This window comes from Vicugna pacos, chromosome 14 (genome assembly GCF_048564905.1).
Source record: "Vicugna pacos chromosome 14, VicPac4, whole genome shotgun sequence".
Lineage (NCBI taxonomy): Eukaryota > Metazoa > Chordata > Mammalia > Artiodactyla > Camelidae > Vicugna > Vicugna pacos.
In genome coordinates this window covers 859,291-979,536 of record NC_133000.1, presented here as the reverse complement: position 1 = coordinate 979,536, position 120,246 = coordinate 859,291, and the positions used below count along the sequence as shown (strand labels likewise).

The following is a 120,246-nucleotide window of genomic DNA, read 5'->3' as shown; positions in this document are numbered from 1 at the left end:
TCGAACGTAGTGTTCACACCCAGATTGCATATGGTCTGTGCACCTTCCCATGTGATGCTGTGCACGTCTGTATAACTCTGTGCTCTTAACAGTTGTAGTTAACAAAACTGGAGCATCTAAATTACATCCAACCTGTGCATGCACTGTTAGACACAAATTGATGCAAAGCGGAGAGCCATAGCTTTTTGAGGAACATTTCTCTTGATTTGATCACAGTTGAGTAACAACTGAGGTGGAGCAAAAGTGTCTTCTAAGAGACATCTAGGAAAGAACTAGTACCGCTCGTCATGAACTGCACGTGCTGTTAGATTCCGCAGCATCCCTTGGACAGCACACTCTTAGATTTCTCCTTTCCCCTGAAGAACCTGAGGTCAGGTGCAGCGGTCGGCACTTCGCCTTGGGCTTGGGGTTTACGTTTCCTAGCTCCCGCACGCTCAGCAATTGTGAGCTGTGTGTGTCTGTGTGCATGCAGAGCGTGTCCCTTTGCCTAAGGGCACTGGGCATGCAGCTGACTGGGTAGGTCCACTGACTGCTACAAAATCGTAATCAAGTTGTTATTAAAAATAAGGAAGAGTCGGAAAGGAATGCCTTGGTAAATAAAAGGACATCTGTGTTTAATAGCTTATCTAGACGGAAATGCGTTTGCTAAATTTGCCCAGGTGCTGCTGCAACACGGCAGTCTCATTAGACTGCTTTAAATTAAGACAATATTTACTTCAGATTGGACCAAATAATATTCAAGATCACATCAGAGAGTTGATTCGTGGCCAACTGGAAGGAAACGCCACCACCATTTCATAGAATGGGGATGCCACCTGCAGCAGCCAGACTCTTCCCAGATAGTTGCTTGTGTTTTTTGCTAATTGGATGCTTGTTTTGTCTGGGTCTTCTTTTGTTTTATTTCATCCAGTTTTGTCTTTAGCTATGGTTACTGGCTTTTCAGTTTGGTGTTTTTTTGTTTGTTTGTTTGTTTGTTTTGCTTTTTTTAAAAAATGCTCTTGGCCCAGTGGGTGTCTAGAACACTGGCTTAATCCTAGTAAACTAATTTTTACTGTTAGAACTGACTGTTAAGTAGTCAAAAGAGTTTTAAAAACAGAAGCATTATTTGTGTCCCCTTTTATGTATGTTAGAGGAACGCTGTCAAGTATCTGATGTTTCAGTGATGCTGTGTTGTATAAAATTGCTGTTGTTCATGCAGTACCTTTGACCTCCGTTTCCAGTTCACTCTGCTTGACTGTACGCTCCTTGGCCCACGTGTCTGTGAAGGCACGGTCTCTGCAGCCTTCGTGCCTTTGTGGTCTGTGTCCATGTGGCCACACCGTGCGGTTGGTTTGCATTTGTGGTCCTGGTAGGTAGAGACCTGAGACAGTATTTGACAGCATCCTTTCAACACAGTTGTTTGAGTCTTTCTGCCTCGCTGTGTCTTCACCTGTTGGGAGACAGTGGCTTGGGGCCATCACTGCATTGAGTTTTCACCTGGTATAAAGTGCGACATTTTACATGAAAAAACTCTGCGACTTTTTCAAGCTAATTTTAGGAATGTAGTCTCATTTGGTTGTAAACCATGTATCTAATTATCTTATGTTACTCTGTTCAGAGAAGATGGTTACTACCTTTTTCCCCCACAGTTTGTATTTCAAAACCAAGCATCCGTATAGTTTCCCCCAGTCAGCATTATTTAACTCCCCTGTTTTTGACTGATCTTTCTCTTTTACCAAAAATGTTCAGTCTTTGTATTTCTAATATCACCAAATTTCCCATTTCTGTTAATACTTGTACGAAGGGAGCTGGTTGTCAGTTGCAAGGATTTCAAGTTTGAGTATCAATTCAATGTCAGTTGAACCTTTAAAATACTACTTTTGTCTCTTATGGTTTTCCCGGGTTCTGTCTGCCGCCTCTGTCGTCAGAGGCGTTGTCCTCAGACCTGAGGGAGTGAGCTGTCTCTGCCGGGTGGTTATCGTTGTTAACTGCCGAATGAGATAGTAAGTGCTGAGGCAGAAGGAGCCTCAGTACTTCTTGGGGGTTTTATAAAACCGGAGAATGAGGAGCTGGTTTGAATATGTATTCTTTATAAGTTGCTGTAAATTTCTCCTCAGAATGACTTAGCTGATTTGAGGCTATAATAATGTTTTAAATTATTTTAAAATGTAAGTGGATATTTTCTGCCTTGGTAACTATGTTTTAAAAACACTGCATCTAAGACTTCTATAAAAATTTAAAATTTAAATTACATTAAAAATTTTAAAGATTTTCTAAAATTTAAAAATGTCCAACTTAGGTTTACTGCTGAGCTAAAATTGATTTGAAGTGCCGTGGTTCAAGGTGAACTTTAAACATTCTAACTTAGATGTGAGAAATGTGAGATATTCCTGATTGATTGTATGGGAACCCATGACCTACTTAGCCAAAGAATAGATTTGGTTCAGGTAAAGGTAAAAGCTTAGTAGTGGGCATCCATTCTGTTCTGAAGAGGGCGGGTGAGGTGACCCTCCTGGGCCTCACCCCCTGGAGAGTCAGTCTTTGTAAAGGTGGCCTTGGGGGTGGTGGGGTGAGGGGCTTGTGCAGGGGCCTCTGGAGCCTCACACCCAAACCCCCAAACCGACTTTGTCCACCTCGCCCACTGTGCTTTGCTCTTGGCCTGGTCCCAGCTGCCCCAGCAGGGGGAGGTTTTGTTTCGGGGTTTCTATCCCGCCTGTTCTCTCGGCGGCTTCGGAGCTGTTAGGAGCCGTCAGATCCGTACTAGTAGCTGACTTTCCTGGCCTGAGATGAAATACTGCGTCCGCATGAGGTACCTAGTGGGGATCTGGCCTCACGTGTGCTTCTGAGCCCAGGCTTCCTGGTGTGGTGGCTTTTACCACATAAAATTATGACAGATTGCAAAAACTGGTATTGTGATACTGTCTTCTGTACAAAGGAGAAAGTGAGCTTGTGGTTTAATGGTCACAAAATGTTGGCACAGCTACCATTCAGCACATGTAAAATTTTTTAAATTTATAAATATTAAAATTTTAAACTTATACTAAGACTTTTCAGTTTTTTTAAGAGACCCAGGGACAAATATACTGTTTAAATATTTACCTCTATTAACATTATTAATAAAGGTATAAAGTTGCATTTAGTTTTTCAAAAGATGCTACAATACAATATTGGGAGATAAATCACAGCGATGTATTGAGCCAGTTACAAGCTGAATATCAAATTGATAAAATTTTATTTGTATTTTTTAACCTATAAATAGGAGTTAAAATGTGTCTTTTCACTAAATACTTTTATTACATTTTTGTTTTGACCATGCGTGATTTGTTCATAGGTATTTAGACTGTTTCATGAGACTTCTTGAAGTGGTGACAGTTCACTTACCAGCCTAGGATAATTGACACGGGGGACATTACACAACCATAAAGTAATCTGAAATTAAAAACACTGAGGATATATCTGTTAAAACAGTTAAAACAAGGATTTGTTTTACCTTCTGGGAGAACCCCCGACCCTTACAGAACACCCAGGATTCAGAAGAGCACAGTTTATGTGCTATAATATTGAGCATATTTATTTCTATCTCAGCTCATGGTCTTAGAAACAATTTCAGAGTTACTAGTTAAATCATTGGACTTGGGGCATATTTGTAGTGTGTGTTTTTAGCAGTTTTGGTTGTCCTTTTTGGCCTTTCAGGGCAAGTGGAAAAGTACCATTCTGCTGTGTGTCAAGACAGACTTTCCTTTTTACCTAATCCTAAACCTTGTAAACATACACAGTGAAAAGTTAATTTTTTAAAGAAAGAAAATGCATTTTGAAAACGTATTTACTTTAAACTTGATTTTGCTTTGAATGTTCATTGATTTGTAATGGTATTTCTTAGGTTATATTGAGACTTGGTTCCACTCCAAGGGTGGCCAGAGAACAACGAGGCGGTCTAGGAACTGAGTCAAGCGCATTCATTACTAGTGGGGCTTAGGCCCAGGCTAATCGTCTGTCCTTGGAGAGAGCCGCAGATGATTTTAAAGGTCCCAGATAGTGAAATCTGATCGTTTCTTAAAAAACATCTTTAAAATAGTGGTGCTCTTTGAAGGTATAGTCTGGTTACATTGAGTCACTTATGAATGATGACTTTGGTGCAGTGATTAGAATACAAAACATTTCTTAGACAGTAGTTTCCCAGATTAGGTCTTGTGCATTCTTTGTAATCTCAAGTAGCCGTTCTTTTAAAACTAAGTGGAAGCGAAGGACATACTTGGTGAAATTAATGAGAAATTCCTGCTTGGAGATTGCATGCAGTTCTAATGGCAGCATACATACCAGTTCTAGCACGTAAATCAGCGTCCTCCTGAACTCTCTCATTCTGAAACGGTTTTTAATGTCTAGCATGAGAATGAACTGAGGTAGGTCACTGATGCTTCCAGAGCTGATAAATGAAAAACACTGAAGCAAAGAGAGTTTAAGTAGGAATGTGCTAAATGTTTTTGTTTCCATAGTAGTCAGCAGTTTTGTTTTTAAGATTTGGTAGTGTTCATTGACTACTTTGCCAGGTTAATCTTCAGGTGCTCCTTTTACTCAGCCCAGGGTCTTAAGGCCTTCTGACTTGTACACCTGCTCATAACTAGACTGCCCTGCACAGTCCTTTCTGTGGGCTGACCTGGTAAAGCCATTTGAACTGGCAGAGTACGGGGTGGAGGCAGAGAGGCCTAGATTCAGTTCCTGGCTAAGCTACTTAGGGTTCACGTTGATCTCCACGGGTCTGCCATCCGAATCATAGGACCATAAATGTTAATTCCCAGAGAAAGCATTTACAGCATGGTGGTGGATACAGTATACTAGTAGATGCTCAATAAATCCCATTCTATTTAAAGGTTATTTGTAAGAGCACATTTTGTTCCATTAGATAAATGTGTCCTCACACGGAGTCTAATACCTGATAAGTCACTCACTATTTTTAAATCCTGTGGTATCAGTACAGTGCAATCTCACAGCCCTAGCCACAGCACTGCGGTGCTGCTGTGACAGAGGTCACCATGTTATTTACTGTATCTTTTCTCAGAACATTGATTAAAGTTGGTGGTTTCAGTTTCAGCTGAATGTGCTCATATTATTACTACAACAACAAAAAATCCTAATTAACAGTGATTCCCAAAATGACCCTAATTCTTTACAACTTAGCTTTTAGGAAGTAATTAAAGAAATAAAACTAGTTTCTTTACTGTGAGAAGTCACATGTTTTAGCACACTTGTGCATGTCGTGAGGCTCTAGAGGATGATCCCAATCTGCCTTTCCTCCGCTCATTTAATGGTCTCTTCCCAGAGCGTCTTACAGGACTACACTTCTCGGAACAGCCTTTGCAACATACTGAAGTTAATTTGAGTAATTTGATCACAAAGCACTCAGAGAATGGAAGAAAAACCTGAATCTGTTTTCTTGCAATTATAAGTAATTACTGGTTATTTTTAAAAAAGGAAAACTGAGTCTAGCTCCAATTTTATCTTCAGAGATCTTTCCAGAGTAATCGCCATTTCTTTTATGCACTATTTCTGAAGAGTAAAAAGATGAATGGAAATCACCTCTGAATACACAAAAGGGAATAGTTTCTAAATTGATGTTGATTTGAAAGTATCTTTCAAGTCTGGTTTACTTGACAAGTAGTTTCCCCTTCAGTGATAATAAAATTGTCTCTTAATATTTTAAATTTTTTATGATTAGCTAAAACTATTAAATTACAATGCAAATGTTTCACCAGGGGAATTTTCATTACTATGTCTGAGCAATCAGCACTGTTGGTGGAGGTGTAACTATTTGAACTTCCCGACAATTATGGTTCCTTTAATTATAAAAATAACATAGTAATACACATTACATGCTGGAAACTGTTGTGTCTCACATGCTATGAAAGCCATTGAAACTTTAAAGGCTTAAAAAGATCTGTTTCAAACCAAAAATAATTAGCTTTAACAAACCTTTCTGTTAAGTAAGCCAAGGCAGTTTCCTATGTATGGAACACTACCTCTGTAAAAAATATACTGCCATAAAAGTTGGTTACTAATTGTTTCTTGAGCCTGTTGATTTCTTTTGGCTTGTTTTATATATTCTCTCTCCTGTGCCTTTGCGAAGTTGCACCTGGTTTGGAATATATGGCTTAGTGGACTTGTCATCAGTTCAAAGCAATCAAAGAGAAAATAAATCGAGGGTTGCTGCTATAAGCCTGGAAACAGTATTTAAAATAGAAATTACGGTACTTTCAAAAGTACCGTTAAAAAAAGTTTGTAAACATTAAAAAAAATTGTATCCTCACCTTATACCAGAAAGGATTTAAAGCTACTTAGCAGAATTTAAGTTTACCAAGATTATTAAATTGGTAAAGAAATGAAGGAAAGCAGGTCAGAACATAATTGTCATCCTTGAGGAATGGAAAATATGCCACTCGCGATCTGTGACTGCCGAGGTGCAGGGAAACCTTGCTCAGTGAGTGCCTGTGACGTGCCGGGTCCTGTGCTAGGTGTTTCGAGCCCACCGATGAGTGCCCTGGACGCTGCGGGCTCTGAAGGACTAAGAGCTGACCAAACAGCATCCTACAGTTGGAGTCATTTTCATAGGGAGTGTTGTTGCTCGTAATTAGATTATCTGCCGCATCAGGAGCTCGTCTTGTTCCAGCAGGGAGACACCTGTCTGCATCTTCTGCTCAGCCTGATCTGACCTCTCTTAACGCAAACCCTGGGCTTGCATTAGCCACGGAAGGCGAGTCACAGGGGGGGAAACAGCGCCGGGCTTAGAAGGGTTTTTTCTCATGCTATCGGTTATATAAAGCCTCAATTTAACGTTTGAGTTTCTGGATTAGACTGAGTAGACTGGACAAATAGAGACTCGATTAATGTTCGTGAAACGTATTCTCAAGTGCAGAGTAGCAGACCCCCTGCTATACGCTTTAACCTTAAGTGAATCTAGTCAAAACCGTAACTATCTTTTATTACCGCCGTCCTCGGGGGCACCTGCGGAGCTCGTGCGGCCCCGACGCCACGCGGTGCCAGAGGTGGTGCGAGACCCACCTCCTCCCGGAAGCGCCGACTGGGCGGCGTGCGCACGCGCGGCTGCAGCCCCGCCCACGCTCCGGCGCGGCGGTGCTACTGCGCACGCGTCCCCGGCCCGGCGTTCCTGCCCGCGCTTCCGGCCCGGCGGTGAGCGCACGCGCGGGCGCGAGCGGCTGGAGGCGGTGAGTAACCTGGGCGGCTTGGGCTCTGCCGTGCGCCCTGTCCGCTTTCCCAGCGCGGTGGGCGGCGGTGTGGACCGCGGGTCGGGCCGGGAGGGAGCTGAGGCGCGGCGGGCGCGTGTGCACCCGCACTCACCGCGCGGCTTCACCTCAGGGTTGGTTCGTTGTTAAAGCCCCCGGACAGGTGGAGCGTCGGGAGGCGGGGGGAAGGCCCCGAGTGAGGCGGGCGCTCCGTGCCGGGGGGCGGGCTCGGCCCCGGCGCGGCCCCCCGGCTCACGGGGCGCGGGGGCTCGGGAAGGCTCTCCGCCCGGCGCCGCGGCCGGAGCTTGCGGCGCTGCGTGCGTTTGTAGACGGGGCGGGAGGGTCTTGCGGTAAATCTGATACGTGGAAGTAGAATTTGATAGCTTCCAGATGCGATTGGAATCCCGCGTTAGCTTCTGCGCGCTGGATGACGTTCGCGAAGAGCTGCTCGCCCGTCGGCAGCCTGCTGCGCCCGCTCCCCCGCGCGCCGCCCTGCGCTCCTGCTGCTCCCCGTGCGGTGCCCCCCCCCGCTCCCTTCCTTCCGCTGGGGCTCTCCTGCCCGCACGTGCTCTCGTTTCAGGCCTCGTGGAGCTGGGCACCGCCTCTCCCGTCGAGGGCTCTCCACGGTCATGTCTGTCTGTCTAGAGCAGGGTCGCAACCCCAGCGCTGTTGACCTTTTGGGCCAGATGGTGGTTTGTTCTCTAAGTTGCAGGGGAGTTGACCAGCATCTCTGGCCTCCCGCCGTTAGATGCCGGCGGCACTCTCTGGAGAGGCCCGCTGACCTGGAGTAGGAGCCACACAAAGCCCAGCATCAGTTTCATAGTAACACGGCAGAGCTCTTCCCAGCTTCCTGGACTGAAAAGTCTCAACAGCGGTTTCACAAGCCCGCTTAGGAAAATTTTAAATTGTGCTAACGATATGATAGTGACTTAAGTTTAAAAGATTAGTATGTTAAAACTAAATTCATTTAATTTGATCTTTAGTGATGTTTATTACATAAACAGATTTCAGTTTTTCCCACTTAACAAGTGATGCTCTTGTGAACTCTAACAATGTAGGAAAGTGTCTGGTTGCTAAAGTTGCAGCCCCTACACTTCCCACATGTCTCCATTGAACTTCTCTTAACCATTATCCAAAATATATCAAACTATTTTCTGTCTGCCTCACCAGAATGTAAGCGCCTAGAGGACAGAAACTTTGTTTCCCATCACCACGAATAGTGCTAGTGCAAGGTAGTACCTCAGTAAATGATTATCAAATGATCATCAGCTTTAAAATAAACTTCTATTATCGGGCCAAATTCATACTGAAATATAGATTGAAATTTAATTGCATTTTACAGCCATGCTACTAGACAGTTATCTTAAACTGCTCTTTGGAATTCTTTGTTTTGAACTTAAAAGTCAGCTTTTTTAAAATGATTTTCATGTTTTCTAAGTGATTAGCTGACAGATTTCAAGCTGCAAATTAAAAGCCTTTCTCCACAAATGCAGCTGTGGAAAAAGTTTAGTATTAATAAATAAAAATTCAGATATTCCTGTCTACATGAAGGACACACATATATACATACATTTGTGTATACGAATGTATATGGACACACACACATATACTTTGTTTTGCCCTTCAGTTCTTCTAGGCAGTATTGTGATGCAGCTTGGATTATGAACTGGTTGTACACTTCAACTCTCACAGGAGACACGGAATTTGAACAGTTGCCTGATTCTCAGTCCTGAAATAATACGCCAAAATGAAGCCTCTTCATACGTTGCAGATGAATTTGCTGTGTGTTATGTCTTTCTCAGCTCAGCTTGTGCACACACTAATAATCTGCCCTTTTTTCTCTTCTGGGACTCCCACAATGAGTATATTGGTCTAAGGTGCACCCCATCTCTGTTGATGTTTCCATTTTGTTTTCACATCGCCTTAACTTTCTCCACATCTTTTAGTTCTTTTGCATTCTTAGGACAGTTCTTTTAAAGTCTTTGTCTAGTGGGATTGCCATCTGGTCTTTTGCGGGGATGGTTTCTGTTTACTTTTTTCCTTTGAATGGACCATAATTTCCTTTCTCTTTTTATGCTTTGTGATTTTTTGCTGTTGTTGAAAATGCTGGAAATCAGATTCTCCCCCTTCCCCAGGATTTGCTGGGGTGGAGGTGGTGTTGTAGGTAGGCTGTTATTGTGCTAAGGATCAGCCTGAGGAAGCAAGTTTTTCTCATGTCTTTTTTGAGCCTGCACTGTTTCCTGGGCATTCATGGTGACCTAAATTCTTCCGAGTATTTGGTTGCTTTTTATAATGGTCTAGTCCTTATATCTCTGGGTCCCAAAAGGGGGAGAAGAGAAAGCATGGGAAAAGGTGCTGGCCCTTTAAGTCCTCTCAGAGTTACTTCCGCATACAAGCTGCTCCTGGAGCCGTTGTGTGTTCTTAGATTTTATGTTTGTCTACTTGGCATTGATTAATTATAGGGCCATACTAATGGCCAGAGTTGCTTATATCTTCCCTGCAAGTTAGCCATCATGGGCACATGAAAGTCACATCACAGACCTCCCAGCCACGCATCATGGGATGTGTATTTTCCCTTCCTGCCCACTGTCTTAGCAGTAAAAGTGCTGTCCAAGTCCTCTCCCCGCCCCCTCCCTCCTTTCTTCCTTCCCTCTGTGTGAAACAAGTTTTGTGTGGACTTTCATGGTGTGCTGTGCCTCTCATTTCTAGAGGAGCTGTGAATAATATTGAACTCTTTCAGTGGTATTGACCTCTCTATGCCCTCACACAGTTAGCTGTATAAATTAATCCTCGAGCAGAAAACGGGGACCTGTGCACAGCTTTCTGACGGGGGAATGAGGAGTGGGGGATGGGTGATTGCTGCCTAGGTAGGTGCCCAAACTGACTGGAATTAACCACATTTTAAGTCTTCCTCCGGGAGTTGCAAGCCTTTAAATAGACTGTATCTCTAGCATCCAAAATAGTTACATCAGACAGATTGTGCCGGTACCATTATCTGGGTTTGGAGGCAGTCCTCCCAGACTCTTGTGATGACTTTTGTACGCACTCTTTCACCAGTCATTTCCCTGGATACCAGCTTGATGTCGTTGATCTCCAGAACAGCCTCAGCTCTCTGACCACTTTGAGTATGTAAAATGATGGATTTGCTACATCTGCATTTTGCCTACAGTTGATATAGTGATAATTGTATTTCATCAAATCTTAAGAAAATCTGCTGACAATTAAACTTACACTCATTTTAAAGTCAATTGTTTTGAGGGAAAAAATGTGCATCTTACGTCTGAATGTGATGTATGTGGCATAGTCAAAGCCAGTCCTGCTCTCTGCAGGCAGCATTCACTGTGCTCATCAAGTGCTGGTCAAGTTTCCTGTCACACTTCATATTATTCCCTTTAAGTGGTTGATTTCCTATGGTCCAGTTTCACTCATCCGCTCTTCTGCCAATTTGCTTTTTGTAAAGTAGACAGTCATATGAAGGTTTTGAAATGTCTTTATTTAGTGGTTACCACGGATACCATATTATTAGTGATAACTGCAACTTCAAAGAGGAATGGTGGGTAATATTTGTGTTCCTCCTGTGTGCCAAGGACTATTAAGCACTTTATAAATATTAACCCATCTAACTCACAATAACCCTATTAAGTAGGTATTAATATTTATTATCTCCATTTTATAGATGAGAAAATTGAGGCATAGAGACTTTAAATACTTGTTCAAAACTGCAGTTAGTAAGTGGCAAAGCCATGATTTAAACCTAGGTAATTTGGCTCCGGAGTCCATGCTCTTAATCCTGTATTGTACTATTTTTCTGAATGTCTAATTAACAGCAGAAATGCTTTTTCTCAGTCAGTATAAAGTTTTTCATCAAATACCTGCTTTAAGAGTTGTTTAAATTATCTAATCCAATGAAGTATTAGATGGAACATCTGTATCTTGAGGTGGAAGTGTACACAAATTACAGATGGTTTACAGTGGAAAATTTCAACCATTTAAAACTACAGCCTATATAGTAAGTTTTGTATTATGATACATGACCCAGTACACACATGTATGTTTATGCTAAAACATTTCACAAAGCAATACTTCTACTATAAGCCATATACTGTGATGCTTTTTTTTAATATATTTTTAAAGGAATGTTGATGTGTCCTATATTGATTTTGTAACTTAATGGGGATCATTGTACAGTGTGAAAAATATGGAAAGAAGAATAGATGAGTTGTTCTGTGAGATTTATTCCAAGTTCTTTGAAGAATCTTAACACTCTAGTGGGCATCAAGCTGTCTGGAAGCCATTTCAGGCACTTTTTACTGACAGAATCAAGTCCCTGCAGATACGTAATAAACATTTTAAAAATTATGTTTGTTCCTCCACAAGCCTATTCCTCACTCCCAGAGGCAACCACTGCCTTTAATCTTCTGTTTTTCATTAACTTGCTTTTATCTTGTTGTTTCTGAACTTCATTTAGATAAAATCAAACTTCTAGAGATTAAAAACTGAAAAATCTGAAATTAAAATTACACTAGATGGGATTAACAGCAGATTAGACAATAAAGAAGAAAAAATAGCAAACTTGAAGACTAGAAATAGAAACTATCACAAATGAAATACAAAGAAAAACATTGTTGTTGTTGTTTTAATGAACAGAGCATCAGTGAGCTTTGGAATAATTTCAAGCTACCTAATATACGTACGTTTGGGATCCCAGAGAGAGAAGGACAGCAGAAAGTTATTTGAGAAACAATGGCCAAAATGTTTCCAAATTTGATGAAAACAAAGATCCAAGAATCTCCACATCCCCCAAAATATTTGCTATTACTAGTCTTTTTAATTTTAGTCAGTCTGGTAGATGTATAGTAGTATTTCATTATGATCATAATTTGCATTCTCTGATAAACTAATAAGGTTGAACACTTCATATGACTTTTGACTTTTATCTTTCGTAAAGTGCCTATTTAAGTCTTTTGTTCATTTATCTTTTGGTATAAATGGAATTCTAAAAAATGTTCAAGTAATGTACAGGAAGGCAGAAAACAAACAGGAATGAAAAAAGTTAATAAAGCATATAATAAAATGGCAGACTTCACTTATATAGCAAGAATAACATTAAATGTAGTCTAAACACACCAATTAAAAGAGGTCAGCAGAGTGGATTTTTAAAAATAATCAACTATATGCTGTCCACAGGGAACGAACTTCAAATATGACAATCTACCTAGGTTGAAAGTCAAAGAAGGGAAATATATATACACTATGCAAACATTAATCAAGAAAAAAAGGAAGAGTAGTTTTATTAATACCAGATAGAGTTCAGAGCCAAGAATGTCAGCAGCAACAAGGGAGAGACCTAAGGTAAAAAGGAATAACGCATCAAGAGCACATAGCAGCTCTGAATGTGAAAGCACCGAACAAAAACAGTTTTTAAGTATGTGAAGCACAAAGCAAAACCTGGTAACAGTGAAGGGAGAAATAGACAAATCCACCGTTACAGCAGGGGGCTTTAATTTTTCTTGACTGACTGAACTGTTTGATAGGAAGCCGGCAGGTATATAGGAGAACGTAACACCATCCACCAGAGGCTCTGTTTGCATTTACAGAACATGCTACTCAACAGCAAAATGCACATTCTTTTCAAGCACCCATGGAACATTCTCCAAGGAAGACCCTATCTGAGCCATAACAAAAAGTTCAAAACTTTTAAAAAGAATTGAAATTATATGCAACTAGGAAAGAGATAACAAAATCTACAAACACTTGGGAAACATATTACTAAGTAATATATAGGCCAAAGAGAAGTTCTCAGGAGAAATTTAAAAATACATTGAACTTAATGAAAATGATTAAGAAATATCCAATTTTGTTGGATGTTGCTGAAAGATAAATCTGTAGTGCAACAACACTCCACAAAACTTGATTTTTTTTCCATTTTCATTCAGTGTATTTTTTAATTTCTCAGTTATTAAACTGAGAAAGTTTTCAGATCAGTGTTCTAAATTCCCACTGCAAAAAAGTAGAAAAAGAAGAGCAAAATATATGCAAAGAAAGAAGGAAGGAAAGAAAGCAGAAATCAATGAAATTGAAAATTTAAAAAGTAGAGAAAGTCAGTTAAGCAAAAAGCTGATTCTTCAGAGGGATCAATAAAATTGACAAACCTCTAGTAAGACTAAGAAAAAGAGATAAGGCACAAATTACTAATATTAGGAATGAAATGGGATATCACTACATATCCTAAAGAAAATACAATAAGGAAATGCTACAAACATTAGGCACATAAATTTAACAACTTGGATGAAATGGACCAATTCCTCAAAAGCAACAAACTATCAAAACCCATCCAAAATGAAACAAATAATGTGAATAGTCCTGTAACTATTACTAAAGAAGTTGAATTTATAGTTAATGACTTCCCATAAAAGAAATCTCCAGGCCTTAGGGGCTTAGTCTGCTCAGGCTGCTAAAACAAAATATCAGACTTAACAGAAATTTATTTCTCACAGTTCTGGAGGCTAATAATTCCAAGATCAGGGTGCTGGCACATTCTGACTGGTGAGAGCCTGCTTTGTAGACAACCGTCTTCTCGCGGTCACCTCACACGGCAGTCTCATTTGTAGGGGAACTAACACCATTGATGAGGGTGGAACCCTCATGAGCTAATCGCCTTCCAAAGGCCCTGCCTCCAGATACCATCACATTGGGAATGCGTTTTTGACGTGAATTTGGGCCGGGGGACACAGTCTATAGCAATAATCAAGTTGGTCTTAGTCTAGGAATTCAAGACTGGTTCAACGTTAGAAAATCATTGTACTTCATCATATCAATAGGCTAAAGAAGCAGCACATGATCATATTAATTGATGTGGAAAAAACATTTGAAAATTCAACACCTGTTCATGATAAAACTCGGCAAACTACAAATAAACTTTCTCAGTAAAGAGCATGTACAAAAAACCTACAGCCAACATCATTCTTAATGGTAAGAGACTGAATGAATGCTTTCCCCCTTGAGATCTCAGGCAAGCCCAGGATGTCTGCTGTCACCACTCTTGTGTACCAGTACTAGAAGTCCTAGCCAATTCAGAAAGGCAAGAAAAAGAAAGAAAGGGCATCCAGATTGGAAAGGAAGAAGTAAAACTATCCCTATTTATAGACATGCTTTTCTAAGTAGAAAATCCAAAGGAATCCATTAAAAAAAAAAAAACCACTTCTAGAGCTAATCTGAGTGAGTTCCTCATTGTTACAGAATAGATCAGAACATAAAAATCAGTGGTATTTCTATACTAACATTTAACATATTAAGACTAAAAATCGAAAACAATTTACACTCACTCTTCTGAAAAGAAATGTTTAGTATAAATCTAACAATATGTACAGAATCTGTGTGCTAAAAGTTTTTAAAGGCTAATGAAGTAAATCAAAGAACTAAATAAATAAATGTACCACTTTTTATGAATTAGAAGACTTAACATAGTAAAGATGTTAATTCTCCCTAAATTTATATATAGATTTAACCCTATTTCTATCAAATTCCCAACAGATTTTTTTGTAGCTATAGGCAAGCTTATTCTAGAATCCGTATGGAAAGACAAAGGGTCTAGGCCATCTAAAATAATTTTAAAGAAGAATTAACAGGAAGAATCATGCTCCCTGGTTTTAAGAATTTATGTATAGCTATAGTAAAAATAATCAAGTCGGCATGGTACTGTCAGAGACAGACATGTAGGTCAGTTGGAAAGAGTAGAGAACCCAGAAATAGACCCAGATGAATATGCCCAGCTGATTTTTGACAAAATGAAAAAGCAGTTTTTAAAATATCCTTCCAACAAATGGTGTAGAGCAGTTGTATATCCACAGATGATCCCCTCCCCCCGCAAAACCTGACCTAAAACTCACACGTTACCTGAAAATCAGTTATTTCAAAATGAATCATAGGCTTGAATGTAAAACTATGGGACTTCTAGATAAAGTTATACATAGAAATTCTTTGGGACTTAGGGCTCGGCAAATCTTTATCAGACTTGGCACCAAAAAACGAGATTCTTTAAAAAAAGTTTTTTGATATATTTGATTTAACCAAAATTAAAAGCTTTCACTCCGCAAAAACCCATGAGGAGGATGAAAAAAACAAGCTACAGACTGGAGAAAACATTTGCAAGCTACACGTCTGACAGAGAACTGGCATCCAGACTGTTTCAGAGCAGGCAGGGTTTTAATCCCCTCTGAAATTGGTTACGGACGTGGAAATCCTAGTTGTCCACCCTCTCACTGCAGTGGGGAGATAGTGCAGCGTCGGTATTGCAATTTTGAGTGCAGTGTTGGGCTGGAAAGCAGTATCATTTAAGCTCTAAAAGAAAAAAAAAAAAACCCACACAAAAGAACTCTCAAAACACTGCAGTTAAAAAACCAAAATCCAGTTAGACTGTGACACAAAGACATGAACAGACATCTCACCATAGAGTCTGTATGGATGGCAGATAAGCACATGGAGGGTTCAGCATCTCTAGGACATGAAATGAAACTATAACAAGGTGGCATCACCCACCCCTTGAAGGGGAAAATAACAAATACCAAATCCTGGTGAAGATGCAGAGAAGCCGGTGGAAATGTCAAAGGGTATGGCCACATTGGAGGATGATTGGCAGTTCTTAAAAAACTAAACATAAAACCACTCACAGAGACCACATGTGTTGTGCTTCTGTTGGTATGAAACCTGCAGAATAACCAAATACATAGAGACAGGAAGTAGGTTAGTGTTGGCCCAGGGCCGAGTGTGGTGGGGACGGGACCGACTGCTAAAGGGCATGGGGTTTCTCCTGAGGGCTATGAGAATGTTCTAACATTGTAGGATGGTCATGATTGAAGAACTCTGAATATACTAAAAGTTACTGAATGATACATTTTAAGAGTCTCATGCTCTACCGACTGAGCTAGCTGGGTGCCCTGAATGATATATTTTAAATGGACAAATTGTAAGGTAATTTAATTATATCACAATAAAGTTATTTTAAAAATTGAAGTTTATTTAAGTATTTCTAAAATAATCTACATGATTACAAAGAGAACTGCAGCCTCTCTGGCCACAGTGAACCTCCTATTTCAGGAATTCAGTTCTTGATTTGATGAGACCATCTTTTATAATTCAACTGTATGAAATAAATCATTTTGATATTCTCAGACATACTGTTAGCATACAGTCAAGCATCCTACTGCTGGGCATTTTGTCCCAGAAATGAAAATTTGTGGCTGTACAAAAACATATACATAAATGTTCCCAACAGTGCTATCTAGTACTCTAAAATCGGTAATAATCCACGTGTGTTTTAATGAGTGGATGGTCACAGTGTGCCCACACCGTGGATTACCGCTTGGCAGTTAAAAGGAGTCAACTGCTGTAAGCACAACCTGGGAGAATCACAAGGGAATTATGCTGAGTGAAAAAAGCCAATCAAAGAAGGTTATGTAACACATGGTTCCACTCATACGGCATTCTTGAAGTAATACAATTATTGAAATGGAGAAGAGATTAGTGCTCTCCAGGAGTTAGGAATGGGGGCAGAGAGGAGTAGGATCTTGTCTGTCCTCTGTTGGTGGTGGTCACACACATCTACACGGGATGGCACTAAAACAGGATACACACAAGTGAGTGCCCGGGGAACGGGTGAACGCTGAGAGTGATCGAGGGGGCGGGGGCGGTACCAACAGCATCTTCCGGTTTTGTAAAATACCTAAGACATTACTACTGGGAGAAGGCAGTCCGTGCGTGGACTACTCTGTACTGTTTTTGCAGCTTCCTGTGAATCTGTAAATATTTCAAAATAAAAATCTTAGGAATGAGAATTGGGTCAGAAAGTAGGAATAGTTTTATGTCTGGATTGTCAGATTAATTTCCAAAAGGAGACTGCTCCTGGCCTGTCTCCAGCAAAGGACCCTGTTGGGTCAGTTAGCCAGAATCCCCCTCACCCTGACACTTCCTTACAGAGTTTCTGCCTGCCGGCCCCTTAGCCGCACGTTCCCTCTTGTCCAGGCTGTGTTTGGAGTTGAGCCCAGGTCTGTAGTAAGTCTTGTCCCCTGTCACAGAATTCCCAAATAAAGTCTGTTTTCATGGCTTTACCATCCAGCTCTGGTGTTTCTTTGATACCTGACCCCTGTATTCCTGAGATAGACCACACTTGGTCAAAATGTGTTATCCTTTTTATTATTTTTTATTATCCTTTTATATATAGTTTGATTTGGTTTGTTAATATAAAGGATTTTTGCTTCCATGGTCACGTGGGATATTGGTCGGTGATTTTACTTTATAGTGACTGGCAAGTTTTCTTTTGTTTGGTGCCTCCGACCTCACCGAAAGAGAGGTCTGGCCTTTGCCATGCCCTGGGGAGGCGACCTGCAAACACTTGGACTTGCCCAAGTGACAGGAATGTCTTTGTTATTCATGGATGGCCCTCAGGCCTGGTCAGCCCAGCCTCAGGGACAGGGGAGCTGGGGGCTGACTCTGACCGGGCGGACAGTAACTCGGTCACACCGCTTAATGAAGCCTCGGTGAAACGTCCACCGCAGCGCGGCCCCGGGCGTCTGGTGCGCGGCCCCGGGAGGTGCCGGTGGGGCGCTCTGACAGGCGGCTGGTTCTGCTTTGTATCCTTTCCCTGTGATGAACTGTGCGTGTGATTGCTTTCCGTGAGTTCTGCGGGCTTTCTGGCAAATTGCCGGGTGTGAGGATGGTCTGGGGAAGCCCCTCAGTTTGCAGCTGTCGGTGGTTTAGGGCAGACCTGTCTGTCCGGAGGGCGGGCCCGTAAAACCTCACACTTGGCTGCCTGGGTGCACCCGGGAAGTAACTGGGCCTGGCCGTCAGGTCCTACGAGACGCCTTTCTTGCCTCCCTCCCTGTTTTACTTTCTTCTTCCCTTTCTCCTTTCCTCCCTCTTTCTTTTCATCTCTCTTTCTACCTATACTTCTTTTGATCGATACCCCACCTGTCCATCAATAACACCCATGAGCGTAGGTTGCTAACATGCCATTCACACGTAAACAGATGCGATTCAGAGAACCCACTGAATCATCTGCACGTGGCCACGGTGGGTACCGGCAGAAAGCAGCACGTCTTTAGATATTTATGGGAAGGTTTTCCTTCTGCAAGGAATCATAGAAATGTGAAAACCTCCTTGTAAAAACTGAGTACGTTACAGAAAAAGCCTGCATTTGTTAAACTGTAGTTCAGTAGGAGATCTCTGCAGAAGTTTGATCTCAGAAATTTTAAATATGTGTTTCCTTTATACAACTCACTTCCAGTTTGGATCCCTGCTATGAGATAAAGTTCTATTTATTTATTTATGTATTTATTTGTAGGAGAGGGTAATTAGGTTTCTTGAGTGATTGTACTGGGAGTGCAGTGCAGGACCTCATGCGTGCTAAGCGTGCTCTCTACCACTGAGCTGTACCCTCCCTGCTACTGTTATTTGATGGAAAGGAGAAAACCGACTCACATCACCTACACTCATTTACCTGCAGGTGACAGAAGATGTGTGAAATGAGTGACTCTGAAGATGACGGTGTCCCCCAGCTGTCGTCCCATGCCCTGGCAGCTCTGCAGGAATTTTATGCTGAGCAGAGGCAGCACGCCGACCCCGCTGGTGCTGAGAAGTATAACATCGGAGTAATAGAAGAGAACTGGGTAAGTAAATGATGTCATGTCTGTCAGTAAGTGTGGGGTGGAGCCCGTCTGCACACAGTCCATGTTTGTCTGTGTCCCACCTAGTTCCAGTCTGTCTCACCTGTCACTTAGACATCAGTGACCTGTTCAGGAGCTGAGACAGAAAGCTGACCTTGACACCAGTTGTAAGGCAGTATAAATGCAGATTTTCCTAATTCTGGCCCTTGGGCTGCTTGGTGATCAGAGGAGGAGACTTCTCAGGTGGGGGAGCAGCACATCGTTCTGTCCGCAGCCATGCTCCCTTCCTGTGCACAGGTGCATCTGCTGGTTTTTATGGAGCCCAGCAATCCTTGTGGAAAGGGCAGAACTGCAGTAGTGGGTAACTGGATGTACCTATGTAGGAAAGACTGATGAAGGGGAGTTTTTAAGAAGATACAGTTTCTGGTGCACAGTAGGTATTTTAATTGTATTTTTATGGTCAAAATAAAAGAGAAAAAAGTGAGTTGAGGAAAACTAATCTAAGCTGGAACCTAGAAATTTAAATTTTTTGAGGGACATAGTTGAGAAATAGATGAGGCTTGAATTTCCTGTCTGTGACGACCCCTTGATAATAGATCTGTCTCCCTTCATCACTTTGAACTGGAAGCAGGCTTGTGCCTGTGTGTGTGTGAGTATAAGCAGTCTTACATTTTGTATCATTTGAATCTCTTAGGTTACATGAAATTTTTCTATTTGCCATCTGTTTGAAACTGATGAAAATGTTTCTTTACATTTTCTTTAAGTGTGCCACCTCCTCAGATGCCTCTTTCTCACTATTTCCCTTCTCTGTGTTTTTGTCTTTAGCTTGATGCTTTGGGTGGTAAATATGCTCTATCTTTTTCTCTCTTCCTTCTGCTTAATGTTTTAAATACTAAGTACTTCTTTATGATTCTAAAAGCAATCTAAGATAATTGTAGAAAATATACTAAAACATGAACAAAAAACCAAAAGTTGTAATTCCACTACTTGAATTAACTATTTGTACATTTTTCACACTTTGTTTTGGTTTGTTTTGTTCATAAAATTAAGGAAGTCTCCCAGGAATTTAAAAAAAAAAAACAATGATACAAATTGCAGGAAAGAAAACATTCTAAAACTGGAGGATAAATCCAGGAGGCATAGGATTCAACTAATTGGAGTTCCAGAAAAATAGAGCAGAAAACAAAGGGGAGGAAATCTTCAAAGAATAATACCAGAAAATTTCCCAGCACCAGAGACCCTCACTAAGACACATGACTGTTAGGATTGTGAAGATTCTGGATGTAGGTGACAAAGCAGATCCTTCAGCCTTTCAGAAGAAAGGCGGGTCACCTGCAGTCTCAGGCCTGCAAGTCACACTGCACTTCTCAGTGGCTTTATTAGAACCTAGAAGAAAGTGGAGCAGGGCCTTCAAGGTTTAGCCTGGGTTTTGTTCAGCCTGGAGTTCTGTCCCCAGCTGAGCTGTCAATCAGATGTGAGGATGAAATAAAAACGTTCCAGACATGGAAAGTCTCACAACACTTGCCTCCCGTGTACCACCTCTCAGAAGTTGCAGGATGCTGGAAGAGGCAGGGATAGGCTCAAAGGAGCCACGTGGAGGAAACAACCACTCCTTTATTAACTCTGGGAAAAGCAAGAGGCACCCACCAGAAGGAATGCTGTCACAGCGTGGTGCCTGGCTCAGCGCTGGACGCTGGCGCTTGGCCGTAACTAACCAGCACCTAGGCGGTAACTCTGGGGGGAGGCAAAGGCAGAGGAAGGGTGTGTATGAGACAGTGAAATCCTCATCTGCCATCATAGGTATGTCATAAAGTAGAGTTATCAAGAGATAGCAGTTAAAGCGTAATATTTAGAAGTATGGGGGTAAATGGTCCGAGCCAAGAGCTGGAAATTGCTTCTGAGGATTGGGGCTCTGGCGGGGAGACACGGGGCCAGGGCTGTTGTTTCTTCACCCGCCTAGCAGTGCTTTGGACCCTCAGGGCGGTATTCATGCAATACTTTGCCCAAGAGCAAGGTTTTAAGTTTTTGAGAATGACTGGAAGAGAGCCACAGCCCTCGCAGTGGCCTGACAACGCTGGAGCGAGGCAGAAGGGCAGCTCAGTAGCCAGCGCTCAGAAAGCTGCTATGTCCCGAATCAGGTGAGGCCGCACCCTCCGTGCCGCGTCCCTGGGGCTCTCGCCAGCCCTCCTGAGCAGAGGGGGTCGGAGCTCAGCACTCAGCCTGCAGCCAGGATGGCGGACACAGAGCGTGCGCGTATCCACATACGTATGTGCGTCCTGCCTCTGGGAACACCGTCGAGCCTGGACCGGGGGCTGCTGGTGCGCACTCCTGTGCTCACCTGCTCACACCACACTGGGAAAACGGGTCTCTTCCATCTCCGAGGAGTCCATTACAGTCATCCTTAGTTCTTAACTGTGAGCAGATAATTAGGAATCACTAGAAATTTAAAGAAAATCACCCATCCCATCAATAGAAGGAGTAAGATGAAAAATGAACAACTTACCCCTGAGGCCGCAGAGAGGAGGCACAGGCTGGATCTTTCTGGTGACACCCTTAGGCGTCCTGGAGCTGGCCTGCCGTCCTCTGCCTCTTGGTTCTGTTAGTGGGCGGCTGGGCCTGGAGACTTAGTCAGGTTCAGGTTTGGTGTTTTGGGCACAACTTACAGGATGTGGGAGCGTGCCCTTCTGTCAGAAGAAATGTGCTCTCTTGTGGTGTCAGCAGCCACTGGGACTCACTGCCTCAGGTTCATTAATTAGTTAATTTGGGCTTTCTATTTAAAATAATTTCAAAGAAAAATTAGTTCAAAAAAATGTTAATGTATGCACACCGGTATAATAGGTATAAATTAAAAGAAAAGAATACTTGACAGTTCTAACGTGATTTTGCTCGTTTGCCTGTCACAGCAGCTGAGCCAGTTCTGGTATGATCAGGAGACTGCCCGGCGGCTCGCAGAGGAGGCCAGGGCAGCTGCAGGAGAAGGTGGCAGGTGAGGTTCAGTTCTGTTTCTCTTTGTCTTTTACTCATATTTCACATGTCCTTCCTAGATGAGAGATGATTGGTAACAAGTCTGAACTATAATCCACGAAACTTCTAGTTCATGATTTGCAGAACTTGAGGAATTAAAAATTGCTTCAATATCGCCCCTAGGGACATGCTCAGAAGTTTATTCGTTGTAAGATGTCTTATCTCAGTTCCTTATTTTAACATTTTCTAGCCTGTTTCTTACTTTAAAGTTAGCTTTAAGAGAAAAACCTTACTGTTTAACCTTTTTGAAGTTTTAACAATATAGGTTTTCTTTGTCAATTGGGTGTTTGTTTTTATCAGAACTTTGCATGCAAATAATTTAAAGTCAGAAGGTCCTAAAAGACTGTTCAGACACACATCCATTGTTGATTTTCCCCTTTTCAGCTCCCTTTCAGTTGATTCTTTGGGTATTTGCAACGTATTTCTAAGTAACACGTTTATGTTGGCACCTCTTGATTTTGTCACATGTAGTCAGTGTAGCTTAACTTCTCACCTCAAGAGGGTGAGGACTGTTAGCTCCCTTTCATTCTCTGCCATCGCACGTACACGCACGCTTCCTACCCTTGCGCCCAACAGCGTTACAGCCTAATTTTGGTTAGAACAGGGTTATTATGACAACATAGATGTTCTTTACAGCTGAGTTCTTTTTGGTACAGTTTTTCATTTTCCCTGAACAAAAGAACTCTCTTATTTTTTAATGTATTTCTGTCCATATCACTAATTAGCCCTCATGTTCTCCCCGGTGGCATAAATCTCCTAGTGGTGAATTCAAATACATTTCAACTTCTTGAAAAAAATCCCTCCCAGGGCTCTGCACCCTGTTCCCATCTGGACTGGGTGTTTTCTGGAAAGGTTTGCGGCGGCTCCGGTCTTGAGACTTCCTCTCCTTCACCACCATGCTGAGGACTCCCTTGGCCTCTGTTTTGTTTCCGACGTCCTGTGGCCGGTAGCCCCGTTCTTGGTTTACATCCTTCAGTACATCCTTCAGTGGCGTCCATGGAAGGGAAATTTTAAAAACCTTCCATGTCTGAAAATACTTTTATTCTACCCTCTTTCTTGGTGTGACAGTTTTGTGGGTGGCGCATTGCCTCCGCGTTCAGTACGCTGTTGAGAAACCCAGTGCCACTCGTAGGAGGCCTGTTCCTGCCCTGCGCACCACCAGCTTTGGGTTTTCTCTGAAAGCCCGGGGTTAGGTGTGTCTTGGTGTGGAGCTTTCCTTCACCTGCTGTGCTGGGGGAGAAGCCCGCCTGTTCTCATAACTCAGCTCCTTCTGTTTGGGGCGGTGGTTCTAACTTCTCTGACTTCCTCCCCACCGTTTTTCCTGTTCCTCTTTCTGGAACTCCTATTATTTGAATGTTGGGCCTGATTGACTTTTCTTTCTGTCCTTTTTACCTTACCTCCTGGAAAACTTCCTCAACTTTATTTTCTAAACTTTCTACTGAGTTTACTATTGTTGCTATTGTGTATTTAATCATCTGTATTTTGGGGCGGATCTCTGAATATTTCTTTATTATTGTATCTTGTTCATCCTTTTGAAGACATTAAATTGTAGGATTTTTAAAAAGTTTTCTTCTCCCTGCATAGTTTCCAGCATGCCTTTTCTCTTGACTTCGGCCTCTCGAGTTAGATGATTTCCCTGAGTGTCTGCGGCCCTCGCCGTCTGTTCATATCTCAGGTGGGTGCGCTGGGGCCGTGACGTAAACCAGGCCCCTGCCCAGGGGGCCTGGGCTTGGCTCCCAGGTCTGCTGAGCGCTTGCTTTTCAGCTTCCGAAACTGTTTGTCTTGTCTCCTCTCACCTTCTCTTGCTGTTGGAGGTTTACGCTTAAACAACAGAACAGATTTCTCACGCCCTACCTAGTCAGCGTCCATGAAGGGGCACACCTGCGTAAACGTGTTCTCCCGCCTGCCGCCGTGAACTGGACGTCGTGAGGGTTTTTTTCTGTCCTTTTCTTTTTAAATTGTGTGTAGTTGTTTCCTAGGTTTCTCTTAGTGACGGTGCTTTTACATGTATTTTCTTTTCCACTCACATGAGGGCTTTGGAAGCAGCTTCCTGTGTTTTCTGGAAGGCGCCTTCAGTACCTCAGGGCTGAGGAATAGCACCGGTAGCTCCAACCGCGGCCTTGCCAGGTGCCCGTCCCGCACAGCCCTGAGCTGGCTGCCGTTGCGCTATCCGTTCTGAAGACAGACACTGAGCCGAGAGATGAGTCACGTGCCGAAGGTCCCCGCTCTGGCCGGCTGTGCCGCCTCCACCGGGGTCACCACACACTGCCTCCGCTCCTCCCTGCACCTTAGACCACTTTCCTTCTGCCTGAAGTACACCCTTTGGAATTTGTTAGTGAAGGTTTGCTGATGACAGTCTCAGATTTTGTTTGTCTGAAAATACCTTTATTTGGCCGTCTTTCTCAGAAGGGATTTCCACGGTGCAGCTAATCCTTGGATGCTGCCCACTGGCTTTCAGCAGAGTGAAGACACAGCTCTGTGTCCTCTCCCGTGCCCCCCAGCCCCGCCTCCCCCTAGGGCTCTGGTCCCCACAGAAGCGGACGGGGTGCCACCAGATTTCCTTACATGCTTCATGTGTGTTTCAGCTGAGAAGCCTTAAGCCCAGTGTGGGCACCTAACCAGTGCATGTAACACTTCTCTGTTAAGAAATGCATCTCACAGTTTTAGAGTTGAAGTCCTATTTTGAATGACACATGTGATAAAAATCTGAAAGTGACAGAGGAGACTGAGAAAAGAGTGAATGTCTTCTCCATTGTCTGTAGGTCCCCCCTCCCAGGAGGCAAGCTGTGGCCTCCACCTCTCCCATCTCCCAGAGGTGGCGGTGCACCTGTGAGCATGAATCCGTACACCCGTGGAGGCGCGGTTTACACTCTTCCGAACTTGACTGTCCTGGAGAGGACTGACTACAAAGTGTTCCACTGTAATAGGTGTACCACGGTCAACTCAGTGATTTCAACATTTAAGTTCCTTCTAGCGTTTTTAGCAGGTGGTTTTCAAAGTGAACTGGTGGAACACTGCCCATTCACAGACTGGAGACTGCCTATAATGAAACAGGTTCCTTAACTTCCTTACACAAAGAAGCAGCAGAAATTCAAAGTAGTCAGTCTACATTGAGACCTAATGTCGGTATCTCTTTTTGGAAAATGAAAGTTATTTAGGTAGTTATTTGGGGTTTTTCTTTCAACATTATGAATATTATAAAAATAACATATTATTATACATTATATATACATTATATTATATATTATAATATTATTAATAATATTATAAAAATATTTAGTTTGAGGCTAAAAGTATTTGAAATAAATGTTAAAGGACCAACATGAAAATAGCAAGTACCTTCGGGCAATGGGCCGCCTGGCTCTTGTCCCGATGTTTTACATGTTTTACATCCTTATACCTTAAAATTATGAGTTGCTGATTTTTAAATACCAGATCCCTTAAAAGTGAGGCAGTATAATGTTTTCTCTCGAAATTTACTGCTCTTGATTACTAAGGATCCCGCTTTTCAGTGAAGCGGCTGTCTGACGCCATCGCTGTCCTAACGGTCTTTCACGAGCGGGTTCATTTGCTCCAGGATAGCGTGTGTCAGCGCACCCAGTGTTTACCAGAAGCTGAGAGAGCTGCAGGGGGAGGCAGCCTCGTCCGTCTGCATCTTCGAATATGACAGAAGATTTGCCGTGTACGGAGAGGAGTTTATCTTCTATGATTACCGCAATCCAATGGATTTGCCCAAGAAAGTTGCCGCACACAGCTTTGACGTCGTGATAGCAGACCCCCCCTACCTCTCCGAGGAATGTCTGAGAAAAACAGCCGAAACCATCAAGTACCTGACTCAGGGCAAGATTCTGCTGTGCACAGGTAGGACCGGGCTGACCACACACAGGTGCCCTGACCTCTCTGTGCCTGTCTCCTGCTCTGCAGCCTGGGAGTGAGACATGAGCTGCCTTTCAGGGCTGTGGGGGGCTAAGCGGCCTGACCCTCGTGCAGCAGGGCTGGCCCGCGGTGTGCGCGCCCGCCTGTTACTTGTCCCTGCTGTCCTCTGCAGTAGTAGCAGGAACTGACTCAGCCTCTGCGCTCGAAGAGAAACCTGGAGTCGGGGGGTTGAAGCGGGTGCCGGAGGTTGCAGAGCTGGGGTTCGAGTAGGTTTATCAGGAGACTCTGGCTCTGGCAGGGTGGACGTGCTGGCGCTTGACTGAGGACAGCCACGTTAACTGCTGGTTCCCTGCTTCCGGGAAGCCTGGCATCCAGGCCCCGCTCCAGCACCCCAGCCCCTCAGAGCCCGTGTCTCCGGTGCGGCGGGCCTCAAGGAAGAGGCGCTCTGGGGCATCCCCTAGGGCAGTGTCCCAGCGAGGACAGAGCTGGCGGGAGAAATGGGACTTGTCAGCCAAAAGCTGGTGTGAACACACTGGTACAAGTTTGCACGATTAGGTACTATTGGAAAAGGGGTTCTTGACTCAGAAAGTTGGAAAACGCTAGTTTTTAGTAATTGTATTTGCTTCCCTTGTGTTACTGTATGGAATGTAATTTATTTCTAAATTTCTAAGTGTCTCAGCTTTGCAGAGGTAGGAAAATTATTAAATTAAAAAGAAGGGGAAAAAGTAGGTAATTTGCAAAACTGTTGGAGGAAATGAAAAGGGATAGGTAACGACGCCCTTGCCCTTCCTGCTGCGTGGTTCTGTCCACTCCCTGCTCCGTTGGCTCAGTCCCCGGGTGCATCTGCTGGTTCTCTTCAGGTGCCGTCATGGAGGAAGTGGCAGCAAAACTTCTTGGAGTGAAGATGTGCAAGTTTATTCCAAAACACACTCGAACCTTGGCAAACGAGTTTCGCTGTTACGTGAATTACGATTCTGGGCTGGACCGTGAATTGTGAATGCAGTTGGTAATACGGTGCAGAAAGGACCCATGTGAGTTCCCTCTTTATTTTCTTAGTAGACTGAAAAGCTAAGCCCCCTTCATCCCCCACAGACTGGGGCTCCCCGGCCTAATTATCAAGATAAAGAAGATACCATTTCATTATAATTTCCTTATGAGGGCGTCCTCAGAGCTCAGGACGCTCCTGCCAGCTTGAGTCCGTGCAGTTAGATCTGGGAGGTCCTAACAACCATCTGATCTGTACTCCTCATTTAACACAGCAGGAGAGCAGAAGCACTCGCAGCTTAGCGACTGGCCAGGACCCTGATTAGACAGGAGCTTGGCCTCTGCGTCGGGTGCATGTCGCATGTGTGGAGTGGCCCACAGATGTCCCGCTGTGCTTTGACAGCAGTGCGGTTTGGAGTTGTAGCTGAGGATGAAGGTCGTGTCCGGTTCACAGCTGTCTCCCAGGAGCTCAGTGCCCAGAACAGGGCCATGTGCTCAATAAATATTAAATGAATGAATGTTCCCTTTGGATTAAAATGCAAATGAAGGTTGTCGGTCTAGGTCTGGGAAGAGAAAGCTGATTTCTCCCATGGGGAATGTGCTGCCTTCTAACAGTTAAGGTTAGTGAAGCTAACTCCCAGCACAGCTAGTGGAAACGGTATATTGTTCGTGCAGTGTACTCTCCTTCAGCCCACTCTCTGCTGATGTTTACACTATTTGTATTTGTGGAGTGGCTGGAAAATGAACTAATTACCCAAATCACTGGTCTGAAAGGCAGGTTTTCACTTACTGACTTGTTACTGCTCTGAACCGCCTGTTTCTGGGACAAGAATGTATTCTCGGTATACACCACTAGGGTCACTTTTCTTCCCCTAGAGACTGAACAGAGTAGTTTCCCAAACTATAGAACCGTCCACGGCTACTGATGCAGTTGCAGATTTTTTATTTGTAAAATACGAATTTTGCTCAGCGATATTTTTCATGTACAACTTCTGTCAAGATTTAGCCAAGTCCAAAGTTCCCTCAGTGACCCTTCCGTCACAAGGTAAGTAGGGGGGCAGCCGGCCTCTCGGTGACCGGCATGATAGCCAGGATAACCCAGAGCAGATAGCCACGGATGCTGCCAGGTGACCGTCCTATGACCAAACCAGTTTGTTAGTTTAAGCTTCAACCATAAAGATAAAGGTCTTAATTAGCATATTCTTTACTTTAAAAATTAGCTGAGCCCATCAAAGCAGAGTCCAGAGAGGCATACAGCTTTCGTGTCCTTGACCTAGAGGTGTTTTAATGATTCTAGAATGAGTTAAGAACATCTCACTTTTATAAATGACTGTGTTTAGGGAAAGACCTTCACCTAAAGAAGAGTTAAGGGTTTAGCGCACACTGCAGTATGTAGGGAGAGAGGCTCCAACCCGGATTTCTGGAGACCCTAAGCCCACTTGCCCCTCACGTTTGGCTAGTTCCCGAAGTCCTTAACACTGAGCAGAGCTGGGTTCTTCCTGGGGCCTGGCGCAGCTCTCACCCTCTACTGCGTGCCTTCTCCACCACCTGTCAACCACAGCCCGGCCCCACTACCGACACCTGTGGCCATGGATGTACTCACGAAGAGACTGAGGGGCCTTGCTGGGGTGAGCCGAGCCCCCTGTGAAGCCGGCACCAGCCAGTCGTTTTCAGCCCCGTCCGTTTTGTTACTGTCAGCCGGGGCCCAGGCCACAGGCCAGCTAACAACTGATTCTAGTTGTGCGTCTAAAGACTCCTGCCAGAGGAAGTGAAAACTGTTTATAAAATGTTTATATGCCAAGTAAAAAAATTTTAATATACCTGCTCAAAATGGCTAATATAGTTCTGCCCCTACTGAAAATAGCTGAGTGAAAAAGGAGGTATATGTTCTACTTTTCAAAAAGCGTGTGCCTGTCCCGGACCTGGTGAGGCTCTGGCCCCTCGCAGCTGTCCTGACGGTGTGGGAGGGCAGGGTGGGCTGGGAGCCCCTGCAGAGCCGGGGCACGGGTCACCTGTGGCGGCCCCGGGCCACCTACGCGATGCTGTTACCTGTTTATTTCTGAACCGTCAGCTGTCACCCACCCTGCGCTCCTACCTAAAGGGAAACCAGGAGCAAGGGGGAGATCGGCCTCCTGAGCAGGCTGGGGGAAGGGCTCCCCAGCCCAGTGTTTGACTCTCACAGCCGAGTCTCCTCAAGCCTCGGGGGTGGGGGTGTGGAGAGGCCTCAGGGCCGGCCTGGCTTGTCGCTGGGGCTGAGCAGGAGCTTGCTGCCCGGCTTGTCCATGCTGGAGTTGACGCTGTCCGCTTCCTTCTCCTGCTCGGGGACGCAGGTGCAGCCCACGGGGACGGTGACGTACTCCTCAGTGTACACGGAGCGGCCCCCCGCGCAGGCCGGGGTTCGCCGGAGGATGACAGCCGGCACGAACACTGGGGCGCTCCGGAAGCGGAAGTCCTCCTCCCCGAACGGCCCGGTCAGGCAGCCCCGGCACAGGCAGTAGGCTTCTGGCAGGTACTTGGGGTACCTGGCAGGGTCATAGGAGATCCTGCAGGGAAGAGAGCACGGTGAGTCCACGCCTTGTGGGCAGCAGGACCATGTTGCCTGTTGCGAAAGGACAGCCTCTGAAAGGCTCTGCTTCTGGGACCAGTCAGTGGTGGGGTCACTGATGAAGCGAAGCTGGAGAAGTTTGGACTGGACAGTTCATGTCCACACGAGACCCCAAACTAGAGCAGATCAGCTCTAACTTCTTATATTTTAAATGGTGAAGGCAGTTCATAGCCATTCTTGGGCCATTCTCTGAAAATGCTCTGAGCCTGCACCAACGTTCAGTCTGCTCACTGAGGTGACCACAGCCCACGAGAACATGGGGAGGCACCCTTTCTGCCTGGAAATCCACAACTCCAGCTCTGAGGGGGCCACTCAGGAACTGGCCCCAGAGCAGTGGTCCCCGGGCCCCAGGCCAGGCCACTCCTGCATCACACCGTGTATGGTGCCGGCACTGCCCCTGACGGAACCACAGGCAAGGGCAGCTGTGAAGCGTGTGTCCTGGAGGCTACGAGGGGGGGCCCTGTGTCTGGCTGTCCTTCAGGGTTCATGTGCCCCATCCTGGTACACTGTGGGATTGTGAAGGGGTGAGTCACATGGCAGGGGTGGTGCACAGGAAGCACTGGCCGGCCCGGGACAGAGGAGTGAGGGCTTTCCTGATCCCCCAGGTCTCCCTATTTCCTGGTCAGATGCCAAGAGCCAAGGGGACATTAATGGGGACCCAAGACTTTAGTCAAGTTGAAAGTTCCCTCACTGACCCTTCCATCACGAGGTAAGTAGGGGGGGGCGGCCTCTTTGCAGGGGATGTGGGGAGAGGCCCCATCTCACAGCACTGCCAAGAGCCCAGATTCTCATTTCCCTTAATCTGCCCAATTTAAAACATGCACGGTCCTCTTATAAATGTTTCTGTTCTGGAGCTGAGTCCTGAGACCTGAAGGCTCACAGCTGTGACCTCTCGAGGGACACACACTTGGTATACCTCCCCACCTCTGCCAGCCAGTGCTGGCCCAGGAGCCCAGGGTGGAAATGAGCTGAGTGAAGTGAGCTGAAGGTTCTCACACCCGGAACCCGAGGCTCTAGGGGGAGGGTGGCTCGTCTGTGGGCCAGTTCCCTTGGGACCTCCCGCCCAGGGCTGCAGTTCATCAGCCGAGTTAGGGGTTTCCAGTTCTGAAGTATGTGCAGACGACGGGTCAGAGGACAGCGATGGCAGGCAGTGCCATGGAGGCAGGCCCTGCACAATTTCCAGCACGGGGTGACAAGAAAAGCTGTGTCATGAAAGCCAAGAGAACCCTCCCCAAAGGAAGCCATTGTGCATGAGGCTACCTGCCCGTGGTCTGATGAGAGCGGGTGGCCCTGGGCCTAAGATCAAGGGCCATGGGTCTCTTTGGTCCAGCACCTTCAGGCACTGATGGACTGGATGACTGGGCAGGGAAGAGCTTAGAAATGATTGATTTCTTCACATAACAAATCCACCTGATGTCAACCAGGTGCCACACACAGTAGGAAAGAACCCAGTGTGTGTGGGGGACCTCAGTGCCAGGCAGTACCTGTGACCAGTGGATGGAAGGATGTGGGTGGGTGGGTGGGTGGTGGGGTGGCAACAGGGTTGCCAGAGAGAGGGAGGGTGATGGTTGAACTCAGGGAGCACACCCACCCCACCACTTCAGTGGCCCAGAGCAACATTCCCTGCTCCGTGGCCTCCACGGGAATGTGGGGAGAAGGCCAAGGAGAGATGAGCAGTGCATCTGAGGCTTCCAGACGAGGTGACCAGAAGCAGTGGGGGAGGTAGTGGCCCCAGGCAGGCATGGACCCCCTTCAACTTCTTCACTGGGGGAGGAGAGAAGGCTGGGAAGTCGGTCCTGTGCAAATGTGAGGGTTGGGGGAATGCCTACAGATGGGCTGAGGCACTCAGATTTACACCAGTCCCACCCATCCAGGGTCCCCCCACGTGCACACAAACAGGTGAGAACGTTTGTAAGGCTCTTGGTACTTCCCCTCAGTTCTGCCCTTACCTCCCCTGCTTTTCTGCCCCGTGATGCCTCGTTCCCATCCCCCACCCAGGACACAGGTCCCCCCAGAACCCCTTGGGTCAGGAAAAACCCGAAGTCCTCTTCTTTGCCTTCAGAGGCCTCCAGGACCTGCTCCTCACCCACTTTCCCCACCCACTTATCCTCCACACACCTGATGCTCCTGCATCAGCACCCAACTTGTGCTGCCACTAAGCTTCTGCTCAAGGAGAACTCTTCCCAAAATCAACTCAATGAAGACTTACCATTTTTTAAGGTCCAATTCAAGACATTATGTTCAGTTTTCAGATTTCTTCGAATTTAACCTCTTTTTTCCCCATATTCTTATAACACCCCGGGACTCTCAGACCTGCATGTTTCCTGTGTCTCCCCTGGGAAGGTGGGGTGGGGGTGTGTTTTCACTCAGCCTTGTGCTCTAACATTGCCCATCACAGTGCTTCATGTACGGGAGAGCTCAGCAGACGGCGAGTCTGGACTCACAAACTTCCTGCCCTTCAGACCCTGAGGTCAGTATAAGATCCTGACTTACAACAGCCATGAACAACTATATGGAAACAAACTGGACAACCTAGAAGAAATGGACAAGTTTCTGGAAACATAGTCTACCAAGACTGAGTCAAGAAATAGATCACTTGAACAGACCAATCACTAGAAATGAAACAGCAATAAAAAAAACCTCCCTACAAACAAAAGTCCAGGACCAGATGGCTTCACTGGGGAATTCTACCAGACATAACAAAACTCATGCCAATCCTCAGACTGTCCCAAAAGACTGAAGAGGAGGGAGTACTCCCAAACTCATTGTATGAAGCCACCAAAACCAGAGACACCACCAAAAAAGAAAATTACAGGCCAGTATCATTGATGAACATAGATGCAAAAATCTTCAACAAAACACTGGCAAACAGAATGCAACAGCACATAAAAAAGGTCATACACCATGAAAGAGTTGGGTTCATCCCAGGAACACAAGGATGGTTCAATGTATGCAAATCAATGTGATACACCACATCAACAAGAGAAAGGACAAAAATCACAGGATCATCTCAATACATGCAGAAAAGGCATTTGATAAACTTCAACACCCATTTATGATAAAAACTTACCAAAGTGGATACAGAGGGAACATACGTCAATATAATAAAAGGTACTTATGACAAACCCATGGCCAGCCTAATACTCAACCATGAAGAACTGAAAGACTTCCCACTAAAACCTGGAACAAGACAAGGAGGCCCACTCTTACCACTTTAATTCAACATAAGTCTTGGAAGTCCTTGCCGCAGCAATCAGGCTAGAAGAAGAAAAAGGATCTAAATTGGAAGAGGTAAAATTGTCATTATATGGGAATGACATAATACTATATATAGAAAAGCCTAAAAGCTCCACACACAAACTACTAGAACTACTAGAGCTGATAAAAGAATTCAGCAAGATAGCAGGATAAAAGATTAACATAACAAATCAGTTGCATTTCTTTACACTAACAAGGAAATAGCAGGAAAAGAGAGTAAAGAAACAATCCCTTTTAAAACTGCATCCAAAAGAATAAAATAAATCTGACCAAGGAAGTTAGATTTATATGCTGAGAACTACAAAACGCTGACAGTGGAAACTAAAGATAATTTAAAGGGGGGGGCGGTGGGAAGGGATAAATTGGGAGTTTGAGATTTGCAGATACTAACTACTGTATATACAATAAACAAATTTATACTGTATAGCACAGGCAACTATATTCAATGTCTTAAAGTAACTTTTGATTAAAAAGAACATGAAAATTTATATATGTATGTTCCTATAAAAAATGACTTAAAGAAGTGGAAAGATGCCCCATGCTCTTGGATTAGAATTAATATTGTTAAAATGGCCATTCTACCCAAAGCAATCTACAGATTTAATGTGATCCCTATCAAGTTACCCAGGACATTTTCACAGAACTGGAGCAAATAATCCTAAAATGTATAAGGAATCACTGAAGACTCAGAATTGCCAGAGCAACACTGAAGAAAAGAAAGAAGCTGAGGAATAACCCCCCTGGACTTCAGACAGCACTGCAGAGCTACAGTCATCAAAACAGCATGGTGCTGTAATAAAACAGGCATGCGGATCAATGGGGCAGAATAGAGAGCCCAGAAATAAACCCACAGACCTGTGGTCAATTAATCTACAAAAGAGGCAAGAGTATACAATGGAGAAAAGACAGTCTTTTCAACAAGTGGTGGAATAACTGGACAGCAGCATGTAAATCAATGAAGTTAGAATATTCCCTCATACCATACACAAAAATTAGCTCAGAATGGCTCAAAGACTTACACAAAAGCCAAGATACGATAAACTTGCTAGGAGAAAATATAGGCAAAACATTCTCTGACATAAATCTTAGCAGTGTTCTCCTAGGGCAGTCTCCCCAGGCAATAGAAATAAAAGCAAAAATAAACAAATGGGACCTAAACTTACAAGCTTCTGCATAGCAAAGGAAACCGTAAGTAAAACAAAACCACCACCTACGGAATGGGAGAAAATATTGGCAAATGATGTGATTGGCAAAGGTTTAATTTCCAGAATATGTAAACAGCTCATACAACTTAATTAAAAAAAAAAAAAAGCCCAATCCAAAACTGGGCAGGAGACCTGAACAAGCAGCTCTCCAGTGAAGACACACAGACAGCCAACAGGCACGTGAAAATGTGCTCAGTACCACTAATTATCAGAGACGTGCAAGTCAAAACTACAGTGAGGTGTCACCTCACACCTGTTGGAATGGCCATCATTCAAAAGTCCACAAATGACAAATGCTGGAGAGGATGTGGAGAACAGGGAGCCCTCCTACATTGCTGGTGATAATGTAGCTTGGTGCAGCCACTGTGGAAAATGATACGGAGATTCCTCAAAAGACTAAAAACAGACGTATTATGTGATCCAGCAGTCCCACTCGTGGGCATATACCAGGAGAGAACTCAAATTCGAAAAGATACATTCCCCCAGTGTTTATAGCAGCACTACATACAATAGCCAAGATATGGAAGCAACCTCAGTGTCCATCAACAGATGACTAGATAAGGAAAATATGGTATATTTATACAATGGGATACTACTGAGCCATAAAAAAGAATGAAATAGTGCCATTTGCAACAAAATGGATGGACCTAGAGATCGTCATTCTAAGTGAAGTAAGCCAGAAAGAGAAAGAATATTACCATATATCCCTCATGTGGAATCTAAAAAAAGAAAAAAGGACACTAATGAACTCATCTACAAAACAGAAGACTTGCAAACATAGTAAACAATCATAGGGTTGGGTTACTCGGGGGAAGGAGGTGGGAAGGGATAGATTTGGGAGTTTGAGATTTGCAAATGTTAAAATAGATTTAAAATTTTCTTCTGTATAGCACAGAGAACTATATTCAGTATCTTTTAACAACCTTTAATGAAAAAGAATATGGAAATTAATATATGTACTTATATGCATGACTGGGATGTGCTGTACACCAGAAGTTGACACATGTAACTGACTACTTCAAAAAAAATTAGAAGGAAAAGGAATTTGTAGTATCCCCAATCACATTCAACTTTTAATCAACAAACATCTGAGTCCCAGTGACATTTCAGGCACTTGGGGATACAGATGGACCTAGAGGTTATCATACTAAGTGAAAGCAGTCAAAGAAAAATATATGATACCACTTACATGTGGAATCTTAAAAAATGATACAACTGAACTTATTTATAAAACAGAAAGAGACAGACATAGAAAACAAACGTTTGGTCACCAAAGGGGAGGGAGGGAAGGATAAATTAGGAGAGTGGGATTAGCAGATACAAACTACATTGAAATAACAAGGTCCTACTGTGTAACATAGGGAACTGTATGTTCAATAGCTTATAATAACCTATGGTAAAAAATGTGTAACTGAACTGCTATGCTGTACGCCAGAAACTGTCAACACTCTATATCAACTATACTTCAATTAAAAAATAAATAGCCTTGAGAAACCATCAATAAAATGAAAGGCTGCCTATGGAATGGAGAAAACATTTGCAAATCACATTTGATAAGGGTTAATTTCCAAAGCACATAAAGAATTCATATAACTCAATACAAAAAAAGAGCCAATCTAATTAATAAATGGGCAGAAGACCTGAGGAGACATTTTCCCAAAGAGTATGGACAGCCACAAGGCATGTGAAAAGATGCTCCACATCACTGATCATCAGGGAAATGCAAATCAAATCCACAGTAAGGTACCACCTCACACCACTTAGAAGGGCTCTCATCAAAAAGACAAGTCACAAGTGGTGAGGAGGGTGTGGAGAAAAGGGAGCTCCCCTGCACCGTTGGTGGGAATGTGAATGGTGTAGCTGCTGTGCAAGGCAGTATGGAGGTTCCTCAAAAGTTTAAAGATAGCACTCCCATATGGTCTAGCCACTCCGCTCCTGGGTGTTTATCCAAAGGAAACTAAAGCGTGAACTTGAAAGGACGTATGATCGCTGCAGCTTTATCTGCAGTAGCCAAGATATGGGAGCAGCCTAGTGCCCAGCAGTGAAGGAAAGATGAACAGCGAAAGTGTGAAAGTGTGGCACACACACTGTGGCATCGGCCAGTCAAGACTGGAATCTCACCAGTGCGACAACGTGGATAGACCTTGAAGGCATCATACTAAGTGGAATCAGTCAGACAGATACAACACGATCTCACTTACATGTGAAACCTAAAAAAACCCACAAAAATCACAGGTACAGAGAACAGATCTGTGGTCGCCAGAGGCAAGGAGTAGAGAGTGGGCAGAGTGGGTGACGGGTCCACAGGTACAAACTTCCGGTCGTAAAACTGAGTCCTGGGCTGTGATGCACAGCACGGTGACCACGTTCACAGTACGGACTGCATGTCTGAGTCACTAAGAGAGCAGACCTTAACAGCTCTCATCACACAGAGATGCGTGGCCGTGTGGTGACGAGTGCTGGCTGCACCACCGGGACTGTTCCGCTGCGCAGGCAGAGACGGAATCACTGCGCTGCACACCTGAAACGGATGGGACAGGTCAGCTACATCTCGGTTAAAAAAGGGGCCTGGTGCAGAGTGACACAAGCATGGGGGCCCGCAGACCTGGGTTACACCTGCCATCCTGCAGCAGCAGGTCTGGACTGAGCCCCACTTCCCAAGCCTTTTCATTCGGATGAGAAATTACACAGTTCCTTAAAAAGCAGCTCAAGCCCTTATAGAGGGACGCCTGACAGAACAATGCAACAGCACTTCAGAAGTGTCACGGTCCTGGGACAGAGGGCTGAGGGACTGTCCCAAGCAGAAGGGGGCTGAAGCGTCCAGGGCTACAGACGCTGGACCCCGGGGCAGGAAAGAGGCATGAGCGGGCCGGCCGAAGGACGCACGTCGGGTGACGGCGCCGCGGCCTCGCGCCCCCGTCCTGCTGAGCCTGCTCGGCTGGGACATGGACGCTCGGATCGGGAAGGGCCCAGGGCAGCACGCTAAGTAATTAGTAACTCCTTGTGCTAGTTTCACAAGGTTTTCTGTTTGAAATTATTTCAAAACAAAGAATTTAATAGTAAAAGAGAAAAAAATGTACATTTTAAAACTACATGTACAAGACAATCAGGAAATTTTGAACCTGACTGAACATTTGAAGATGTTAAGGAACTATTAACTTTTAGGTGTTTTGTTTTAGCAAAGGGTCCTTATTTTTTGGAGACATGTACCCACATGGTGAGGGCTGGCGCACACAGTGACATCAGTCAGCCAGCAGCGACCTTTAATCCCTGAGGCGCAGCCAGGGGCCGGGACACGGCCGCTGCCTGAGGCTAAGGCCTGGGGCGTCCAAGGTGACTGAGGCTAGAGGGGTGTGTCTGCGTGGATGCGCCTTCACGCATGTGTGCACGGTGTGGGGCAGAGACCTGGGGAAACAGGCGGCTGCAGCCTTGAAGACCAGGGCAGGGAGCCCGCGTTTCAGGGCTGGGGTGCCAGGGAAGGCACTCAAGCAGTGGACGGAGCGGACTCGGGGTCAGGGGAGCCTCTCAGGCTCAGTCTGCTCCTCTGACATGTGAGTGTGACCTGAAGCCGGGAAGACCCCTTTCAAGCTGGGACTTCTCTTTCCAGGCAGGTGACAACCCTGCCTCACCTGCAGTGGTGCAGGCAGAACGGACTGTCCTGGGCCAGGCGGCGCTCTGACTAAAAATACCCACCTGCTCCCACCCGTCAGCCTGAGGGACTGAAGTTTCTGCTGTCACCGTCACAGCTCTGGCCAAGGCACCGTGACAAAGAGACACCTGCCCACCCCTGCCTGGGACATGGGGCGTGGAGGGCACGGCCCCTCCTGGGGTTTTCAAACTGTGCTTTTATGGCCAAAGGAGGGCAGTGCCGCACCCCCGCCCCGCCCCCAGCCTCGCGCACGGCCAACAGGACCACAGGGGACACGCCTCGCAGGGCTCCGCTGCGGGTGGGACAGAGGTCGGGGGGAAGGTCTGTGGCGCCTCGGAGCAGCCAGGGGACAGGCAAGGCTCAAGCCGGCCACCCAGCCTCCTGCAATGAGGCTCCAAAAAGTTCTCAGGAGTGTTTCTGGGTAGAGAGCCACCAGCAGGGAGCCTTCCTGTCACCAAACAAGGACGCAACCCTGGGGCCCACAGGCCGCCACCCCCTTGCGGCAACACCGCGTTCACCTTCTGCTGCCGCTCTGCGAGGCTTGGCCCAGGAACACTGGACACCAGCCAAGGCTCCTTCTCCATGGGACCCACATGTGAAGCTTGGCCGGAGGGAGTGACAGCTGGCCCGGCTTAATCCAGGAACAAAGGACGAGGAGGGGGGTGATGGAAACTGAGCACAGAGGAATGCGAGTGGCAGCAGGGACAGAGAACAGGGCTGCCCGCGACCCTGACCTGGGCAGAAACAGTTCGAGGCGTTCTGGGAGGACCCTGAGCCCACGCAGCTGAGCCCATGCAGTCGCCAATTTGATGGCACAAACTCACCCTCCCACTTTGCAAAAAATGAAGTTAGGTTCAGAACAGCAAAGGCGCAGTGAGACTGCTTCTGCCACGGCAATCCCAAGACCCCGACTACGGAACACAGCGGGGGTAAGGCGCTCTGCCCACAAGCCCAGGACGGGCATCTGCGGCCTCAACGGTGCTGGTTCCCGGACCTGAGCAACGGGCTTCCTCAAAGGGGCAGCGCAGAGGAGGAGTCCTGAACCTGCAGCTTCGGGCCCGTCTAGTCACTGACCAGCGACACTGGGCAGCTCACCGCCCTGCTGGGCAGGAAGTGGAGGGGGCAGTCTGATGGCCAGGCTCCTTCCTCCAGCATCTGGAGGGCAGGACTGATAACACAGTCTTTTCGTTAATGTTTTCCGCCTAGAAAAGACATCTGTAATCCACTGGGTTCCCACGATAGCGAAGAGTTCCCCACATTAATCCGTAAAGTCACTGCCATGCTAGCAGACTTCTCTTAGAACTTGGTAAGCTGGTCGTAAAGTTCATACACAGGGAAACAGCCCAGATTTAGCCGCACTATGTGAGGAAGACCTGGGGGGCCTCCTGCCTCTGGACCTCAGGTCGCCATGTGGTCCGGCAACACGAAGACCTCTGCCACCCCCTGGGGAGGCTGCGGGATGGCTGCTCCCCTCTCCAAGAGCGGGGATTCTCTGCGAGGTGGGCAGGCAGGGGCAGTTCAGGACCACGCGGGGCCCTACTAAAGATGCATTTCCTCACACTTCACCTCACTCCCTGAATCAGGAGCTCTGTCTACTGACCAGCTGCCGAGTGACCTTGTGCCCATGTAAACGGGTGACCCCGCAGCTGGCAGAAGCCCCGCCAGGGCACCAGGAGCCTCCGAGGGCAGTGACCGCACGGCCTGCAGCTGATGTTAAACGACCTGGTGGCTGCATTTTCCCCAATCCTCTCTGGCCTCGTGACCCTCCAAGCCAGGACTCCCACGCCAAGGAGTCTAAATTAGTGCACAAGGTCACCGTGAACCGACTGTGGACGGGACGCGCTGAGACCTGGCTTGTTCTTCGCTGGAGGTGCACAGATAAGCTGCTAGGACCCCTGACCGCTGCCCGCTCCCTGGGATGCGGTGCCCAGGCTGTGGGTGGGGTGGGGCAAGGCTAGGGCCATGACTCCCAAATCCCCATAAAATTCTAACTGAGCCTTGAGCCAGGCTGCTGGGCTGCAGGTCTGAGAGGTATGAGTCATTGAGACAGGGTCTCCCTCTAGGTCGCGCCCTATCGCCGGCAGCGCAGTGGAGAGCTGGGCGGCGGGGTCAGGCTGGGACACCGGGGACGGAGACCACAGGCTCCCTCGACTGGGGAGCTCAGGACTGAGCCGCACACAGACCTGTGACACATGCTGCCAAGAAGCCCTGGAAACTGCCCTCCGGCTGAACAGAGGACCTTAGTGTGTGCGTCTCCTGCAGGAGGCTGTGGGGAAGCCACTGGGAGAGCAGAGTCTGACCCCTGCCAGCCAAGGACAGCCAGGGGTCAGTCCTTCTGGGGGAGCTGAGTGCACTGTGATCTCAACCTGGCATCCAGGGCAGCCCTGGAGTCGGACCAAGGAGGCCAGGTCCAGAACCACCCACTCCTCTGCCGGCCGAGCTGGCCCTGGGCTGGGAGCCTATGAGGGTCCCGCTGCTGCAGAGGAAACCAGGCGCCAGGGGGCAGGGAGGGTCTCTCAGTCCCGGGCTTGGCCTGACCCACGACCCACGCACAGACTGCAGCTCTTCTTCACGTAGCGAGGGCCTTGCAAAAGGATCAGTCCACTGGGCCCACATCAGGCCTGCTTGTCCGGGAGATGAGGGAAGAGAGGAGAGACCGGGGGCCTGGGAGAGTCTGGAAAATCATTTGGGACAAAAGCTTTGCCCGGGGACAGAGAAGGGAGGAGGTGAGCCAGAGGTTCTCAGAGGCAAGGCAGATGCCACACATTCAGGGCAGCGGGGAAGAATCTCTTCAAAGGAAAAACCGAGCTCATCCCCACGGGACAGCCAGACTCCGTCCAGGGAAGCTGCAGAATTTGGGGTCAGAGCCATCCCTGCCGTGCCCGTCCTTGGGACGGGCAGGCGGGCCCCGTATGTGCTGGTTATGAACAGTAATTCATGCAAAACACGAGCCCAGAGGCTTTACAATCCTGGGGAGTTCCCAGTGGCTTATTTCCTCTGTGACCTCACCAGTTAGTGGGCAGTGTACCCACCGCCCTCCTTCAAAACCCTCGGGTGTCATTTCTGGAAGGCAGACCCCGCGGCGTGGGTGCTCCTTGTCCAAGCCTGTCCGCGTCCAGGGGACAAACACTGCATTCAGGGTACGGGGCTGAGTGAGGTGACGACAGGATGGAACATTCCTGCCTCTGCTAGGACACAACACAGCGGAGCCCAGCCAGAGGGCGAAGCAAGCCACCTGTGCTCAGGAGAGACGGAGACTGTGACCGTGACCAGCTTGCCAGCAACGCTCTGATTTTCACCCCGGACCGGTGCCGGCCGCAGCCCTGCCGCTGCGATTTGAGAAGCACAGAGAAAACACTGGCTCGGTGCTCGGCCAGTGAAGGGTCACTCACCCATAAGCACATTTGAGGGAGAAACGCCAACATTTCTTAGCAAGCTGCTTAAATGATGCACGTCTCCTTTTCTACTAGAGTCTGAAGACCCCCCCCATCCCCGCACAGGCTGGCGGTCATGGCTTCTGTCCCCTGCTCCCCTCCTTAACGGGAAGGACAAAGGACACTGCTGACAGACAGCACCCAGGAGCCCTTCAAGGCAGAAGGGCCTCCTTAGTTTTCAAATCATCAGAATAACGAAGCCGGGAGCTGGGAAGCAGCAAGCTGCTCCGAGAAACACAGACGGGACCTCCCAGGTTCAAAGATCACAGGGGTCGGCGGGGTGGGCTGGCTGGTGCTGCCCCCTGCTGGCCACCTCCCGGGTGCCGGCCTGTCCACAGGGACCGGGCTCTTGGGCGGACACAGGTCTGGACGCGCGCAAGGGGAGGGGCGGAGAGAAGGAGTGGGAGTAGCGGAAGGGGGCGACTTTCTCTAACATTAGGCCCTCACCTCTAACCTTCTCGAATGTTCTTCTACAGTTTTAAGAATAACATGATGAGAAAGTGATGTGCGGACCCCAGCCTCGCAGTGGACTTGCCCGGTGGGTGACACTGTCCTGGGGAGAAGGGGTGGCTCCAAGGACGTGACACCTGGAGGGGGGGGCGAGCAGCTGCATCCTGTCACCCTCCTGACACCAGCGTCATAAATATCCGGTGATGGACTGTGGGGATACAAGGTCATCTCTGCAGGCACCTGGCTGGCCCAGCGGGGGATAGACCTCACCCCTACATGAGCTGGACGCTGTCTCTGTGCTGGAAAGTTCTGGGGACACAGAGTAGAGCCGACTGGGGTTCTCCGTGGGCGGACTCCAGCCCTCCGGGCCCTTCCCAACCCCCACGGCGTGCCCGTGCGCCGGTGGTCCCCACCCTCCTCCTCTCCGTATTCCCTGTCCTGTTTCCTTCTATTTCCATTTATTCCTTTGCTGTTGCTGCCATCCGTGGAGCTGTTTACTGCAAAGTAAACGTAGGTGTCGCCTCACATTCCCAGGAGGAACTTACACAGAAAAGTAGCAAACCCTAAAGATAAAGTGCTGTGTATCGTTCACACCCTAGAGAAGGAGCTTCAGGCCAGTACCCAAAGCCGAGGATACAAACAGCTGAAAGTTCCTTCGAGTACTGGTGGGCGTTTCCTTTGGGGTTTTGTCATAAATGAGTGACGTGTGTCTTCAAATCTCCATGGACCTGCGTCCTTGCAGTAGGTTTCTATGTTAACGGGCTTAAAGACCGTACTGAGTGATCCCACTGATTTTATTTTTGGCGTATCTGTTTCTGAAGTTCAAGAGAAACAAACATGATGCCACACGGTAAATAATAAAGTATTTCTATATTCTGGAGGCTGAATGTTGCTTTTCTAACGCCCGTCAGTGGGGAGCGCGGCGGGGGAAGCAGGCGGCCCGGGCCGCATCCTGGCTCTGTCCCGCCCAGTCTGCGTTTCCCAGCTGCGGTCTGGGCGCCGACCTCCGTCCACCAAGGCCAGAGAGGGCCTCCCCCTGCCTGAGCGGTCGCTTCCCCAGGGCCAGTGCTCTCGCTAAGTCCAGGCTGTTGTCACCTGGTGAGGCTTCAGTTTTTCAGTATCTGCTTTTTCCTCATGATTGGTGGATTTCCCTTCCTGCTCTCAATTTTAAAATTAAGATGTTTAGGCCCATTTTTTCAGAGCTTGGCCAAGATGGTGGAGTAGGAAGACCTTGAGCTCACCTACCCCAATGGGCGCCCCAAAATCACACTATTTACAGACCAACCATCCGTGCAAAACACTGGAAACTACCAGAAAAAAATCTTCAACTAAAGACATAAAGAAGGAGCCACGTGGAGACGCGTAGGAGGGGCAGAGTCGTGACACAGCCCAGACCCACACCCCCGGGGGAAGCCCACAAACAGGAGCAGAATCACAGTGCGCAGCGTCTCCCACGGGAGCGAGGGCTGAGCCCACACCGGGCTCCCCGGCCTGCGGGTCCTGCACTGGGAGGACCAGCCCCCAGAGTGTCTGGCTTAGAAGACTGGGGGAGCTTACTTTCAGGCTGCATGGGGGAGAGACCCCACTCTCAAAGGGCGCACACAGAATCTCACCCCCTCCAGGACCCAGGGCAGAAGCAGTAACTTGAAATGAGCCTGGGTCAGGCCCACCCACTGATCCTAGAGCGTCTCCGGGAGCAGCGGGGCACCTGCGTCTCAGCTGGGGACACAGACGCTGGCAGCAGCCATCGGGAGCTCCTGCCGCGGGGCCGCGGTGGAATCCTTTCTAGCTCATTGGCCCCAGGGTCCCGCTCTGTCCACCCACCAGCCTGAAGGCACCAGGGATGCCCCAGGCCACTCAACTAACTGGGCAGAGGCACAGCCCCACCCACCAGCAGACAAGCTGCCTTAAGACCCCCAAGCCCACAGCCGTCCTTGGACATGGCCCAGCCCACCAGTGAGGAGGCACCAGAGCCCCTGGGACACACTTCTGCCCACCAGTGGGCAGGCACCAGCCCTGGGACCCCCAGTCCTGCCCTCCAGCAGGCCAGCCTGAGCCTTGGGGCCAGCCGCACCCACTCGTGGGCCCACACCAGCGACCCAGGACGCAGCTCTGCCTGTCAGTGGGCCGGGCTCCCCTGGGCCCTGGCCCCACCTGTCAGCAGGCCAGCATCAGATCCTGGGACCCTGGCCCCACAGCAACCCACCCCAGGGCTGGGTCTGCCCACCAGAGGGCCAGAGCTATCCCTGGGACCCCCCAGGGCCCCACAGCCAGCTCCCCGTGACCCGGCCCCTCCAAACAGTGGCCAACAGTCTCCCCACAAGACAGGACCTGCTAACCAGACTACCAGGGACCATCAAGGCCTGCTGGACCATCCACAGTCATCACCCCACCACAGCAGAGGGCCCCACACCACCTACATAGGGGAAATCCTAGATCACAAGCTCTGGTGACCAGAGCAGAGCGTGCCGCTAGGACGCACGGACATCTCCCGCAGAAGGCCACTTCTCCAAGGTCGGGCAACGTAATCAACCTACCAGATACGTGGAAATAAAAACAGCAAATCAGGCAAAATGAGGCAACAGAGGAACATGTTCCAAAGGAACAAGACAAAACCCCAGAAGAACTAAGTAACGTGGAGAGGGCAATCTGCACGACAAAGAGTTCAAGTGACGATCATAAAGAGGGTCAAAGAACTTGGGAGAAGTCAGATGTCTTAAATAAAGAGTTAGAAAACATACAGCAGCAGCAAATAGATGAAGAATACAATAACTGAGTGACCAGCACACTGGAAGGAATGAGCAGTAGATTAAACAGCACAGCACAGACCAGTGAGCTGCAAGACAGCAGTGCAAACCGCCAAAGCTGAACAGAGAAAAGAAAAAAGGAAAAGAAACGAGGACCGTTTAAGAGACCTCTCGAATGAGATCGAACACACTAATATTCTCATGACAGGTTCCCAGCAGAAGAGAGAGAGAGAGAAAGGGGCAGAGAACATATCTGAAGACATAAAAGCTGAAAACGTCCCTAACTTGGGAAAGGAAACAGACATCCAGGTCCAGGAAGCACAGAGAGTTCCAAACAGGACAAACCCAAAGACCAAACCAAGACGTGCCGTAAATTAAAATGACAAAAATCAAAGACAAAGAGAGAATACCAAAAGCAGCAGCAAGAGCAGCACGTTGCGCACACGGGGGCCCCCACAGCGCCGGGGGCTGGCTTCTCAGCAAAGCCTGCCGGTCAGAAGGGGGCGGTGCGACCTCAAGCGACTAAGGGGAAACCTGGATCAAGAATGCCTTGCACTGCAAGGCTTTTGTTTGGATTTGATCAGAAGTTTTACAGGCAAGCAAAAGCTAAGAGTTCACCACCAAACCAACTCTACAAAAACGTTTAAGCGACTTCTTGAAGTGAGAAAGAGAAGGCCACAACCAGAAACATGAGAATTACAAAAGGCACAGCTTCTCGGCAAAGGTAACTATAAAGACAATCAGTCAGTCCCATACCAGGCTAGCAGGAAGGTTAAAAACCAAAGTAGTAAAATCATCTATATCCACAGTAAGCAGTGATGCGACACACAAAACAAAAAGACGTAAAATACGTCAAAACAGCAATTGTGAGCAGATGCACGGTTGCTGAAATGCATTCGAAATTTAAGCAGTTGGCAACTTAAAATTAACCATGTGCAAATACAGACTGCTACATGTAAACCTCATGGTAACACAAACCAAAACTCTGTAACAGATACACATACAAAGAAGAGAAAGGAATCTAAACAGAACACTGAAGACTCATCAAATCACAAAAGAACAAAAAAGAACTGCAAAATAACCCGGAATCAGTTAACAACATGGCCACAAGTACATACCTATCAAGAATTACTGTAAATGTCAATGAACTAAATGCTCCAACCGAAAGGCACAGAGCGGCTGAATGGATGCAAACGCAAGACCCACAGATACGCTGCTTACGACAGACCCACTTCAGAGCTAGAGGCACGTTCAGCCTGAAAGTGAGGGGATGGAAAACACGCATTCTATGCCCTTGAAAGCCAGGACAGCAACACTCGTATCAGACAAAACAGACTTTAAAGCAAAGACCATAACAGGAGACAAAAATGGACACTACATGATGATCAAGGGAGCAATCCAAGAAGATACAACAATTATAAGTATAAATACAGGATCACCTAAATACATAAAGCAAACCTGAATAGACACAAAGGAAGAACTCGACAGTAACACGACAGGAGTGGGGGACTTTAAACACCACACCTACTTCTGGACAGATCATCCAGACAGAGAATGAGTAAGGAAACACTGGCCTTAAATGACACATTAGACCAAATGGACTTAACTGATATTTACGGAACACTCCATCCAAAAGCAGCAGAATACATTCTTCTCAAGTGCACATGGAACATTCTCCAGGACAGATCACATGTTGACCCACAAAGCCAGCCTCAGAAATTTAAGAAAATTGAAATATCAAGCATCTTTACTGACCATGCTATGAGCTAGAAATCAACCACAAGGGAAAAACCTGCAAAAAAACACAAACACCTGGAGGCTAAACAATATGCTACTAACCAACCAACAGATCACTGAAGGGAGCAGAGAGGAAATCAACACACCTGGAGACAAGTGACAGCGAAACCCCGACAATCCACAACCTCTGGGATGCAGCAGCAGCAGTTCTAAGAGGGAAGCCTACAGCAATGCAAGCCGACCTCAAGAACCAAAAACAATCTCAAACAACCAACCTGAACTTATGCCTGAAGAAACCAGAAAACGAAGAACAAGCAAAACCCAAAATTACTAGAAGAAATCATAAAGATTGGGGTGAAAGTAAATGAATTAGAGACTAAAAAAACTAAAAGATCAATGAAATTAAGAGCTGGTTCTCTGAAAAGAAACAAAATTGATAAACCTTTAGCAGACTCATCAAGAAAAAAAGGGAGAGGACCCAAGTCTATAAAATCAGAATGAAAAAGAAGTTACAACTGACACCACAGAAATACGAAGTATCACAAGAGATTACTACAAACAACTGTATGCCAATAAAATGGACAACCTAGAAGAAATGGACAAATTCTTAGACACGTACCATCTCCCAAGACTGAACTAGAAGAAACAGAAAATGTGAATAGACCAATTACCAGTCCTGGAATTGAATCAGTAATTTAAAAACTTCCAAGGAAACCCAGTCCTGAACCAGACAGCTTCACAGGCAAAGTCTACCAAACACTCAGAGCAGAGTTAACACCTGCCCTTCTCAAACTATTAAAAAAACTACAGTGGAAGGAACACATCTGAACCCATTCCACAAGGCCACCATCACCCTGATACCAAAACCAGAGAGAGGGCTCACAAAAAAGAAAATTACAGGCCAGTATCACTGATGAACATTAATGCAAAAATCCTCAATATTAGCAAACTGACTCCAACAATTCATTAAAAAGACTATACACTATGATGAGTGGGATTTATCCCAGGGGTGCAAGGATTTTTCAATATCTGAAAATCAATGAGATACACATTAACAAATCAAAGAATAAAAACCACATGATCATCTCAACAGATGCAGAAAAAGCTTTCGATAACATTCAACATCCACTTATGATAAAAACTCTGCAGTACTGGGTATAGAGGGACACACTTCAACATAATAAAGGTCACCCATCTGTGACAAGCCCACAGCTCACGTCATACTCAATGGAAAAAGGCTGAGACTGAGATCAGGAACAAAACAAAGGCCACTCTCTTTTATTCAACACAGTATTAGAAGTCCTAGGCGCAGCTATCAGACATAAAGAAGAAATCAAAGAATCCAAGCAGAAGAGGAAAAAGTAAAACTGTCACTGTTTGCAGATGACATGATTCTAGACATAAAAAATCCTAAAGACGCTACCAGAAAACTACTGCAGGTCATCAGTGAATTCAGTAAAGTTGTAGGATAGAAAGTTATTACACACATGTCTGTTGCATTTCTATACACTCACAGTGAAGTATCAGGAAGAGAAATTAAGAAAACAATCCCACTTACCATTGCATCAAAAAGAATAAAATACCCAGGAATGACCCTAACTACAGGGGTAAAAGACTTGTACTTGGAAAACTACAAGACATGATGAAAGAAATTGAAGATGGCACAAACAGACGGAAAGATACACCATGTTCATTGATTAAAAGAACTAATATTGTTAAAATGACCATACTACCCAAAGCAATCTCCATATTCAATGCAATCCCTATCAAAATACCTACAGCATTTTTCACAGAGCTAGAATAATTCTAAAATTTGTATGGAAACACAAAAGACCCTAAGTAGACAAAGCAATCTTGAAAGAAAAACAGAGCTGGAGGAATCATGCTCTCTGACTTCAGACTGTACTACAGAGCTACAGTAATCAAAACAGTATGGTACTGGCACAAATACAGACACATAGAACAGAATGGAACAGAATAGAAAACCCAAAAATAAACCCATGCACTTATGTTCACTTAATCTACGACAAAGGAGGCAAGAATATACAATGGGGGAAAAGACAGTGTCTTCAATCAGAGTTCGCAAAACTGGACAGCTATATGTAAAGAGTGAAATTAGAACATTTTCTCACTCCATTTACAAAAATAAACTCAAAATGGATTAAAGACCTAAATATAAAGCTGGAAACCATAAAACCAGAAGAAAACACAGGCACAACGTTCTGACATAAGTTGTAGCACGTTCTGTGTGTGTGTGTGTGTGTGTGTGTATGTATAGTTGGATCTGTCTCCTCAAAGGAAACAAAAGCAAAAATAAACAAATGGGACCTAACTAAACTTAAAAACTTCTGCACAGCAAAGAAAACCATCAACAAAATGAAAAGACAACCTACTGAATGGGATAAAATATTTGCAATTACTAATTATATATTTTGGATATTAACCCCTGAACAGCTCATACAACTCAGTATCAAAACCAAGACAAAAACAACCTGATTAAAAAGTGAGCAGAAGACCTGAGTAGACATATTCGCAAAGAAGACATACAGATGAAGATGCTAAACCGCACTAAACAGCTGGGAAATCAAAATCAAAATCACAAGATATCATCTCACATCTGTCAGAATGACTATCATCAAAAAGACCACAAATAATAAATGTTTGTGAGGGTGTGGAGAAAAGGGAACCTCGTGCTCTGCTGGTGGGAATGTAAACTGGTACAGCCACGGTGGAGAACAGTACAGAGGTGCCTCAAAAAAAAAAAACAAAAAAACAAAAAAACTACCATATGATCCAGAAATTCCACTCCTGGGTACATATCTGGAAAAAATAAACACTAAATTCAAAAAGATTTATGCACCCCAATGTTCATGGCAGCACTGTTTACAATAGCCAAAACATGGAAGAAACCTAAATGTCCATCAACAGATAACTGGATAAAGAGGTTGTGGTATATTTACACAATGGAATACTACTCAGCCATAAAAAATAAAACAATGCCATTTGCAGCAATATGGATGGACCTGGAGGATATTATACTTAGTGAAATATTTCAGACAGAGAAAGACAATTACTCTGTGTTATCTTTTATATGTGGAATCTAAAAAACACGACAAATGAATGAATGTAACAAAACAGACTCACTGATACAGAGAACAAACTAGTGGTTACCAGCCGAGAGAGGGGAAGAGGGAGGGGCATGATGGAGGTGGGGATTAAGAGATACGAACTACTAGGTATGAAATATATAAGCTACAAAGTTACACTGTACAGCACAGGGAACACAGCCAGTATTTTACAAGAACTTTAAATGGAGTATAATCTAAAAACACTGACTCACTACATTGTACATCTGAAGTAATACTGTAAATCAACTATACCTCAATAATAATAAAAATCAAAATGTTTTTTAAATATGCAATAAGGAGACTTCACAGAAAAAGCAAAAGGCTCAAAGAGTGAAGGGTACATCTTCCCATCCCTGTCCCCAGCCTCCCACCTCCCCGCCTGAGAGGCACCGCGACAGCCATGCCCCAAAGATGCCCAAGGTGTGTTTGCAGGAACACGTCTTAAATGCCATTTAGTCTGCGGACGAGCCACCCACGGCTTCTCTTCCGACGCCCCCGCAGCAGCTCTGTCTGCTCCCCCAACTGTTTTTACGCACTTTCTCGAACTCGTTGCCTCGTGGTGGGCCCCGGGCAGTTCCCGCGCAGAGCACCCGGACACAGCCCCGCGGGCGGCGGGCGGCGGGCGGGCTCACACCCGGGTCCTCCCTCAGGGCGGAACCCGCTCACCTCGCCTTCCTCCCCACGCCGCAGCTCACGGAGGCCTGCTGCGAACCAGCCCACGGGGCAGCGCTGGGTCACGTGACTCCCCTCCCTGGGGACCGCCCCTGGCCCCTCTCCCCTTTTTCTTGCTGGTCTGCTCTTGAGAAAATAAGCCCTTTGTCACATGGGTCGTCAGTATCTTCTTCCAGTTTGCCCTGTTTTTGTTTTGTTTTTTTAATTTTGCCAAAAAGAAATGGCACATCATTATGTAATTAATCCATCTCCTCTTTTACGACTTTGGGATTCTTAAGCTACCAACTACACCTTCTTCATTCAAGAGTATAAATATAATTGACCATGTTGTGTGTTTTTGTGGCTTTATTTTTTTACATTAAATCTGAGTCATCTGGAACTTATTTCCATACGGGAGTGAGATGCAATTACGTTTTTCCAGCGCGTCACTCAATCCCAACGCTGTCTACTGAAGGGTCCACCTCCCCAGGAGGGACACTAGGGACGGAGAGCCCCCTCATATTCCGCATTTCTATTTTAAGATATCCTATCCATCCGAAGTGGTCCCTCCTGTGCCTGCCGTCCGTTTCCCCTGCCCCCTTTCTCAGGGGACCTAACACACTTCTAAGTGTGCGTGGTCGCCAGGTGCACAGACCCTCCGACTGCGTCCCCGCCCCACAGGAAGGTCCCCGCGAGGCCCACCCACCCTGGCCTTCACCCCCTCTAAGGGGCTCCTCGTGTACTGCTTCTAACGCTCACAGTAACCCAGGAGGCGGGAGGCGGCCCAGGGTCAGGGCGGAGAGGGGCTCCGGGCAAGACCAGGCAGGACCGGCCTCGGCATCCATGCCTGTGGTCCTAGAAGCAGGGGCAGAAGCCGTGGGGCCCGTGCGCTCCGGGGGAGGGGGTCTCGCCAGCCTCTCCACAGGTGAGAACGATGCAGCAGCGCCCGTTCCCAGGCCTACACGGCCAAGGCTCCGCGGGCAGGACCCGGACGCTGGGCGCGGCTCTGACCCTGACCTCCCTCAGCCTCGCCCTCCCCGCGGCGCAGGGGTCTTCCGTGGGGAGCAGCGCGGGCAACTCAGCCAACCCGCTCCGTGCAGAGCTCTGGGTGACAACTGCCATCGGGACCCCAGCCCTGTCTCTCCCGAGACCACACTGCCGCCCGCCTGCTCTCACAGGCCCAGGACCGAACTCATTTCCTTCCAAAAGACGTGCTCCTCACTGTCGCTTAAACACCTCAACAACCCACGGCTGACACGTGACGGACATGCCCCAAGGAGGTGCTCGCGGGCCGGGCCTCAGCCTGTCCCCAGAGAGGGGTCTGCCACAGCAGCGTGGCTGGGAGGCTCCCCACGTCTCCTCACTGCTGCTCAGCACGGCACACAAGGCCGTGCCCTGGGAGGAGGGGGAAGGAAAAGGCAGAGCAGCAGCCCCAGGACGGGCGGACACGCGTGTCCGGGGCCAGGAGAGCCCAGGCTGGATTGGGGCAGTCTCGCACACCTCGGTGTGGACTGCCACGCCACGTGCATCGTCCCCTCCCGGGAACCATCCTCCACTAGATCCTGTCACCTTCACCTCTTCGCACAATATCGCCGCACTCGGCCCCGGTCTCACCGTTTCCTCCGGCCTCCCTGCGTGTGTCCAGTATTCCCCCTCCAGTTCACTCTCCCACCCCAGGAACGGCTTCCTAAAACATGAGGAGTTGAATGGCTTCCTTGATTAAAAAAAAAAGCACCCTCAAGGATCAACGTCAGCCTTGAAGTGTTGCTACTAAAGCCGAGACCAGCCCTGCGCCCTCTCCGGCCTCCTGTCCTGCCGCCCTCGCCGCCCACACACCCGCCACACAGCCGCGCTTCAGGCTTTCTGTGCCTGCGGCCCCTCTCGTCCTCCCCTTCCCCTGGGCCACCCCGACCCAGCTCTTTCTCTAGCACCTCTCCCGAGGCGTTAGCACTGAGGGCTCCCACCTTCTCCATCCAGACTGTGAGCCCCTCGGGGCGGCTACACTCGGCAGCGACGGCGAGGAAGGAGACAGTCACGCGTGTGCTGAGGGCACGCCCCCGCCTCCCCCATCTGCACACCATTCCTTTCTTTTGAGATGATCCCTGTACCGACTGTCCAAAGTGCACGACGCCACGTTGGTCCTCCCCCAGCCAAACTATCTCCCCTTAACCTCTCACGTCCTACGACGACCGCCCCGTTTACTCCCCGAGTACCCACCGCCACCACCCCTCCCTTCGACTACAGGCCACACGGGCTCAGAGGAGGTGCTCCTCGGGGTCCGGGCCCACGGCACCGGGACCATCACAGGCGCCCAGGAAGCGTCTGCAAGGCCCACGTCAGCCCTCGCACAGGCCTCCCGTGCAAAACCCCGTAGCAATTAAAGCGACCACTGGGCTCGGGCCCTGGCGGAGCCCACTTCACCACGTACCTGGCCAAGGACAGGTTCTGGAGAGAAGCCGCTGCGTCTGAAATCACGGAAAGGTGACCGGAGGAGGCAGTTTCCTTCGAGGGCGGCGCGGGGCCTCTGCGGGGACGACCCGCTCCCAGGCCGCCTCCCCGCCGGCGCCCCGCCCCACCTGCCCGCGCCCGCTCACCTGTAGGCCCACGGCGACACGCTGCGCAGGTTGGTGGGCGGCCGGAAGCGGCGGTCGGCGGGCCTGCCCCCGGCCGGGCAGCTGGCGTTGCGCGCCTGCTCGCGCGGGCCCAACTGCAGCGTGTGGTGGAAGGCGCCGAGCACGCCGGCCGCCAGCCGCCCGTACAGCTGCTCCAGGAGCTCCTCCGGCCGGTCCGCGCAGCCCCGCGCCCGCGCCGGCCGCCGGCCCGCCCTCGGGGCGCCCCCCGCCCGGCCCGGCGACAGCGCCAGCAGGACGCCGGCCACCAGCACCCAGACCTGCGGGACAGGCCGCGCTCAGCGCCGCGCGGAGGAGGGGCCCACGCCCCGCCCCGCGCCCCCTCCCCGCGCCCCGCCCCCGGGCCCGAGCCCCCGCCCGCGCGCCCCCCGCCCCGAGCCTCCAGCGCCCCGACCCCCGACTCCCGGCCCGCGCCCCCGCCCGGAGGATGGGTGCGGACCACGCCGGCCCCCGCGCGCCCTCCCCGCCCGCGCGCCGCCCGCGGGGACCCCGGGGCCCTGCGCCGCGCCGGCCCGCGCGCCCCCCGCCGCCGCCGCCCCGAGCCGGGGTCTGCGCGGGGCGCGGGTGCGCGGTGCGCGTGTGCGTGTGCCGGCCGGGCTGCTGCGCCGCGGGCTGCGAGTGCCTGTGACGGCGCCGCGGGGACCCCTCGGCGGCCCCTGCGTGTCCCGGGCGCGCGGGCCGCACGAGGCCGCCGCCGGACCCCGGACGGACGGCGTCTGCACGCGGCGCGCGGGGACAGGAGACGTCGGCTGCTGGGGAAGCGCGCTCACCGGCGGCCCCAGCATCTCCCCGAAGTGCCTCCGGTGGTCGCAGCGGCGCGGACTCGTCCGAGCGGAGCGGCGCGGCGCTGAGCGGAAGGAGGCGGCCTCGCTTGGAAGGGAAGTCGGACAGGTCCTGGCTCGGGTGGGAAGAGCCTCCCGGCGGCTGAAGCGCTCCGGGAACAGCACGGGCCACCTGGAGAAGAGCCTCTTCTTTACGACGACTTCCTCTCCGAGATGCCGTGGTTCCGAGAAACCTATTGGAGATTTTCAAGTGTTTCCTCCAGGGTGAGGAGAGGCCGCGTCTCCCCCCTGAACACCCGGGAGGCCGTGCGCCCCTCCACCAACTCTCACATCCAAGTACCAAACCTTCTACCCAGCTTGTGCTTTTGTGGCCGGAACTGGGCATCACTTGGGCGCTGCAGGGTCGGAGAGTCCTGCTCCGTGATGACGAAATTGTAAGTGCGCGCAGGCATGTGAAATAAGCCTGATATTCTGTAAATAAAGAAAACGCTTAAATGAAGGAATTCTGTTTCAAGGACAGAAAAAAACACGCTCATTTGCTCATTCTATAAATTAATGCTGAATGCTTTTTAGGTGGCAGGCTAGTGATTAGGGCCATCTTACAGCAGTCATACTTTGCAAATAAGAACAAAAGATTGACAACAGCTGAAAGGTTTTCCAAAGTGTAGAAAACACTTAATTGGTGTCTCCCTAAATGGTTTGCAGCTGTGGTATCTGCCTTGTAAACCATTGGTTAAACTACATTTCAGTTACGCTGTGTAGAAAAACAACACTTCTGTACGCCTTGAATATTCTATAACTGAAGAGTTTAGGAATTTATTTACTGCTAAAAAGTCCCAGAAATCTCCAATTTAAGCGGTTTAAGCAATTTACAGCTTGGGGAGTAAACGTCTGTTCTGAGGTTACAGAACTTTTTTTCTAAGTAGCAGATAAATTGTTTATGTTCTTTGTTTCCCTTCTGGTAAAATGGGAATAAACATGTCAATATATAAACACATACTTGGGTTTTTTTTTAATTTGGTAAGCGTGTGGGAGTCCTTTAGGAGGGAGACCATCATTACAGAGTTTCATAGGAATTCTCAATACATCCTTTCAAAGGGAAGGGGATACCGTGCCGGACTGTTCATGCTGTTGTGTTCTTCAACACCTTCTACTGCCTGGTAACATGGCAACTTCTCTCTCCTCCCTTGTTACTTGGAAATGAAAATATTTACTTTCCAGCAATTTTCATTTTGTGAAAGATCATAAACTACTGAAAATGTTGGTCCATTTAATAGAACAAAACACACCTTTGCGATTAAACAATTGAGAAAATGTCGTATAAACAGGTGCAAAATGTCAATTTATAATAATTACCCTCAAATCTAAACATATTTATGAACATGTGAAATAAACATGTTAATAGTTAAATCCAAAATTAAGTGAGAAAAAGGCAACCAATACTCAAAAATCAACCTCATTGTTTCCTTGGAAACGAATGCCTTTCCAGAAGTCTCCACTCAAGAAGTTACCATCCCTGTTGTCACAAAAGCTTGGTTTAAGGTCACCTCCGCCCCTCCCTCTCACCCCTGGGTGGCTCAGCTGCCCCAGACCAGGCCTAGCGTGACTCACTCAGCACGGCCAGCTGTTGGGGGTCCTGTGCATACCATCACTCCAGGGCCAACGTGGGCCTGGCCGTTTCCACACTTACCTTCGTGCATCAGCGATAGACACGTGGTGCAGACCTCTCCCTCTTGTGAGGATCAGGTTTCCCGCCGCGTCTCTTCACTGTCATCTTCTCGGTCAGCACCTGGCCTCCCACCACCCCATTCATCATCCCGGCACCCTTAACACCTGCGAGAGGGCTCTCTCGATGCCTGGCCTCTAGTGGCTACCTTAACTCTGACTGTCTTCTCTCCCGTTGGGCTCAACTCTGGAAGCGTGTGCTTATGCCTCAGAGGTCATCATCACCAGTGCCGGCCCCTCCCGAGCATGCAGTTTCCTCCCTGACGCAGCACCTCCTCTCCTCACCACGCCTGGAACCCTCTGATCTCATCAAGTCTTCTGATCCCACCTCTTCACCAGCCACCTCCTCAAGTCCATTTCCCTTCTTGTCTGGCGCAGAGTTCATGGTTCAACACCACCACCACAGCCTTGCGAGCACCTTAGTGCCCCGCTGCATTCACCTGGGATAACCTCAGCTCTGTCGAGTTCATGCAGCTGGGCTGACTGGACTCCGTTCTGATTTACGTCACACGTCTCAGGTTACCGTTCCACTCACGCATCCATCACACCTTCCGAGTCACAGGCTTTCCCCAAGATCGCTGATTCCCATTTCCTTCCACAAATCTGTCCTCCCCAGCCCCCTCGCCGTGCTCTGCACACACAGGTGCTCTGGCACTGACGCTGCCAGCCTGCTTGCATCCGACTCCCACGTGTGTCCTGCTGTCTGTCCTGATACGCTTGTCAAGCCCTTTCTCGACCCCAGGTCACACCACTGCCCGCATTTCTCTGTCCATCTTACAGCAGTTGTTCTGAGTTGTCCTCATTCTCTGGCTCCAAAGCCACTTTCCTTTCTCTGCCCAACCCATGCAAATTGGGCGTTTGTCCCCACACTTCACTGCAACCGCTTCTAACAAACTTGAAATGACAGAATTACTGTTGCCAGAGTCAGTTTCCTTTATCTTGTTATATTTGTTTGTCACTGGACTTAGCTATCACTCCCTTATCCCTTGTTCCTCTTCATTCATGTTTGTATAGTGTATCTTTTTCCATCTTTTCCAACCTGTCTGCACCCTTATATTTAAAACGTGTCTCTTGTAACACATGGTTGGGTCTTATTTCTTATCGTGTTGTAATCATCAATGTAGCATCATTACTCACATAATTGGGTTGAAGTCCCACCATCCTGTTGCTTGTTTTCTATTTTTCCAGCTGTTCCTCATTCCTTTATCTGCCTTTCTTTGAATTAATCAAGTATTTTATTATCATTTTTTATCTTTCATTAGCTTTTAAAACAAACTTTTATTTTGGAATAATTTCAGATTTATGAAAAAGTTACGAATAGCACAAAGAACTCTATTTACCCTTCACTCAGGTCAGTAAAAAGGTCAACGTTTTCACACACTTGCTTTATCACTGTGTCTTTTCTGACTGCTAGGCTGCAGACATCAGGACCCTCTGTCCCACGTATCTCATTTCCTAGGAACTAGGGTGTGCACTTACGCAGCCGTGGTGCCATTACCCACGCTAGGGAGCCTCACAGACGGAGGCCACTCACCCACACACACTCACCAGCTGTCCCCATGGTGCTCCTAGAACACTCTCTCTGGACCAGGATCTGAACCAGGGTCAGGTGTTGCATTTAACCCGGAGCAGCTCCTCTGACATTCTCTGTCTGAGCTGGACGGTTTTCACCAGTTCAGGCCAGTGATTCTGTGGGACGTTCCTCACTGTCAGGTTCGGGTTAGACATTTTGGCAGGAACATCCGCTGAGGAACCTTGCGCACCACACCGGGAGGAACGCGACTTGGTTTGTCCTGTTATGGTCATGTTAACTTTGGTCCCTGGGCTAGGTGCTGTGCGCCAAGTTTCTCCCATGTGAAGTTAGTACAGCCCTCGTGTAATTAGTCAGTACTTTGCAGGGAAGCACTTCGAGGCTGTGCAAATGCACTGCTCCCGTGAGACTTCCCTCCACTGGCTTTGGATGACTCTTGGCTGCATCAACTACTATTGTGGTGCTTGCACAATGCTGACTTTCTGACTCCATTATTCTACATTTACTTATTAGCTGTTCTATTAGCTTAGAAATTATATATTCTTTTTAACCTCCAGTGCTTACTCAAGACTCCAAAATGTATCCTTGACTCATCAGCTGGCCACCAGCTGACCGGCGTGACCACCTGGCAGCGGTCCAGTCTCTGGGTTAGCATTGTTATATATTTTATTCCTACGTATGTTAAGCCCCACAAGGCATCATTATTTGACTGACTGATTTTTAAGCCTATAGTGCCCAGTGTTCCCAGGCAGTGCCACACCCAAGCACTGCCAGGCCCAACCCCACCAGTCGCCTTGACCAGACGAGCCTGGGCGCGTGCGGGGAAGCCTGGCTTGTCTCTGCCACTGTTCTTTTATGCACCTTCCAAAGCTTCTTTGATGCTTTGCACACTTTCTGCCTTTTCATACTTCTAGAATAATTTTCTTTTAGAAGTACTTCTAGAATTTCCTCTCTCAAATCTTGTCTGTCTGAAGGCTTTAACCTTAGAGCTTGAAGGGTACCTTCACTGGAACAGAACTCGAGGTTGGCTGAGTTCTTTCAGCACTTCAAGGGTGTCATTCAGTGTCTTCTGGCTCCGTAATTTCCATGGAGAAGCCACCCTGAGGTCTTCCTGCCGCCCCTCTGAAGGCAGCGCGCCCCCGTGACGTGGCTGCTGGGAGGGATCTGTCTGCCTTTGGCTCTCACAAGCCGAGCGCCCTGTGCCTGGGAGTAGCTTCCTTTGCACCTCTCACTGCTGTCCACGTGGCTTCCTCAGTCTGTGGGCTGACATCTTCCATCAGTCTGCAGAAATTCTAGACATTCTCTCTTTAAACCCTGCTTTACTCCCATTCTTTCTTCTTTCTGTGGGATTCCTGTTATATTTACTTAAACTCTTCACCACGTCCGACATGTCCTACCATCTGCTTTAGTCCTTATTTCTGTGCTTTGACTTTGATATGTTTTAATGATCTGTGCACTAATCCTGACTTCCGCTGTGTCCAGTACATTGTTAAGTCCATCTGACGACCTGACCTCAAATATCGCATCTCTCAGTTCTAGGCCTCTCAGTTCTAGCTCATCTGTTTGGCTCTTGCTCATAGATTCCAACTCTGTTGCAATTCTCCAGCTTTCCACCCGTCTTGTCTGCCTTTCCACTACTGCATGTAAGATACTTGTTGTGGTCACTGTGAAGTCCTGGGCCGTCAGGCCTGCTATCTGTGTTCTCTAGGTGTCGTTTCTGTTTGTCTTGATCATTGGCCATTTCTCACCTCTTTATTTATCACATCCCACATGTTGTACACACAAGAACCACAAAGGCCTCAAATGACGGCGTTACCAGAGGAAGTTCCTCTTTCTTCTGCCGGTCGCAGAGGACTTGGGACTACTGACCTCGGTGCACCATGGCCTGAGCTGGGTCAGTTTCTATAGGAGTCAGGCCACCTAGCTCACATCTGTCCTTCCAGGCTTTGGCTGAGAGCCTGGCAGCTGTGTCTTGGCCGCAAAGGAGGGCGAGGGGGCCGGCCAGCCCCTGGAGATCTTGAATCTAGAACACGAGCCTGCCCCACGCAGCTTCACAGAACATCCGATGTCCTGAGAGGGGACCAGCTGTACACTCGTGGAATGTCCTTCCCTCTAGCAGGGCTTTGTTCCCCAAGAACTGTAAAACTGTGGGAGACGTGACTTTAAGTCTCTGAGGCTTTTGAAGCTTTAAAGCCTCCAGCTCAGTCCCCAGGCTCAAGCACGGCTGCAGAGCTCAGCAGGGCACAAGGCCGGTCAGAGCCCTGAGGCTCCTCCAAGTTTCCAGTTCACGGTGCCCACCCCACCAGGAGCTCTGCAGGTGTCTCCCCTCCCAGGAGAGCCCCTTTCCAATTCTCAGCCTGCTCCAGACAGGCCACTGTCTCCTGAGACGAACAAGCCAAGGTCACCAGCCCACTGGGAAGCGGCGCCTTCCTCTCCAGACTTCTGGTTTGGTCTTGTTAGTCCACAGCTCTCCAGTCACTTTCAACAGTGACTGACTTGTTGTTTTCCCCTGGTTGTCAGAGTGGGAGCGCTGGCCTGCCAGGCCCTATGGTGTCCTCCCTGGAACTGGGAGACCCCCCGCCCTGAGGCCCCCCTCACCTGCTGCTCTGCCGACTTCTCTGTTGGGTGGTCGGGGAGGGGTCTTCTCTCCCCTCTCCCCCGAGCGATCGCCTTCGGTTCACGGTAGTACACACTAGCTGTACTCGGACGGTTCCCAAACCTGCCTCTCAAATGGGAACGCACTCCTGAGGCTCTCATTGCTCGGGGCTGTTGGTGCCACTGGGTTGAAAGCGGAAAAACTACGGAAAAGAGCAACAAGGTCATGGTTTGGTATTTTCTCTTACTATGTTTTGTACTGCCTCCAAAACCTAATTGTTCTAATAGCTTTATAACACCCATGAGGCAAGATTTCCCAAGACTCATGGTTTCCAAACTCCAAGTAATTTAGCTTGAATAAAGACTCACAGTGCATACGACCTAGCACGGTACTTTTCAAGCTGCAAACCCGGAAATGAACGTAGTGTTGTCACTACTAATACTCTGTTTTAATGAAATCCTAGAAGACGGCAGTACACACTGCAGGAACAGGGGGCACTTTGTGACACACATGCTCACACGTGTGTGGGTCCAGGTGGTGCTACCAGGCTGGTTTCTTACTGTGGGTCAATGTTTCCACAAGGGTTAAGTCAGTCGCTGGCCCAAAATACTAGTTTTACATGTCTTTATTCCATTAAACATAAAACAAAAACTAAACCCACACTCACACAACAGAATATGCTTATTCAAAGTTTTGAGAGTGTGCAAAGTTAACGTTTGGATACTTAATCCGAAGTTTAACATGAGTATTATCTTGTAAGGCAACTTCTTTCCTTTAATAAATAATATATTAAAATAGGTGTTATTCTGGAAGCAAATCATCTCCTAACTCTTCGTCAGCAAAGTCATCCTCGTCGACTCTCTTTTTGGCTGCAGTTTTCGGTCTTTCCATCTGCGGGCCAAGTGGGTCCACATAGGAGGCATCTAGGTTTCAAAACAGACGTTACGTTAGAGATTTACAGACACTGCTACACAGAAGAGCAGAGCAAGTGTGGAAACAGCCTCATCAGCAAGACTGAACAAGTCGGAGTGAGCAGAAACACCCCCAAGTCACTCCCAACTCTGCAGTGACCTCTCAGGGACGCCCTGCCCGGACCCCCGGGGCTGGGGGCGGGGCTGTCGGGGGCGGGGCCGTCGGGGCCGTGGGGCGGGGGCGGGGCTGTCGGGGGCGGGGCCGTCGGGGCCGTCAGGGGCGGGGCGGGGCGGGGCCGTCAGGGGCGGGGCGGGGCGGGGCACTCGCCCAGCTCTTTGCTGCTGCAGCTCTCGTAGGGCTCCCCGGCGCCCGGCAGGGCGCGGAGCTGGGCGCTGAGTCGCTCCCCTTTGCTGCCGCCGCTGTCTGGAAACAGAAACAAAGACGCCCGCTCAGCTCGCTGCGTTGCGAATCTTAACGCACACTTACCTGCCCAGAACCAGGCAGGTTGCTTCAATTGGAAGCCATGTTCCAAGGGATGTAATTCTTGTTTCCTGAAATGTAAAGGAAATCCCTCGCTGGGAACCTATGGTGGTGTCTTTACCCGGACTCTTCCGAGCGTGTGCTGAGACTCGGGCCAACACAGCCCAGAGAAGCAGGCAGCGGCCTGTCCCCTCCCCTCCCCACAGCGGACCCGGGGCGGCACCATCCGCACTTGGAACTCGTGGGGTTTAGCGCTCCCTGTGAAGTGGACTTTCAGGTGACCTGGCTCGACTGTTTCTCTGAACTGATGTTTTGGCACCGAGCTGCTAAAACCTTAAGCCAAAATTACGCATTTACAAGAGTAATGCATTTTTACTTCAAGTGGTTAAAACAAGTTCATTTCATTTTAAGTTAATTTTGTAAAAACCAAACTAAAGTACTTAAAGTCTGGAATGGATATTCAAAATTCTAAACCAAAACTATTGCTTCTCAGTGTAATTTGTATCAAGTGATAACAATACACCATCTACTCAGCACCCTCATTCACACCAACCCCCAGAATAACACCCTGGGGTGACAGAGCCGGGGTGTGAGACTGGAGTCGGGAGACCACAGACTCACGCCTGTGAATGTGAGTCTGGTGGTAACAGCAGCAGGGACCTTTTATTACACTAGTCACATGTATTCTGTGTCACCTCCTTTAAGCAGCAGCAATGGTTCTCCAAGTGTGGTCCCAGGACCACCAGCAGCTGGGACTTTGTCAGAAATAAAAGTCCTGGGCCTGTCACAGACTGACTCAGAAATGCTGGGTCAGGCAGTCTCTCTTAACGAGCCTTCCCAGTGACTGTGATACACGCTGAAATCTGAGGACCCCTCAAGAGGAAGGGTGCTGAGGCTTATGAAGTCAGTTAACAGAGAAGTAAGGCTGCAATGAGACCAGTCTGGTCCAGACAAAAAAAAGAACAATTTTCAAGGGCCCTCAAGCATTTTAGAAATAGGTATTTTATATAAACTAATAATTCTGATATATATGTTCCCTGTGGTCCTCTCTCCTAGGCAACACTTTAAAAATCTAGTTGTAGGCACTGCATTTACTTTAACATATTACACTGACACCAGCTCAAGGCTGGCCTCACTTGGATTCATCCCTTTCCCCTGTTCCAGTGGTGGGTCCAGTTCAGAAACACTGGCCAAACCTTTCCATGTTGGATGCACCTGTGCATGGCTGGGCATCCAGGGCAGAGGGGAGGATGGGGGGCCAGGCTCCCTGTAACACGCAGGTTGTACTGGAGTTCGTGACAGGCAGGACAGATGGTCAGGGCCACAGAGTGGCCGCAGCGGGTGGTGTGTGGGGAGGAGGCCCTGCGAAGGGCGCTCCGGGGAAGCCCCACCAGGCAAACGAGGGAGAGGGCAGGCGATCCCCACGGCGGCCCTAGACCTCAGAGCCAGGTGGGCTGGCCCGTGGCCTATGACAGCTGGAGAGAGCAGGCCCCCAGCAAAGAGGCCCCCCGCTCAGCTCTGTTAGAGAACAGGGCTGCGGGAGGAAGCAGAGGCATCTGGGGTGATGTGACACCCAGGGATCAGGAGACAGAACAAAAAGGCAAGTGTCAGAAGAGAGGTAACCACGCGCTGCTTTAAACCTGCACCAAAAGAACTGGCAGCCAGCCAGCCTGCAAGAGGGCTCCGCCCCAGAGCCTGGACTCTGAGAACAAAGCTCATCTGTGAGCAGAACTGCCCTGTTGGGCTGAACTGGGCTGGACGAGGGCAGGAAACGTGTGCAAAGAGCAGGAGGCCGCCCAGGAGGTGACCTTCCCACAGAGAGGCACCTCCCTGCACTCACTCTCAGACCTGCTGCACTGGGGTCCCTCCACCCCCTGACCAGGGCTGCCAGGCACAGAACGGCAGGGTTAAGGAGTCTGGGGACACCCTGAGGGGCTGGCAGAGCCAGGAGGAGGGTGGGTGGCGGAGGCGCTCCTTAGCCCTCCCGAGGTGGGTGTGGGTGTCCTCGGGGACACTTTCTGGGGTGGCTGGCACCCTCCCCTGTGCCCCACCTCAGCACCAACCTGCCCAGTGGTCCTGAGGGCACCTTGCCAGGAGGGCCTCCGATTCCGAAATAGATTTTCAGGTGCGGCTGTCTGGGGAACTCGAGCAACACTTCACAAGCCTTCGACTGCCAGGGAAAGCCCCAGGCCACTGGGCAGCTGGTGGTTGGGTTTGGGAGTAACTGGTTGGTTCCTCTGAACTTCAGGTTCTTAGAGAGGAAGGGAGGGCTCTTAAGGATGGGAGTCTAGTCCTTGAATTTCAGTAAATAATTGATGCTCCCTGGGGGTTCTCAAGACAATTACTCCTTAAGGGGATAATCAATTCAGAAGAGGCAGGCATCACGGGGGTGTTGGTGTCCCCCACCACCTGGGAAGGTTGCCCTGGCACACATGGGACTCAGGCTCAGTGCTGCTCCTACCAACTTCTCAAGCTCTGCGTGATGGCCCCTGGGGCCCAGGGGCCACAGGCCAGGACTGTGGACTCAGCAGGAGCAGCTGGACTGACTCTTGGGGAATCTAGAGGTCTTGCCGGGACCAGATGCCCCGCTGACGGTAACTGAGCTCCCACCTCGGGGACTGCCTCATCCCAGCTGCAACCGCACACACCAGGCAGCTCTCTCAGCAGCACCGGAGTGCACGTCCCTCCAAGCAGACCCTGATTTCCTTGAGGAAACCGTGTCTCATCCGTCCCTGTGTCCCTGGCCCCCAGCACAGGGCGTCTGCACCCAGTGTGCGTCCAGTCACTGACTGAATGGAAGAAGGCCACCTAAGCCCAGGGCCACAGCCGTCTGTGTCGTGATCCTGGATCACAGGCGCAGCAGAGCGAAGGCGGGCCCTGCGTGCACAGCAGCAGTGGGAGTGGACACGCAGACCCCAGCTCAGCACTCGCTCTTCCAGTTAGTTTCCCTGAAACCACCAGGTTTCCCCTAAATGTAACTCGCACTCCTCCTAAGGTAGGGAAAGGAGGGAGATTTTGTTGACAGGGAAAAGGCGAAAACACTTAACAAGCCCTCACATCAAGTAACGACACCACAGGCAGGAATCACCCACAGCACGTGTGCGGCTGGTCAGAGACACGCAGGGCCTGGCCGCGGCCAGAGTGGCTCCCGTGCCCGCCTGGCGCTGCTGCGCACTGAGGGTGCAGGGGCCCGGGGCGGCCCGCCGCCTGGGACCACCTCATCTCCCCTGGCGCATCCTTGCAGTGGAGATTTTTAAAATGCAGCACAGTGAAACCTTATTAGTAGGGGTCATCTGTGATAATCTGTCCAGTGTGAACTTGCCTATTAACCAATTAGCAGAAACAGGTGTGGTTACTTAAGACCTAACGTCCACTAACATTTACAAATACCTGTTCACATACCAGACTGATGCTTATAAAATTAACTGGAATAAGTAAAGTTTTCCTGTGTATACAACAAACACATGGGACGTTTCTGGACTGTTTGGAGATGTTTCCAGAAGCCTGTGTACAGAAACCCATCCAGCCGAGCATTTTCAGGGAATGGGGGGACTCACCACTGCCAGCGCTCCCTTCTCTCCTGCTGCGGGAACCCCCACTGCCATCTCGGCCAGACTTTGTGCGCTGGAGCAAGAAGAAGACACGTGAGAAAGAATATACTCCTTCAAGGTCAAATGTAACTAAATGTTACATATGTAATTATACAGAGAGAGACTATAACTAAATGTTGATTTTTCAAACGCACATTACTGTGCACCCTTCAACCTCCTGCCCCTGCTGTCCTCAGGCTGGGTTCCGACTGAGCGTCAGTTGCCCAAGAGCCAGACCCGCCGGGAGAGGGACTGAGCTGTCCTGCAAGTCAAGGGTGAAGTGAGTCCTACTGAACACACAGTGCAAACGGCACCGAGGAATAAAAGTGTCGCCCTTGCTTCTGCAGACAACTTACATACCAAGTATTTTCCAGAAGTGAAAGCTCAGGTCCTGGAAAAGTGGTGGCTGAAGGGGGTGGAAGAGGAGAAGGAGCTGTTTACCTGACACGACCGGACCTCAGCTATTTCAGGGGAGAGGTCAACGGTGTTCTGAAACTCAGCTTCTGCAGGAAAGGCACTCTTAACCTCACAAGACGCCTAAGGCCTGTCCAGCAGTCTACTTTCTCAGATACAAACCTCCAAACGTGAGAAATATCTCTGAGCTCTGACATTCTCAGGTTCCTTTTTATATTTTTTGGTTATTCTGTGTTTGCCCAAGAATTTTTGTATGAATGCTGAATCTGCCTTGAGTCAGGCTGCTAGTCCTTGAATGTATAATGGCTGGTTCAGAGATGGCGGCAGTCAACGAACAGAAACACAGCTTCAATAAAGATTTACAAAATAGGCCCAACAATAGAAATGTGTTCAGAGCAGCCAGTGCAGATGGAAGCCTGCAGCCCCACCCCTACAGCAAACGCAGGGGGCAGACCAGCTGGAGAAGGGCAGGCGCAGTCTGGGGCGCGGGCAGCGACTGCGGAACATGTCACCTGGCTCTCGGCAGGGGTGGGTGCCAATGGCCAGGAGGACAGACACTCTGCCACCTTCTCAGCATTTCAACACCCAATAAAGTCCAGGGGAATCCACCCCGGCTTGGTCGACAAAGTGCCTCTCATCACATCAACACCACCGTGTGGAGGAAACTGATGGAATGGGGACAACAAGGGCAGGGAGCTGCACCTGCCGACACGGAAAGCGTTCCATGTCATTTTGATAAGTGGGGAGAAAAGCAGATTGTAAGACAGTATTTCTGTAAAAATCCCTTTTTTTTGGTAGAAAAAAGTTCCATTAAAAAATATGTATTGATATTTGTATATATTTGTAAAAATGCCTGGGAAGATAAGCACCAAAATGCTAATAGGCTAAAAATGCTAAAATATTACTTACAAAAGTAATCTACCCGAATTTTTAGAAGAACATTTTAATAGTATGAAAAAAAGATGCCATTCCCATTTTGGGGAAAAAACTGCGGGAAGGCGGCACCCGGAGGAGCAGCTGTCAGTAGAACAGAGGAGCAAACCAAGCAGGTGGGCACGGGGAGAAGGGACATCTCCTGTGAGCCTGCCCCCACCACCAGCACACGGCCAAGTGCAGCTGACACCCTCTCCTGCAATGGGACAGGAGCCCTGTCTGGGAGCTGGTGCGTCCTCGCTGTCACCTGCCCCAGGAATGACCACAAGATGCGAGGGCTGTCTGAACTTTCACAGCGATCTGACGTTTCTGACATCCAAGAACAGCATCATTTTCCAGCAACATCAGTGACAGACTGGGACAAAACACACCTGCACCACAGACAGTGTGCGAAGCGCCCACCTGGAACTCCCTCCTCAACCCACAGGTGAGGGCATGAGGCCCAGAGCTGACCAACGGTCAAGGCAGGAGGGAAGCCCAGGGCTCTGTCCACTGAATAAGGCTTTATTCCATGGGAATCAGGCTTTTGTCTTAGAACTAGGAGCAGTCACTTGTTACCTATTTAAGGATCCCTGAGAAGATTGGCTGACTTCAAATTCAAGAGAAAACAGAATTAGACATTTCTTTGCAGCTGCAGAGAATCCACGAACCCAGCCGCCCCTCCTGTCTGCACTCCAGACTCCGGGCCTCCAGAAACCAGCCCCGATCCCCACCTCCAGCTGCCCCTGCACACGTGGGGTCTCATGTTCGCTCTATTCTCCCGCCAGGCCGCGAGCAGCTGGAGCACCTGGTCGACGGCAGGCGCTTCCTGAATTGATGAACGGAGGCAACAACACAGGTGGACTCCACACAGCCAACAGAAGACGCCATGGGAACCCCGCCCTGGAAAACGTGGCCAACGCCCAGGAACCGCTCATCTGATACCATGGACGCACATCACTTGCGTCAGCTTCTGTATTCCTTCTGGATTCTGCAGATGCAGTCACACATAAAATGTGCAAAACATTCTTGCAGCTTTCACTGCATATGTAAATGTTTTATATTTCACATTATTCCTGTACAATTTTAAAGCTATGCCTTTATGAGATCTTCATACATAATCCTTTTCCTTTTAGGAAATATAACCAAAAGGGCTTCTGCTCACCTAGCTTCCGGTAACCACTGGAACTTTGGGGACAAGTACCAACTACATTTTATATTAGTTTTGAATGTCACATGTCATTTGAAATTGGCCAAGAGAAAGAACTTCTTGAAATCGTTTGACTTCTTTGGGGAAAAAAACGGCAAGTATTGGAACAGGAATTCTCTTTTTGAGTATTTTGAAAATTTAGAAATTTGGTTTTTAAAATGGAACAAATTATTAATATACTTCATTTTTGGACGGGCAATTGAACTTTTTGTATTGTGTAAGTTAGCTCTTTATCAGCTTTCTATTGCCTTCTAACAGCCTCTCCTGTCCTCTCACCCGCCCCTGGTCTGGGCTGACCCCTAACAGCCTCTCCTGTCCCCCTCCTCCTCGTGTCTCATGTCCTTGACCCTCAGGGCCCGTGATTCCCACTTTGCTCTTTTTCCACACATACAATCAAGTTTGACATAATCCCTAACAGCAAACATTTTTATGTTCAGTGAAGCAGAAACACAAAGTATCTCTTACAAAGCAGCCCTGTGTGGGGCTGCGGTGTCCAGATGTGCCCCGCCAACCCTGTGAGCAGCGTGCGGAGCCCACTCCCTGTTCAGGACCGGGGGCCAGCGCAAAGGGAGAACAGTCATCTCTGTCAAGTTCCAGGACGGGGATGCACTTCTCTGAAAAGCCAGTCCAGAGAAATAAACTTCTAGCTTTAACACCTGAAACAGGAGATAGGGCCTTGGGGGAGATCCTTCATCCTGACCCCAAGAACCTGGGCCCGTTTATCTTTCCTTCCGAGGTCTGCACAAGTCCTTTTCCATTTTATAGCAGTTTTCTGAAGTCAACGGCCTGATTTACTTTGTGTCTTTTCCCTGCATCCTGAGCTGGTAATTGGATCATGTGAAGGTAACGCTTTGGGAGCAGAACTCTAGATCAGTGCTTCTCAGGTATTCGTGAGTAAAGCATTACCTGGAGAACTGGTTTGAGGACCACACACACAGGTTCTTGGACTCCATCCATACCCAGAGATTTTGATTCCAGGGCTGGAGGTCTGGGGTGGGGCCCAGGACGTACCTGTAACTCTAAGGGGCGCCCAGCTGACCCAGAAATTCGACTGGCCCGCAGACCATACTGGGAAGCGCTGTTCTGAGACCCCAGCTCCCGGTCAGGATCCGGTGAGCTCCTGGCAAGGCCCATTTTAATTTAAGCCATGGTCAGAGTTACCAACTTTTCTGGATGCAGAAAAAGTCAAGTCTCAGTAGGGGGAGCGGTACAGCTCGGAGGAAGAGCATGTGCCCAGCAGACATGAGGTTCTGGGTTCAGTACCCAGTATCTTCATTAAATAAACAGATAAATTACCTACCCACACCCAACAACAACAACGAAAAAATAAAGAAGAAAAAGCATGGATAATATAGAGAGGGAAGTAATTACCTGCACCAGCCTTGCCTACTATTCACAACACGGCAGGACACAGCAGTGAGGGGTCTGGACTTGGGAGCCAGCTTGCCTCGACTTGAACCTTAGTCTGCCCCCAGTAGCTGTGTGACCACACAGTGTCTGTTACCTAGCCACAACGAGCTCAGTCTTCTCATCTTAAACAACAGTGATGATAAAGCCATACCCACATCACAGGACGACTGCTACGAGGATTAAGTCAGCCATTGCCCGTGAACTGCTCAGAACTGTCCTGCACTTGTCAGGCACGAGTGTGAGCTGCTGCTGTCACCCATGCCAGTTAAGCAGCTAACAAAGTGGAGCAAGCAAGGCTGCAGCCGGAAGCAGGAGAGGCCGTCCAGCCGTCCGACTTCCCCTCCTCCCCGCTGCCCAACGTCTCCACTACCAGCACTTCGCGGGGAGGAAGGGACAAGACGGGGTCCCTGCTGCCTTCTTTCCAGCAGCTGCAGGTAACGGTGTGACGTGATTATCTACGATACCCCTGGTTCCAACTACATGGCCATTTCACAGAATGTCTCCAATTAACAGTATGGAAGAGCTCTCTGGCAAACACAGAGGCCAACAGAGCCACAGCAAGAAACACTTACAAATCAGACTGACCGCAGGAAGTTGCCAACTAGAAAGCAAGTACTAGCAAGGTGGAAACGGAGGAGACCCAGACACACCTGAACAGCAGGTGCAACGCAGGCCCCAGCGGCGGTTTTCCGAAGAAAGGCTAATTACACAGAAAAAGCGCTGAGGTTTTACACTAAAGTCACAAGAGGGCGAAGAGGACAGCACCCTTAGCTCAGGACCCGGCTCGGGACACTGTCTTCGTGGCTCTTTCGCAGGTACATATGCACATACACATATATTTTACTGACGTACAGGCAGTTTATCGTTCGTGCTTCTCAGTGCCTCGCGCGCGACCGCCGGGAAGCAGGGCCTGCCCGCGCGCAGGACAGACAAAGGGGGACGGTAACTCCCCGAGAAGGCAGCTCTCGAGTCTTCCCTTTCAGCCTGTGCTCTCCTAGGCCTGGCCTTTTCCACCGATTTCCCCTCCACCTTGTGCTAAAGCAAAACGTAAGTGAGAAACACCAGGAAAACATCTCTGCAGGTGCCAACGAGGGGCGGCGGAGGGAAACAGAAACTGATCTCCAGGAAACCGGAGCGGGCCTCGCGAGTCAGGGCCGCGACCGAAGGCAAGACTAACGACGGCGTCGAGCGCAGCACACTCGGAGCCGCGGCCGGAGGACACCTCAGCGACTCTGGGCCTGCGCAGAGCAGTGAGGGCAGCGGCGCAGCGGCGCAGCGCCACCGACTGCGGCAGGGCTGGGCGCTAAGCGCCTGCGGGCAGCTGAACACTGGGTGACCTGGGCGCGCCGACGGGGAGCCGCGCGAGCCTGCGGGCGGCGCGCTCCCAGTGACGGCACAGGAGCCGTCTGCGCGAGCAGACGAGGCAGCGGACGGGGTGGCCGGTCAGCGAGGGCCCAGGTGAGCCGCCAGGGGGCAGGGAAGCCGTCCCACGGCGCCCGCACCCTCGCCCGCGACGGCGAAACTCACGAGCCCGCGCGCGCACGGGAGCGCGGGCGGGAGGAGCGGGCGCCAGAAAGCGGACGCGCCGTCCCCGGCGGCCAGGCGCCCCGAGGGAGAGGGAAGGCCGTGTGAGAGGCACCCCGAGGCCCTCTAAAGCGGACCGTTCGGTCTTTACCCCTCACGTTCACTTCCCGGAATTCCCTGGAGTCGAGTTTCCGGAAGCTTGAGTTTGGATCCCGGGGGAAGAGCTGCAGGGACATCCCCGGGTGTGGGAGGGGTCAACCTGGGGCGTCGGGACGTCAGAGACGCCACCCGCCTGCCCACTCTCCTGTTTAGGGTTACGAGCTGCGAGCGTTGGACACACGACCCGCAGTCTCACGTGGCTGTGTCCACTGTTCCGTGTGGCTCACAAACTGCGGACGGGTAAACTTACAAGGTCTTCCACGATTTCCACATGCATCCCGGGTTCTGTACAAAGTAACTTCACATAACTAGTTTTGGGTTCCAAAGAATTTCATGGTTTGAATAGATACTTTTTCCTGATTGTTCTTAATGAAACAAATGTAGTAGTGAGTATGATGATACTTTGAACCTCCGTTAATACCTGTTTAATTCTGCAAAGTTTTCACACAGGCTATCTAATTTAATTAGCAATTGGTACGCGGAACTGGTCTTCACAGTAGGTTTTAACTATATACCCTCGCATGGTATTTTACTACAATTTGATGTTTTATAGGATTTTTAAGGTAAAAATGTATGTGGTGTTCATAATTCTCTTACAACTGATAATTGAAAAAAGAGAATAAAACAATCAGATCACATCTTCAAAGCAAAAACAAGATAACCACATTCTGAAAGCAAATTAGGAAAAAGTTTAAGCCTAAAGAATATATTTTCTTTCTAACAAAGGCAGGTACTTGGAAATCATGTTACATTTTTAAATATTCAAACTTAGGACAGACTGTTCTTCAGAAGTAAAAACACTGCACAGAACACAGAAACACACGTAAAAGCCTCCACGTGCCGGTGTCAGTCTCAGAGCCACGCCCTGATGTAACGGAGCAGTGCGACCAAAACCGCCACTGTCACACAAGTGACCCCTCTTGGCGTCCACGGGCAAGGACTTCCCAGTGGAAGCTAAGCCTGTGAACTAGCCCGTGAGTTACTCCGTGCTGGGGAAAACGCGGCCCACTGAAGACTACACTGACTCCACTGGACTCTCTCCCACTAAGAGCTTGTTTTCGGGGGGGGGTGCAGTGCAGTGGTACAGCACCCCCAGTCCTGCCACTAGGACAAAACAATAAATAAGCCTAATCAGTGCCCCCCAACCTTTTTTTAAAAAACTGTCTTTGAACACAATTTTATCCTAAAACCAGGATTTTAGTTATTCTTCCTTTTATGCCAGAGCAGAAAAGTAATTTCCACTTTACTGACAGAAGCCCGAACACCACTCAGCTGAGCCACAGAAGGCTGACATGTTGAAAATTGAGACAGCAGTTTTTGACTCAGATAAGATACCTGTTCTCTGATTTCTTTCATTTTTTCCAATCTCTTGAGCTTTGTTGCATATTCTTGAACTTCCTTTAATCCAATATCTGTGCAGAGACGAACCAAGAAACGTAGACCTAAATGATGAAAAATATTTTTAGGAAAGTATTCTCCCACAGTGTTCAAAGTACATCACATCAATCTAGTCGGTCTTCTGGGACACAGGCAGGAACGACGCTCACAGGCAGGGCTTGTTTCTCCGGAGAATAACTACACTGTGTCCCTGGCCCTTGGAGAACTGACTTCCTGGGAAGAGGGTTCACAGGGACTCTGCCCACCTGCCCTTCAGGTGGGCCCCCCGTCGGCGCGGAGCCCTCCTCCTTCACTCCACTTCCGGCCCCAACGGACTGCTTGCCTGTTTACTGCCTTCTCTGCCCACTTGAGTCCAGGCCCTGCGCGGGTCTGTTTTGTTCTCCGCCACCTCACAGCGCTGTCTGCCACCACTGCAGTCAGCCCTCAGAGTCTGTAAATAAGTGACTAACTCACGGCCGTCACAGGACTGCAGAAGCAATGGCACTGAAAGCATCTACGGTGTCACACGTTACTACTATGTAAACTGCCTATGTACACATTAATCTTAATGATTCATAGTAAGAAGGTAATTTGTGTTTCCTACAAATGATACTCAACTATTTCTCTTATCTACCATCCTTAGAAAGAGTGGCTTCGGAATATTTAATATCAAATAAAAATCATTGTTTTTGGTAGATGTCTTCTGAAGTTTAGCAGGTCATCTGTAATTCTGTACAGTAGGCCAATTTTTGATAACTGAAGGATGTATTTTAAGACTAAAGTGTCCTTTTGGATTCATCAGAAAAGCACTCTGCTCACAATGAGACCTGTGCTATGCAGGAGGACCCTGTTGTTTATCTATTCTGTATTTATTTTTGTAGTCGAGTGCATCTGTTAACCCCAAACTCCTAATTTATCTCCTGCACACCTTTCCCCTTTGGTAACCATAAGTTTGCCTTCTGTATCTGAATGTCTCTTTCTGTTTTTTAAGTAAGTTTGTTTATGTCATTTTTTACGTTCCACATATAAGTGATAAAATATATTTGTCTTTCTCTGACTTACTTCACTCAGTATAATAAACTCCAGGTCCATCCATGTTGCTGCCAACGGCATGATTTCATTCTTTTTATGGCTGAGTAGTATTCCATTCTGTGTGTGTATGTGTGTGTCCTCTGTTGATGGGCATTTAGGTTGCTTCCATGTCTTGGCTGTTGTAAGTAGTGCTGCTGTGAGCACTGGGGTGCGTGTATGTTTTTGAATTACTTTTCTCTGGATATATGCCCAGGAGTGGGATGACTGAATCATACAATATGTCTGTTCTTAGTTTTCTTTTCTTTAATTATTTATTTACTTTATTTTTTGGAGGGGAAGGAGGTAATTAGGTTTATTTATTTATTTTAATGGAGGTACTGGGGATTGAACCCAGGACATCATGCATGCAAAGCACACACTCTACCACTATTACCCTCCTCCCCCTCATTTTCAGTCTTTTGAGGAACCTCCATACTGTTTTCCACAGTGGCTGCACCAAACTACATTCCTACCAGCAGTGTAGGAGGTTTCCCTTTCTCCACAGCCTCTCCAGCATTTGTCATTTGTGGACTTTTGAATGATGGCCATTCTGACTGGTGTGAGGTGATACCTCATTGTAGTTTTGATTTGCATTTCTTGGATAATTAGCGATACTGAGCATTTTTTCCTGTGCTTATTGGCCATCTTCAATGAGGTCTTCTAACCATTTTTTGATTGGGTTGCTTGCTTTTTCGTTATTGAGTTGCATGAGCTGTTTGTATTCTGGAAATTAAACCCTTGTCAGTCACATCATTTGCAAAGATTTTCTCCCACTCTATAGATTTTTTTTTTGTTTTTTTTAGTTTCCTATGCTGTGCAAAACTTCTAAATTTGATTAGGTCCCATTTGTTTATTTTTGCTTTAAAAAAATGCTTTTTCTGTAAAATGCCATAGCTTATGAACTTTAAAAAATCAACAAATCAAAATTTATTCTTAAAATATCAGAAAGCTTTGAAATATAGATCTGTTTACTGCTGAAGAGAATTCAGTGGTATATTTAAACCCATTAACAGTTAAATTCTATAAAACGTGTACTTTCATAGTCAAACTTTCTGATCCTATAACCACATATTTAAACATATGTACCACAAATTATAGGTTGGTATTCATATATGCAATTACTGCAGGAAAGGTAATTATTACATATTAGGACATAAAATATGAGAACCTTCTATCCCTTCAAAGTTACAAAAATATAATCTTACATTCGACATTTTCTGGAAATTTCCTGTGAATATCTTTGTAAGTATCCAATGCTTTTTGGTAGTTACCTGCAAGTAAAGAAAAGAAAACAAATGTACTAGCAGATTATAGAAATCAGCAGAATGCAGCAAAACATTGATTTAAACTCAATATGCTGGTATTATTTTCACTGGTTTGGCAGGAAGACTCTCATGTTTGCCACAAGCATAAATAACCATTCTTAACAGAGCTTCCGGGAGGAAATACACAGATAAAACACATTTGAAAGGGCAGAGAAAATGGGTGATGGCTGAAACTTAGTTTTACTTCTTAAAAAAAAGTGGCAAGAAATTAAGATCCATTCAGTTTCCTAAAAATTAAAGATTATTTCAGTTAAACAACTGACAAATTTAAAAATAATTTAAGTGATAGACTAACATTAATTTCAATGTCATTCACTTGGAAAAGGTGAAAAATAACTTGTTTTGTAGCTTTTATTTTGAAACATTAAAAAGCTTATAGAAAGCATTTTGTTGTGTAATAAAATACTTCAGCTTCACATGGCAGCAAAGAATAGGAAAAGCGAATTTTGGATCAAAGGTCTCTGCCAAGATCTCAGGGACAGTTACGAGTCTGCACGAGAGGGCTAGCCCTGCGGACCCTCAGAGTCGTGCTGGGAGTCAGACGAGGCGGAGGTGGAGGCCCAGCGCCAGCTTCTCCCTAACTCGCCCGTCGTGACTGCACTCAGAGTACCTGCCACACACGCTGGCTGTGAGAGCCGCAGAAGGAACTCCTGCCGGTACAAATAAAGTGTGTACAGACAGTGGGCCCCACTGCCAACAGGAAATGGCAGGAAATATAGCAACCTGAACTGTGGGCCGCAGGCACCCGTGCTCTGCTGCCCCGCAGGCTCCCCACGGGACAGAGCCTGGCAGGTGGGGACCACAGGCAGCCCTGCAGCTCGTGCTTCTTGCACTGAGAACTTCTTCTCCTGTCCTGTGTTTGCTCTACAGGAGGGCCTACATTTTTAACCTCATTAACATCTATTTTAACTACATGTGATGTTTATCTCCTGCTGATCACTGGTGTTTGACAGTACCGTTCTGGACAGTTGGTCCAGAACGACTGGCATGTGGACACTGCAGGCCGAGTGTCAGCAGCACAGGGGGATAAACAGCTACTGAAAACACAGACGGTGACAGCTCGGGGTAGGTGGTAAGAGAGCCCCGCTGTTCCAGGCTCATCAGGTGGGAGACAGGCCCGCATGTTTGTCAGAGCACACGGTATATTTAGAGTTAGGAGAGCAGAAATGAAAATACGAATTAGTGTGTACAGAATGCCCACTTCTCAGGGGCTAACTCACAAAAATGCTTAGTGTGTTAACTCTGAGAAAGAATGCACCTGTTTTAAGTGGTGATGGAATACACGAAGACCCGCCTTGTGAGCAGAACTTTTTTCTGAATATAGTAACTATTGGATGCCTTTCATATAATGCTTCAAATGTATGTAGTTACCGAAAGTTAATCTTAGAAACACATAAATAATTGGAACACACCTATATGCATAATGACCTAAAAGAAGCAACACACAGTAAAACGAGTAAGATTAGAGCATTCACCACTTCTTCTGAAGCAACTGGCCACCATCAGCTGCCACTTCACTTGTGTAGGCCTGTAAAAGAAACGACGTGCGATCAGCGATGGAACACAGCCTGAGACGGCCACGCAGGCTTATGAAGCTGCACGTCCGTGCCGCCTTTCAGCCACTTTCTGATGTGCGATTAGGTCACCTTTATCATTAAAAGTAGCACATACACAATTTGCTTCATTATTATCTGTCATATTTGCATTGGGACATTTAAATTTAAGAGTCCTTCCATCCAGTTCGGGCCTTAATTTGGACACTGTTGCAGGACCCGCCCCATCTGGGTCGAGACAGCGCCTGCTATAAACACTTTCTCCACGCTTCACGCCTCAGGTTCAGGCTCACAAACTCAGTGCCCAAGAGGCAGTTTTTGACCTTGTGCTTCTACAATTAGACTTCAACTAAGAAGAAAGTTAAAAAGAATTCTATTCATCCTTTTTTCATCCTTAAAAAGAAATTAGTTTCTTTTCTGAAATAAATATGACCAGGATTTCTAAAGATTACCATTAAAAATTTCTAAGAAAAAGGAGATCTGAAGAAATAAAAGACCAGGGAACCATTAACTGCTCTTCTCACTTCATTTCACTTATTCTTTTTAAACTGAAGCACAGTTGAGTTATATTAGTTTTAACAGTGATTCAAAATTCTTACAGACTGTACTGCATTTAAAGCTGTCATAGAACATGGGCTCCGTCTCCCGTGCTGCCCAGCACATCGCTGTGTCCCGTGTCACACAGTCGTCTGTCCTTCTTGCTCCCCACCCCGACCTCGTCCCTCCCTGCGTCCATCTCCCCTCTGGTAGCCACTAGTTTGTTTCCTCTATCTGTGAGCCACAACTTCTGGTTTTAAGATAGAGCAATGGCCCTTTACCCACAATACCTTTTCTGGAAATTAACCCGCAAACAAGGAGAATGAGAGAGAGAAACTCAAATTCCATTTCAGATGAAGCTCCCCCAGCTCCTGTACCTTCTCACATACTAACTCTATACATTTTGTGTAAGTGAAATCATGTCGTGTGTGTACATTGAAGCCTGGCTTCCTTCACCTAGTGTGACGGCTCAAGGTGTCTCCATGCTGTAGCACGTGTTAGAATGTCGCTCGTTTTACGGCTGATATATCCCACTGCCTGTGCAGAACAACTTTTTTGTGAATTGTTTAGGGTTTTCTATGTGTTGATCATGTCACTTGTGAAGAGACAGCTTTATGTCTTCCTTTCCTTTTCGGTGGCCTTTTATTTCTTTTTCCATGCAATAGCATAGACGTAAGCCACTTACCAAGAACCATATTACTAAGAGCCATAAAAATCTAAGCGATACAGCAAGGTGAGGAGTTCCTGCAGTAAAGGAACACCAGTAATGGGCAATGTAACTTAAGTCAATGCGATGCCAACTACTCTGCAACAGATAAATACCAAGGCCTCACCATCGCTTCCAAAGAGCTCACACCTTTGTTGTGGAGATGAAACTTACACGACAAATAAAGACTTCACATGTGAGAAAACAGAGAAGGGGAAACTGAGATGCATGGTACAGAAAGCAAATGCCGAGGAGGAGGAGGAGAGGGAACTGATGCATCCTGAACGCCTCTGTCACAGACAGAAGGTGCACACAGGGGCAAGAGAGTAAGCAGACGGGAAAGCGGGAGAGGGCACGTCAGGAGGGTTCCTGGAAAAGACATCCGTTTTCTGGGAAGTTCGACAGTAAAACAGGGAGAGAAATGAAGAGATCAGCAGAGAAGCAGGAAGGAGGCCAGTAAGAGGCACTTCAGACTGAGGAGCGGAGCTGGCGTGGCACCGCTGGGCGGCGTCAGTGCCCCCAGCACACGGTTTACCTCTGAGGGTGCTTCCCAGGCTGTGTAAGGGAGCCGAGCCGGCGGCTGGGGTAACCCATGAACCGAAGTTTGGGGGACAGACGGGACAGCAAAGCAAGTGAGAAAAAGTAACCAAGAACGTTAGCAAGAAGAAAAAGAAGATGTGCGCGATGAAGCAGCCTAGAAAGGACGGGCTCAGAGCCATAACCGGGGGAGACTGAGGCTGCAGAAGACGGCAAGGCGGGCAGGCCTCGGCCTCACCTGGGGGTGGGGTGTGGGAGCTGCGGACGCAGACAGCTGCACAGTATCACCGAGCTGTATCAGCGTAAGCGTGCGATGATCGTCAGAATGAGGTCAGAGCCAGGCGACCGAGGAGGTGAAGGTCAGTATCGTCAGGGTGGCCAAGCCTGTGAGGCCAGACTACTGACGGGCCGGAGGGAACGCCTGTCAGGTTGACACGTGACCTTCACAGACAGGAGTCAAGGATGGAGCAGCAGTGCTGGAGCCTCAAGGAAGGGGCCCCACGTGACCGACAGCTAAGCCAGGGTTGGTATGAAGTGTCAGGGGGCTGCAGCCTCCTGCACAGGTTTAAACGGAAAACCATCCTCTGTGCTGGTAGTTTCATAATTCTCAGAATATTTATGGGAAGCAAATGTCATAAAAATTCACTCCCTAATTCCACAAGATCATTCAAATTATTTCGTGTTCCTTTATCATTCAAATGATTCAAAGTTGCATTTAATGTTAAAATCGATTTGGCCAAATGCAAAGCAGAACGTAATATATTCCAATGATTTTAAAGTCAGACACGTATAAAACATTCTGCTATGAACTTACAGATATCTTTAAAAGTTTCATTTTTAATATACAATGTATAACATTATAAACTGAAACCAATGCAACTTTTTCTATTAGGACTCTTCCAGAAATGAAACTCTGCCCTAGGAGTGAGTTATTTTCTGAATGACAGAGAAATAAGTTGTTTGCATAAATGTGAAAAAGAAAAATACATAAAGAAAAGTACCTTAAAGGCCTTTTTTAAAACTTCTGTATAAAAAGTAAATATATTTATCACAGTAAAGACCAAGTCAAATGAAACATACGAAAACGAAAACAATGCGTGAACGCTCACTAATAACTCTGCACAAACTCGGGATGTCTACCTACTATGAACATTTAACTGAACATAAGATCGTAACAGCTACTTACTGTATGAGAGCAGCTCTCTCGAAGTACTGAATGGCTTTTTCGCAAAACTGTGTGTCAATGTAGTAGGCCCCAAGCCACTCGATGACCTCAATATTGGACGGGAAATACCTGTACGACTGGAAAAGTGTGAGGCGTGATACACAACTCCAGTTACAACGTGCAGCTCACTCCCGCACGCTTCACCTACTGAATGGATTAATTTATCCAGCGTGACAGTTCTTAATTTAAAAGCATGAACTGCCACAGCTCTGTGCAAGTTTTGAAACTATACAAGATTTGGAAAACTTGAGATTTGCTTGACATACTTTTAAATTATCTATAAATATCTTCTGGATGCACTGATATATGATCTGAGTCAAATTAAATATGTCCTAGAATCAAAAGGGATGAAGTCAAGCTTCAAGAGAAAAAGAATTTATACTTTTTATTTCATTTTTTACTAAAATTAATAAAAAACTAACTATATTCCACAAATTCTATACTTTATTTTAAATCATTATTCATTTAAAAACTAAAAGCACTTCTAACTTTTGAAAGTTAAAAGGCCTGCTGCCTTTTCGACAGCAACTCGGAGAAGACTACAGAGCAGGAGGAGGAAGATGGCGGCACCTCGTAGTAATACTGCAGCGCCTGGGACTTGTCCCCCTCGCTGTCGTGCAGCCCTCCCAGCTTAGACAGGGCTCTGGAGTCGGTCGGGGCCACACTGATCAGCTGCATCAGCCATTCCATCGCTTGACTGGGGTCGTCCATTAATTCATATCTGGGGCAGCTTCAGTTAAGGATAACACAGTTTTTCTAAATTCATTGATCAATAAGCAAACCTAAAACCAACACTACGACAAAATCCTTCTCATTCTGCAGGAAGTCGTGCGATGCCTCACGCTGGCTACTCTGGGTCTCTTCAGGGGTGAGGACGGAAGTGGAGTCGTACCGGAGACGACATTTCTTTCCGCGCGCACACACCCGGCTCTCCCGGTGCTTCCTTAGTGCCTGCTGAGCTCCAGCAGATTAACAGTTTGCTGCTTTATTGAAAGCTCAGTCCAACATTCATCCTCAATACAAATGCCTGAATGTTGTGTTCAACTATCCTACCTCTTAACATGCTCAGCATCTTAAGGGAATGTTTTCCATGTATCTTCCTGAGTTTTCCCCAATTCGACCACAAACCTAAGATAAGAGTTTTTTGTAGCTTTTGTGCCTAGTAACTCCTCTGCATACACTCTAATAATTTATTCACACCAATACTTATTGACTACTTACTATTTATTTTTATATTAGATGCCTCAGTGAAATGAAAATATTCCAATCCAAAGTTTCACTGAAAAAGAAGAGTCTTGGGGGGAGGGTGTAGCTCAGTGGTAGAGTGCATGCCTAGCATGCATGAGGTCCTGGATTCAATCCCCAGTACCTACGTTAAAATAAATAATAATAAGTAAACCTAATTACCTTTCCCTCAAAAAAGAAAGAGAAAGAAGAGTCTTCTGTCTTTAATGATGACAGATATGATACTGTAAGAAAAGCATAAAAATAAGGAAATGTATTCAAACGGCCTCAACCGTATCAATTGCCTGACTGGCTCCAAGCTGACCATGAACTGGGCACCGTCAGACCACGATGCTGGCACTTGCAGAGATGAAATGGACAAAACAAAAAGGCGAAAAGAAATAACTACGAAGCCATCTGCTCTGAAGTTAAATTTTTGATTAAAGAAACTCATCTACTCTTCCAGAGGTACAGCAGATAATACTTAAAATTTTTAATGGTACACATCGTAATAGACTTTTTTCTAAACATATGCGTATAAAATTTGTATCAAGATAATGGTAACTTAAATATCTGCATAAGATTTTAACACTTTCTAATATTGTTTTCAATCTTACCATTTTTAAAATAAGGAGAGAAGTTACAGTGTTTTTCAAATACTACCAGAGGCATTCAAAATATTAACAAATTTCTGCTTTTTCAGCCAAGGGAAGGGGAAAAAAAGCAAGGAAAGCTGAGACCTACAGGAGACGCTGAGGGAGAACACGGCTGTGCACCGAGCACAGGGCTGCACGCACCCACCGCCAGGGAGTGACGCGCGGGCTCCTGCAGGCTAGCGTGCAGTCCTGGGGTAAAGTGAGCTCTACTCACTAAGCCTGCATGTCAACTAAAGTAAGTAAGACAAACTACCCAAACTCAGTCAGCAGTACTAATCAGCAATAAACAATGTTCTCCTGTTAATTAGTAAGTTCATGCTTAAAAAGTGCCCTGCAAGACAGGGGGCCCAGTCTCTGTTCTCTCTAACAGCTTGTGTGGACTTGACATGGTACTCAATGACTTCAATTACCATCTTCAAAAATTAATAATAGTTTCAACCTCTGAACAATTCCTCTTACCATGTGAACTCTTTTAAAGCAAGATCACTCAAATAATATCAAATAATATTTTACCACATACTAATCTGATAGCTCGGTTTTAAAATACCACCCTCATCAATTACTTCGCTGGTTCAGCTACTTTAACAAGTGGCATTCAAGCCCCAGCTGGGTGCCTTAACGGCAGTCCCTAAGGTTTTCACCTAAGATACACACTGGCTATCTGGTACAGGACTTGGGCACTGTTTCTCAGGATCGCGTGAAGTTTCAGGAAACAGTCCAAAGCTTCGTCAAGCCGGTTCAGCTTCTTATAGGTAAGGCCTTTAAAAGAAAGAAAAGAGAAAAATATAAGCTGTACGCACTATTATGGTGGTAATTTTCTCAAAGTAACAGGATGAATATTTAAATACAGGTAAATAAATATTCATCCAGAAGAGGAAGTAAAGATGAACACAATTAACAAAGGAGCAAGGCAGGGGCGTTTGGCAGACACCAAACATGCCATCAGGCTCTTGTGCTCTGTCGTGTGTGGGGCAGGAACAACACAGAGTAACAGAACAGAATAAACAGCCTAGAAATGGACTAGGTCAGAAGTTAGACAGTGGGCACTAAAGGCAAGGGGACTAAGCGACAAGCAAAAAATGGTGCCCGGAGGAGTGACTGCACATTGAAAAAACTGTAGATTCTGCTTTTGAATTCATTCCTGTTTCAGACAAATTCAAAATTTACTTTAAAACTAAACAGGAAAAAAACAAAGCTATAAAGTATGAAAAGAAAATACAGGAATATGATTTTATAATTTTGGGGTAGGGAAAGGCTTCATAAAGCAATGAACAAATGAAGCTGCAAATTCTCAACAAGCCAAATTTGACTATATAAAAAAACAGAACCATTCTGTGTGCAGAAGAGGTGACAAAGCTCGGTCAAGCCATGGACTAGGAGAGGCACTTCGAACGTGTGCCAAGGCTGAGCGGACAGGCGTGGCAGAGAGCGATCTGCGGCCCCAAGGCCCCGCACTCGGCCCCCCGCAGCGGCCTCTGCCCCTGACACCCATGGCTACACCTGTCCTTCCAACGTGACTGCACACCAGGGGCAGGGGGGAGGGGTGTGAGCCTTTAGGTCTCGTAACATTTTGCTTACTAACAACAAAACCTGAAGTAAAAACAACAAAACGTCAAAATATAGTTGTTAAGTACAGGTGGTAGGTACAGAGGCATTAATTTTTTTCCATATTATTTTTGGTGTCTGAAATTGTTCTTAACGTAAAGAGGAAGAAGATGAGATTTTTCCCCCAACCTATCAGTTTGGCAAACGTTGGACTATAACTTCCAGGATCAGCAGGAATTTGGGGAACCGGTCAGGCTCACACACACCACGGTGCAGACGGACTGAAGTCTCTCTGGAGGGCGGGACGGTGATGCCTCCCCAGACCTCACGTGCGCACCTTCCAGTCATTACTCCCATCAGTCTGTGATCCAAGAGTCTTCTTTTCAACTTTCTGTCACAAGGAACCCTCCTCTTAATAAGCTGGAGCTCTTTAAGCAACAAACAAAAGAGGCAATTTGCCCGTTTCGCTCACCAATATTATAAAGGGCTTCTGTACAAGAGGAGTCATTCCGTAGAGCCTCTTTATAGAATTCGGCTGCCTTCTCATAATCGCCGTTTGCGAAAACCGTATTCCCTTTATTAGTAAGAGCTGACGGGTTATACCTGTCAGAGTTCACAGCTAGATCTGCGTAGCTACTGGCTTGTGCAAATTCGTTTTCCTACATAAAGTACAACATGTATACAAGTTAGTTGAAGCTCATCAGTATCCGTTTTGACTCTCCTGAGATTACAGACATGATGAACGGACTTTCTGAGGTTGCAGGTGTGATGGAAATTTCACGTGTCTTGGTCTCGTTAGGCTCATTCTACAACAGTTTTCATCATTAAGCTCCTTCAACCACCTGTTTCTTACGGCTGCTTTCTCCAGTCTCCTGGTCTGAACACCACCACCAGCATGCAGGTGGCTCCACTTCGAATGCCCGGACTGCACGGCATTATTTACTGCAGGTTGGTGCTTCCCAGACCTGCAGCCCTGAAACAGCTACAGAGGCACCACCCACTTCCTGCCCCATCAGACTGGCTGTGTCACCTCCAGGTCCCAAGCCTCCAGGGATCCCTGGCCTCCTCCCTGTCCCCGAGTGCTCACTGGGGACCTGGCTGTCACTCCCACGCGCTGTGCAGATCTCACTTCCACAGTTGTGGTGCTCGTGCCCCATCAGCGTGGCTGGGAGGAGCCACACTTTTGACCTCCCGGCCCCAATGGCTCTGGCCGGCAGCTGGGCTGCACTCCAGACACGAGGGCCCGGGACGAGCTGCGCCCCCCCGCCCCGCTGTCCTCCCTTGGCCGCCCAACCCTCTCCCCAGGCAGCAGCATGAAGACACCCCAGCGTCAACACGTGAGAAGCAGAACTCACCAAGAAGTACAGGAAAGAGAGGTTGGTTGCTGCTGCACTCTTCACTCTGCTGTCCTTTTTTTCAAACATTTTTAAGGTCTCTACAGCCTAGAAATGAAACAGCTGCAAGTCATCACCCTTGTAATACGGGTCTGGGGACAGGGTCAGCGATCTGGACACAAAACCAGAGGAGGGACGGGGGGAACTGGTGCGTCCAGGGAACCAGAAGACAGACGAGAATTCCACTCGATTATCAGAACTGACGGAAGAGAATCAAGGAGAAGCCCAGCGAGGCTGAGAACCGCCTGCAGTGCGCAGCAGGCCAGAGTCGCTGACGAGGGCAGGACCGGCTCTGGAGCCCGCGGTGCGGCGGCGCTCACCCCCGGGAAGGCTGTTCCGAAGAGACAGGACCAAACTTGCTCTTACAGAGTCCTTCCAGGACGTTTGCGTCCCGTTATCAGAGACTAGCCAGCAGAAGACCATCCTCCCACGGAGAACAGTTAGAAATCAGGTAAAACTCTAAACACGTTTCTGAAGGCACTGGAGAGCTACAAGGCAACAGAATTTGAACCCAAGATCCCAGAAAACGTTGAGACTAAATATGCAGCAGGAAAGGCTAAAAGCAGGAAGTGCCGGTCACAAGGCGCTGGCAGAAAGGTCATCGCAGTCCCAGGCGAGGAGGAGACCCGGACGAGCGTCCCCAGAACCGGGTCAGAACACAGCTCCGGGAGCATCAGGGAAAGTGACAAGCAGGTCTGACTGTAATCACACTCCGAAGCCAGGAGACAAGTGAAGTTCATCCTTAACCCCGGCAAGTCTGACCCCGTGGGAGGTTAGTGAGGACTCCACCCCCAACCCTGAGAAATACCAGAAATAAGGAAAGACGTGATTCTCCTTGCTTCCCTTGAAACCACTGACTGAACACCCAGGAAGCTCCGGGAGCAGCTGAGTCCAGGCTAAGCCTTGCTGGAGCTCCCGCAGGGCACGTGGGATGTCTGTGCCCATGATCACGGTCAGGGCGCCGGCCACAGGTACCCTCTTAAAGGGTGTGATCACGCCAGAGAAACCAGGTCAGCAGCCTGTCATCCCACAAAGCGAGCTCTGGGAGAGAAAAGACCACACGCCCGCCCTCTGTCCCAAGACCCTCTTCTCACCTACCTCCCTGGAAGGCTGTCCCGTAACAAGAAGCCCCCAGAACCCAGCTCCCGGCAGAAGCTCCCTCGCCCTCTCCTGACTCAGCCCCACGGCCTTGAAGGTAAAAGCCACCGCTCTTCTCAGCCTCTGAGTTTCACAAGCTGCATTTCACACTGAGTGAGCACTGAAATGTTTTACTCCTTAGTTTCAGACTGTGTCACGATAAGTGTTTGTACTAATTTAAATATAAAGCACATATCAGGAAATTCTCTGAAGTGAGTGAAGGGCGGAGGGATGTCTGACACCCACAGAGCAGAGCACTGAGCAAACTAACCACAGCAATAACTCTTTAAAAAACGGCATGTTGTGTCTGCACCACAGCTGTGTCGCTCCCGTCAAAACAAGGAAATGTGCTGGATCTCACAATTTTGATACTTGCTACCCTGTGGCTGGTTAAGAACAACACTGCAAGACCACCTTTAACACCAAACCTGTTCTCCCCAAACAAACAAAACCAGTGCGACCCAAAGCTGCTGTTTAGAAGAATTAGGAACACGTGGAACTGACAACAGCCACTTAAAACGTGGGCAAAACAAACACATCTCATATTTTAAGTTTCTAAACTATAACTATTCTGAAAAGGCTACATAGTTTAATAAAAGGAACATTCTCAGGTATTTTTGCCTTTGAAATAGGCTGTTACCTTAGTGTTCTTCACATGTTCAATGAATGCATATCCAATAGTTCTGTTTTTAAAAGTAAAATAATATAAACCAATTTATTTATAAGTGAAACTGGTAAAAGTTCACTTAATAAAATTTAGCTGTTAGTGGCAAATAATGAAAATAAACATTTGTCAGGTTTTTTTCTTTCTCCAAAAGAAATTAGAAAAAGAGTTAAATCTTCGTTTTGTTTTCTTTCTAGGCTGACACCATCTGCTCTGGCTCCAGCTTTCCCCGGAGCGTATCCGCAGCCCGACTCCTGCACCCTGCCCGCCTGGGCTTCTCCGTCACTACAAACCCACTCTCATCACCAGGAACCACACTCTGGGATTTCAATTTCAGCCTTTTTTCTGAGAAAAAGCCTCCAGAGGTGACTAGAGAATTATATCCTTACATAAGAACGCATGACTTCCTCTCTTTCACCTTGAGCTGTAAATGAAACAGCCTTCATCAGTGGTCATTATGCGTCACGTCAACCCAACCTTCTTTACCCAACAGCGTTCCTTTCAACTAAGACTGTATTACACCCACCTCGTCATACTTGCAATTACAAACAAAAGAAACGCAAAGTAAAAGCAGCAGTGTTGAAAAGAAAGCAGAAATTACGTTTTTAAAACCTCAGTAAACTAAATGATATTAAACTGATACATATGCAAATGGAACAAAAATATTTTGAATCAGAATAGCCAGGAAAGCAGCAAACAATATGATCTGGGTTAAATGAATTTTAATATGAAAAAGTTAATGGGTTTATTCCTTAGTGAACACAGTTTTAAAACATGAACTATGGCAAGGCATTGTTCAATCTTTCTAAAAAGACCATTTAAAAATAAAGTATCAGGAGAAAACTGTCTTTCTCTGTTCTGTCTTCTGTAACAGGACTTCTCAACACACACAGCTGTTTTTGCGGCCCACAGATAACGCCAGCAAGATATAAAGACCAGTGTGACCCCTTCCCTTCCACAGGAAAAGCACCCCAGCAGCCTCAGAGAGTCACCCGGGGCATCGCTAACGACCAAGGGGGTGATGACCAAACGACAGGACAGATAAAGGCTCTGAGAAGCCCTGCAGTGTTTACAAATGCTGGGAACTGTCAGGCACCTAACCCCCACACACAGAACCAGGGCACTCTGCGCCACGCTCCCCTTGGGCGGGCCTGGGGCTGCTCTATTCCGCCCTCGCTCCTGGGGGAGGCACTGCTCTCCCTCCACCCCTCGCCCCTCGAGGGGCTCGGTCATTTCTGCCCTCCCCCGGAACACGGAAGGTCCTCAATAGGAAGAAAACTGCCAGCGGGCCTGGGGAAGGCTGCAGGAAGGACCCTGCGGCTCCCTCTGGCCCGGCTCTCCTGGGCTGGGCTTCTCTGGTGCGGGCACAGAGGACACCACCTGCTGGATTTACAAACGGGCACCGAGCTCCATCTGTTCACCCTCCTTTGCAACCCCCGACCCCCCCCCCCAAAAAAGCTGCCTGCTCTTCTGTTCTTGTCACAGCCCAACCCGCCTGAGACAGGGCCTCGGCCCACTGAGGCAGGGGCACCGAGGGAGGTCCGATTCTGAACAGCCTTGTAGCTTCAGAGAGCACTCTGAAAATCTCTGGGGAAAGTGGGCCTCTGGGATGCATACGGTTTAGTCACTGAGCAGCCATGTTTACAGGGCATGTGCTTGTATTTCAAGAAACAGGACAAACAGGTTAAAATTAAAGCAACACTAAAGGAAATTATGTAAAGACAGAAATAAAAATATTACTCAACTACAGAATAATCACAGATAACATTACTCTAGAAAGAAGTTTCACGATATTATTACTTTGATCAATCAATGTACGAAATTCCACCGGAAAGTTCTTTATTAAACTCACTTGGTTAAAATCCTTCTGCCTCAGGTATGTGATTGCTTTGTTTATCTCCAGGTCATTTGCTAGCTCGACATACTGAGAACCTTTCACAACTTCAACACACCTACAATGTAAAGCATAAAAAAGGTGACTTATCTTGTTTTAATATATTTAGGTTTCTTAAATGTGCTTTTCAAAAATGTTTAGAAGTACCCCTAGTGGTCTGTAAGGCTAAGCACCTGACCTCTTCCCACACGGGCGTTAAGTACAGAGCGCTTCAGTTCCAAACCAGTTCTCTTACCCAGTTTTTCATTAGCCTGTTGTCGCTTCTAATTATTTTGGGTATTTTAAATAAAACAAGATTGATATCTAAATTCTCACTTTTCAATTAACTAATAAAAACAACTTTAATTTGTAACAGCTAAAATTGTTTGTACGTATTTTTTCATCTTAAATGCTCTGATGGTGACAAAAATTCTACAGAACTAGAGAATGTATTTAATTTTTTGTGTCCAAACTTAAAACCAACTGTCATGGATCTGTTCCCTGAGGCACACAGAACGTCTGCTGTTAACGGTCCATCAGGCACTGTGCCAATTCCCTTTTTGTTTTTAATGAAAGTGCAGTCGATTTACAATGTGGTGTTAGCGCCTGGCGTACAGCACAGAGACTCAGTGACACATATGAATATACGTACTCTTTTTCAGGGTCTTTTCCATTACAGGTGACTACAAGATACTGAATACACTTCCCCGTGCTGTACAGTAGGACCCTGTTTATCCACTTTGTATATAGTAACGTGTACCCCGAACTCCCAATTTATGCCCCCAACTTTTCCCCCTGGTGACCGCAGTGCCGATTCCTTTACGAGCATGGTCACTGTTGGTCCTCACCACAGCCCTGAAATACAGACATTATCTCTACATCACAGATACGAAAATAGAGGATCTGAGATCACAGAGGTAGGAAACTGTAAAGTAAGAATTTGAGCCTGATTTTTGTTGCTACCAAAACCCACTGCACCAAGACTAATATTTTTTAAATCAAGGATGACACCCTTAAAGCAACAGGACAGAAAAGACACCAAAGGGCCTTGTGCATCAAAGGCCAAGCCCGCGTCATCATCTCAGCCAACAGTGCACAATATATTTCTCCCTGAGGGTCTGATTCAAAAACACTTCAAAGCCATTGGCTTAGACCAACAATTACAAGATATTAAAGCGGAAGATCTCTTTCTTCAGGCAGAATCTTTCAACCCCAATTTATAAAAAAGCCCCTCTGCTTGGAGTGGAGAGAAGACATGAAGCCCACCCTGCTCAGGCCCCACTGAGGACCCTCTGTCCCAGCCCCACCCCAGCAAAGCACCTGCAGGGCTCTCAGAGAATCACGTGGAAACCACCCCCCCGACTCCGTGACACACTCAGCAGACGCTGACGGAACGTCCGTGAGATGTGCGGCACTATGTCTGGTGCGGGGCTCCCAGGGTGAACGAGATACCGGGGAAAGGTGTTCCAGAGATATCGGAACTCAGGGTGAGGGGCAAGGATGAATCGACCTGACCAAAAGGGAAGGGCGCTCCAGGAAGCGGGGACAGCATGTCAGTGACATGGAAGATCAGGAGAGCCGGGAACACCGAAGACACTGCATCATTCCTCGTGGTGCCGTCCACACAGCAAGAGGCTCGAGACAAAGATGCCACGCCCTCCCCACTCCCTCGGGTGGGGTTCTGCGAAGGAAGAAGCCCCCCGGAAGAGTGCTGGCGTCACTCTGTCTCAGCTTCCCAAGGATGGGACACAGCCCGACCGTGCGAGACGCACAGGACGCCCCAGACCCTGATCTGCGCTAATCGTCCTGCAGAATCTGCGTGAGGAGGGCTGCCAACGTCTGGAGCCCTGAGAACACTCTCCCCCCACTCAGAACACCCACCTCCTCCCCTGCCCCGCTTTTATCCTTGCCAAGCGTCAAGCCTCAGCCCAAATGACTCTCAATCTGGGAAGCCTTCCACGACACCATGACACCAAATTACATGAGCCATTAGCAACTGGGACTAAGAAGTCTCACAGCGCACAGCAAAACCTAACTTGCTATGTTAGTAGCAGTATAATGTTTTTATTGCTGTCTACTTAGCTAAACTGTAAACTTCTTGAAGGCAGATTTTTTCTTCTTTCTTTTTTTTTTAGGAGGGTAATTAGGTTTATCTATTTTTTCGCTTAATGGAGGTGCCGGGGATTGAACCCAGGACCTCATGCATGCTAGGCACGCACTCTACCACTTGAGCTATACCCGCCCCCGAAGGCAGATTTTTTTTTTTCTTATCCTGACCTTCCAACTGGCCTGAAGTAAACAGTAAACATTTATTTTTATTGTAGTTGTTTTCTTTCTAAGCCTGATATTAAAGCAATAAACCATAAAGGAAAAGACTGATAAATTTCATTTCAGAAACTCTCACCAGTGAATAAAAAATACACCATAGTGCCCTTCTGAGATTTAAAATATTTTAGAATTTGAAAAGTCTGACAAAACACAAAAGGCAGGAAGTGGAGTTAAGGAGTTCTGAAGTTCTAGGGCGCAGGTTGGAACTTACACAATGAAAGCAGTTACGTATTCACGTATCAATGTATCTCACTTGCCTTAGTACTTAATTTATGAAATGACATGAACAGTAAGAAAACTGTTAGAACTTTTAGAATGGCCTACATTAATCTTATTGTGTAACATTTGCTTGGTAAGTAGAAATCGATATTCACAATTATTTACTCACTCTTCTCGTAACAAACATTTTAATCACTGGAAGTATCAATCTGAAAAGAAAACAGCCTACCATCAGTTACACTGAATTCTTCTTACCAGTCATAACCCACAGCAAAGGATGCTTCAATCACAGGCGCGATGAGCTTTGCAGCTGTCATGATGTATTTTTCTGCCATGGCTTTCCTGTATCAAACAAACAAAAAAAGTTTTATTTAGAAATACAGTATTGAAGCAATTTGGATTTATTTTGTAAAGAGTAAGCGGAAACACTGTGGGCAGCCATGCTCGCAACCTGTTCACACACTGGGTTGAAACCCATGACTGGTGGGGGGCAGCCAGCCCCACCGCCTTTGGGTCAGCAGATCTGCCTTCCGTGTCTGTCCCGTGGTGCGCTCTGCAAACTGAAGAGGCAGAGACCCGGAGAGACACAGGGCTGCGTGGCCGAAGCTGTGTAACCCGCAGCGCTGGTGGGGTGAAAGCGTGACAACGGCCAGTGAGGCAACTGGGAAATACCCACCTCACGTCTCTGCAGATTTGCCCCGTCTGCTCCTTCCATACAGAGTCAGAACGCACGGTCTTTGGTGACTGGCTTCTTTCACTTACCGTAACGCCTTCAAGGTTCATGAGCATTGTAGCGTATCAATATTTCATTCCTTTTTATGGCTAAATAATATTTCACTGTATGGATAGATCATGTACTTTTTACCCATTCATCAGTTGTGGACATTCGGGTTGTTTCTGGTTTTGGGATATTACAAATAATGCTGCTAGGAACATTCGTGTGTAAGTCATTGTGCGTATGTATGCTCTAGTTTCTTTGGGTGTATGTCTAGGGGAGAAATTGCTGGGGCATACGTAAGTGTATGAGGAACTTCTAGGCTGTTTTCCAAAGTGGCTGCACCGTTTTACATTCCCATTATCAGCATGTAAGGTTTTAATTGGTCCACAACCTTACCAGCACTTGCCATTATCTGTCTGATTCAGCCACACTAGTGGGTGTGAAGTGGCGTCTCACTGTGGTTTTGAGGTTCATTTTCCTGGTGAGTACTGAAGCATTTTTTCATCTGTGTACTGGCCACCTGCGTATCTATTTTGAAGGAATGTCTATTCTTATCCTTTGCATATTTTGAGTTGCGTTGTTGGTCTGTTTATTTTTGAGTTGGAAGTAGAAGTAGGTCCCTTCTCAGTTTGCAAGTATTTTCTCCCAAGTAGTAGGCTGTCTTTTCATTTACTTGACGGTGTCCTTGGAAGAACGGAGTCTTTGATTTTGATGACGTCCAACATACCTATGTTTTCTTTTGGTGTCATGCCTGAGAAACCACTGCCTAACACAAGGGCAGTAATATTTGCCTCTACGTTTTCCCCTAAGAATTGTATAATTCTAGTGCTTACATGTACGTCTAGGATCCACTGTGAAGTAGTTTTTGCAGACGGTGTGAGGAAGACATCCAACCATTCTTCTGCATGAACATAACCAGTTGTTCCAGCACCATCTGTTGACAAGACTGTTCCTTCCCACTGAATTGTCCCAAGACTCTTACTGCCTGTAAGAGTGAGTGCGCACTTCTGGACTCTCAGTCCCATCCCACTGACTTTTCTGTCTGTCTTCATGCTACTGACATGGAGCAGCACCACGCTGTCTTGACTGGTGAAGCTTTCAGGTCTGAGTCCTCCAAATTTCTCTTCTTTTCCGGTATTGTTCTGGCTATTCTGGATCCCTTATATTTTCATGTGAATTTTAGGATCAAGTTTTCACTTTCTGCAAAACACTCCCGGGATTTCGAGAGAGATTAACACTGAACCCGTAATTTGGGGGGCACTGCTGTCTTAGCACTGGTAAGAGCCTACCCATAAACATGTGATGTCTTCCCATTTACTCCGATTTCTTCCAATAATGTTTCATAGTTTTCAGAGCGCAAGTCTTGCATTTCATTTGTTAAATTTACCCCAATAACTGATTTTTATGCTATTGTAAATGTAGTTGCTAACTTCATTTTCAGACAGTCCCCTGGTGGTGTGTACTTCTATAGTACACTGTCGACCCCGCACACTGCGTTTTCACTCTGCAGTCTGGCTGAACTCGTTTATTAGCTGTAATTTCTTGGGTTTAGCCTCTTTGGGACTCATTCCGCTTCTTGTACTGCAGATTTAGCTTTCCTGCCAAAGTCGGGGGCCACCAGCTGCTCTCTCTTTGGCCCGGTCCCTGCCCCTCCCCTTCCCAGACTCCGACGACACGACACCGCATCAGACCCTGGCAACAGCCCCAGGGGACCCAAGGCCCCGACTGTTTCCGTTGTTAGTCTACCTCCTCTCTGGACACGGCGGACCATTTCCAGTTTCTCCTCCAGCTCTCGGAGGCCTTCCTCGCGCCCCGTAATTCTCCTGCTGAGCCACCCACTGTGCTTTTCATTCCAGCTGTTTAATTTTTTGGTTCTAAACTTTCTACTTGGTTTTCCTTTATATCTCTTCTTTGTTGAGGCTTTCTGTTTTTTCATTTGTTTCAGGCAGGTTCATAGTTGTTTGTTGAAGCATTTTTCTCATGGTTGCTCTAAAATTTGTCAGGTAATTCTAATATCTGTCATCTCAGCATTGGCGTCTACTGATTGTCTTTTCCACTGTTTGAGGCCTTCCTGGTTCTCGGTATGATGAGCGGTTCTTGGTCAGAACTTGGGCATTTCTGCATTATAGGACTGAACTTTATCTAAATCTGTTTTAGCCAGCTTTCTTGACACCACACCAGCAGGGAAAGAAGAGACACCACCTCGTTACTCGCCAGACAGAGGAAGAAGTCCAGGTCCCCCACACAGCACTCTGACAGCCGAGGTGGGACGAGGTCCTTGTTTTGCTGGGCGGGATGGCCGTTCCCGCTCCCCGTGTCCCTGCTGACGCCATGGGGGTGGCCTTGTCCCGAGTCCTGACTCCCCGCCAGCCCCCTACCGCCACCCCAGGAGGGCGCATGAGGCCCTGCTACCGCAGGGCTGCCCGCTGGCTCCCGGGGCCACAGGCAGTGGGGCTCGTAGGGGCCTGGCTCCCTGCCTGGACTTGGGGCGCCACGTGTCTCCTTGCAGCCTTCTGAGGGCGGAAGTCTAGGATCCCACTTGGCTTTTACTGGCGCGGGGGGCCCACGGGGTTTTTTTCTGTGGCGTTTTTCTGAAAGTCTTCTGTCTTGCTAACCTACCCCTCACCTTGTCCTCTGGCAAAAGAACGCAGGCTTTTCTCAGTCTTTGAAAGGTAAGTGCCCCTGGCATTTTCTGAGTGCCAGCTTCTTCAGCCCCAAGCCTGGGAGACGTGAGGGGCTCACTGCCATTCCCAGGCCCCTCTCTGATCTCCCCTCGTCCCCACCTCTCTTCTTATTTTGTTTTACATGCAACTTACAGGGATTTTATTTGCACTTAGTGGGGAGAACATGGAAAAGAATAGCTACCCCATCTTCCCAGAAGCATTAGTTTAATTTTTACTGTTAAACTAACTCCTAAAGATTAAGGGCTCTTCCCATACAATGGAATATTATTCATCCTTAAAAAGGAAGGAAATTCTGTCACATGCTACAGGATGGATGGACCCTGAGCACATCAGGCTGAGCCCAACAGGCCAGTCACAGAAAGACAAATACCAGATTGCACTTACACGAGGCACCTGTAGCCATCAAACCCGCAGAGCCGGAGAGCAGGGGCTGGGGGGGACTACAGAGCTGCTGTCAGAGGATAAAGAGCTCTGGAGGCTTGTTACAAGTCAACGCGAAGGCACTTAACACTACCTTTGAAATGAGTTATGCATCACGGTTAAGACGGCAAATTTTATGTTATGTGTATTTTACCACAAGTAAAAAAAACCTAAGGGCCCTCTTCATGTGATGTAACTTCTAACAAACCTGCCACGTATTCAGTAAATATCAGAACTTTCGAGACGTGCCTCACAGAGACTAGCCACCTCACTGGAGGGAGGAAGCAATAGAATAAATAGGATGTTGTCTTTAGAAGTTAACATTTAGCTGGGAGACAGGGAAGAAATATATAAAGACATAATTTTTTAAACAAAGGCAATATGAACAAAGCTCCAATATTACACCAGACGCAGAAGGAAAGCAAATTACAGAGAAACAGTGACTGAATAAAAATAACTGGGATTAGCATGAGGACTGAGATTACTTTGAAGGGTAAAAAACATCCGGTAGACTATAATACTGGTGAAGCAACAGCAGTATTCAAGAAATGTACTGAAATGCACAACAAGTTCTGAAAGAAACAGAAGAGTGCACTCAACTCTCGTACGAAGATTAAAACTACATCAACTGAGTTTTAATTACTAAGTGCCTAGAATATTACCTTTCACGTTCCATTTGCCGTAGATGATCATTTTTTATGGCTTCGATCACTAAATTCGTATGTGGGTCATCCTGGGGAAAAAAATGAGTGACTCAGAAGTAAACACCGGGAACCGGATTTCTAACCAACCCTAACACCAGCTAGCTGTATGGAGTGGCGAGCATGTTAATCTTTCTCAATTACTTTCCCTGATTAAAGCAGAATTCTTTCTTGCTTCTGGTTACCTATCACATTCTCCACTGAGCTAACAGATTCTAGCAGCTGACAGAAGGCCAGGCTGGGGAGAAGGGGACCAGGCACAGCGGCCGCGCCTGCCAGCACAGACGTGCGCAGGTTCCAAACGCAGACACCAGCGCTCAGCGCTCGCCGTCACCAGCTGGCCCGCACCTCTGCTCCTGCGGACACAAGAGGGCTTTTTTCACAGCACCTACTGCTTTTCTCAGCATGAACGCTGTACATAATAGTCACCACTTTCCCAGCACTTAGTACGCTGCAGACACTGTTTTAAGCATTTCACACACACTGCCCCATTTAATCCTCGCAACCCTGTGCGGCAGGGCAGCATAATCGGCGCCACTTCAAGCGTGAAGGAGCAAGCGAGGCCCCAGGGCAACGAGCCCTGCGTGGCGGCGTGAGCACCCCTGTGTGCGGTGCCCTCACAATCTTAGGACAAGCTACCAAGTCCAGTTTGTGAGACTGACTTGATTGTACTGCTGCGACCCACAACACAGGCATGTCACGTGGTCTGACTTCACACAAAAGAACACAGAAGTTCACCAATAATTTACGGGTAGAAACCTGGGAGGTGTTTAAAAAGCATTAAGAAAAATAATCTCATTGCCCAGAAAATACGGTTTTATTTTGGTGTATCTCCTTCCAGTCTATGTGTTTTTCTCACTTGCTTGTCACCTAACACTATGTACTATTTCCTCAAGTCTTTGAAAATATGACTTAAGTGTTTGTATTATGGTCCATTCTATGAACAAGGACAAGGGATTACTTTATTCCACTCCTGGTATATTTAGCACACATGGCGTCAGTCCAACAACGACTGAAGAAACAGAAAAGGCTCCGAGGGCTCCCGGGTCAGGATGTCACTGCTACAGAGCGACAGTTATTCCTATGACTCTCCTCCTTTTTGTTTTTTGACTGAAACTGTGCAGTCTGTTTTAACCACAATCTCTAGCCCTATTTCAATAGTCCTGTTTTCCTCATTTAAATAACAAATGAAACAATAAATAACAATAAACAAACGAAATAACAACCTAATTTAAATAACAAATGAAAATGATAAAGCACATTCATACAGGGCTGGGAGAAACCTAGAAAGTCAGCCATTCCACCTTCTTCTCATTTCTGGAAAGAGAGAGGCAAGGGTAATCAGGAGCTGGCTACGTAACAGTCTTCGTACTCACGCTTGGTGAAATGTATTTATCATCTTCATCAATTTCTAATGGAACAGCAATCAATCTCTGGAACGCCTTCTTCATTTTCTCTCTATCTCCAACAGCAAAGTAACTAAGGATTAGGTTGAAGCCTGCCTTCAGACTCGGTGCCATACTCATTATGTGCTCAAATGAATTAATGGCATCTGAATACTGCCCAGTTTTGATAAACGTAACTCCAATGTTCTGCATAATTTTAATCCTAAAGAAAAATAAACACGGATCAGCTTTAAAAGCCTAAACTCACTAGTACGGCAGTCAAGATATTCCACAAAAATTTCCTTCTTTTCTTTTCCAGTTCTTTTTTGTTTTCTTAAAGCTTTACTGTGGTTTAATTTACGTATCATAAAATTCACTTGTTTTAAGTATATGATTCAGTAACTACTGCCATATTATCACAGTCGTGAAACCATAACCACATTCTTACCTTCGGTCACTCCCATCGACCTAGAGAGAAAACCTGTGCCCATTAGCAGTCACTCCTCACCTTCACCTCTAGCCGCAGGCAATCACCAACTTACTTTCTGTCTCCCTGGATCTGCCTCTTCTAGACACTGCATATAAATGGAGTCATACAATACCTGATATTCTGTGTCTGGCTTCACCCAATTAGCATACTCTTTTTGGGGTTCCTCCATACTACAGCATGTATCAGCACTTCATTCCTTTTTCATTGCTGAATAGCTTTCTGTCATATGGCGACACCACATTTCATTTGTCCATTGTCTGCCTACTTGATTGGGTTGTTTCCACTTTTTGGCTATTATGAATAATGCTGCTATAAACACTCATGTACAATCCTTTGTGAAAATGCATGTTTTCATTTCCCTTGGTATATACCTAGGAGTGGAACTGGCCATGTGGTAAATCTGTGTTAAATTTTTTAAAAAACAGCCTAGTTATTTTCCAGAGTGTTCCACCTTACATCCTCAGTGCACGAGGTCTCCATGTAACTTCCATGTATAGTCCTCAGTACGACTGTTTATCTTTGATTGCAGCCATTCTAACGAATGTGAACCTTGTTTCTAAACACTCCTCGGCGTAACTCCGATTCAACTGCACTTTTTAATTCCTAATTCTCTGATCAGATCGTGCACATTGGTATTTCCCTGCCTCTTCTCTCAGTGCCCTTTTGTCTGGGTGTTCCCTTCTCTTGTCTTCACTCTAGTAACCCGTCTCAAGCACACCTCCTTCATAAAGCCTTTCTTCTTCTCAACAATCACTCCCTCAACTTGAATGCTGCAGCACCTCTTGATTACTGACTGCTAAGCACTTAACATATACTATATAACATTACTATGTTTTCTAAAATGCTCGAATTCTTGGCCTCACCTGGCTTAAAAGCACCTCGAGGGCACTGTGCTCTATAAGCCAGATTCCTGCTAAGGACAATGAGATATCACACATAATTCAAAACCAAATCACCACAAAGGGTGGCATTTACAAAGACATTAACTTTCACAGAGGAACTGTGCTCTGCCCGGGAGAAACTAAGACCAGGAAGTTTCCTGGAATGGTGTTTCCCACAGTTATTAGCAGACCATAAGGTAATTTACTGTTTCTGCTCTTGAAATAATGTAAGAACAAAAATATCCCAGCGTCCCTCTCTCTTTCCCCTCTTCTAAGATTCAAAGGTAACCCACTATTTCCTTCTCAAGCTACAGTACGAATGAAAGGAGGTCTTAATGTCTAGCCTTGCACTCTGGAGTCTGGGTTGCTGGGAATAACGGCCGTGTGGTCTGATGCTGGCCGGAAGCTGCGTTATGGTGCTAGCGGCCTGCAGGGCTGGCCCCTGTGCAGGCCCATTAGCCTAGATTCATTCCAGCTGACCACATACTACGTCTTTAACCTTTAACTTTCACTTTCCATCCTGCAAATGTGTGTGAGTCACAAGGGGACAGACCAAAATACTACAGATACAACGTGAGTCTAACACTTCTCAGGTGCAGACACTTCAAAGCATGCAACCTACTGACAAGGTCAGAAAAGTGACATTGTTTCTGGAGAACAACACTTAAATTTTACAAACTTACCTCATTTCTTTATGGACACTTGGAATTTGATCTAAGGCCATTCGGTAGAATTTAATGGCTTTGGAATAATTTCTTTGCTTTAGGTAAATATTTCCCATATTCACTTTTAACCGTCCTAGTTAAAAAAAATGTAATGAATATATAATATCCTACTTTTTCCACTTCTATATTTTAAATGACCTTAATTCATGTTTTTTGAATTTTTCATGTTACGAAGCTTCAGACACTACCTAAAATTGTCACATTAAAACAGTTACACTATTTTCATGTCTGCACACTAATCTTCTGCAAGGAAATGGAACATAAGACCGATGGCTTCTGGAAATGTGGACAGGAAACAATGGGGTTACACTGTAAAACTGGAGTTGTGTTCTTATAAAGAAAAAATGGGACTTAAAAAAATCAGACATTTAAAAATTAGACCTTTTTTGGACATTATTTTTGCCCTTTTATTCCAGCATCTCCCAGAGCTTCCATATGCACAGTTTATCCCTTTTCTTTCACATCTTCTACAGTAAGCATTTATGAATTGATGAGAAAGTGTTTCTAAAAAACTTGAGACTCAGCTCAAATGTAACGTCCACTCAGAAAACTTCTCTAGACTTTCCAGCTCGTACTCAGCTAATCCTCGTATCTTCTCGTCAAGACTTGCGGGGATCTTTGCTATCAAGCACTCAGCTCTCCACAACCCTGCGTACGTACCCCTGCCTCTCCAGGGCCCACCCAGGGCCCAGGATGAAGATCCTGCAGTTCAGGAAGTGCTCACGCAGAATAAGAAGAGCACACCCACCTGGTTTAAACTGTGTGATTTAATATTTTAATGAGATTAAAGAAAATGTATTCTGATAAACTTCAATACTGAGACTAAAAAATTACACAATGTAAGTACTAAATATAAACAACAGTCCCTCGGGGACAAATTACGTGAGGGAAAGCATGTCCCGGGGTTGCCATGGCTCACTCTACTTGTGGTACAGGTTGTATTCTTCACTCACTATTAGGCAACACATCTCATATCAATTGTATTTCTTCATTTGCTTTGTGCAGATTTTCACATAATTAGCATCTTTAAGCAGGACACCTCTATCACAAATACAGATCATTCCATTCCAAGAGAGCATGAAGGGAAGGCATGTAAATTAATACTACGAAAGACATATACTTACTGGAAACACTGACTGTACACACCTACCTGCGTTGCTAAACATTTTATTTTTCACTATAACTTGATAGGTGTTTAGTGCTTCAGCATACATTTCATTAGCTGAATACTGACTGGCCAAGTTGAAAAGAACCTACAGAAAAAATATTGCAAAAAGACACATCGTGATCATTTTAGTCCCCCTTTGCCTATAATCTTTCCGCAGATTACAATACTGTAACAAGGTTAGCTGCCTGCATCAAGGTACCCAACCCGTCAGGAAATGAGTTACACAGACCACATCCTGCATTCCGAGATGAACGAGAACATTAAGATAGGTGGGGCTGTCCTCTAAATTCACCTTAATTTCCTATGTGTTCAAATGAATGGATTTGCTATCTATGAATCTCAGGAAGACCCACAAAGAATAAACGTGTCTTGTTAACACTATTGGTAATAGAAGGAGTAAGGAAAGAGTCGGCCAAATTCTCCTCATAAATACAGACATCACGTGGAAGCATCTTAAACCTTAATTTGTATCGTATTCTTCTACATGCAAAACTATAACTTAAATCACTAAGTTATGGTAAATTGTGTTCCTAGAGGGAAAAGATAATCATTATAAATTATTCCCAGATCTAAAGATTCCATGGAATTAAAAAACATTAGCTATAAATAGTAAACACCCCAAAATTCTTATTTGAAATTCCAACGTCCTTTTTTCCACGTTTAGCACATGAAGACTTTTCCCACTGAAAATACAGCCTTTTAATCAGCAGCATAAATATCAAGTTAGTGTCTTTCCAGAATTAAGTGAATTTTTCTAGAAATTAGCTTTTCCCCTACTCTCCTCACAGAGCACTGTCTCATTTGCCTCATCTGAAGTTCTCAACAACCACAGACAACAGATGCGTCTCACTGTTTGTGGAGGTTTGTGTGGTGACCGATGTTAACTAGACTTACTGTGGTGATCGTTTCACAATATATACAAACATCAAGTCACCATGCTGTGCATCTGAAACTACAGAAGACTGTATCTCAGCTACACCTCGGGGGAAAGAGAAAAGGATCTCCTTTAAGTGACCACACTGAATGCAGCCCAAATATTAGAGATCGTCAAGAGTCACTGGATGGTGGGTTTGCAAGTACTTACTTCATTATTAAAAATGAAGTTACCCAACTAAATAAAAAAAAAATCATTGCCCAAACCAAAGATGAGAGTGGTCTCATAAACTAAAGATTATCATTAACCTAATTCTGGGCATCTTAAGCCCAACAAGACTTGAAGAACAAAAGAAAATAAGAAAAAAAAAGACTTCCAGAATCTACAAATTCTAGGCAAAGTAATTTTACTCCACAGGCACTTCACACTTACTGAGTAAGTTAAGTCCAAATTGATGTTTTCTGGGGATGTAATTTGCTCTCGTTGTCTCACCAGGACTCTCTCTTTTCTGCCAGCATCTTTTGCCTTCTCTAAGGCCTGAAATGAAGTTTACACTTCGTAAACCCTTTGAGTGCTCACACAGCACGTGATGTGACGCAGGGTCTGCAGGAAGCCAGGTACTCTGGCCACAAGCCTCCCTCGTACCCGTTTAACCTGAAGCTCTCCTGCCCTCAGGAGAGGTCGGTGTTTCCTGGGAACGGGGAAGCACCGGGGTGGCACGTGGAGCCCACCTGCTCTGCACCAGGTCTCCCCGCCGCCCGCCTCCCACCACCTTCAAGTGTGACCGCGTCTATCTACTTCTTTTTTCCTCCCAACTCCTGAATCTCCGGTGTTTTAACTCAATCTCATGAGCTGGGAATTTAGGTGGGTCTGTATGGTTTCTGGAACGCTCAAAATATGGACAAGTCAAAGGATAACTGCTATCCAACACGAAAGAGACCCTTAGTTTGGCTCACATCTCACTCAGGATACCAAGAACCTTTCACTGATTTCCGCTGAGAGACTAACCACAGACAGATTAATTCAATATGGGATTTTTATTTTAGAGCTAGATAAGAAAGCACACGTTCTATGAACAATAAAGGTAGCTTTTTATACTGTGTGTTTCTTTTTAATGGTATTCATTAATCTGATAGCTAAGTCATAGAAATTACATTTATGTGGCATGATGATCAAAGTAACAGGGACAAAGAAAATTAAAAGAAATGATTTAATTAAAAAAAAAAAAAAAGGAGCAGAGCTGGATTCCCAAAAAGTAAACCATGATTTTGCAGTTTACTCAGGAGGAAATATTTTAGGGTAGTGAGGCTTAAATAAGAAACCAGCCCTTAGTACTGTGTGTGGATTGTGGTAGCTGTGCCTTTAACAGGCTACAAGTCCAAACCAACAGGTCACCGGGCTGCAAAATTCAGTCAACTGACACATTAGAATTTTTTCTCTCTCTTGAAATGACCAATGTGAAAAAAATTACAAGATCAGCCAACTGTTTTGACATCAGAACTTATGAAGTAGAACTGCAATTGCAGGTTCTCAAATAATTGCTTCAGTGAAAGGCCAGTCCACAGCAAAATGAAAATGTTTACCCCACGTGTGCCTGTGTGGCTGCACACGCCCACACTTCAGGCTCTTGAAGCTTATCAGGCCATGAACTTACCAACTTCAAGTCTCCACAACTGTTAGCAATACAGCTTTCTTCCACCAACTCATTTACTTTCTTCTCTAATTGTCTGATCTTTTCTTCTGGGCTGTTAAAGAAAAAAGCAAGTATACTTTGAACCAGTCAACCACTAATAATATTACAAAAGTTAACTTACTTTTAACATTGTCCATTATGTGCTCATAAATGTTAAGAATAGGTCATAGATAAGACAAATATATCCATGTCATTGAAGAGTAAATGTACCACTATTTTTAATAACTACACCATGTAATTATTCATAATGATAGTGAAAATGGCTGACACTTATTTAGCGTAAGTGTAATTTAATGCTGAGCTAAACACTTTACTCTACGTATGTCTTTTAATTCTCATAAAACTCCTGGTAGAAATACTATCTTTACCTCACTTTACTGATAGGAAAATAGGTTGAGAAAGTTAAGTATTGCATCTGAGATCATACAGCTAGTAAGTTATAAAGTTACAGAGCCAGGATTTAAACCCAAATAAGGTAACTCTAGGACCCATGCTATTACATTACCATCCCCAAAAGAAAGCCAATCCTACATCAAAAGAAAACTTTACCTATAGTTAGAAAATGAAGCTCCCATGAAAGAGAGAAAAATTATTATTATTTACTACCAAGTAGATACCACAGAGATTTCTAACAAGGTGAAGTTTAAAAACCCTAACTCCATTAGCAGAAAATGTTATCTCCAGTTCAGTCACATTTCAAAAATGTCATTAGCATTGTTTTGCTACCACTTTCTTTCAACAAAACACCACAACACTATGAATGTACATCACTACCTAAATAAAAGTTTACTATAAATATATCAGAATACACTGTCATTCTCTATAAACGGACTTTTTTAAAGAATACAGAAATAAATTAAATGGTATAACTTTCTCTATAAAATCATATTCTTCAGTAAAACCTGGTATTAAGACAAATTTGATTAGTTTATAGAGACCTGCAAAATTCTAACTGAGCAAATGAACACAATAAATGGTGACTTTCCAAAGGTTATAACAAAGTATGGAATTCTGTTTTCTAGTTGTCTGAAACACTCTAACAAATGTCTTTAAATACTGCTCACAAATTATTATCAAACCTAAACCATCAGTATAAAATTTTAAAGCAAAACGCCTGTCAGAGAGCCTTACGAAGACGCTGTCCCGTCCCTATCAGGTGCCAGGAGGATGAACTCTGCAGAGCAGACACTCTGGACACCCGCTCACACAGGAGCCTCCCCCACCTGCCTCCTCCCACACAGGGCCTCAGCTGTCCTGCCAAACGTGCGGCTCAGTCCCACGTGGGATGAATTTCTGACCAGCGAGAAATAAAGACATGTCTGCTTGGAGTAGAGGCTCCTGGAAAGATCAGTGGTTTGTTTTTTTTTAATTTTTGTTTTTCTTGCTTTACTTTTTATTTAGGTGTAATTGATGAGGTATATCTGACATAGTTGATGAGGTACATTTGGGGTAAGTTTCAGGTGTACAACATAATGATTCACAATTTTTAAAGGTCATATTCTAAGATATTGGCTATATTCAAGCATTATGCTGTACACCAGAAATTGACACATTATATACTGACTATACGTCAATAAAAAATACATATATACAAAAAAACGGGAGATTAAGAGGTACAAACTACTAGGTATAAAATAAGAAAGATCTGTGCTTCGTAAGGGGCCTTAAGACTCTAGTTTTCAATCAACTACAGGAAGCTTCTGAACCCCCGTGGCTCCCTGGTCCGCGTCAGGGCGGGCAGGCTCCTGAGGAAAGCCAAGAGGATCAAAGCGGAGCCGGGCCAGCAATGCTGCCGCCACGCAGGCCATTAGCCACCCGCCCGGCCCCCTGCTCTGGGAGATGGCAAGCGCTCTTGTATGTGGGTTTTTCTGAAGGTTCCTGTCGTCAGCAGCTGGAAAGATCCTAAACATCATATTTAGATAAAATAACATACACTTATTAGCAAACTTGCTGTCATTAGGGTACAAAGTAAACTGATTTTCTATAGAGGCTCCTCATCAGTCAAAAAGGGAAATTACGTAAATTACACAACAGCCTAAATCCTGGGTTTAAGAATTACAATTTAAAAGCACCTATCACACAGACGCAAAAGAGAGCAGGAGCCCTGGACGTAGACAGCCTGGGCTCCAGTCTCAGTCCCGCCCCATTCTCAGGTAGCGCGGTCAAGCTCCGCGCTCGAGCTGACGGTCCGAGAGCTTGGTCTTCGGGGAAAGCGGTTCACGGCCTACGCACTGAGCACACGTCTGTGCTGCTACGTGGGAAATGTCCAAATTGGCAGTGCTCAGACCCCAGGAAGTGCTCACAGCTGAGTTACACTGTAGCTTTTTGGCTAATCTCCTGCCACTGGCACAAAACTGTTAATTCTATAAAAAATTAAATGTCTCAATATCGATATAACTAACTTATACGTTCTCAGTTTTCTTCTTTGCAACATCCTTTTAAGATAACAATCTCTTGGGGGGAGGGTATACTGGTAGAGTGTACACCTAGCATTCATGAGGTCCTGGGTTCAAACCCCAGTACCACCATTAAAAATAAGTAAATAAATCTAATTACCTTGCCCACCTCCCCGGTACCCAAAAAAGGCCACCTAAAATAAGAATCTCTTATTACATTTACAACCCCATTTGGCCTTCACGAGAATCAACAGTGATACCCATAAAAATGAGACACAGCTTCAAGTCAGTAATGTCACAGTAAAACAGCACAGGACACACACGGCTGTTCTCCTTAGACTGGATTCTTCTGCTGGTTCCAAGAACCAGTGATGTCTTGATTGCTATTCTGCTGGCACAGACTTTTAAAATACTTAAGGACAATGTATTTGAAAAATAAAAGTCACAAATCTACAACAGTAACAACCACACAGCGGCACGAGGACTTGCATACCTGTCTTCATTTTTGGCTTCCAGAGGAGGTGCAGGGCCCCGGGACTGACCAAGGGGGTCAAACGCAGAGCCTGAGACACAGTTCAAGAGTTCACGTTGAGTCACAACCCAGCACAATCGAGACCTTGCACACGTTATTTGACTGACTGATTTTTTAAATGGAATGGACTTTTTTGTGTATGTCCACAAAGTCTGTACATCAAGAAACTGATAACATTTCAAACATACATAAAACTATATAAATAAAACTGTGTTACCATGTAAAAACAAAAATAAGACACTCTCTCAGTGTTTATTTCTCTCCACAGTTTCTATCCTTATTATGAACTTTAAACTATCAATCGTGAATAACAACCTAGTGCTGGCTTTTTAATTTTCCATTATTGGTATAATAAACATTCATTTTTGTCACAATAATTTTATTTTAAAATTATCATTTATCATATATTTAAATACTGTTTTCACCTTTAATTCTTTAAATGGAGCTCTAACAAACACACAAGTTCTAAACGCACAACTCAGCACATTTTGGCAAATTACATGCCAGTATAACCCACATCCCACCTGGGATGCAGAACATTTTCATCGCTCCTGTCCTTTCTTAACGGTACCAAAAATAATTAATGGCATGTTAGGTTTTACTTAAAATAGTAGTAATATTTACATATACAAGAACATTTGAAAAATTAAAAGATCTGAAAAAAATTATTAGCAGAAATAATACAACAAACCTCTCAAAGCTGCTTTGGTAAAACCAGCTGCTCTCACCGCAGTCATAGGTCTAGTAACTCCATCCTTGGGGGAACAAGAGTCGTTTAAGAAGTATGCTCAAGTAAGCCCCACCTCTCACGGACAGCTCTGCACGTGATGCAGTCTCAACACGGCCTCAGTCCCCAGCGCTGGATTCTAAGCCCTGTCTTCGCGTTCCTTCCCCTTGCCTCCTCACGCATCAGTCCTGTGCCTACTTTCTCTTTCCCTTTAAAATTTCAAGTCCTTGGTCTAACTGAGCTTACTCCCCATTTGCAAAGAGAAATGCTCTCACAGAATTTTAGGTAGCACCTTATACAACTTGTTATTTGGCTCCTCCCCTACTTTCGGTTGGTCTCATATGCCTACGAGAGAAACCACAGAAATTTTGAGTGACAGCGTCAGAAAAATGGGTCCCCAAGTACATGATACAAACTATCTGTCCTATGCGCCTTCCCCAACGGGATTTCATCTGACACGTGAGTGAATAAATCCGAAGAGACATTGCCTCCAAAGGTTTCAAACAGTCCAACCTTTGGCCCACAGAGTCAGGCTCACTGTGTAAGTAACATCTTCCTGAACTCTGGTAACAATACTACTCTGAGTCACACGAAAGGCCCCGCGTGAACCACCACACGACAGATACCTGAACAGCCCCTGTCACTGGTCTTCCCGTGGATGATGCCAGGGATGTCTTGGACTAGTAAACAGAAAACTACGTTAAAACGATTCCCCAAAGCGCCTACGTTTAATTTTACAAACCAAGGTATAAATGTTTTCTTCATAACTTGTTTTCCTTCCTTCTACTGTTAAGCAGACCTAAACATAATTTTTTTCCATTTATCACCTGAGGAGGACATAGGATTAAGCAATAAAACTCTAAAATTACAACCCTCAGCCTTTGTAAATAAAGTTTCACTGGGACACAGCCGTGCCCCGTCTGTCTGGACACCATCTGTGGCTGCTTCTCTGCGAAGGCAGAGCTGGATCCCGTGGAAACTAGACTGGCCCTTCACAGAAGAGCTTGCTGTCTCTGTTCTGAAACACCACAAAACCCAAATTCATGAGTGGCACACGTTCTGGCTAACTGATAAAAGCATGCGTCACGTGATACACTGCTCTGTTACATAAAAGGCCACTTTCTTCATTCACAGAAAGGGACAACTGTAAGGCCAGTGCCCCAGACCTGTAGGTCTGAGCCATTTTTCTGACCCCTAAGAAATACTATCATGAAGACCAGGAAATGCTGTTCTACCTCACTCTTGCATTTTTCTCCCATTCCTCTATTATTTCATGTAAGCAATTTGGTAAAGATTTAAAAGATTTTCCTTTATGGATTTTTATACAGCATCTTTCCTCCAAAGGTCTCAAATAAAAGCAAGACCCAATTATATACCTCTGAAACTTTTCTTAAATTTTAATTTTTCATGTATTAATTAGTAAGTTTTTAAAAACTATAAACATTACATTTATATAACATCTAACTTCACATAAAATATATGAGTGGAATGCACATGACATTTGGTTATATTATATAGAAAATGAAAAGAAGTCAATCAACAAACACAACGCTTACAGAGAGGAAAAGAAAAGAAAATATTTTCTGTTATATTTACAACCAGAATGACTAGAATAATCAAAGCTATCAATCAACAATTTATAATGTTTATAACCACCTGAAATGGAAAATATATCTGGGTCATGGGCTTAAAGGTGCCAAACTTACTTAGAACTGCCTAAAGTGAACTTATGCATGAGAAAAAATATCTTTACATCTTCAGCTTAAGAAAACCTACCCCATATCCAGTAGCTACAGGTCTAGCAACTGCTGTGCTTGGGATTTTAGCAGTTATCTTGGGGAGGAAAAAAAACATAGTTAATAGAATTCAGATTAAGCTATATAATAGAAAACTGGAAAAGTAAAATATAGACTTATCAGTAGAGAAATATTTATAGACTATTTAGAAGAATTTCTTTTAAATTATCTTCAACATTAAGGAGTTCAGGTATTTTAAGTATTGAGAAGGGAGGCGGGACGAGACGCGGAGTCTTCACCGCTACCCACCACACATCTCGCGTGGCTGTCGCTGCCAGACGCGGGGTCTGACAGCAGACACAGCGTCTGGAGGCAAGAGAATCTGGGTCTGAATCTCAGGTCTCCCACTACTTGTTGTGTTTATTTAATCTCTTTAAGCCTAAATTTTCTCATCCTTGAAAGAAGGATATAAAGCATGTTGATCACAAAGTCGTAGCTGGAATCAAACAGGACCATGTAGGTGAAAAGGTGCTACACGCCCTAGCTGTTAGGCACACTTGTCTGAAACACTCGACTAGAACGTCATGATTAGAGGAGTTGTACTTCTAGCTTGACGGACTCCTGTTTTAGACAACTTTCCCACTAAGAACTAAAGAGGCTGGGGACAAAAATATGTTTGCAGAAAACTGGTTTGGATGCATTAGAGCAGTGTCAAGGCCATGAGGCATTCCAAGGTCTCAAGTGAACGAGTTGATCAGGCTCTCCTGAGAGCCCGCAGAAGGGGCCGCACCTGGGCTGCTGGTTCCCCGAGGCGCCTGCCAGCCCTGAAGACAGATCACGGTTGAAGAGATCAACCCTGGAGCTGGGGCCGGGGAGGTGGCAGCCCTGGTAATCCTCCAGGCTTCAGACTGTGATCTCAAAGATGACACTCATACTGGAAGGTACATCAGAAGTTCACCAGTCCTATAAGGACCGAGCCCAACTTAGAATCACCTCAAATTCACCTGGGTTAAGGTGATTCAGGATTCCTAGCTCCTTTGTGGCCAAAACAAAACTAAATGCTCTCTAGTAAAACACGGCGGAAACGTTCCACGGCTGCCTTGGTAAGGCAGCCTCTGGCCACGTGTGGTTGCTGTGCGTTGGAAATGCGGCAGATGCAACAGGATCCGAATTTTAAAATCGTACTCACTTTTAAGTGATTTAAATGTAAACAGCCACATGAGGCTAGTGCTCATCATACTGGACGGCACAGACACACAGCCTGAAGTTAGCACCGCAGCTTTTCATGTACAACATCGCATTCAATCTAAAACGATGTGACACACAGGAGCGAGACCACCCAACCAAAAGCAAGAGAGACAAAATGGAAAGACATGCAGGAGGGGAAACGTAACGGCAGCGTCGGACACAGACTTTAACATACTGTGTTCAGTATGCTCTATGAATGTAAAGACTGATAATTTCAGTAGAGAACTGGAAATTATAAAAAAGGAATAAATGGAAATTCTACAACTGAAAAATAGTTGAAAATGATGCAAAATTCTGGCATTGTCCAGGAAGCAGCAGAATACTAAATTACAGTAGACTTTAATAAGTTAAAGAGGATATTGTAAGCTTTGGGAAAGCACTGAAAGAAAAGCTAAAGAACGTAAGCTCCCAAGAAAACAGAAAGAGAAAATTAGAAAAACACAATCAAACAAAAGGAGGTAAGAAAGGAGAGAAAATGAAACATAAAAGAGGCAGGAAAAAACAAAAAGCAAACACCAAGACAATAAATTTACACCAAATTAGTAATTTCATTAAATGTAAATAGACTTAAAAGCATAAGATTATCAGACAGTATTTAAAAAAAAAAACCAACTCTATTACATGCTGCTAGTGAGAAATACACCTTAAACATACAGATATGAAGAAGCTGGAAGTAAAAATGCAGAGAGACAGACAACAAAACACTGGACAAGAGAGCCTGAGTAACTACAGTGCTGCGCCGACCCCTGACCAGAGACCAGCAGCACCGCGAGGGGCGGAAGGACATTTCATAGCAAGGAAAGGCTCAGTTTAACACAAAAAATATAACAACTCTCAATGTTCTTGCTCCAAACATGTAAAACAAAAACTTAAAAAAAGAAATAGTAAATCTACAACCACAGTGTAAGATTTGACCATTTCTTTCTCATTAATAATAGAACTGTGGTTCCCATCACACACACACAAATCAGTAAAAATATGGGACATCTGAACAGAACCATTAACAAACTGACCTAATTAACAGATAACAGATGGCTTGATAAACATGAAAAGGAAGGATGTGGGTCTCAGTAATTTTTTTCCATGAGAACAAATTGAAGGAAAGAGACCATTTTTCTCTGAACCACTCACTACTGACTAGCTCTGTCCTGGTTTTCACTTTTAGCACTGGACTGACCTCTTAGGTACAGTGGATCCTACGCTACCCCTTTCTTTATTCACCTTGCATCCTCACCCACAATGCCTTTCCTCACATATCTCAAGGTCAATCTTAATTGAATATACCCTCTAATATTCTTAAATATGTAATACATATTTTACATATATTCTAAACAGCGTCTTCTGATTGCCCAACCAGTGCTAAATAACTTGGCTTTCTGGTCTCACCGCAATTTATACTCTTTTTTTTTTTACAAAACATTGCCTTATGCTTTGTAAAATCTACTTGTGTCCCTTTTGTCTTCCTCCCTGTGGTCCTTTGGAGCTAGCCGGAATCTTATCCCTCTAAAGTGAGCCTAGTACCTTTGTAGAGAAGTCGTATAATTTCCCCCATCTAATATAGTAACTAGGGTGTGATGAAAGCGTCATTCAGCGGGATGGAGCCCTGAGCTCTGTCCTGGCTGCAGGCACGGCGATGCCCTTCCTCCCCAGGCTTGTGTCCTCCTGCACAATGTGAGCACCTCTGGAGTCGCTCCTAAAATATCAATGAAGGGCCAGGATGGCAGAATTGCTGCCTGTCTGATACCAGAATCACTAAACTGAAGACAACGTTTGCTTATTTACTGAGTCATGAGACAAAGATTTAGGGAACACCTACAGCAGGCAAAGAAAAGAACAATGAATAAGACAGCCTCTTCAAAAAGCTTCCAGTTTTGTCATTAGCCTAGCGGAAGAACTCAATCTACAATTTTTATTTCTGTAATGAAAGTAACCTTAAAATTAAAATATAGCTTGCAGAATGTGTATTCAAGAATTAACTTCACCCAAAGAGAGGCCTGGTTCTGCACTTGGCCATTGGGAGGGGATGCGCAGGCCCCTGAAACGCCCTTCCTGATATATCTTTGTTTGCCTGGGGGCTCTGGCCACCAGACAGTCTACCTTCCAGGTATACCAGCTTGGGCCTCAGGCAGGGGCCATAGACTAAAGGGTGGCGTGTGATGGGCGCCAGCAAAAACCCTGGACACCAGACCCGTGGGTGAAGGCTCTAAGTACTGTCACTGCTCAGAGTGACCAGGAGGGACTGGTGCCACAGGGAAAGCCTTGGCCCCAGACTCTGCCCCATGTCTCTTCCCTTAACAGACTGTGACCTGCGTCCTCCCCCGTAACAGACTATGAGTGTGGCAGCTTTCAGAGCTCTGTGAGTCCGTTCAGAAAATGACTGACGTTGGAGGTGGTCCTGCAGTTGGTGTCAGAAGTGGGGACAGTCCTGTGGAGGATGGCGTGTCTAACCGCAGGGCTGGCTAAACTCATCACAGGAGCCACACTGATTCACCTCATAAATGTGACAGGCAAGCTACTCACAAGACCCTTTCCATCTTAAGTGGTTTAACATCCATCTTTTATTTTTGCTCAGTAATATGTGTAGCGGGAGGAAGGGGAGAAAGTGACCAAGGGCGGGGAGGTGAAGGCAGGAGCACCTGCCTTCTGAAGCAGAGGACTCGCTCCACAGCAGAGCGTCTCGACCTCCCCAGTGACTCTGCACTGGGGGCTGCCGTGCGTTACGAAGTTAGCAGCACCTCTGCCTGGGACCCGTGAGATGCCAGCGGCACCCAGCCAAGTTGTGACAACCTTCAGGCCAAACGTCCCCCAGAGAACCACTGCTGTGTGGTCGTGAGTGGGTACAAAGACGCAGTTTTGAAAAAGGAACATCAGACATAGAACTTCAGGGACAGAACTTTGTAGACATCACTTTAATTTTTTTTTAACATTTTTTTGGGGGGGGAGTAACTAGTTTACTTATTTATGTGTTTATTTTTTGGAGGAGGTACTGAGGGTTGAACCCAGGAACTCGTGCATGCTAAGCACGCACTCTACCACTTGAGCTGCACCCTCCCCACTAGACATCTCTCTTTTATTTAGTGCCAACACTGTTTATCTTCAGCTACAACAGAAGCTTGCTGGATTTCATGCACTGTGGAAGGAATGTGTCTATTCTTTGCATGACATATAAAAAATTTTTAATAATAGTGGAAAAAATCATGCTGGCCATTTATGTACTGTTGGAGATTAATTAATGGAGGGTCACGACCCAAGGAAGGAGTAATTTGTAATTTAAGCCCCAGTGTTTTAAAGGATTAATATTTATACAGCTTTAAAAATTAGAAGTGCAAACTTTTAAAATGATGAGTGTTTTAGGTAAACAATACTCCAGTGCCTTACATAAATAATATTTATATTCTCAAGAGCATAAAGAAATTCTTTAATCTACAATACTTTGAAATTCACTTACTGCATACACTGAAAACTGTACAACATTAAACGCAACACAAACAGAAAGCAGCCCATGTTCCCTGACTGAAACACTTCATACTGTTAAGATGTCTATACTATCCAAAATAATCCACAGACTTAATGCAATTACTACCAAAATCCCAATGTCATTTTTTAAGAAACAGAAAAATCCACCCCAAAACTCACTTGGAATCTCAAGAGACCCTGAATAGCAAAAAAATTCTGAAAAAGAATAAAGTTGGGGGATTCACACTTCCTGATTTCAAAATACATGGCAACGCTACTATACTGGGAACAACGCGGCAGGACAGCCAGACAGGCAAGCAGACCAATGGAATGGAACAAAGAGCCCAGAAGCAACCTCACGTATAAGGTCAAACGACTTTCAACAAGGCTGCCAAGACCGCACTACGTGAAAGAGTCAGTCTCTCCCAAATGGTGTTGGGAAAATCAGATACCACACACAAAGGAATGAAGTTAGATTCAATCTGTACTACACATAAAAATTACTTCAACACGGATTCAAGGTCCACACATAAGACCTAAAACTATAAAACTCCTAGGAAAAAACATAGGGGGAGATTTCACAGCATTGGACTTAGCAATGGTTTCTTGGATATGACACCAAAAAGGACAGGCAACAAAAGCAAAAACAAATGGGACTACACCACACTTAGAAACGTCTGTGTAGCCAAGAACGCAATCAACAGGATAAAAAAGCACAGGATGGGAGAACACACTTAGAAAGCATACATCCCATTAAGGGTTAACATCCAGAACATAAAAGAACTCCCGCAACTACATGACAAAAAAGCCACATAACTCAGTTAAAACACGGATAAAGGACTTGAACAAACATTTCTTCGAGATACATGAATGGCCAAAAAGCACATGAAAGACACTCATCGTCACTAATCATCAGAGAAATACAAATCGAAACCACAATGAGAATCACCTCACACCCATTAAAATTGCTACTATCAACACAATAGAAAATAACAACTGTTACTGAGGATGCAGAGAAACTGGAACACTTGTACACCACTGGTGGGACTGTAAAATGGTGTTACTACCACAGAAAACAGTATGGAGGTTCCTCAAAAAACTAAGAGCAGAATTACCACAGGATGCAGCAGCCCCACCTCTGGGCGTGCACCCAAAGAACTGAAAACAGGGTTTCAAGATGTTTGCACATTCATGTTCACAGCAGCACCACTCACAACAGCCGAGAGGTGAAAGCAGCCCAAGTGTCCATGGACACAATGCGGCCTGCCCACAGCGGAGAGTCAGCCAGCCTGAAGGGGGAAGGAGGTCCTGACAGGGGCTGCAACATGGATGAACCCTGAGGACACGTGCGCCGTGAAATAAGCCAGCCACAAAAGGACAAATACTGCACAATTTCACTTCTGAGAGGTACAGAGAGTGGTCAGATTCAGAGACAGCAGGAGAGCAGGGCCAGGGGCTGGGGGTGGAGGGTGGGCGCTATTGTTTAATGAGGACAGAGTTTCAGACGGGGAAGATGAAAAGTTCTAGAGACCTGTTTCATGACAATGAGAATTTGTTTAACACTACCAAAGTGTACATTTAAAAACAGTTAAGATGGTAAATTTTATGTTATGTGTTTTTTATAATACAGTAAAAAAAAAAAATTTCACTTACTGGAGGTCTTCTGCCATGGCTAGTTCTCACAGCTTGCTGAAAAGCTGTGTCATTCTCCAGTTCCTGAAATGAAGAGGCAAATTACCATTCAACATGAAGTGACAGTTTTTTAAAAATGTTGAACCTCTACTGGTTGGTATGCACGATCCTCTGTGATCATCTTCCTCCATCTGCTGACATCCAGGCAGGGCTCAAGAACTCTTGTCCTCAAATTTCCCCCTCACACACATACACAGTATCCCTTAGGGAGGGGAGTACTGATGATGTACGTCGAGTTTAAGGACATTTTATTGGCTACTGTTTAGATGGGTGCTATCACTACGCCTGGTTAAAAGATCAAGCGTACAAAGATATGGCCTTTTCTGCTTCTTTCTTCCAAGCAGCGGGAGTGGTAAGAACAGAGAATCAGCCCCACTCCCCACCCCTGGCACCCCCTTGCCCTCGACCCTCTTCTCCTTACCCAGACGCTGGGACCACAGCTACCTGCCCTCCCTGAGAAGGTCTCAGAACAGAAAAGACGGCATCCTCGCCCAGCAGCGGGGCAAACGCTTTCTCTGGCTGCGTTTCCATTCTCCCAAGTGAAAATGGCTTTTCACCTCACGGAAGAGGTTAAGCCTGAGGTTCAGACCGAGCCCAGCCTGCGCTGCCGTTTGGAACCAAAGCCACAGTTGAAATAAAGCACCGTCCCACCTGGCTGATTCCTGACCTGTGCTTATGTTCTCCCGCAGGAAATCTGAGGGAAGTAACACTAGTCAAGGGCACAATACCAGTGTTCCTGGGCTTCCGGGACAAAATGCCACCTTTAGACTCTTTCCAAAGCACCCAGCCTTACCAGCCACCTGTCTTCTACCCGCCTCCACCTCCTGCTCCTTCACCAACACAAACCCTGGCTCCCGCAAAGCTCACACCTGCCCCTGATTTACTTCAGTCTACTTCCCACAAGAACACACTTGCTGATTATTATACAAACAATACAGAAAAGGTAGAGTCAATCAACATCAATCAGCTTTTTAAAACCCTGCAGACATAGGACAATGTCTGTATAACCAGGATGGTAATACAACGTACTTTAAACAGGATTTCATGATGTTCAAGCATTCTTCTTTAACTTTCACTTCAAACAGCCTTCATAACCTTCCCTATCAACTGCATAAGTTCACAAGTCTCAGCCAGAGAAACCAGGCAACTTCCACATGAGGCACAAGCCAAGGGCTCCCTTCAGCATAATTAATTATGCTATTTGGTAGATCTTTTGGAAAAAAGAGTCTTCTACTATTCCTAAACTATTAATAAAACTTAATCAACTAAATGAAGTTGCGCTAAATAACAAACTAAATATTGTCAACAAATTCTCCAATTACAAATACCAAACTAACACAATTTTTGTCATCTTTGTTCATGATTTGATTAACAATTTGCATTATCTATAAACCTTAACAACTGTTTCAAGTAATTCAGTTATATATTAACTTGTTATTCTAATTAATTAAAATAAAAGAAAACCATGGGTAAACCAAATATTTTTATTTTACTGTATAATTTATTTTGTGTATGACAGTCTGAATATTTGCTTCAAGTTAAATAACAAAGCCCCACTGTGATGACCTGAGGAGTTAGCAATTTTCTCCGATTTTTAAAACTGATCATAATGATCTATTAATTCCACTTCTGGGACTCCATCCAATGAAATGTTTCATCACAATACAAGAAGTCATCTAGGCATAAAATTGTTCAGTGTGTGGTTGTTATTAATAGGGGCAGAAAACTGGAAATAAATTTCCTATGGTCAGAAAATAATCAACTATATACAGTCAGTATTATGCAGCCATTAAAATTATATTTAAATTTTTAGAATCATGAGACATTCTTTATGATATAGCTGAATGGAAATAAGCAAACAGAAAAGTAAATGCTAGTTCATTTCCAAACATGCTGAAAGAAAATTGTTTATATATGTGAAGGAAAGAGAAAGCAACAAAATGTTAACAGTAGTTATTTTGGAGTGATGGGGTTATGGGTAATTTTGTTTTCTAACAATGAGCATATATAATTTTCATACACATAAGTTTTATAACTGGGAGAAATGGAGAGATTCAATTGTTTTCATAATTTATACTAACTTAGGAAAATGCTCATATTTTAATACAAATTTTTAGAAACTAGTCTATATAATCGTGTCCATGTGTGTATGCGTGTTTGCATCCAGGGAGGGAAATACCTGCATACATTAAATAACAAGGGAACACAGCAAAACATCAGGTGATATATCCACAGAGGTGACATGGGGTAACAGTATTTATGCTGTTTTGCCATTTTTTAATCCAGTCTGTATTTTTCAAATTTTCTATGATGAGCAGTATCTCCTAGGTTTTATTTCCACAAAGTAAGTAAATGATTTCTATTTTCTTTTCTTGCTTTCTCTCTGTCTCAAACTCACAGGCCATCATTTTTCTCCAGAGGAAAAAATAACTCAAAAATGACTGAAAGCTATATGAAAAGCTCTAGAAAAATGAGATTTCCTAAATGAGTTTAAAGTCCTATAAATGCTTAATAGTTGACTCTTACATACTAGCAAGTAAATTAATGCCCATATCCTTCACCCTTACTTTTTCCACACACTAATTCAAGATAACTTTATAAAGAGGTTTTATTGATTTCTGGTTTTTGCAATCAGAAACTATAACTCTCACAATGACATAAACAGATTTTAAATGTTCAAATATTTGCCTTAGTAACAATTTCACCCTAAAAATCACTATACTACTAAATATTAAGCAGATATAGATTTGCTGACATACATGAATATTCAAAAAGAGAAAAAGCAGGTTACAAAGCAGTACACACAGTATGACATCACTTTATCCAAAACCGTATAGCGATACAGTAGATATAGATGTCTGCACAGGGGAAAGTTTGGCATTGGGCACTATTAGTTAATGTCTGTCTCTGGGTGGTGACAATTTCTATGATTTTAATCTATACTTACTTCCATGCTCTAATTTTTTTTATAAAATACTTATACAACTTAATTAAAGGAAGAAAAGCATTTCTAAAATGACATTTCAAATTTGGAGCATTTAAAACACCTGATTCCAGGCACGTGCAGTGACGTAAGTCTTTCGGCTCACGTTCAGGTAACACGTGCAGAAGAATCCACGTCATAAGTGATCCTAACTCTTCTGTAACCTTTTTCCTGTCTCCCCGCTGCTCCCTTCTGCTGCAGTTACTACTGTTGGCAGAAGTCAGTGCAAAGTCTTCAGTGACAGCCCTCTTCTAGGCTCGTAATCAGCTTGCTGAAGCTAAAGCATAATAAAGCTGAACCCTCAAATCCAGTTTTCATGAACCAGCATAAACAGCAAAGACCAACACAAAAAAAGATTTTTTTTTTTTTACCTCGGCGTCATAGGTTGGATTGTAGTCATTATAGCCAGAATAAAGATCATCTTCGTCCGCCTCTGGGGCCAGGTGTACATTCTGCATCATCTCTACCTATGAAAAACCAGCGGCGTTAATGTGCTCTTGAGTAACAATTCTTATTCCACACCGAAATCAGAAGGCTTCCAGAACAAACTGATACTTAGCAAACTTACAACCATGTTTAAATTTAATTTTGTTGCCGCAGTTACTTACCATTCTGTAGTTACACTGTTTACATTTATGAGGAAAACTTTTCAATATGCCGATAATTGAAAATCAAGAACATTGTCTATTATACCTTGCTTCCCACAGGGAACTACATTACCGTGGCCATCACAATGTACAAGTTTTACTTTAAGGAACTTCCCTCACGAAAGATTTTAAGATGGCTTTTCGCTATAACCAGAGATGCTCTCCGCTGGGGCGCAACCCGTCTGCAAAGGCTCGCGTCTGAGAGGCTCCGAGCGGGACAAGCGGAAGGCGCGGGCGGGAACGCCGAGGGCCGGCCCGGGCTCTCGGGACCCGGCGGCCGCCCCCGCCAGGCCGGGGCTGCCAGGAGAGCAGGCGCGCTCCGGGCCCCGAGTCCCACCGCGGGGGCCCCGCACCGGCCCAGCTTCCCGGGCCGGCAGAGCTTCACGCGCCCAGCCCCGGGCCCGGGGCTCGAGGGCCGGCGGGCGCGCGGGCCAGGAGGGGCCGGGAGGGGCCGGGGAGGGCCGGCAGAGCCCCTCCGAGGGCAGCCGGCACCCGCGCCGCCCCGGGCCCTTCCCCTACCTCGCGGCGAGGGGAGCCGGGCGACCGCGAGCGCGGCGGGACGCGCGGCCTTCCCGGGCCTGGGCCGAGAGCTGCGCGGCCGCGTCGTTGCCACGCGCGGATCCAAGGAAGCCGCTCCCACAATGCTCCGCGAGGGGCGCGGCGGGGCGGGGCCCTGGCGGAGGGGCGGGGCCCTGGCGGAGGGGGCGGGGCCGGCCCGCTGGGAGCTGAGCGGAGGGTCCCCGCCCAGGGGTTCCAGGCGGGCGGCGGGTACGTGGAGCCGGAAAGAAAGGAAACCAAAGTCTCCTAGATCCGGCTGAGATCAGCCGTAAGGCAGATCATCCAGGGGTGGTGCTAGGATGCCAGGAATACCTCTGGTGGCCGCCGCACTGGCCCCTGAGCCCGGGGAGAGCCGGCTGCCTGGTCCCCCACCGCCCCCTCGGCTCCCCCAGCGCGCGGCTGGAGCCGCCCGGGTGCCCGCGCACCTCGTGGTCCAGGCCTGTCCTCCTGCCCTGGACATCCTCGAGGGCGACCTGAGACTGGCCAAGGCCTGCACCCAGCTTCAGAGATAAGCTCAGCAAGTGCGACGTGAAGGAGGAATGAGGTTCACAACCGGTTCCCAGCATTAGTTTCCTTTAAATGTTAAAGCTAAAGGGGCGGAGGGGAGGGCTCCCAAAGACACCAGGGATTATTAATGAGTTTTGAACATTGACTACATGTAGAGAGACAGTTCTCCGTGAGTCTCTTGCTTTTATCCCGGACCACTGTGATGGTTAATGCAGTTGTCCACTGGACTGCGATACCCAGTTTTTTGTCAAACACCAGTCAAGTTGTTGCTGTGAAGGTATTTTTTAGATGTGGAAGTATTTGAATCAGGAGACTGAGTAAAACGGATTACCCGCTATGTGGGTGGGCCTCATCCAATCAGTTGAAAGACCTAACTGCCTCCAGATGCTTCAAACTCAGCTGCAACACCTGCTCTCCCCTGGGCCTCCAGCCTGCTACCACCACTGCAGAGCTGGTTCCTTAAATCATTTTCCTCTCTCCCTCTCTGGAGAATCCTGACTAGTAGGACTGCTTTTTGGCAAATGCTGGTATAGGGAACAGCTGGAAGACCTAGATCATGACAAAAGGCAGGTTTGTGCCATGGGGCACATTAAAGGTAATGTCTCCAGGGCACAGGCTGAGCGCACCGACCTGCAGTCCACTGTAGAAGACTGAGGCTTCCTAAGCTAAGGCTTCTCAGCTGTGACACAAACTCACTGCGTGTGCAGCCTCCACCCACTTGGGCTGCCCTTATGGGACCGGGAGGCCAGGCAGCGGAAGTGAACATGAAACTCCGGCTGCTCCCTGTGCCGAGAACAGTAAAATCCTCTGTCTCTGACCAGGAACCTGCTGCCAGCATTCCTGAAACCGCGTAAACTTGGAAGTAGAGCAGAATCCTACACAGTCCTTGAGGGTGCTGGCCACAGAGGCCGGCTCAGAGCAGCTGCCCACTACATATTTGGTGAATTACTTAGCAGTCGCTGCAGAGTCCTTTCAAGTCGCTGCACTTCAAAATACAGAAACAGTTTGCATTATCTCTTTAGGTCTCGAGGGTATGAATTTCCAGCTCCCTCAGGTTTTTTTTTTAATTGGAAACAAGTTCAAGTTCTTTTAAACTTGGTTGCCCTTAAGCATGATACAGTGACTTGCCTGGGGAGTAGTGGATCATCAACTTCGTTTACAATATTGCAGTGAAGCTACGATTTACTGAACACGTGCCTACACTGCCAGACAAAATGTTGAGGTCACATAGCTTGTATTTCTAAAATATAAACCCCAGACAGAACAGAGATTTTTTTTTTACCACATCCCTGTATCTGGAAATAGTTGGCATTCAATCATCATTTATTGAATCTGTTGGATAAATAGTCACACATACAGGTGCGGTGAATGGAAAACCAGCAACAAGCCTTAATCCTGAGTTTGGCATAAGCATTAGGATGCCAGTTGTCACCATTCACTGACAGTGAGAACCCTAGAGGAGAGGCAGGTTTGAGAGAGGGTAGTTTAGTTCTGAACATGCTGAGTTTCAGACACCTGTGCCTGGAGGTACACGTTTGTGATGCACTGGCTGCTACGATTGATGAACTTGAAGCCTGGGATGGAGTGAGATTGCTTCGGGGACAAGAAAAGAGAGCCCAGAAGTGACCCTTGGGAGCTGGGGTTGGGGGGAGAGGGTTGGGCCAGGGCACAGCCGCCCGCGGGGTGACCTATGCTCTGCGTGGGGACTAAGGAAGAAGGGTGCGAGGGCACTGCCGTCTCTGGAGGGGTGGGCACGTAGTTCTAACAGCATCCTGCCCTTCCATGCCGCTGGCCCTTGTTCCTGGGAGTGGTTGGTGGCAGCCACAGGTTGCAGCAGTGGCTGGCTGCAGGAACAAGTGAGCACCAGCTGGTGGATGCTGATTCAGAGGAAGGCAACGGGGCAGGGCTTCGTGGTCTGGTTTTCTAGGCTGGGTTGATGCCCCAGTGGTCTCGGGGTCAGTGTTCTCACAGGTTTGGTTGTCTGTCGCTGGTCAGTCCCTCTGTCCCGCGTGCCATGTGTCTCCAGCTGTGCTGCCTGTCCGTCCCCTGACCTGGAGGGCCGACGGTCGTCCTCTCTTGCCCGCCTGGTTTCTGGTTTGCCCGTCCCGACTTTTCCCACTGCTTCCTCATCCGTCTTCCACCTTCTGTGTTGCTCTCACTCAGTCTCGACTCCACACTGTAGCCAGTGATCATCCTTAAGTGAAAGTCTGATCACGTTCATCTCTGCTCAGAACCTTTTGGTGCCCTCTCTCCAGACTCTGCCTTGACTTCTGGACAAAGTCTAAACTCCGTGTGGTGCCTTATAAAGCCCTTCAGGGGTCAGAACTCAGGATTCTTTGCTGCAGCCAAGAAAAATCAACTCTTGCTAACTTAAGCAGAAAAGGAGATTTTTGGAAAGATATCAAGTTACTCAGAATTGTCAGAGAGGCTAGGGAACAAGGTTTGGAAAGACAACAGGAGCTCAGGGAGATAAGGCACGGCCAAGACCGTCCCATAGGAGCAATCCGCCTGCGTTGTGGGCACACACACCCTCCCCGCATGCCCAGGACGGGAGATTTTGGTTGTAAAGGCAGGATCCCAGCAGACCAGGACGAGCTGGTCAGCCCAGTGCCGTGCTTCCCGCCTTCTTGCCAGTGGGCGCTTGCTGTCACATGGCTGTCCTCTGCTCTGGCACCTTCTGCCCCACCACTGGTCTCTGGTTCCATGACAGGCACCGTGAGCCATTTCTAACCATCTTACCCTTCATCTCCCACCATCCCGGGTCGCAGCCTAGATGGGAACAGGCGTTGCCTGCGATTAGGTCAAACGTCATGTGCTGTCCTCCAGGGAGCTGGGAGGGAAGACATCTGCTCCCCTAAGCTTCCTCACACCAGCTTTGGAATTCTCCTAAAATACTAGGCATGTCAGAACGTCAGAATGTCACAGAAACGACCAATGTCTGCCGGCCCCCCTCCCCCCACCCTCCCCCTGGCACATGGCCCCCCAGCCCTGCTTCCTTCCAGCCTGGAAGGTGTCATGCTCTCTCTCACCTCCAGGCACTCACAACGCACTGGTCTCTTCCTAAAATGGGCTCCCCTGCAGTCCTCTCGGCCTGGCCACCCCTCTCCCCAGGAGGCCTTCCTTGGTTCCTGAGTGGTGGCTTGCTGGGGCAGCGGTG

At 46.5% G+C, this 120,246-nt stretch overlaps 3 protein-coding genes and 3 long non-coding RNA genes across 14 annotated transcripts; 3 read left to right on the top strand and 3 right to left on the bottom strand.

The window, feature by feature from the left end:
• The first annotated feature begins 7,117 nt into the window (after nucleotides 1-7,117).
• Nucleotides 7,118-29,227, top strand: EEF1AKMT1 (EEF1A lysine methyltransferase 1). Of its 3 annotated transcripts, none has more exons than XM_072975973.1 (6): nucleotides 7,118-7,196; nucleotides 18,715-18,877; nucleotides 21,778-21,860; nucleotides 25,476-25,759; nucleotides 26,635-26,805; nucleotides 29,089-29,227. In XM_072975973.1, exons 2-5 carry the CDS (start codon nucleotides 18,725-18,727, stop codon nucleotides 26,769-26,771), a joined length of 657 nt encoding a protein of 218 aa, XP_072832074.1. In that variant the 5' UTR covers nucleotides 7,118-7,196; nucleotides 18,715-18,724; the 3' UTR covers nucleotides 26,772-26,805; nucleotides 29,089-29,227. The 3 variants fall into 3 exon arrangements, with proteins under 3 accessions (XP_072832074.1, XP_072832073.1, XP_072832072.1); XM_072975972.1 differs by lacking the exon at nucleotides 29,089-29,227 and adding an exon at nucleotides 27,034-27,280; XM_072975971.1 differs by lacking the exon at nucleotides 29,089-29,227 and having other exon boundaries at nucleotides 26,635-27,280.
• LOC140701048 (uncharacterized) lies at nucleotides 18,918-23,306 on the bottom strand. Of its 3 annotated transcripts, none has more exons than XR_012079803.1 (4): nucleotides 22,392-23,306; nucleotides 21,742-21,914; nucleotides 21,378-21,644; nucleotides 18,918-21,286 (listed from the first exon to the last, which is right to left on the bottom strand). It is a non-coding gene; the product is annotated as an uncharacterized lncRNA (long non-coding RNA). The 3 variants fall into 3 exon arrangements; XR_012079804.1 differs by having other exon boundaries at nucleotides 21,751-21,914; XR_012079802.1 differs by having other exon boundaries at nucleotides 21,378-21,914.
• Nucleotides 27,685-59,291, bottom strand: IL17D (interleukin 17D). Of its 3 annotated transcripts, none has more exons than XM_072975970.1 (5): nucleotides 58,889-59,291; nucleotides 53,365-53,505; nucleotides 53,023-53,267; nucleotides 52,217-52,512; nucleotides 27,685-29,301 (listed from the first exon to the last, which is right to left on the bottom strand). In XM_072975970.1, the coding sequence occupies exons 2-5, from the start codon at nucleotides 53,417-53,419 to the stop codon at nucleotides 28,983-28,985; spliced, it is 915 nt and encodes a 304-aa protein (XP_072832071.1). In that variant the 5' UTR covers nucleotides 53,420-53,505; nucleotides 58,889-59,291; the 3' UTR covers nucleotides 27,685-28,982. The 3 variants fall into 3 exon arrangements, with proteins under 3 accessions (XP_072832071.1, XP_072832069.1, XP_072832070.1); XM_072975968.1 differs by lacking the exon at nucleotides 58,889-59,291 and adding an exon at nucleotides 56,308-56,335 and having other exon boundaries at nucleotides 53,380-53,505; XM_072975969.1 differs by lacking the exon at nucleotides 58,889-59,291 and adding an exon at nucleotides 54,725-55,821.
• On the top strand, nucleotides 37,327-42,237 carry LOC140701050 (uncharacterized). Its single transcript, XR_012079806.1, has 2 exons — nucleotides 37,327-41,163; nucleotides 41,386-42,237. It is a non-coding gene; the product is annotated as an uncharacterized lncRNA (long non-coding RNA).
• A 204-nt stretch (nucleotides 59,292-59,495) lies between the features above and the next one.
• Nucleotides 59,496-116,627, bottom strand: IFT88 (intraflagellar transport 88). Of its 3 annotated transcripts, none has more exons than XM_072975967.1 (26): nucleotides 116,544-116,627; nucleotides 115,749-115,844; nucleotides 112,356-112,418; nucleotides 106,039-106,095; nucleotides 104,889-104,942; nucleotides 104,227-104,290; nucleotides 103,497-103,566; nucleotides 100,569-100,659; nucleotides 99,347-99,451; nucleotides 98,023-98,125; nucleotides 96,831-96,945; nucleotides 94,768-94,999; nucleotides 93,353-93,423; nucleotides 89,124-89,210; nucleotides 86,301-86,400; nucleotides 82,609-82,695; nucleotides 81,726-81,912; nucleotides 80,359-80,467; nucleotides 78,399-78,549; nucleotides 77,790-77,905; nucleotides 74,746-74,798; nucleotides 73,151-73,216; nucleotides 70,833-70,939; nucleotides 63,836-63,902; nucleotides 60,130-60,221; nucleotides 59,496-59,813 (listed from the first exon to the last, which is right to left on the bottom strand). In XM_072975967.1, exons 2-26 carry the CDS (start codon nucleotides 115,836-115,838, stop codon nucleotides 59,688-59,690), a joined length of 2,463 nt encoding a protein of 820 aa, XP_072832068.1. In that variant the 5' UTR covers nucleotides 115,839-115,844; nucleotides 116,544-116,627; the 3' UTR covers nucleotides 59,496-59,687. The 3 variants fall into 3 exon arrangements, 2 of the variants coding, with proteins under 2 accessions (XP_072832068.1, XP_072832066.1); XM_072975965.1 differs by lacking the exon at nucleotides 116,544-116,627 and adding an exon at nucleotides 115,986-116,289; XR_012079801.1 differs by lacking the exons at nucleotides 59,496-59,813; nucleotides 60,130-60,221; nucleotides 63,836-63,902; nucleotides 116,544-116,627 and adding an exon at nucleotides 115,986-116,294 and having other exon boundaries at nucleotides 70,879-70,939; nucleotides 74,683-74,798.
• Nucleotides 69,216-85,296, top strand: LOC140701049 (uncharacterized). Its single transcript, XR_012079805.1, has 3 exons — nucleotides 69,216-69,272; nucleotides 79,756-79,943; nucleotides 84,646-85,296. It is a non-coding gene; the product is annotated as an uncharacterized lncRNA (long non-coding RNA).
• Nucleotides 116,628-120,246: the final 3,619 nt, after the last annotated feature.

What these genes read in the sequence shown, in the direction of transcription:
- EEF1AKMT1 (XM_072975973.1), top strand. Translation starts at nt 18,725, where the DNA reads ATGTGTGAAATGAGTGACTCTGAAGATGACGGTGTCCCCCAGCTGTCG. An exon ending in GAGTAATAGAAGAGAACTGG is followed by an intron (nt 18,878 to 21,777) that starts GTAAGTAAATGA and finishes TGCCTGTCACAG; the next exon opens with CAGCTGAGCCAGTTCTGGTA. An exon ending in GCTGCAGGAGAAGGTGGCAG is followed by an intron (nt 21,861 to 25,475) that starts GTGAGGTTCAGT and finishes CATTTGCTCCAG; the next exon opens with GATAGCGTGTGTCAGCGCAC.
- IL17D (XM_072975969.1), bottom strand. An exon ending in GGGAGATGCTGGGGCCGCCG is followed by an intron (nt 52,513 to 53,022) that starts GTGAGCGCGCTT and finishes CCTGTCCCGCAG; the next exon opens with GTCTGGGTGCTGGTGGCCGG. An exon ending in GTGTCGCCGTGGGCCTACAG is followed by an intron (nt 29,302 to 52,216) that starts GTGAGCGGGCGC and finishes TCTTCCCTGCAG; the next exon opens with GATCTCCTATGACCCTGCCA.
- IFT88 (XM_072975965.1), bottom strand. An exon ending in ATAAATACATTTCACCAAGC is followed by an intron (nt 93,424 to 94,767) that starts GTGAGTACGAAG and finishes TTTTTTCCCCAG; the next exon opens with GATGACCCACATACGAATTT. An exon ending in AGAGCTGCAGCAGCAAAGAG is followed by an intron (nt 59,814 to 60,129) that starts CTGGGCGAGTGC and finishes CTGTTTTGAAAC; the next exon opens with CTAGATGCCTCCTATGTGGA.